Here is a 101,489-nt window from a genome sequence, read left to right as displayed (position 1 = left end):
ACCTAATCCAAATTTTTCTATTGTTTCCTTTACTGCTTGCTCAATATACAGACTGAATAACATCGGGGACGGGCTACAACCCTGCCTCACTCCCTTCCCAACCACTGCTTCCCTTTCATGCCCCTCGACTCTTATAACTGCCATCTGGTTTCTGCACAAATTGTAAATAGCCTTTCGCTCCCTGTATTTTACCCCTGCCACCTTTACAATTTGAAAGAGAGTATTCCAGTCAACATTGTCCAAAGCTTTCTCTAAGTCTACAAATGCTAGAAACGTAGGAGTGGCTTTCTTAATCTTCCTTCTAAGATAAGTCGTAAGGTCAGTATTGCCTCACGTGTTCCAACATTTCTACGGAATTCAAACTGATCTTCCCCGAGGTCAGCTTCTACCAGTTTTTCCATTCGTCTGTAAATAATTTGCGTTAGTATTTTGCAGCTGTGACTTATTAAACTGATTGTTCGGTAATTTTCACATCTGTCGACACCTGCTTTCTTTGGGATTGGAATTATTATATTCTTCTTGAAGTCTGAGGGTATTTCGCCTGTCTCATACATGTTGCTCACCAGATGCTAGAGTTTTGTCAGGACTGGCTCTCCCAAGACTGTCAGTAGTTCTAATGGAATGTTGTCTATTGCCGGGGCCTTGTTTCGACTCAGGTCTTTCAGTGCTCTGTCAAACTCTTCACGCAGTATCGTATCTCCCATTTCATCTTCATCTACATCCTCTTCCATTTCCATAATATTGTCCTCAAGTACATCGCCCTTGTATAGACCCTCTATATACTCCTTCCACCTTTCTGCTTTCCCCTCTTTGCTTAGAACCGGGTTTCCATCTGAGCTCTTGATATTCATACAAGTGGCTCTCTTTTCTCCAAAGGTCTCTTTAATTTTCCTGTAGGCTGTATCTATCTAACCCCTAGTGAGATAAGCCTCTACATCCCTACATTTGTCCTCTAGCCATGCCTGCTTAGCCATTTTGCACTTCCTGTTGATCTCATTTTTGAGACGTATGTATTCCTTTTTGCCTGCTTCATTTACTGCATTTTTATATTTTCTCCTTTCATCAATTAAATTCAATATTTCTTCTGTTACCCAAGCATTTCTACTAGCCTTCGTCTTTTTACCTACTTGATCCTCTGGTGCCTTCACTACTTCATCCCTCAGAGCTACCCATTCGTCTTCTACTGTATTTCTTTCCCCCATTCCTGTCAATTGTTCCCTTATGCTCTCCCTGAAACTCCGTACAACCTCTGGTTTAGTCAGTTTATCCAGGTCCCATCTCCTTAAATTCCCACCTTTTTGCAATTTCTTCAGTTTTAATCTACAGTTCATAACCAATAGATTGTGGTCAGAGTCCATATCTGCCCCTGCAAATGTCCTACAATTTAAAACCTGGTTCCTAAATCTCTGTCTTACCATTATATAATCTATATGATACCTTTTAGTATCTGCAGGCTTCTTCCATTTATACAACCTTCATTTATGATTCTTGAACCAAGTGTTAGCTATGATTAAGTTATGCTCTGTGCAAAATTCTTCCAGACGGCTTCCTCTTTTATTTCTTAGCCCCAATCCATATCCACCTACTATGTTTCCTTCTCTCCCTTTTCCTACTGTCGAATTCCAGTCACCCATGACTTAAATTTTCGTCTCCCTTCACTACCTGAATAATTTCTTTTATCTCATCATACATTTCTTCAATTTCTTCATCATCTGCAGAGCTAGTTGGCATATAAACTTGTACTACTGTAGTATGCATGGAAAAGTAAGTTGCACAAATAAACACTAGAACTAAGATTATGCTGGTTGTTGACACAACAAATATAATTGTGTTTTGCTTATGTTTCTCCCAGTATTGCTGCATGTGCTGCAGTAGTTGATTAACTGAGATCTGCTCTTTTTATGAGATAATCAGACCATCTAAAGGTTGTAGCAATGTGGGATCCAAGGACTCGTTAATAAACGTTAGGTTCTGGGGAGGCTATATGTGTGGTGGTTCCTCTGGATAATACAAGATAGGTCGTGTCACGTTAATCATTGTTGTACCTGTGAAAGTAGCTGGTAGGTGAAAATGCTTCCCCACTATTTCACATCCAGTGCCATTAATTAATAACCCACTGCCCTGCAATTCAAGCTTTGATATATCTATCAATCTACCATTTCTGTAACAAGCGGCAACTACAGTCTCTAGTTCGAACATACGGTAAATCCAATGTTCGTACGAGAGCTTCAATTCCTGATAGTCGTTCCGTAGGTCTTGAAGCAACCCCTCCTTCTCCTTGGCCGCCGGTAGCGCCATAACCTATCCTGTAGTGTCTGTACATCATTCCTCACTCCCCATATATTATACATGAACACATTTGTCCACCTGCGGCTTGACAATACCACATCTAATTGCCTTGCAAACAAAATTCCCTTATCTAGTGGTTGCACCTGTACCGCCTCTCCTCTCCAACAGTGTAGCAGTACCAGACTGACGAAAAGTTTCCCGAGTCACATCCTGGCACGGCACCTGAAGGAAAAGGAAGCCATGTCAATCGCTCCCTTCCTTACCACGTCTAAAACACACAAATGACAAGTAAAGACTACACATACCCTATTACCTAATAACAATAAATACGACATGTTTCTCCTCGACGACACTTAATCTACTTATCCCTAGACCTAAGTGCGTAAGGAACGTTCCTCTGCTGTTCTTTTAGCTTCGGTACCCTCACACCCTTTGTAACTGCTGGAGGAATCAGCGGTAACGCATCCACTGCGCCATTAAATGGCTTGACCCTACTCACATGAAGTACTGACGACTTGGTTGGTAACTGCAATTTTACGTTCACTGGAGACACTGTTTGATTTACCTGATACGGTCCAGAATATTTCGTCAAAAACTTCTTCGTTTTACCCTATGGAACATAAGGATTAGCCAACAATACCCATTGACCAATTCTGTATTGCGGCAGTTTACCTGTTCTTTGCCCAATACTCTCTTGTTTCTCCAAAGCTTTAGTATTAGCACGCCGTACTCTTTGCCAAATCTCTCTCAATTTCTTGGCGAAATTCTTCTCTGACTCATCCTGTGAACTTACCTGAGGTTTGAGCACATCAAATAGTGATGGCATTTTCCGACCATAAATTACCTCATACGGAGAGAGCTCCGTTCCTGTATGAACTTCCGCGTTATATGCGCTTGTCAACAGATTCCCAATCCGTGTGTTCTGAATTTACGTAATGACTAATCACCTTAACTAACATCCTATGAACCCGTTCTGTTCGTCCATTCGACTGAGGATGAAATGGGCTTGTCCGCAATTTCTTAACTTTCAATAAACGGCATAACTGCTTCATCAGCTCCGACAAAGTTAGTACCCTGATCTGTAATTATAGTATCAGGCGCACCACACTTCAGCAACCAGTTATTTACTAAGGCTTGCGCAGCAGTGCTTGCCTTCTAATCTGGAATAGCTACCATTTCCAGGTATCGGGAAAAATGATCCAATATTGTTAATAAGTATCAATTACCCGCTTGGGTCTGCTCCGATTACGCCTAATCCAATGAATGCGAACGGACGATCCGCTTCAGGTAGCCTCTGTAACTGAATTTTCTGATGACTTAAATCTGCTCTCTGCGCACACGGTATACAATTTTACACATACTGCTCTACATCATTGCGACGTGTCTTCCACCAAAACCTTTCAGCTACCCGTCTATCAGTCGTTCTCCTACCACCATGACCCGACAATACATGGTCGTGCGCTTGTTTCAAGACTTCTTCCCTCAACGACTTCGGTACTACAACGCGTAGTCCGAACTTCGTCTTCCTGCAAAGCCACCCATCCTGCATTTCAAACTGCGGTTGCGTTCGGAACAAATGACACTCTCTGTCGGTGGTTTACGTCTTTATCCACTCCTTCTCACTTATGCCCACAACTTGTACAGCTGCTATTTTTCTACTAAGCGCATCTGCATTCGTATGTTTCACCCCTAGTTTATGAATTACCTCGTAGTCAAATTCACTTAGTTTCAGTGCCCGTCTCGTTAAACGACTCGAAGGATCTTTCAGCCCCAACAACCACTTCAATGATGCGTGATCTGTAATTACCTTGAACTTACGCCCATATAAATAACAGCGAAAATACGAGATGCCGTAAATCACTGCTAACATTTCTTTCTCTGTAGTTGAATAATTCTTCTCTGCCTTATTCAGTTCCCTGGAAGCATAAGCCACTGGATGTTCCTGTCCATTAACCCTCTGAGAAAGAATACAACCTACAGCAATATTACTAGCATCACAAGATAGTATGAATTCTTGTTCGAAATCAGGAAGTATCAATACTGGGTCTGATGTTAGTATCTGTTTGAGCTTCTCGAATGCCTCCTGACACTGTGCTGTCCATTCAAACTTAACACCTTTCTTTAACAATCTCGTTAATGGATGTGCAATTTCCGCGAACCCCTTTACATATCGTTTGTAGTAATTACATAAACCGACATATTGCTGAACTTGTTTAGTGGTCTGTGGTACTGGAAAACCACGCACAGCCGATGTTAGACGAGGATCCGTTCTTAACCCATCCTGACTGATAATATGCCCAAGATAAGTCACTTGCGTCTGAGCAAACTGACATTTCTCGACATTAAGCGTAAGATTTGCCGCTCTTAGCCTACTAAATACTTCGTTCAGTCGTTCCACATGCTCTTCAGTATTACGCGAAAAAGTAACAATACCATCGAGGTATACCATAGCAATCTTCGGTTTCAGTACCCGAAGCACACCATCTAACAGACGCTGGAAAGTAGCAGGAGCGTTTTTCAACCCAAATGGCATTCTGCAATACTGAAAGTGACCAAGGCTTGTTGTAAAGGCCGTCTTCGGTCTATCTTTGGGACTTACTTCTATCTGATGGTACCCACCCTTTAGACATAGTGTCGAAAAATATTTACATCGACCTAGGTAGTCCAATGTTTCCGTGATGTTCGGTATTGGATACGCATCTCTTACAGTCCGTGCGTTCAAAAAACATAACCTATACTTTTTAGTACAGTCCAATGACTTCTTAGGAACTAACACTATGTTGGCAGACCACGGGCTTTCACTGTTCTCTACAATACCGTCCCTTAGCTGTTGATTAATAAATTCTTCCACTAGTGGTTGTAGGTGTTTCGCTATCCTGTATGGTTTTCTGTAGACCGGCGGACTATCGCCAGACGGTATACGGTGCTGTGTAATAGGAGTTGCTGGTAGTGGACCTTCTGAATTAAACAAATCTAAATACACTAATAACAAAGCTTCCATAGCTTTCCGATCACCATTTTCCAATTGACGAATCTTATCACGCAGTACAGATGCCTTGACGGTTTGATTGACGTTATAATCACCTTGGGATTCACCTACATCCTCATCGTCGAGTATTTCCAAACTTGCTACTACTAAACCCTTTGGCAGATCCACTTCATCTGCCCCAAAATTATCTACACTGACCGGAATCATCAGTTCCCCATTTATATCCGTTACGCGCGCAACGCTCCTCCTAATAAAACAATGCATTTCATCCAATGCTTCATTGCTCTGCAGTGGCTCCACCACATATAGTCCTCTGCTGTGGTACATCGGTACCTACTGACAACCAAACTAACTTCCCTGTTCATCTTAAATGACCTTGTACGCGGTTCAATTGGTAACATCTTAGCAACGGATGCACCTCGCGACGTAGAAACATTTACAGCTGTTGTATCCATTGGAAACAAGTTTCCACTAAGTTCAACTGTACGCTGTTCAAATGGTTCAAATGGCTCTGAGCTCTATGGGACTCAACTGCTGTGGTCATAAGTCCCCTAGAACTTAGAACTACTTAAACCTAATTAACCTGAGGACATCACACACATCCATGCCCGAGGCAGGATTCGAACCTGCGACCGTAGCGGTCGTGCGGTTCCAGACTGTAGCGCCTTTAACCGCTCGGCCCCCCGGCCGGCTGTACGCTGTGAAAGATTAATTTTGGCATTGTGTTTATCGAGGAAGTCCAGTCCGAGAATCACAGAATACCCTTGTCCCACAGTTGGCAACACTTCCATTTGCTCTTCGAACTCTACAGTTCCAATCTTAAAAACGAGCTGTGTTGTACCCAATGATTGCAACTCATTATTCCCTACTCCACGTAATCTATACCTAGGAGTACCTAGTCTTCTCCTACCTACGAGGTCTAGACTAGCAACAGATACATGTGCCCCTGTATCAATCAAAAATTTATATATGTTATTCCTTACAACACCCATCAAGCAACAATCCGTCTCTGTACTAGTTTTCACCGTACTTCTGCTTACCGGGAATGTCTTCCGACGGACGAAACACTCCCGTTCCCGTTTAACGCTTTTTCCTGTTTATTCCCGTTACCATTCTGCTTACTACAACACTCATTCGTCTTGTGAACGTAGCGTTTACAAGCAAATCACTGCGGCTGTCTGCATTGAGCCATCACGTGACCTTTCCTCCCACAACGGTAACAATTCCTCTCCGACGCAAAGATGCGTTTATCATTGCGAACCCTTGTTGCAAAGTCTGTCTCCTGCAGATGCGTTGCAATACGCAGTGCTGCAGCTAAATCCCCAGGATTCTCCATCCTAACTCTACGAGAAAATTCTGCAGGAATTCCCCTGAGGAATACATCGAGGTCTCTGTTTTCTGCCTCTCATAGTAATACACGATCCGCATCAGGATTACCCGATAATTCGTAGGTCTGCGAATTAATTTTCCTTATCCTATCTGAAAACTACTCCACTGTCTCATTGACCTTCTGTGCCAAATTAGCTAACTTCTCCCTAAAAAATCTTGCACTATTCTGCTTGCGATGTCTTTGTCGTAACCCATCTGCCATTTCTTCAAACGTGCTCGCCTTACTAAGCGTCTCATGGTACATCACGAACATCTTGGCTTCCCCTGCAAGTCACAAATTTGCCATACGTAACGTAGTTACGTCCGACCAATTGCTCATTGCAGCTGTTGCCAAAACATCGTTAATGAATTCTGTGACATCCTCTGTTGTTTTACCCGAGAAAGGCGTGATCAGGTTAGCTACTGAAGGATATATTGCAAGGTTGGACATTGCTACAGACTTGCACTCACTTGAATCCGTTTGCGACTCTTGCGCCGAACGCAAGGTCTCCATTTGCGTCATTAACTTAAGCTGCGCATTCTCTTCTAACAATTTTGAGACTTGCTCCGTCAGAACAGCTATACTCACTTCAGTACTAACGGATCTTGTTTCCGGCATGATTTGTGCAAATTACCAACAACTTACTCTATACTGAATTCATTCCTCAGAACAATAACTACACTAGCTACTCAACTCCTTTGTTACAGTTGAGCACTACACACAAGAAGACAAACGAGACTCACAATGGACAACTGAACAAAATTAATCCTTCCGCCTTGTTATTGCCCAGCGACACTCTCTACAATTGTGCGCTGCGTGACCAAACCGTCTACAAATTGAACATTCTACTGGTACAAACTTCGTGCATGGCTTCCCATGCCCCGTTAAATTACACACAGTACATCTGACTGGTACCAAGTACGTTTCCCTTAAACTCAGATAAATCTGCTGTTTCCGCAGGTCTCACAAAGTGTACTCCCAACAACGAACGTGCATCCATAGTTATTAACAAAAATCGCCACGTGCACTTACCACTACACCAAATCTGTAGGCGGTGGGCGCGAGGACTTCTGACACCAAATCTGTAGGCACCCCGGTGGTCCCGGTCGCCTAAGGTGGACTGGATGGCCGAGCGGTGACCTCTCCAGTTGTCAGGATGCTAGGAAATGGCTGTGGAAACGTCAGAAACGCCAAAGAAACATTATTAATTCATAACACCTTTATTCCTGCCAAGTACAATGTGGCTTGATGATATCAACGACCTTATCTGAGTCGTCGCTGACTCGTAGCGATGACACCAGCTCTGGGCTGCACAGTCTTGCTAGCGCAGCGCCGCGTGCTGTGACGTAGTGGAGGAATGTCCTTACTTCGTTCTTCGGCCGCGCGTGGCTGGTGGCGCCCGGCTGGCCGGCCGGCTCGGCTGCGGACAGCAAGCCGCAGCACATGGAGGCTCTGGGTTGGAGTCCCGGTGCGGTCGGCACGAGAGGCGTTCTCCTGGTGCGGAGTGTACTCTATCCCACACCGTCTTCTTCCCTGCTCCTCCTGGTGGCTCGTCAGCGGTGGACGGGCGGAATGGGCTGCAGTCCCCCAGCGTCGTTGGTGGACGGGCGGAATGGACTGCAGTCTGTCAGCGTCGTTGGCTCACCCGGTTGTGCCGGCGGATGCACAGGGCTCAGGCCCCGCATGATCTCGACGATGGCTCACTGATGTGGTCAGCATTGGCGGCGAGCGAGTCTGCTGCCGATGTCTGCTAATCCTGGGTTGATGATTGACAGCGGCAGCGGAGAGGACCAGAGCTGGTACTGTCCCCTCACGTCTGCTGATGGATGGGCCACCCTTACTGCAACATCTCCTTAATAAAGATTAACGTGTCGATCACCGAGCTGAGCGCTACGCAGCGACCCAGTACACATCTAACTGCAAGTCTGACTGGGAGTGCCTTGTTGCTATCAAAGCTGGTGTATTTAAAGGAAACACGAGCGACGTCCTGACGTCATGCTCATTTGTAATGAACGCATTCATTCCATTTATACTGCTGATTCATCTGTCATACTCGCCCCTTGGGTGTTCTTGTGACAGAGTTACGTGTTGTTACGGCAGACTTACGCGAAGTTGTGAAATGCAGTACAGCTGACGCTATACCTATGTCTTGTACTCTATGAAAGTCTGCATCTAATGCAAACCCGCATGCTAAGCAATTCTCTCCCGCCTGTTGTATGTAACCAGACCATTGCCCCCGTGTGACGACAGATTCCGGTATATGTGCAATCCTCTTACCTCTTGCCTAACTTACTGCCTCTGGCTCTCGGCATAGGCAACGAAACTTTGACAATATTCCATGTTTCTAACTCTTTACTATTCTGCGACACTACATAGTAGCAGCAGCACTGAAGGATGCTCTCCCCACCATTTTGTAGTAATCGAATAGTATTAAGCATTTGCTCACTGGTTTCAATTAAGATTTTAATATATGCCATCCAAGGAAGCTTGCTGCCTAGTGTCATTCCTAAAACCAAATAAGCATTTTGACATGTATTGCTTTATCGTCTATGTATACTAAACAATTTCTTTGTATGTAGCCATTCCTGGCGAATATGATTACTGAAGATTTCTCAGGCGCCGTTACCAGGTCATTTCCATAAAGCCACCAACTCACATTCTTTATTGATGATGTAAGATTGTTCATCGCCTCCTGCAGTAATACATGGGAAGTAAATACACATATGTCATCTACAGACTCTACAATTCTATCTGGTTGAGTTACTGCCCTTTCCATATCATAGCTATATATTGCATGTACTAGTGGACTGAGTACGATCTTTCGGGCATGCTGCTGTCCACCAAGTGCGGACCCTTGAATCCAGTATTGTTGCTAACATATACAGTTCATTCACAGATGAATGACGACATGACTTCTAAAAACTCAGGTGGAGCTCCTAAAAGTAGTGACTTATCTAATAGTACATTTGTCTGAATATTATCATGTGCTTATGCAGTATCCGACAGTAGTGCTGCTGTATATTTGCTCTCACCAGAACCAACTAACACGGAGGAAACTAATATTGAAATTTTGTCCATGTAGCTTCTACCTCTACAGAACACGAATTGCGATCCAGCTAGTAGGAACGAAGACTCTACCCACCATTCCAATCGCCTTTTGATTAGTTTTTTCAGTACTTTAGCAAACAGTGTGTAGGATGTGACTAATAATGGAGCTTTCCCTTTATTATATATGGGGGCTATGATCTGTGTCTCCCATTCTGGAACCAATTCTTGATGCATCCGAATTCCACTATTGATCTGAAGAAGTAATTCTACAGCACTGTCAGGCACGTTTTGTGTCATGGAATATGTGATCTGATCGAGTCCTGCTGCAGTGTTAGGGCTGTCTTTGGTGACCGACATCAATTCATCAGTACTTAAGTGCGTAGTAAGCACATGTTGAGTTGCAGGAGTTTCCCCTTTGTCTCCTGATTAGCTTATTGTGAACACTTGTTGGGACGAGAAGGTCACAGAATTCTTCTATCCACTCATATGATTGTATATTATTGACTCCATGGCCGATATTCCTAAATATGTTGACCTTCTGGCGTATCTCTGTTGATTTATTGTTATTGGTCAAACTATTACAATATTTTATCCAACTGCTCTGCTTTATGGATTTCAGTATTTCCTTGATTTTAGCCGCCATTTGTTTATAGAACCCTGTTCCCATTAGGCTGTTTAACATATTCACATAACGCTGCTTTCTGTCTAGTTTTGCTTTATTGCAGTCTTCATTCCACCATGAATTACCCAGTCATCTTGCTTTTATTGGTAAAGGTCGTTTTGGGATGAATTCATTTGCTGCATAATATGTGCTGTTCTGTAGTTGCGTATAGGCCCTGTGTGAAGGTTGGTTTTTTCCTATGGATTTTACTTCCAATTCAAGAATTTGGCGATATTTATACCAAACCACCTTGTTCATGTTCCGTGTCAATCTGTTGGCAACATGTGCTCAGTTACTTTTCTCATGCGGTATATTCATGATTATAGGGAAATGATCTGATCCCATAGCATCCTGCAGAACTGATCATGCTGTGATTTGGTTCGTACAGGGAGAAGCCACTGCAGTTGGTCTCATTCATGGTCTTTGGTTTGATGTTACAAATCCATCATTGTGCTATAATCATCAATGCAATACATTGTACACTCCCCTGCCTTATCATTCATGTGACACCCCCATGCTGTTTGATGGGCACTGAAGTCTCCACATGTTAGGATGGGTTTTGGTGTATGTTGCAACATGTGTGTTGTTCGAAATTTATACGCATTTGGGGGATGATATTCAGATGCACTGGAGAAACTAAATTTGTTAGTACATACTTCTACTGCCATTGGTTGAAAGTAAAGGTTAGGTAGTGGCATGGTAATTGGTTTATTGTTGAGTTTTGTTCCAATCGATATGGCTACCCCACATTTTCCATCCTCTTGATCCGATCTTATCACCTGATATCCTCGACATCTAATAGAAATGTTTGGTTTAATAGAGGATTCATTTATAATAGCGGTAGAGTAGTCTTCAGTAAAAAGTTCATACGTGAATGACTCTCTATTAGCATATAAGGATCTGGCATTCCAGTGGAGAACATTAATATCTGTTATTCTGTTTATTTGAGTAGGATGTAATTATAACCTCTTTCTGTCCTGATCCATATTTGTTTTATACTATCAGAGCAACCATATTGTACATATTCGCTTGATCCAAACTCTCTTTCTTTAATGAAGTAAACTGTGTTATTAGATTTGTTATTCCAGCTACCAACTATTCGATTACCGCCATGTTCTTATCCTCCACTCCTGATATAACTGTCCATTGTGGTTCTGGAGTATGTGGTCATGGTTTGTATGTATTTTCTTTAACAGGAGATATTGGTAAACTTGTATTTGCAAAAACAGAACTTGGAGTTGGCTTAATCTTGTTTTGGCCTATTGTGATGAACAGTTGTCATGAATCCATGCTGAATAGCTTTTACAGGTGGGAGGGGAGGGTGGGGGACTCTTTCTTCCAATCTAATTTACTCCTGTCAAAGTTCCCCGCCACAGCAGCATAAGGTCTTTGGTTTCCATATTCTTCAGCTCTCTTAAAGGATATATTGTATGTAGCTGATGCTTTCTTAATCTTTTGTTGTTTGAGATGTACTGGGCAAGACTTATCTCTCGATGTGTGGTTCCATTTACAGTGGACACAGCACGTTATTTCACTTGTGCATGGTTCATTCCACATTGACTGCATCGAGACCGTGACTGACATTGATTACTAAGATGGTCATATCAAAGGCATTTAAAACACTGTGTCACTAGGGGTATGTAGCGTCTAACATTACACTTCATACCATATATAGTCACATATTCTGGTAGGAACTGCGTTTGCCAGGGTATGTAGTTCGTTGTTTCTAAATTACTTTTTCTTTTGATCATTCTGCGTACATGGGTGGCTGTGAACGTAGACTGAATAGCGTGTTTCAACTTTAACTCTGTTAATTCGGGATCTACATTTCTAATAACTCCTTGCTGATGTGTTTTGACATGTTTGCTACCATCTGTTTCTGATGAAGCGTGTTGTCCTCCACAAGCTTGTTTGTAGCCTCTCTTGCTGATAGATCAATCCGAATTCGCCACAAACTTGAGATTTATGATTTTCTGCTTGTACTCAGAATCTGAGGTATCTAGTATCGTCCCCGAGGCCATGGGATCGTATTCACCTACATTACGATTAAGTCCATCAACAAATGCATAAAATGGATCCATTGCATGACTGTGATATCTATTACATTTGTTTTTATTATATATTAGCTAGACAGTTGTTTGTGAAAGATTTTACATTGGTTTATTACTCTTTCATTGCCTGAGTTGAGCGTTGTTTGAATTATCACCCACTGCCGACCTCATAGTCCCCCTTCGGGGAAGGGAACTTGATCCATTATTTTAATTAAAATTGTCACATACCTGTGTTGAGCGATGTCGGATGTTTTATCTCCTTCGTTATTTGTTGCTGGAGTTGTTGAATGATGACTGCTCGTCTTCTCTCTGTTAAATAATTCTTCCTTCCGTTCCAGTGTGCGATTTGTTGCAGCGCTCGTCGTTTGCTCGATGATCATACTCATGTTCAGGAGACCTGCCGCTCCCTGTAATTCTCGATTGTGTTGCTCCACGTCGGGGGCACTGTCTGTATTTATTGTTTTGGTCCTGGTGTTTTTATTTAACACCCTCGACCTGTATGTCTTTCAATAACTTTTTCCTGCTTTTTTCACAAAGAAATGGGAGAGTTAACTATTGCTCTTTACTTGTTTGCAACCAAAGATCTTTCACGAAGTGTATACAAATAAAGACACGAGGATGGCAATGTAGCAGGTGATCTCTTGTTCAAAGAGTATATGACGTTTGCTTTGGATTGTTTAGTGTTTACTTTCATACGCACGTGTTACGATGTTGTGTTGATAATGTGGTTTACATGCAGCGGGAATACAAGATAGTTCGTGGAGTAGCAACTTTAGCTGTTATCATCTGGCTGTCAAGTGCGAATGTGGGTCTAGAGTGGAAGGAAGCCCTTGGTCGAAAGAACTTTTAACCTTTTTACGTTAGTATTTTCGTCTAATTTAAAGCGTCGTCATGGGAAAGAAACATAAGAAGGTGAGTAAAAGCTATTGGTCTAAGGAAATGCATTTGCCCTTTTAAAGTGTTTTGTAAATATGTGTCATGTATGTACTCCTAAGTAGGTTCGGAAAGTACACAGCTACTTCCCGCGGTGTTTCAAACCATTTCTGTGAACACCTAGAGTGACTCAGGAAACAGAATTAGGCATTTGCCTATTGTGATATCACATCGAAGAAACAGAAATCTTTTTAAAACGTGGGGTAAGAATGATATGTATACACCAGATTACTGTAATAGTGTCGTACATCGAATTAGTTCTGCACAAACAGCGGGTGACTGTTTTTACCTTTTGGGTCGACAGAAGCGTCCGATCCCACGCGTCGGCTTTGACCCGTGACGTAAGGGTGTTGTCGTGTGTAACGTCATGACGGCGCGGAGTTTGGTTTGACTGTGGCTGTCTCCAGTTATGTTTTATCTTATTTTATTTACTTTTCTGATCTGTTTGTTCTATCTCGTGAGATTTTTTTTTAAATTTAAAAACACATATTACTTATTTTAATTATCTGTTTCCTCGAATTTCTGTTTTAGTTTATTATATTTATCTTTCTGATCTGTTCATTCTATCCCGTGAGATTTTTTTTTAAAAAGACAAAAAACACTGACCAGCTACTGAAGCATCTTTATCTTCTATGGGTTGCAGGGGTTACGACCCCTGGGGAGGTGGGTGGGTATTCATACATGGCTGTCTTCACTTACACGTTGTAGCTACGCAAGGCGCCTAAATTTGTTTATATTTAGTTTGCCCCCCACCCAAAACACCCCATTTCCCGGGCTTGTCCCGTTAGTGTCATTAGGCTTCTTGTGGAAAGTGTGTGTATGTTTGTTTTTGTTTCCGCCATATTTGTGACGTCATGGGTCAAAGCAGACGGGTGGGATCGGACGCTTCCGTATTTCCTATCTTTTAGTAAAAATGTTATCACACGTTACACACTGACCCCCCCCCCCCCCCCCCCCCCCCACACACACACACACACACCCGCGCGCGTATCACATATAGACAAATATTGAATTTGCCTATTATCACCTGTTTTCTTTGGCTTACTTGCTATGGAGCTGTGTATTGACATATGGTAGGAATGTGGGCATATATTTCGTAGTTTATATGGATATTTGTCTTTAGATCTAGCTATGCTCATGTGAATTGTCCATCACTTTTTACACACATAGCTTTAAATGATATAAAAAAGTTATAAAACTGAATACAATAGGCTAAATGTAGAAAAAGATGATGAGCTATAAAAGAACCAACATTAGGAAATTGGCACACTTCGCTCTGTCCATACACCCTTATGGTTGTACAGATATTTCACAATAAAGTGGGGAGATGTATCTTGACAATTTTACAAAGTGTTTATTGTGGTATGCACCAAGAAGGTAAATGGTGAAGTAATAAGTCCAGTGGCAAGGCACAGTATATCACATGACACTGCAGGTAATGGTGTGTTTCTGCCGTACCTGCCTGTAGTGTGCACTTAGGGGTGCACATAGAACATTTAACACAGATTTTGGTGTTAGTTTAGGTATGTAAAGGGTACTTGAGCCATTGCAGTGTTCACTATATGTGGTATAATGCAGATGCGACAAGTATGATGTTGAGGAGTGACACGGAGAGTTTTCCAAGTGTAGTTTTCGAAGCAGAATCAGAAGCAGAAATGGGATCAATTTTGCAGTTTCCCCAACGTTACCAGGTTATACGAGAGCTGAAGAGTGTGGTGCAGGACAGAGGCTGGCAGCACACTGGCACTGCTGCAAAGTATTTTCCATCCTTCTTTGCACAAGATACATCGGGTATCACATTCCTACCTGCACAATACTATAATAGTTGACCATAAAAGTAACAATGTTGTCGTTTTGTGTGTGTGCATTATTGCTGTGGTAATAACTATTGTATGATTACCAATTGATTGTCACATTAACAGGCTCCTGTAATGTGCAGTATCAGGTCCTCTTTTTCAGGATCATAATATTTTTGTTTTTCTGTGCACTTTGCTGCTGCCTTCAGACACACTATTTGTGGTGTCACCGCCAGACACCACACTTGCTAGGTGGTAGCTTAAATCGGCCGCGGTCCATTTAGTACATGTCGGACCCGTGTGTCGCCACTGTGTGATCGGAGACCGAGCGCCACCACAAGGCAGGTCTCGAGTTACGGAATAGCACTCGCCCCAGTTGTACGATGACTTTGCTAGCGACTACACTTACGAAGCCTTTCTCTCATTTGCCGAGAGACTGTTAGAATAGCCTTCAGCTAAGTCCATGGCTACGACCTAGCAAGGCGCCATTAGCCTTACATAGTTTGATAACTATCGTATGAAATGTCTCATCAAGAATGCTGTATTCACATCAAAGAATAAAAGATAAGTATTCGAGGAGCTGCATACTTTTCTTATTAGAATTCACTACTTATCCTGTTCCAGAATTCACGCCCGTCTGCGTTAGATAGCGTGCCTTTCGGCCTCCTTTATCTACAAGGTGTTGGCACATTTACCAACACATCACTATTACATAAGCTGACAATATAGCATAACGAAACAAAGCATGGTAAATAATTAACAAGAATAACATTATTGGTTGCAGTTGTCGTCTGCAACTGATCGTGGTCACCTGGGCTTTTGGTGGCACAATAACATGTGGGGAATAGATCAAATATTGTGGCATAATTGGTCCTCTAATTTCCCATTGCTATGATACCTGATCTGTAGGGGAGAATGGGGATAGTTGACTCACATTTTCATTTTTAATTTTTTTTGTGTGTTTAAAACAAAACTGAAACTGTGATAACAAGCCTTTCACTTTCCCGTTAAATCCTATATATTTAAAAAAATGAATTGGAAAATACGTAACTATGAAAAAAATGTTTAAAGAAGTGCTTTACACCATGGCTCAAGGATCCCCATGTGGGGAAACTTGAGCTCGAAAATAACACGCTTAAACCATCATTTTATTCTCAAAGCATTTATGTGTGGAATTTAAAATCTCACGTTAATAACATTATAACGTTAAAAACTTAGTCTAAGAAATAGGAAGTCCTTCAAAACTAGTTAAGAAAATGAAAATAGTCACATTGATGATGGAATGTTGAAGAATCAGTTCTATTTCATCTTATCAACAACAGTGTTGCCTTCATATGGAGACCATTTAAAGTTAGTCTGCAGTTCATCTTGCAAACTTAACTTTCGCTCCTACCTCTTCTTTATTAATAGCTTTTCCAACCAATTGCTTAACACTTTTTCCCCCTCAAATTTTACCAACAACTATTGCTGTCCACAACTAAATCGTCACTGCCATTCAGATTACACTGCGCCACGGATGAGCTCGTGCTTTTTATTGAATAATTTTCAGGTTGTTTGTCGGATGATTCTGCGGAAGTTTTCATTTTGGATTTTTGTGGGAGACGCAGCGCTTTGAACTGTTTCTGTTTTCATGTAGGGCATTGTTTTCATGGACTACCCATTTTTTATGATTTTACTCTTTTCCTACTGCCTTCATTAAGCAAGGCAAGGTTTTAAGGTAAGGTCTCACAATTCATGGTGAAACAATGGCTGCACTTGGTGAGGGCTCTGGACAAATCATCAGTGTTGGACAAGGTTACAGTAGACCTAAGCCCATCCACACTGGTTTCAGTTTTCTCAGTATCTTTTCGGTTAGTTGAAGAAGCCAGAGTAGTTTCCACAGGGACATATGAATGCCAGTGCCCTATCAGTTACATGTGAACTCAGAAATTCATCATCAGTGAAAGTAGTAGTATTCAGGATGAAAACACCAATAACTTGAAAGTGTCTGCAAATATTCATACTCGTAAAAGCTAGTGGATAAGCCTTACCTACAAACCAATTAATCTGTTAGGCTTAAAGATTTTGTAAATATCTAAAGACTTTTACAAACATGTTTTTGTAATAACAATTTTATAAGACTGTTTATGTGAGAAAAGTTCTTGTCTACAATATGTGGCAATGAATTTAATTTTAGCTTAGGGGTAGTTGAGCCATGGCTCAACTCATGTATGTAACATATGTATGCAAATATTCAGACTGTTAGAGAATGAAAATAAGGTTCAAACTGTCACTTGATAAGTTTCTTTTAGTTAAACACAAAAACTGGAAACCATTTATCTACAACAACATTGCATGAAGAGACAGATTGCTACTTACAATGAAGAAGACATGCTAAACTGCAGGCAGGCACAATTAAGGCACTTACATAAAGCTTTTGGCCATAGCCTTCATCAGCAAAAGAGAAACACACAAGCAAGGACACCTGATGCGCACATGGTCACCAATTCCAGCACCTCGGGGTAGAGTTGGTGGTTATGTGCACATGGGGTGTGTTTGCTGTGTGTATGAATGGTGTGTGTGTTCCTCTTTTTGCTGATGAAGGCTGTTCCTGTGTGCGGCTTAGCGTATCTTCTTTATGGTGAGTACCAATCTGTCTTTTCCTACATTGTTGATCTGTTCCTACATTGTTGATCTTTTCCTACATTGTTGATCTTTTCCTACATTGTTGATCTTTTCCTACATTGTTGATCTTTTCCTACATTGTTGATCTTTTCCTACATTGTTGATCTTTCCCTACATTGTTGATGTTCCTATCTGGAGTTTCCATTGTTTGAAACCATTTACCTAATTATTTACTGTTTAGATAGCAAAAACAGTAAGCAGACAGCGCTACTTCTATATTGCTTCAAGACAGCTGATAATTTGTCCCTTGTGAAATACTAATGAAAACTAAACAGTGATACTACCTATGGAAAAATAAATTGATCTACTGATGAGAAAACATGACTGGCTCATGTATCCCACATGCTCAAGTGTCACGACTGTCCCATGAACAACTGGCCATCAGTCAATTTGTTATTCTGGTGTAAATATAAACAATAAATTTAAAAATAGGCTGTTGTCTTGTAATTTCCTGAGAACTGTTAACTTATTTTGCTGTTCAGTCAGTAAAGAATTTGACCTCTCAGGTTTTCTTAGCGTGTTTGATTAATAGTGAGCTTTCGGGTGTTCAGCAGTGTAGTTGTTTGTGCATTGTAGCAGCTACTCTGATTGTCTTGAATTCCAGTTATAGTAAGGAAGGACAACTATAATTATTCATGCACCCTGAACAACGTATATACAGACCCTGTGGTACAAGTTGTTGATAGCTACATATACTAGGTGTCACAGAAGGAGTGGTCAATATCCAGTGATATGGCAGGAACTGATTTTAAGCAAAAAATTTCATATGGGCATATGCTCTATTTTGAATGGATTCTGGTGCAGAACACATTTAATGTACATCGTTATTTATTTTCTGTATCAGTCAAAACATTGTCAGATTTACATGTGTAGAAAAGTTAGTAAACGTTACAACATAAGTTTTACAAAGTATCAATTTAAAAATACGTATTTTTAACACATTAATATCTAAGCATTAGTGTACATCAAATTTCCGTTTAACCAAATACACATACTATCTTTCTTCCCTGGACATGTGTGTACAATATTAGGCCAAAAGAAGAACTCAGCAACTTGGGAATAATCTTTATTGTGATTAGAGGACATTTTCTTGTGCATATCATTTGTAGGGGCCAGACCAACTTCCTTTGTCAGTCCTTAAACTACAGCTACCTTTCTCCAAGGGGATGTGGGTAGTGCCCTGACAGATTTTGATAGAGCCTTGCCGAATGTAGGACACTGGTATGGTAGTATAGTTGGCATTGGGATGGACAGAAGAATAGCATTCTTCTTTTTTGTCCTCTGAAGAAGCTAGCCATCATGCTCCTTCTTTCAAAATTTCTGGATTTCCAGTTCAGTCATACATTCTTTTTTATTTTTATTATTTCGTTTATCGTTTTATTTTTTTTCTTTCTGAAATCATAGATTTTCTTCTTTGCCGTGACTTCTCATTTTCCTCACCTTGCTGCGCTTGTGGATGTCTGTTTTGGTTGATCTGCTATCTCTGTCAAAACGTCAACCAAATTAAACTTCTGAACATCTTAAAATTAAATTATTTGGCTGTAGCTGAAGTTAAATGTGGATAGAAAGGAGTAAATTCATACTCTTGCAGCATTGTTCAAGTAAAATTAGCATCCTTTATATATTTTCATGTGCATATAGTGTCACAGGTGGGACAAAAGTGAAATTAAGATATAGCTATACATATATTAATAAAGTATCCATGTTGAGTATATTAATACTTACTATTTTCAGAAACTAGAACCACTTTCAGTGTATCACACCTTGAGTATGCAGTTGTACCACTTGAAGATATACTAATTCAGCATATACAAATCAGCTGTTGGGTAACCTAATGCTACAAACTGATAATATGTGAATTTCCTTAAGTTATATGTTGATATATTTAATTACCCTTTAATGCAGTTACAGCACACAAAAATGTTTCTTTTAAAATACGAATCTGGTTGCTGCTTTTCATGGAATCACCCCTTTATAGGTGCAAGTGTAGTGCATTAACTATCATAGTAATGATGTGAATTGTGGTGACTGTGGAGAAAAGTAATGAATGGTTGCTTACTCTATCCTCAGAATGCATTTCTTTCAGATTTGTTTATTGCTTGCGTGTGATAATATGTATACACACATCAAAAAAAGTTTTGCATCACCTCAGTTCCGGAACCTGTACAAAAAATTGGTAGAGAGATCAAGATAAACATCATTTCCGCCCTTTTTATTGCTCATGAAAACCACACATTGCATGTTGTACCACCATACAGTGAGATCTTGAGAGTTGGTGGTCCAGATTGCTGTACACACCGGTACCTCTAGCACGTTCTCATGCATTGATGCATGCCTTTATTAGTCATTACTATCCACAAGTTTATCAAGGCGCTGTTGGTCCAGATTGTCCCACACCTCAACAGCGATTCAGCATAGATCCCTCAGAGTGGTTGGTGGGTCACACCATCCATAAACAGCCCTTTTCAATCCATCCCATGCATGTTCTATAGGCTTCATGTCTGGAGAGCATGCTAGCCTTTCTAGTTAAGTGATATCATTATCCTGAAGGAAGTCATTTACAAGATGTTCACAATGGGGGCGCAAATTGTTGTCCATGAAGACGAATACCTCGCCAATATGCTGCCGGTATGGTTGCACTATTGGTCGGAGGATGGCATTCACGTATCGTACAGCCATTACGGTGCCTTCCATGACCGCCAGCGGCATACGTCATCCCCACATAATGCTCCTCCCTCCCTCCAAAACAGCAGGGAACCTCTACCTTCCTGCACTCGCTGGACATGTGTCTAAGGCTTCAGCATGACCAGGTTTCCTCCAAACACATCTCCGACAATAATGTGGTTGAAGGCATATGCAACACTCATCAGTGAAGAGAATGTGATGCCAATCCTGAGCGGCCCATACAGCATGTTTTTGGGGCCATCTGTATTGCACTGCATGGTGTCATGGTTGAAAAGATGGACCTCGCCATGGACATCGGGGGTGAAGTTGTGCATCGTGCAGCCTGTTGTGCACAGTTTGAGTCGTAACACGATGTCCTGTGGCTGCACGAAAAGCGTTATTCAACATGGTGATGTTGCTGTCAGGATTCCTCCGAGCCATAATCTGTAGGTAGCGGTCATCCACTGCAGTAATAGCCCTTGAGCATCCTGAGCGAGGCATGTTGTCGACATTTCTTGCCTCTCTGTATCGCTTTGGTTCACTCCAAGATGACCGAGCGAGGTGGCGCAGTGGTTAGCACACTGGACTCGCATTCGGGAGGACGACGGTTCAATCCCGTCTCCGGCCATCCTGATTTAGGTTTTCCGTGATTTCCCTAAATCGTTTCAGGCAAATGCCGGGATGGTTCCTTTGAAAGGGCACGGCCGATTTCCTTCCCAATCCTTCCCTAACCCGAGCTTGCGCTCCGTCTCTAATGACCTCGTTGTCGACGGGACGTTAAACACTAACCACCAACCAACCAACCACTCCAAGATGCCTGGACACTTCCCTTGTTGAGAGCCCTTCCTGGCACAAAGTAACAATGTGGATACAATTGAACTGCGGTATTGATCATCTAGGCATGGTTGAACTACAGACAACACGAGCCAACTGATCGGCTGTCGGACCCCCTCCGTCTAATAGGCGCTGCTCATATGTGGTTGTTTACATCTTTGGGTGGGTTTAGTGACATCTCTGAACAGTCAAAGGGACTGTGTCTGTGATGCAATATCCACAATCAGTGTCTGTCTTCAGGAGTTCTGGGAACCGGGATGATGCAAAACTTTTTTTGATGTGTATATTTCCACGTAACTAATAAATAGTACTAAACTGAACAAATCGTTTCAGGGGAAATCAGTGAAAAACAATAAGGTCAACAAAGATGAACCAGAGGAATTCACAAGAGCACCTCATTCATTTATAATTCACCGTGGAATTGTTGGCAACTCCATTCTGGAGCTAGTGAAAGACTTTCGAAGAGTGATGGAGCCATTTACAGCTACTTCATTAAAGGTAAGTAGGTAGGGTCTTTGCCATTGTGGTAATCTATAGTAAGAAATTAATACTAGCATTGCATTTACTTTGTGTACAGTAAAAACTAGAAAGTGGATCAAAGAAGTTTCCTTTTTATGGAATCTGGGCAGAATGAAATTATGTTTCAGTGTAATAATTTCATGTTTCACCAAATACTCACTGTAAATTCAGTTGAAACAAACACAAGTGAAAGTGTGACTTTGTTCAGCCTATGTTGCATGTATTGATGTTTTTCAGATGTTTGTTGTTTCTTTATCAATCTTGACTACCTCACCTCGAATGTTGATGTATAAAACTTCTCTTAACATTTCATCTCTGACTGTGGGAGACATCTTCCGAGGTAAAATGGCAAACTGCAACCAGAACTCTAAGGAGCACTAAGTGTATAGGTTTGTAGAGGGCACCACAGTCTATGAAGTTATGTCAGCTGCGAGTTTATTGCTGGTATTGCCAACATTTTCAGTTGAAAGTAATACATCGTCGTTCTTACATTGCATTGTTGACATCCAAATTTTGTCTAATTCAACATGCTCCTCTTTTCTGTTAAAATGGATATGGTGTTTATAGATCTCAATAGCCTTTCTATACATAAGCGCGTGGTAATGCGATGTTTTCGATTTGAAAGTTCTCTCTGTGAATTTTATTTCATGGTCACCCTCTCGTTAAAGATGTTCCGCTATGGCCGATTTATCCATATGTTGCAGGCAGCAATTCCACTTGTGGTCAACTAGATGGGTGTTAACACTTATTTTTGTGGTACCAATATAAACCAGTCTGCAACTTCAAGGAATTTTATATACACCCAGTGTCGCCAAAGGTGTCATATGTCTTGTGCCGATCTTAAACATTCTTTCATCTTTCTGGTGGGTCTGAAAGTAGTTTCCACACTACACTTTCTCAACTCTTTCCCAATGTGTACTCAACACTGTCCCAATGTAATCTGTAATTGTACTGAGGAAAACTTTTCCTCATCAGTCCTGGGTTCTCTCCATAGGGTGAAGCACTCTATCTATCTTATTGTTAGAATAACAATTCTTCTTGAATATCGACCGTATATGTTCAAGCTCATCTTTTAAGTAAGTCGATTCACAAATCTTGTGTGCTATCTACCAAGGTTTTAATCAACCTTTATCGTTTGGGGTGGTGGTTAGAATCTTTATGTAGGTAACGGCGAGTATGCGTGGTGTTGTCTACTCCGTGGCCCAGTGTCCCATCCCCTCGCTTGATGACAGACACCTCCAACAAATTCAGCTGGCCGTTATTCTCTGTCTCCATAGTAAATCATATTTTTGGATTGATACTGTTGAGATGTACCAGAAAGGCATCTAATTCCTCTGCACCATATGTCCATATTATGAAAGTATCATCGACATTGCATTACCACCTGGCTGGGCTTTTTCTGGTAGTCTGCAACACCTATTTTTCGGTTTTCCATTAACAAATTGGCAACAACTGGACCAAGAGGACTACCATAACCATCCCATCAATCTGTTGATAAAAATCATTAATTGAAATTAGGCCATGGTGAAGCAGTGTCTAAATATCTACTGGAAAAATATCAGCTGTGCATGAAATAGATTTGTTCACTGTAATCATGATAAATAATGACACAACATCAAAATTAACAAGGATATACCTTGGCCCAGTGCATTTCTCTTAATTTTCCAATGAAATAACATGTATTTTTAATATGTCTGTCAGTTCCACTCACATAAGGTTGCAGCAATGAGGCAAGGTGCGTAGCTAATTTGTGTGTGGGGGAACCTATAGCACTTACACAGTAGACATCAAAGGACTCTATGGTATGTGCACCTTGGGTAATCCATAGAGCCTAGGCGGGCACACTTCTGTTTTGCAGAGTAACTTCTTGTCGTCAGAGGAGCTTAAAGATGCTTTCACCAGACGATCAGTGATGTTTAAAATCTTCATTGTTGGGTCCTTCTGATTTTTTTTTTTTTTTATAATTGGTGGGATCTAAAATATTATTGATCTTTTCATGATAGTATTCACTTCTCATCAGGACCATGGCGTTATCATTGTTTACAGTAAGAAGGATCATGCTTTTATCTGCATTGATACCCCTCAGCACCTTCCTTTTGCCTGTGACAAATTACAGTTAGGTGGCTTACAGGTACATAAAATTCTAGCTGTTTCCATTATAATTATGTCAGCTGACTGATCCCTGCCTTGATATTTGCTATAATATCTGTGATTGTTTTAGATCAGTCTACATCATCATCTACTTGTTAAAGTGTTTGCCCTGGTCCTCATAGCCTGTCACCAACACTCACTCACCCCCAAGTGTGCCCAGCACACTACAGTCCTCTTTTCACATTACTGCTTACGTTTGTGGCATATAAACTGACTGCATAACCATTAATTAGGAATTCTTCTTCGGCTTACCTCTCAGCTTTATTTCGAATGCTGTCCAGGGAGTGAGCAGAGACACTTTTCAGTGCAAGCAACAGTATTCCTCAGTCACTGCTGGAAATGCTGGTTATTTTTTGGGTTTGGGTGTTGTCTTATAAAATCCCCAAATGGAATATTGTACCACATTTATTTGAGGCTGCTGTGTCTTTTGGGCTCATAAAATTACACTTTCAACATTATTCCATGTGTAAGAGGCCACTGGGAAGCCAATAAAACACCTGATAATGAACAGTCTTTGTTATACACTATTTTTTTTATTTGTTATAAAAAGTAGACTACGTGTTAATCTAGGTTTCTTGACCTTAGTTGTGGGATGCTCTTTAACAAAGATTGTTCCTAGAAGAGGCAGGTAACATTTTACTTAATTCCAACATACAACTTGTGAAATAATTGTGATGTTATACACCATTACCAAATGGAACGGGAAAAGTGGAAATGATAGTTATATACAAAATGCCCTCTACTATACACCATAAGATGACCTGTGGCGTATAAATGTTCATGTCTGTTTGAAGTCTGTCAAAGAAATATTTGCAATATCATTCCTGATCCTTCTGTATCTAAAAAAACTGCATTTAAACAGTTTTATGAATGGACAGATATGTAAATGGTAATGTGTGTTGAAATACTGGCATGCCGTAGAAATATAGAAATGGTTGTGAACATCTAAACATGAAAGATAAGACTTCTTAACTCCACCGAGCGTGTATTTGTTGTCCTGTGTTAGTGCATGACTGTTTTTTGTTTTTTTTTTGCCTTGATGCCGTCACAAGTTTCATCCAAATTGATCTTGTTGGCTGATCAAGTAGTGTGCTAAGTAAATGTTATAATATTTCACTGTAAGTGCAAACAGTGCAGCTCCTTTTCAGGCATAAAGAAAATGATATACAGAAATAGTTGGAACTCTGGAAGGAAGTTATGCTGTTGTGTACAGACTCCAACAGGTCCTGTGTTGAAGGTGACCACTTCCAATTGAACATATTTGCTAAGTACAGAAATTTACAGTAGTCTCCTTTCATTTGTGTCACTGGTGGTCGTAAATGACATTTTCTGATGGCAGAATGCAAGTGTGTATAGTAAACTGCTTTTCCACTGCTACCGAGGTGATCTTATCAAAGTATGAGGGCACAGTTGAAGGTCAGTAAATAGTCAGGCACTAATAAAGCACTAGAAATAGTTACTTAGAATGTGAGGAGTCTCATTTCGTCTTTGTAAGACATTGTACATATTTCCACGAATCACTGTAACGTTGCGACCACTTTCTAACACCAGTGTTTTGACCCGGGAAACTATAGTCGCATTGTGAGCAGGAGGCCAAGTGCAGGGTGTGGGTGAGGCATCAGTGATACAGTAATATGTGAAATAACATTTGTTAATTTATTGAGTTTACAGAGTTAAGTGTCTTCAGGGTGGTGGGCTGTGGCCAGATGCAAGTGCACATACTGCAAGGAAGTGCTGATGTCATCCGAACGGGTCGGTGAGCATGGTCATTTGCTGCGTTGGTGGCAGCAGGACACCAAGAGGCGTCGCCCACCCAGACCTTCTGTGACACAGTGGGGCTCCAACCTGAGCACTTTCGAAAACAGAATATTTGTTGTTGTGAAGATGAGGCTGTCACCATGTACTATAGATTGACTAAGATTGCAGCAGTTGTTCTCGGTTTGACCCGGAAGCTGTGTGAACAGGCTATGTCTTGTCAGTGTGGAGATGATAGCTTGCAGACCATCCACGATGACCCATAGCAGAGGAGGGCTGGCTGTACAACAGTCTTCTCATTCACGATGACACATTAGACAGAGCAGGAGTTGTAGTATGCATCAGGTTGACTGCACCTTGTTATTGAAGTCAGCAAGCAGGAAGCAAGTAGGCCATAATCTATCAGCTTGCAGTTTCACTGAAGCTCAGTGGACTGTCGTTTTCTCTAGTTCTAGCAACACGGACGGAATGGCAGCATGACTGAATGTGTGTGTGTGTGTGTTCCAAAGCCTCATTATTTAAAGTGCTGAGCCTGCACCTGTGATGCAGTGGCTCTGGGTATATGTGCAATTTTGCCCTCATTTTTTGGTCCCATCAGTGCTCCTTCCTTTGCTATGGTAATTCAGTAATTACGATGGTCGCTGAGCTCGAGTCTTTGTGCCTACATTTGACTTTTGCAGTGGCCCTCTGGTCTTGAAGTCGCATTGTGTTATTTCACAGTACCTTGTTTGTAGCACTGCAGTGTTTACGTTACTGCTTTCTCACACTGAGGTTGTGTGGAATGCTCATCACATCTTGCCCTGACATCTGTTACATGAACAGTGTGCCTTGTTGACATTTGACAGGCAAGCCAGCCCAGAGCTTGCCAGATAGAACTTTCAAAAAATTAAAAATGTACAATAAAATTTTTCTGCTGATAACATCCCTCCCATTGCCTATCCTCTGCACACAATTGTACATTGTGCATGTAGTACCAACTTTTTTGCTCATGAGAGCTGCCTTACGTGGACTGTCTTGTTATAACTAATTCTGTGTCATTATTCTTAAGTTTCAGTTTACTGAACCCTTTTTACTGTTATTCTACATTATCTTTATTTACGTTTTAACAAGTTACAGCAAGTTTATGGTTTTCTTTTCTTCTATCATGTGTTTTTTTTAACCTGCTGTTTTGACTTATCATCTGCAACTTTGTCTTTGAAACAAAAGATTCCCATACATTTTCCCAAAATAAACAGCTGATTATACACAGTTTAGTTCCTTGGGACTATGCCTTGCTTGCAGCTTCTCCTTTGGCTGAATCAATGTCTCATCAATTTTGACAGTTATTTTAAGAACAATTACACGACATTTCCTCACAATCACATTCCCTATATCATTACAAGTTTTGGGAAATTGACCCAGATTGTCAGCACATGTTCCTGAAAGGATTCAGTGTTGTCACATGATCTTTACCTACAGTCATTTTTTTTCTACTCCTTCACTTCCTCCCTCACCCCTATGGTGAAGGTGGTGCACCCCTTGTGGTAATAAATCTGCATCCTTCGAAAACAAATGTGTCTGTACTGCTTCATTATCTGCAACTAACATCACCGATAGTTTTCTGTGCATTCACCATAGTATCTATCTCTAAATCACCATCTGCTGTTCAAATCTGCACGACACAAAAATTAGTGGCATGTGTACTTCCCTGTAAATCTGGCACAGATTCCACAGCCTCGAAACAACCACCATTATCACCCAGTGGTACCACTGCACCTGTATCAGTTTCACCTGTGTTGCTACTCACACACACATTTGTTCCCATACAGCACAAACTTATTTCTTTTGGCATTTCAGATAGTTCTGTATTTTCTCAAGATATTGGAGCTGACACTATTACATTACTTTCTGTTACTTCCACAATGCTAATAGTTTCTGTATTAAGTAAACTTACAGGAGCTTCCACAACCTTTGATTCACCATACCTGTTCACATTGTCTACAATCATGCAAGCACCTTTCAACGTTGATTCCTCTTCCTTCCATCTTTCTGCTTTCTCTCTATCCCTTCTTTCCATCCCCCCATGGGGCTCGCCGCTCTTTGGCAGGTTTGCGCCTGGCTACAACATGGCCCCAGCCTTTGCAGCATCTTTTCCCTTCTGTGCTGCATGTCTCACCTCTTGCTATTCTTTTTCCCCTCTCTTGGGGAACATGTCTGGGGTGTTATTGGGAATGTTCCACATTGTCTGTCGCTGACATAAGTACAGTCTCACCACTGTTTTCCGTTCCCTTTTTCTTTCCTTGTCTCCCTTCTCCTCTTCTTCCTCCGCTTCGGCGTTTGAGGTTCCTCTTTTTCTTCTTCATTCCTGTGCACTCTTGTAGGCTAACCCATGCGTCAGACACGTAACAGGTTACTGGGTAATGTGTAATGCTCAGCCCCCGGTCGGCAGGTAGGGTTCGCACACACCCCCTGGTGTAGGCCAGGTCCAGGGGTGAGTGCCTGAGCTGCAACCTTCCCAAGTTTCCGATTGGTCCCTCTGTTAGGTGTTTGGGAGGTGTGGCCTGAGGTGTGAACAATCACCTAAGGTGGGTGCGCCCCCTTTTGAATGGGGAAACTTGTGGAAGGAGCGCACCATCGGAGATGGGGGATTTTCCCGCAATGAGTCGATAACCTTCACAATCAACGTCTACAAAACGTAAATGTTATGAGGCTAATGATTCAAAGACCCTTCCTGCTGCACCACGGTTCCTTGTGGTCTCGCGTACTGAAGACAGTCAGTCCTTCGCCACGGTAAATCCGTTTATTATTTAGAAAGGTTAAACAATTGTTTATACAATTGCTGGCCCTGTGGAATCCTGCTCTCATTTACAGAATGGCACTTTGCTTTTGGACACTACTTTTGATTCTCAAGCACAACTGCTTGCTGCCTCACTTCTCCACACCTAGCCTGTTCGTGCTAAGGCCCATAGAACTTTTAATTCTTCCTGTGGTGTTATTTACACTAGGCTGCTTGATGGTCTAACCGAGGCTGAAAGCCAATCTTACCTCTCTCATCAGGGTGTCATTGTCGTCCATCGTGTAATGAAGAAGGTAGATTCCTCCTTAGTGCCCATCCGCACTCTTTTTCTCACCTTTGGTAGAGTGGTGCTTCCATCCAAGATCAAAGCAGGCTATGAAGTTATCACAGCCTGGCCGTACATTATGAACGTGATGTGCTGCTACCAGTGTCATCGTTTCAACCACACTAGAACATCTTGTCGACACTCAGCCAAATGTGTAAACTATGGTAAGGATGAGCTCGAGGGCAGTTGTCCGCCGCCTCCTCACCACTGTATCAACTGCAATGGCAGCCATGCTGCCGCCTCTCAGGATTGTCCTGTGTATCTTGATGAGCAAGCTGTCCAAGAGATCCGGGTGAAGGAAAAAGTGCCTTACCCAGTTGCTCACAGGCTATTGACTAGTTGCAAACCCTGTGTTCTCCCATCTGGCACCTATAGTTCTGTTCTTGTTACCCCTTGCTCCATGAAGGACATGGCCACGCAGACATGTGACCTCCAATTCAGCTCTGAGGTTGTGAAATCGTCGCCCAGTATCAAGGTAGCATCACCATCTCCCCATCCAGCTGTGCAACAAGCCATCAGACTCTTGCGTCGAAGGGTGAAGCCACCAGCTACACAACCGGTAGGGCCGAAAGGACAGAGTGAGTACTCCCGTTAGAGGTGGCAAAAAATAATGTTACTGAGAAGTAAAGGTTACTGCGATAACCGTTCCTCTGATACAGGCAGTTATTTCAATAACTGTCTAGTGTCAGCAGTGCCTCGCGCCATCTGTTGACCGAAGATTGTACTACGCTTTCCCGTCAACTCATCGGAGATCTGGCTACAAACGAAGGAGAGGGATAGACCATTTGGAAGGCGTTCTGTAGGCCATGGGAATAACTGTGAGACTGCGCGCCATCTCTTGATAAGAACTGTGTACTATAACGCGTGCCTTCGTTACTTTTAGCACAAACAATTAAATAAAGTTAATGTCCAAGCGGTGGCTGATAGGAGCTGCAGTACATGCATTAACAAGTACGGTCGTTCCCTTGAGCCACCGCCTTATTTGTCAGTTTAGCTTGGACGGGTAGTATAAAGAGAGTTACCATAAGGAATTCGAGCGACTATGGAAATAACTGTCAGAGATCGGTATTTTCCTCTGGCAATTATCGTTATTGGCTCACAGTTCTCGTTCTCTGGCAGTTATCGGGCTACCATTACAGGTAACCTGGAAGTTGGTAACGGAATAACTGTGTGTCTGTGTTCCTGACACAGTGACTCCAGTCTTAGACCCTGGTGATATTTCCAGAGACGATAGTTACTGGAGCGAACAAATATTTACGTACTTCTTTGGAAATAGCCGCTGACAAATGACATGTCAGAATGTATAACATAATACAGTTGAATATAATAATAATTATCCTCATCATTTGTCAAGAGATTGTCAAAATATGTGAATATATTGCAGTAACTGCTAATATTTACAGAATTGATACGCTGTCAGAATAAAACACAGTTATGCACTTTTAATAAATTTATCATACATAGAATACCCGATCTTGACTGTTGCGACCAAGTGCTGTCAAAACTGAAATATAGCAGAATTTTTACCTAAGCTGGTCTATCAGTTTCTGTTACGATATTCATCTACAGAGTAGAAGGAGGGGTTAATGGAAGCGTCTGATTCCACCCGTCTGCTTTGATGTAAAGGTGTTGTGGGGTGTGAATGTCATTATGGCATGGTGTTTATGAGTTTGTTATTGTGTGTGTGTGTGGGGGGGGGGGGGGGGGCTGGGCGATCTAATTTGCTGGTGGTAATTAATTTTTTTTTCCTAGTTGTGATGTTCTGTGTATTTATGGAGTATTGAATGTGATTTAATTTATGTAGGTATGTTTGATTTGTGGATTTTTGGGATTGTGGTTTTATTTTTCGCAGTTGTAGGTATTGGTTTTTTGGCATCAGTAGTTGTGGTGGACCTATATAGGTCACCGGAAATGACTGATTCCCATTTTCATAGTTGTAGGTGTTCATGTTTTGGTATCGTCATCTGAGGTTGACCTATGTAGGTCAAGGGAAATGTCCGATTCCAATTTTCGTACTTTTAGTTGTGGGTATTGGCATTTTGGTGTGGTCACCTATGGTTGACGTATATTGTTCAAGGGAAGTGTCCGATTCCTGCAGATTTTGTTTGTGTAGCGGAATGCTGTATTTTTTTTTTCTTTTTATTTTTCACTTTGTGTTTTGGGATCATTGTGTGTTTTTTTTTACTAGCTTGTCCTCACCCTAAAACCTCCAACTTCCCGTAGTTGTCCCGTTGGTTTGATTGTATTTTTGGTAGGAGTTGTTATTGTATTATTTATATGTATCTTCGTGTTTGTTGCCATGTGTGTGTAGTGACGTTATAGACACACTTAAAATAGCCATTACCGGCATATTGATGACGTCCTGGGTCGAAGCAGACGGGTGGAATCAGACACATCTGTATCAAAAAGTCTCTCAAACACACTATAAACTGTCCTTTATCTGAAACCAAGTTTTTAATGGTTGCTGACTTGCTGGCAGTTTATTGAAAATGCATGTTCCTGAATATTGGACCCCCTTTTGGACCAAGGTAAGTGATTTTAGGTCTTTATGTAGATTGCTGTTCCTATTTCTAGTACTGATATTATGTATTGAGCTATTGATTGGAAATACTTGTAACAAATTTCATTAAGGAATAAATATACTAGGAAGCAGTGGTTAGAATACAAAGTTCCTTGAACAAGTTCCTACATGATGTTCTTGAATTTATACCACAAACGATTTTTATTACACGCTTTTGCATGCGAAAAACTTTTGCTATGTTTGATGAGTTACCACAGAATATGCCCCCTTATGAAATAATAGAGTGAAAATATGTAAGCTTTTCTATATTTATGTCTCCTACATCTAACATCATTCTCACTATAGATACAGACTTGTTTAGGCGCTTCATCCATTCTGCAGGTATGCCCTTCGCAACTGAATTTATTATCGAGTTGTAGTCCAGGAAATGTAACACTGTCAACCTTTTCGATCTGCTTGTCTTCAAATGTTATAAACATGCTGTAGCTGGAGAAATCGAGCAGTTTCCAAATCTCACATAAAACTCGGATTAGCATACTCACACTTTCCCCAACAGGACTATCTTTTGCAGGACAGGAGTAAACGAATCTGTCACATTATATATATTTTTTGTTGTATTAAAAGGCTGTACACTTATTCTATTAAGTGAGCAGCACAAGAAATTAAAAAATGGTTCAAATGGCTCTCAGCACTATGGGACTTAACGTCTGAGGTCATCAGTCCCCTAGAACTTAGAACTACTTAAACCTAACTAACCTAAGGACATCACACACATCCATGCCCGAGGCAGGATTCGAACCTGTGACTGTAGTGGTCTCGCGGTTCCAGACTGTAGCGCCTAGAACCGCTCGGCCACTCCGGCCGGCCAAGAAATTAAGCTTCTAAGTTAACCTACAGTATTCAGTTTACATATTACTTCATACTTAAAAATGCACATTGTTAACATTTTACTTAAACAGTGCTGTGGCGAAGTTCCGCATACTTTCTGTTACAGCTGCGAAGATAATATTTCTAATAGCGACCGATAACCTACAACATATAATATGAAACACTAATAATCGTTCTAACATCAGCTAAAATGTACCAGGAGTTGATTAGATAAGGTTATGACACAATTCATATGACATTCCTGCCATTTTACATTATTCGCAGTTTTACTGATAACTAAACTGATGGATTCCAACTATGTCGTTATTTAACTGTAGCCCCTTCGGAGTATTCGGTATTTGCTAGTGAAAAATAACGTGACAGTTATTAATAACCGTTAAAAATGATGGTTATCAAAGAATAACTAGAACTGTAATAACGGTTACTCCAGGATAACCATTTGGCCCACCTCTAACTCCTGTGAAGACTTCCTGCGTCCCTCCAGTGAACCAACACTCGAGTCTTCCTCTAACCAGAAAGGCCCAAAGAAGTCCACCAAAGGCAAACGGTCTTCTCCTTCACTGACTCGAAGATCCTCTTTGATAGTGTCACTGGCCAGCCTCCGTGTCATATGTGCACCACTAACAGTTTTTCAGCATTGGACTCCACAGACCGACCGCACAAGCAAGCCGATGCTTCTGTGGAGCCCATGGAGCAGGATCCTCCTGCTTCTGTGCCCTATACCAGCGACTCTTAGTCTATCCCTCGGCAGCCATCGAGGTGACTCCCCTACATCTTTTCCTTATCATTCACCCTCCTCCAATGGAATGTTTGTGGCCTTCCACAAAGAGGATTTATGGCTGCTTTTGTACTCTGCCTCCAGGAAACGAAATTGCACCCTCACGACCTCTTTGAGCTTTCATATTTCTTATCGGTTCATTTTGATCTCCCCCCTGAGGTTGGCATTCCATCTCATGGGGGCGTCATACTGCTCATATGCGGTGACATACCTTGTCAACCCATCTCCCTGACTACCCGTCTTCAAGCCATAGCAGTTTGCCTTTTCCTTCCCTCTTCTTATTGGGCAGCTACCTCCCCCATTTTTGCTACTTGGAGACTTTAATATACTTTATCCCCTTTTAACACTGGAGCACCCACTTTCCTATCTGACTCCTCACACACCTATTCCCATTTGGACCTATCCTTCTGCACTGCCCAGCTTGCCCATCGTCTTGAGTGGTCCATTCTTTCTGACACCTACTCGTGCGACCATTTCCCATGTGCTATCCGTTTGCTGACTCCTACCCCATCTTTGTACACATCCAAATGGCAGTATAGTAAGGCTGACTGACAGGTTTACTCCTCCCTGGCGACCTTCGACAAACAAGATTTCCTCAGTTGTGATGACCAGGTGGAATATTTCACAAATGTTGTTATTACTGCTGCAGAACGTTCCAGTCCTTGCATTTTCACTTTACCACGTCGTGTCCCAGTCCCTTGGTGGACTGAGGCATGCCGCGACACAATTCACGCACGGAAACGTGCTCCCTGGGTTTTTAACAATCATCCTTTGATGTCAAACTGCATTCATTATAAAATGATGTGTGCAGTGTGTCATTGCGTTCTTTGGTATAGCAAACGATCTAGCTGTATTTCATTCACTAGTTCCTTTAACAGTTTCAGCCCTTCCTCTGTTGTGTGGGCCAACCTCTGGTGGCTCTCTGGGACCAAGATCCTTTCCCCAATTTCTGGCCTGACAGTAGCAGATGATGTCATCGTGACCCTTATTGCTATATCAAAGACCTTGGGCCACCATTTTGTGGAGATTTCGAGCTCTTCACACTATCACCCTGCCTTCCTCCATCAGAAACGAGTGGAGGAGGCTCGGGTGATACCCTTCTCTTCTCTGAATCACGAGTTTTACAATGCTACCTTTACTGTGAGGGAGCTAGTACATGCTTTCAGTTCATCCCGATCCGAGGGTCAGATGCCATCCACATTCAGATGTTGCAGCACCTTTCTCTTGCAGGCAAGCACTTTCTGCTTAACATGTACAACTGCAGCTGGGCAGAGGGAACATTTCTTAGCTGTTGGTGTGAAGCCACCATCATACCCATACCTACACCTAAGCCTGGTAAGGACAAAAAACTACCTTCTAGCTACCGCCCCATCTCTCTCACCAGCTGCGCTTGCAAGGTGATGGAACATATGATTGATGCTCAGCTGGTATGGTGGCTTGAGTCTCGCAATTTACTGATGAATGCACAGTGTGGATTTTGATGACGAATGCACAGTGTGGATTTCGAGCGCAGCGTTCTGCAGTTGGCCAGCTCATTACTTTGTCCATCCATGTCATGAATGGTTTTCTGCGGAAATCCCAGACTGTGGCCGTGTTTTTCGATTTAGAGAAGGCCTGTGACACCCTCTGGAGAACTGGTATCCTCTATACTCTTTACACATGGGGCTTCCATGGCTGCCTGCCCTGTTTCCTTCAGGAATTTTTAAAAGGCCAAGTTTTCAAGGTGCATGTGGGTACTACCTTGTCAGACACCTTTATCCAGGAAAACGGTGTGCCTCAGGGTTCCATCCTGAGCGTCATCCTCTTTGCATTATTCCTATAATGGCTTGTCACCTCCTAGGAATCTCCGGCTCCCATTTTGTTGACGATTTTGTCATCTAGTGCAGTTCTCCATGGACCTGTCACACTGAGTGGTGTCTTTAGCAATGTCTTGATCGTCTTTACTCATGGAGTTCGACAATGGCTTTCGTTTTTCCACTGACAAAACCATCTGTATGAATTTCTGGTGACGTAATTGGTTTCTCACACCATCTTTACATCTTGGGCCTGTTGCCCTTCCATTTGTTGAAACTATGAAATTCGTGGGGTTCATTATCAAAAGAAAACTCTCTTGGTCCTCCCATGTGTTTTACCTGGCAGCCCACTGTACACAGTTCCTCAATGTCCTCCGTGTCCTCAATGGTAGTTACTGGGGTGCCGATCGAACCACCCTCCTCCATTTGTACTGGTCCCTTGTCCGTTCAAAACTGTTGTTTATGCGTCTGCATGTCCATACCTCATATGCAGTCTCAACACTATCCACCATCGTGGCATCCGTTTGGCCACTGGTGCCTTTTACACCAGCCCGGTTGAGTGTCTGTATGCTGAGGCTGCTGAACTACCACTGTCCTACCGCCATGACTTTCTCCTCAGCAGGTATGCAAACCATTTGTCTGCCATGCATGACCACCCATCCTATGCCTCCTTCTTCGATGACTCCTTTGATCATCAGTATGGGCGATTCTCTGTTACCTCCTGGACTCCGCTTTCGGTACTTGCTGTGGTGGCTTAACTTCACACTACCTGCAACTTTCCCAGTGGGTGTGAACCCTTCACCACCTTGGCTCTGTGAAGCAGCCCATGTTAACCTTGGCCTTCATTTGTTTCCTAAGAATACCACTCCAGGCTCACTCTATCGCCTTTAGTTTCGTGACCTTCACATGGAACTTGGCGGTAGTACCTTTGTATACACTGATGGCTATCGGACTGACTGTGGGGTTGGGTGAGCCTATGTCATTGGCACCCGTGTCTTTCAATATCAGCTTCCGGCACACTGCTTAGTATTTACAGCCAGCTCTTCCCCCTGTATCTGGCCTCAGAGTACATCCGGCGACACAGCCTTTTCAATTGTGTCCTCTAATCGGACTCACTCAGCACCCTTCAAAGTCTATGTGCGCTGTACACCGCCCATCCCTTAGTGCAGCAGGTCCAGGGGACTTGTCACTATTGGTGGAGCGAGTGTGATGTTTCTGTGGGTTCCTGGTCATGACGGTCTGCGAGGAAACGAGGCTGCTAACACTGCTGTCAAGGCTGCAGTCCTTGTACCTCAGCCCACTAGTTCCTATATTCCCTCCGATGATCTCTGTGTTGCCGTCTGTCAGGAGATGGTGTCCTTTGGCATTGCCAATCGTCCTCCCTTCACGGGATAAACTCCGGCTTATTAAGCCTCTCCCAGCATCTTGGTTGACCTCCTCTTGGCACTCCCGCCGGGAGGAGGTTATGTTAACTAGGCTGTGTATTGGGCACTGCCTTTTTGCCATCGACATTTGATAAGTGGTGCTACCCCACCACTTTGTACATATTGCACCCAAGTTTTAACAGTCTGCCAATTCCTGACGAAATGCCCATTTTTTAACCATTTATGTTCACGCTTTGGTTTGCCATCTGAGTTATCGGCCGTTTTAGCAAATAACATGCGAGCTGTTGACCACGTTTTACTTTTTATCTGCTAAAGCAATACGGTGAAGGCCATTTAATTTTTAGTTTTGGACCTCCGTTTCTGTTTGGTGTCTTTTCTAGCCCTTTCTCCGTGTCCCCGTTTTTAGCTGTCTTCTCTTATCTCAATTGGGACTGATGTATAGTCGTTTTTTAACTCCTCTTTGTCTTTGTGTTCTATAGTTTTGACTTGAATACAATAGAGGGAAACATTCCACTTGGGAAAAAAATATCTAAAAACAAAGATGATGAGACTTACCAAACAAAAGCGCTGGCAGGTCGATAGACACACAAAAAAACACAAACATACACACTAAATTCAAGCTTTCGCAACAAACGGTTGCTTCATCAGGAAAGAGGGAAGGAGAGGGAAAGACGAAAGGATGTGGGTTTTAAGGGAGAGGGTAAGGAGTCATCCCAACCCCAGGAGCGGAAAGACTTACCTTAGGGGGAAAGAAGGACAGGTATACACTCGCAAACACACACATATCCATCCGCACATGCACAGACACAAGCAGACATTTGTAAAGGTAAAGAGTTTGGGCAGAGATGTCAGTCGAGGCGGAAGTAAAGAGGCAAAGATGTTGTTGAAAGACAGGTGAGGTATGAGTGGCGGCAACTTGAAATTAGCGGAGGTTGAAGCCTGGCGGATAAAGAGAAGAGAGGATATACTGAAGGGCAAGTTCCCATCTCCGGAGTTCTGACAGGTTGGTGTTAGTGGGAAGTATCCAGATAACCCGAACGGTATAACACTGTGCCAAGATGTGCTGGCCGTGCACCAAGGCATGTTTAGCCACAGGGTGATCCTCATTACCAACAAACACTGTCTGCCTGTGTCCATTCATGCGAATGGACAGTTTGGAGCTGGTCATTCCCACATAGAAAGCTTCACAGTGTAAGCAGGTCAGTTGGTAAATCACGTGGGTGCTTTCATACGTGGCTCTGCCTTTGATCATGTACACCTTCCGGGTTACAGGACTGGAATAGGTGGTGGTGGGAGGGTGCATGGGACAGGTTTTACACCGGGGGCAGTTACAAGGGTAGGAGCCAGAGGGTAGGGAAGGTGGTTTGGGGATTTCATAGGGATGAACTAAGAGGTTACGAAGGTTAGGTGGACGGCGGAAAGACACTCTTGGTGGAGTGGGGAGGATTTCATGAAGGATGGATCTCAACCTTCGTAACCTGTTAGTTCATCCCTATGAAATCCCCAAACCACCTTCCCTATCCTCTGGCTCCTATTCTTGTAACCGCCGCCGGTGTAAAACCTGTCCCATGCACCCTCCCACCACCACCTACTCCAGTCCTGTAACCCGGAAGGTGTACACGATCAAAGGCAGAGCCACATGTGAAAGCACCCACGTGATTTACCAACTGACCTGCCTACACTGTGATGCATTCTATGTGGGAATGACCAGCAACAAACTGTCCATTCGCATGAATGGACACAGGCAGACAGTGTTTGTTGGTAATGAGGATCACCCTGTGGCTAAACATGCCTTGGTGCACGGCCAGCACATCTTGGCACAGTGTTATACCGTTCGGGTTATCTGGATACTTCCCACTAACACCAACCTGTCAGAACTCCGGAGATGGGAACTTGCCCTTCAGTATATCCTCTCTTCTCTTTATCCGCCAGGCTTCAACCTCCGCTAATTTCAAGTTGCCGCCACTCATACCTCACCTGTCTTTCAACAACATCTTTGCCTCTTTACTTCCGCCTCGACTGACATCTCTGCCCAAACTCTTTACCTTTACAAATGTCTGCTTGTGTCTGTGCATGTGCGGATGGATATGTGTGTGTTTGCGAGTGTATACCTGTCCTTCTTTCCCCCTAAGGTAAGTCTTTCCGCTCCTGGGGTTGGGATGACTCCTTACCCTCTCCCTTAAAACCCACATCCTTTCGTCTTTCCCTCTCCTTCCCTCTTTCCTGATGAAGCAACCATTTGTTGCGAAAGCTTGAATTTAGTGTGTATGTTTGTGTTTGTTTGTGTGTCTATCGATCTGCCAGCGCTTTTGTTTGGTAAGTCTCATCATCTTTGTTTTTAGGTATAGTTTTGACTTGGGCGCATATGCCCAGTTGTTTTTTGTGCCCTAAAGCAAAACAAAACCAAAACCTTCTTTCCATTCCCTCATTATCCTATGCCTCACATCTAGAGGCCCATTTTATATCAACCAGTCACGGCTTCTCTGCACCCCTTGTGCATACTCCAGAGTTTATGATAAACTATTTCCATCTGCCTGTCTTCTTTGATGCTTTTCTTCCTCCTCCAAATTCCAAAATCTGCATCTGCAGCTATTACTTCGTTCAGCGTATCTCTAGTGCTCATGAGTTGCTCTGCTCTGCTCTACTTTAAATGAGCTACTACAGCTGACAAAATCCTGAATATTTCCTCCAGGGTAGCACCCCATAGGATTGACAGTGACAGGGTGACCCACTAACAGTAAACCAACCCCCCCCCCCCCCCCCCCAAAAAAAAAAAAAGAGAAGTGAAAAACCTAAAACGATGATGCAGACATTCAAATACACTGCCCTCATACACTTATTGAAAGTCAACATTCTGACAGAATGGCTTCTCATGGATATTTCTATCGCGAACTCAAAGACAATGAGTGAGCTGGGCTCTCAGTGGAATACTGTACCCATTAAAAATTGTGCAAATAAATACACACAAACTTTGATCATCATCAGCTTTCACCTATTTGATCCAATACGTATCAATACAAACTTGGCAAAAAGACTCATGCGTTCTGTATGAACCTTGCAGTAAACACCCACAGGCATCAGTGACGCAGTAATATCTGCGAGAACATTTGTTTATCTTGTTGAGTTTACAGAGATATGGGTGTCTTCAGGGTGGAGGTTTGCAACTGGTTGTAAGATCTTCTGCAGTAAAGAAGTGCTGCTGTCTCTTCAACGAGACGTGACATCACCCTGCAGGCAGCTACTGCTTTCAGCTCTGATGGTGGCAGCATGGGGCGAGGACGTTGCCCACCGAATGTTGTGTGATACACTGCAGCTCTCACCTCAGTGTGATCAAAGACTTGTAAAGAGTATACCCTGGTCATCCACCATTAATTGACCAAGACTGCAGCAAATGTTCATGAGTTGGTCAGGAGACTGTGCGAACGTGGCACACCTGGGCGGTGTGGAGATGGCAGCTTGCAGATCATCTACGATGGTCCGCAATAGAGGAGGGCTGGCTGTGCACTAATCTTCTTGTCCACAGTAAACCAGTTGACAGCAACAGCAGACTATGGATGTGGTATGCATCAGGCTGGCTGCATCTCGGTGTTGGAAGTCAGCAAGCAGGTAGCAGGTAGGAGGAAAAGAAAACAAGACCCTGGTCCAGGGAATGGTTGAAATTGAGGGAGAAATATACCCATGAAAATATTCTAAAGCAAATGTTACACCCAGTACCTTATGATTACATCAGCTTTCTATAAATGGACACTCAAAATTTTAGTAACCGGTTTACTTCACCCTCACATTGAAAAAGAGGACACACATATGTGAATATTCTTGGTTCTCTAATGACATTCCGTTAAAATATCACAACATGGGAACGTGTATAATACATCATTTGTGTAAGAATTAGAGAACTTTAATTTTTTTTCACTTTTTTAAATTTTATTGTACCTCCAGTTTATGTTGTGCGTAGAATATTAATTTTTTTAACTAGTTCATGCATAATACATGGCAAGAAAAGACACAGTGCCTCTACCATTTTGGTAATTGCAGTGCTATTTTGTTTTTATCCTTGATCGTAGTTTCGATAGTTGTGAAAATTCATTAAATCATAAGATAAATTGTTCTAAAACTCTTTTTATCTTAATATGTGCAGCAAAGCATTGACACAAACAATGTCTATCATCATGTCAAATCTGCTGTCATCAAAATTTGTCTCAAACACACTTCATTATTGACAAACATGCCAAATAGCGCTACACGTGGTCAAATAAATGACAAATCTAGTAAAATTTGACAGATTATCAAACGTTTTGTAATCCTATTACACTAACATCATGTCAATTGTCAGACATATTAACAAACTTCTCAAAGAGAAGAGAGAACTGAAACTTCCTGGCACATTGAAACTATCTGCTGTATCAGGCCTTAAAACTGGTACCATTGTCTTTTGCAGGCAAGTGCTCCACCAACTGAGCTGTTCAAGCAAGACTAATGACCTGTCCTCAAAGCTCTCATCTCCTCCCTGCCTTTCTTCACAGAAGTTCTCTTGCATACCGTGTGGGACTCATACTCCCAGAAGAAAGGATAAGAGGACATGTGGCTTAACCATAGCCATGGGGAATAGTTTCAAGAATAAATTATCAGTCAGCAATGGAGTGAGGTACCAGCAGAAGTAAAGCTGTGAGGGTGGGTCGTGAGTCATGCTTTGATAGCTCATTTAGTAGAGCACTTGTTTGCAAAAGGCGAAGATTGTTTTGGAGTCCCAGTCCGGAACCGAGTCTTAATCTGCCAAAGTTTCAAATCAACACACACTGTTATGCTGAGTGAAAATTCACTCTGGGATCCCTCAGGTTGTAGCTAAGCAGTCTCCACAGTATTTTCTTCCAACAGTGCTAGTCCCACAAGGATGCAAGAGAGCTTTTGTGAAGTTCGGAAGGTACGAGATGAGGTAATGGCAGAAGTAAAGCTGTAAGGATAGGTCATAAGTCATACTTGGATAACTTAGTCAGTAGACCACTTGCCCACAAAAGGCAAAGGTCCTAAGTTCAAATTGTGGTTCAGCATACAGTTTTAATCTGCCAGAAAGTTTCAAATTGGTGCACACTGTGATACTGAGTGAAAATTCATTCAGAGGAGAGGGAACTGTTAGACTAAGTGTCAGAAACAATTTTCACAAGTTCCATGGAACTTAAAGCGAAATGCTGTATGTTAGTAATTTCCTGCCATGATATGAGTAGACGACTGTGCCAAAATATGTCCGGTAGTTATGACATCAAGTTGGTCACTCAAAATTTCGTGGAACAATCTATATGCTGGGTAAAGTTTTAGATCCAACATATTTGCAGTGTATATTTTCCCACACTATCTTTAGTGGCTTCTAGTACTTACTTGTGAAATAATTTCACAAAGTGAGGAAATTTGATAATTTATTTTTTATTCTTTTTATATTCTTGTGTCTTTCAGGTGCAACAGTAGAAACATAGGTATCTTATCATTGAGAGTACTTGCTGCCCACAGTTTGACCTTCTTTACAGGAGCTATTTCTGCCTTTTGGCTCCATATTATGTGACTAGTTACTATTAATAACAAGGTCTAGGGTTTGACAGTGGGCGTGTCAGCCTGAAACTGGTAACCACTTCATTAAAAATATATTCGTGCGACTGAGACAGACAAAATAAACAAAGAATACCAAATTTCTTCAGTACTAGACATTTGTGGACCCACCATCATAAGGCAGCATGCCTCAAATCAGCAAATTGACAAACTTATGTCACTTCATCAGACCGATGTCATAGCAGGTGGTTTGTATGGCTTCAACCAGAATACCATTACAGTAGACTCTAAACTATCCAGCTCGTGACTATCTAGCCTCTGTGCTATCTAACCCCTTAATCCCAGCCTACTTAATTAATATCATAGTAACACTTCTCCATGATAACTGAGGATAATTTGTTGTTTGTACTGTACTTTTATAGAACTCTAGCAAGCGGCTGCTAGCTACAATGTTGTGTGGTCTTTTGAAATGTTTTATACATCTTTTGTGCTTCTGTGTCATCTGGAGCCACAATCATAAGATACATATTCTGTCATTAATATTAAATAAATTACCAGAGCCACTCTTCAAAAAAATGATACTTAGAAACCCTCTTCCAGGCCTCCCAAACAACAATGAACACACATAAAGTGTAGGTGTGTTTGCTACCCTATGTTCTTTGTTTCTTCAGTTGTATATCATACATCAAGTGCATGTATTCTTAAATTATTGTTTGAGCATTCCATTGTGTTTTAATTAAAGAGTCTGAAATTTAGTGATATGGATCAGAAACTATGTGCTGTAATGTTACTGGATTCTGAGATAGCAGCCAAAACTATTGATTTGGATTTAGGAGTGGGGAGAAAAAATTGGCGAGTAGAAATTGAAAAGTGATATGCTCCCCAAGCTAGTGGAAGTTGAATAAAAGTAAGAAAGACAATGTTGAAAGGTAAGCATAAAGAAATTGAGGCAGCTTTATCTTTGTGGCATAAACATTTAAGAGGAAAATGTTTGCCTGTACTGGGCCCGTATTTCAGGAAAAAGCATTGCACTTTCAGTGGCAGGTAGAAGGAGTAGATTCAGAATTTACTGCCAGTGATGGGTGGTTGGATTGGTGGAAAAACTGATTTGGTATTCACTAGATTACCAATAGTGGAGAGATTTTATCTGTACAGTTACAATGAGAGTGGTTAAAATTACAAGTTGTTCCCTACGAAAATGATTGCTTCAAAAAAATGAAGTTGCAGCACCCATATACAAGAAAAGTGATGAAAGACTTACCGTATTGGCTTGCAATAATGGAATTGGCAACCAGAAGCTTAGGCTTATACTAATAGAGAAATCACGAAAACCTAGGCTTTCAAAAACCTGAAAAATCAGAAATCACTGCCCCCACATTGCACACAGCAAAAGAAAGCATGGATGCATTAAAAAATCTTAAAAACTTGATTCCAGAATGAAATTGTATCAGCTGTAGAGAAATATTTGAAAGACAACAATTTACCAAGAAAAGCTCTGCTGCTGCTTCATAATGCACCTTCACATCCCGCCATTCACAGATTGAGGTATCAAAGCATTATTTTTACCATTAAATGTGGCTGTTTTTTGTCAGCCGATGTACTGAGGCACCCTTGAAATGCTTAAGTAGTAATATCGCCACTGTCTTCCCAGTATGTTGATATCAGTGATTTAATAATGAAGACTGTGTAGCCAATCTGAAGAAGACAGACTTGCCGTGTGTCATAAGGTGGTTGGCCAAAGCATGGGAAGAGATTCTAAACATATCACTTGTAAGGTGTTGAAAAACTCTTTTTAGATCACGACTATTTTAAATTCGAATCTACATGTGAAACTGAAGTCAAAGTTGGAACTAACGATAGCATTTTGTTGCTCATAAATGTACTGGGCTGTGAAGATGTCAATGCAGATGTTGCAGAATGGATGGCAGATGTTGGGCAAGTTCATGAACCAACTGACAACAGTATTGTGGAAATGGTGATGATGCAGAGGGAAGTAACACAAGAGGAGGCAGTAAACTTAGATTACAGGAGAAATCTCATCTCACATTCAGAAGGGTTCAAGACAATTGAGACAGCAGTTTTTAGTGAGCAGGAGGAGCTCACTCTAGTCATCTGTCAAAGACCTTTTAAAAGCTCAGACTTGTATGTCTCACAATTTTTGTTAAATGTGGCTTTTCTTGTGTGTAATCATACAATTATACTTTATATTGCAGATCATTTTGTGATTCCTGTAGTAACTTTTCAGTGGTGGAGTATGTACATAACAACCACTTATAACTAGCGTGTATTATGTAATAAGTCAGAAAATGTTAATGAAATTGGGTGGTGTTATAAAAAAAGGTGTTCTGAATGGTACAGATGGTGTCAGAAAAGAGAATTTATAGAACTGTGGTGTATCCAGCTTGACTTTTTGCCACATTAGGCCAGATAGTCAAGAGTCTACTGTATTTACAAAGGTGGCGATATATATGTATCTCGTTTCCCTGTTCATAGTAATCATTGAAAACTGTTGTGAAATGAAATATAGAATTCAGCTCATTTTGCACTGTTGCTGTGGGATAGTAAAAGGCATCAGATCAGTGCATATATTTGAGAATTTGGGTAACAGTCTTTTTACAAGATCAGAGCGTACCTATTTTGTTTAAACATAATTAGATTATGCTAACAAAATTATGTATTTCATATGCATATGCATTTCTATTATCACCATTACATTTTCCTGTGCTTTGCTTGTCATGTAAGTTTTGCCTTTGTGAATGATGTAACAGTGTTACTGGACTTCATTTTAATTTTTGACACTGACCAATACATTTCAAACATTGTTTACAGGCTCGCAAGAAGAATGTAATTAAAGATTTTGTCTCTGTGGCTGGGCTTCTACATGTTTCACACATGGGAATATTTACAAGAACTGAATTAAGCCCATACATGAAGCTGGCCCGTCTGCCTCGTGGACCAACACTTACTTTTCGCATTGAAAACTACACACTGGCAAGAGATGTTGTTTCCAGTTTGCGCAGACAACTTATTTTCCATCGTCAGTTTGAACATGCCCCATTGGTGGTTCTTAACAATTTTGCTGGGGAAGGGAGGCACTTGAAACTTATAGCATCAATGTTCCAGAACATGTTTCCCACAATTAATCTTACAAAGGTATTTGTGTTTTCTTTTCTGTGGTAAATGTATGCTCAAGCAGTTTTTGAAGAACCACAGTTTTTGTGAAGTGCTTGTATTAACTGATTTGTTAATTAATTTTTTTAAATAAGTACTGTAGAAACGTGAACTTTCTTGTTTTCCTTTTTTTTTCTAGAAAATAATTGTAGAAATTAAGTGTTGACCTTATGTTTTAGTCCTCTTTATTTATTCATTTCATCTTCTCTTTGATTTTTGGAAATCTTTTCTCTTCACAAATTTCATTTTCATTTGTTTTCACTGAACATTCTGAGATTTGTCAGGTATGATCTTAGACTGGCCTAAATACATTCTTTCGAATCTAATAACCTAAAAATTTGCTCTGGTACTAATCACATTTTTGTAATTACCTATACCAAGAGCTTCACTCTGTGTATATTGTTCTTTAATTAAGGTGTTGAAATCTGTGGGTTTATTTACATAGCTACAAAATTGTATTTGTTTCACTCAAGAAAATATTCAGGCAGTCACCTATGTTTATCCAGTATACATGAAAGTTGACTACTTGTGATAAGGCTGAACTGTATAGAATTATTTTGAATGAATGACACACATTGTCTTCACCGTGCCTTGCTAGGCACATGATTTCAAAGCGTCTGCTTCTGAAGGATAATTCAGTTGAGGCCATTTAGACAAAACATCTAATTGTGTATAGGTATATGAAAGGTAATGATGACTGCCAGGCTTTATTATTATCTTTTAAATTTTTCATTTCTTTTTTTTTTTCAGAGCAGGAGTGACAAATTAGCCAGGGAGGGTGGGACAGAGAAAGGTTTTAGAACGTCCTCACAGTACGTGATTGGTGAAGTTTGGAGTCCCAATCCAGTATACAGATTCATAACAGTGTACAGGGTGTTACAAAAAGATACGGCCAAACTTTCAGGAAACATTCCTCACACACAAATAAAGAAAAGATGTTATGTGGACATGTGTCCGGAAACGCTTAATTTCCATGTTAGAGCTCATTTTATTTTCGTCCACCTACGCTCAATGGAGCACGTCATAATGATTTCATATGGGATACTCTACCTGTGAAGCTAGAACATGTGCCTTTAAAAGTACGACACAACATGTGGTTCATGCACGATGGAGCTCTTGCACATTTCAGTCGAAGTGTTCTACGCTTCTCAACAATAGATTCGGTGACCGATGGATTGGTAGAGGCGGACCAATTCCATGGCCTCCATACTCTCCTGATCTCAACCCTCTTGACTTTCATTTATGGGGGCATTTGAAAGCTGTTGTTTACGCAACCCCGGTACCAAATGTAGAGACTCTTCGTGCTCGTATTGTGGACGGCTGTGATACAATACGCCATTCTCCAGGGCTGCATCAGCGCATTAGGGGGGATTCCATGCGACGGAGGGTGGATGCATGTATCCTCGCTAACGGAGGACATTTTGAACATTTCGTGTTTGAAGTCACGCTGGTACGTTCTGTTGCTGTGTGTTTCCATTCCATGATTAATGTGTTTTGAAGATACGTAATAAAATGAGCTCTAACATGGAAAGTAAGCGTTTCCGGACACATGTCCACATAACATATTTTCTTTCTTTGTGTGTGAGGAATGTTTCCTGAAAGTTTGGCCGTACCTTTTTGTAACACCCTGTATATTCCAGTGCAGAATGAAAGATTCATCCTGGAAATAATCCATAGGCTGTTATATCCTTTCTTCAAGGAGTACTTGCCCAGCAAGGTGCACAGGAGAGCTCATTGAAATTTGGAAAGTAGTGGAGAGGTACTGAAAGAATTGAAGCTCTAGTTTGTGGATCATGCCTTGATAGCTCAGTTAGTAAGAGCTTAGCCCACAGAAGGTAAAGCTCCAGGTTAAAGTCATGGACATTATTAGTGAACTTCAAAACAGTGCACACAACCCCCCCCCCCCCCCCAACCAACATCTGAATTTTCCTCTTTTAATCTGAAACGCCCGAAGAAGTTGAACAAAGGCAAACGTTCTTCTCCTTCACTGACTTGAAGATCCTCTTCAACAGTGTCGCCACGTGATACCCTTGCCTGAATGACCTCTGTGTCGCCAGTGTGCACCACTAACCATTTTTCTGCCCTGGACTCCACAGGCCGACAACAGAAGAATGCCGACAGTTCTGTGAACCTCACAGAGCAGGATCCTCTTGCCTCTGTGCCCTATAGCAGCCAGCCTTCGAAGGCTGGAATTTGGAAACCGCCGACGTTAAACCCCCTTCATTTTTTCCTCCTCATCGTTCTCCTCCAATGGAACTTTCACAATCTTCGATCCAACAAAGCGGATTTACGGCTGCTCTTGGAATCGCAGCGTCCACTCTTTCTCTGCCTTCAGGAAACAAAATTGCGTCCTCATGACCACCTTGAATCTCGCATTTCTTCTCGGTCCATTTTGACCTTCCCCCTGTTGATGGTGTTCCATCTCATGGGGGAGTCATGATGCTGATATGGGATGACATTTATAGTCAACCCATCACTCTGACTACCTGCCTTCAAGCCGTTGCAGTTCGCCTTTTCCTTCCTCACTTAACCGTTTCCCTTTGTACCGTTTACATTCCTCCGTTATTTGATATCGCCAGGGCAGACATCCTCCAGCTTATTGGGCAGCTACCTCACCCGTTTCTGCTGCTTGGTGACTTTAATGTGCACCATCCCCTTTGGGGTTCTTCCAGAACCTGTCCGAGAGGTGCCCTCTTGGCTGACCTTGTTAATCAACTTAACCTCTTTTGCCTTAACAGAGGAGCACCCGCGTTCTTTACAGACTCCATGCACACCTATTCCCATTTGGATGTATCCTTCTGCACTGCCCAACTTGCCCGTCATCTCGAATCATCCGTTCTCTTTGACACATACTCGAGCAACCATTTCCCGTGTGCTGTCTGTTTGCTGACGCCTACCCCCCTACATACACACCCAAATGGCAGCTTACTAAGGCTGATTGGAGGCTTTATTCCTCCCTAGCGACCTTCGACAAACAACATTTCCCCAGTTGTGATGACCAGGTGGAATATCTTACAAATGTTATCCTTACCGCCGCAGAACGTTTCGTTCCTTGCACTTCCTCTTTACCATGCCATATCCCTGTGCCTTGGTGGACCAAGGCATGCCACGACACAATTTGCACGCAGAGACGTGCTCTCTGTGCTTTTAACCATCATCTTATGATGGAAAACTGCATTCATTATAAACAGTTACATGCACAGTGTCATTGCATTCTTTGGGATAGCAAAAAAGCTAGCTGTATTTCATTCACTAGTTCTTTTAACAGTTCCACTCCCTCTTCTGTCATGTGAGCCAACTTCCGATTGCTGTCCGGGGCCAAGATCCATTCCCCATCTGACAATAGCAGATGATGTCATTGTGGACCGTATTGCTTTCTCAAACACCTGGGAATGCCATTTTGCGGAGATTTCGAGCTCCTCCCACTATCAACCTGCCTTCCTCCATCAGAAATGAGTGGAGGAGGCTCAGTCGATACCCTTCTCTTCTCAGAATCAAGAGTGCTACAATGCTGCCTTTACTATGAGGAAGCTAGGTCAGGCTCTCACTTTACCCTCCACCTCAGGGCCAGACTTTGTTCACATGCAGATGTTGCAGCACCTTTCTCTTGCAGGCAAACACTTTCTGCTTAATACATACAACCACATCTGGGCAGAGGGCCTGTTTCCCAGACACTGGCTTGAAGCACCTTCATACCCATACCTAAGCCCGGTAAGGACATACATCTTCCTTCTAGCTACTGCCCCATTTCTCTCACCAGCTGTGTTTGCAAGATGATGAAATGTACAAGTCATGCCCGGCTGATATGGTGGCCCGAGTCTTGCAATTTACTAATCACTGCACAGTTACCCTGTAGATTAATGCTATAATGGCTTGTCTCCTGTCGGGCATCTCCAACTCCCTTTTCTTTGATGATTTTGCCATCTAGTGCAGTTCTCTATGGCCTTATGTAATTGAGTGGCACCTTCTGCGATGTCCTGATTGTCTTATTTCATGGAGCATCGACAATGGCTTTTGTTTTTCCACTGACAAAACCGTTTGTATGAATTTCTGGCAGTGAAATTGGTTTCTTCCATTGTCTTTACATCTTGGGCCTGTTGCTCTTCCGTCCCTTGAAACTACAAAATTCCTGGGGCACATGCACGGCAGAAAACTTTCTTGGTCCTCCCATGTGTCTTACCTGGCAGCCTGCTGTGTGTGGTCCCTTAATGTCCTCTGTGTCCTCAATGGTACTTAGTGGGGTGCAGATCGAATCACCCTCCTCCATTTGTACCAGTTCCTTATCTGTATGAAACTAGACTATGGGTGTTTCCTTATACTGTCTCAATACTATCCACCATTATGGCATCCGTTTGATCACTGGCACCTTTTACACTAGCTTGTTTGAGAGTCTGTATGCAGAAGCTGCCGAATTACTGATGTCCTATTGCCGTGACTTTCTCCTCAGGAGATATGCTTGCTGTTTGTCTGTCATCCGTGGCCACCCATCCCTCGATGACTCCTTTGGTTGCCAGTATGGGGAGCGTCCCTCTCCTCTGTTACCTCCTGGAGTTCGCTTTTGGCTCTTGCTCTGCCAGCTTAACTTCATGCTACCTGCAACTTTCCCATTGGGTGTGAACTCTTCACCATCTTGGCTTCATGTGGTGGCCAGTATACACCTGGGCTTCATTCGCTTCCTAAGAACACTACTCCAGCCTCGCTCTGTTGTCTTTAGTTTCATGACATTCCCAAGGAACTTTGCGTACACTGATGGTTCTCAGACTGTCCATGGTGTTGGGTGTGCCTTTGTCATTGGCACCGACGTTTTCTAGTATGAGCTTCTCGTACACTGCTCAGTATTTACATCAGAGCTCTTCGCCCTATATCAGGCCACATAGTACATCCTGTGACACAGGCATTTCAATTGCATCATCAGCTCCAACTCTCTCAGTGCCTTTCAAAGCCTCTGTGTGTTGTACACTGTCCATCCCTTAGTGCAATGGGTCCAGGAAAGCTGTCACTTGCCGACTCTTGATGGACCCACTGTGATGTTTATGTGGATTCATGGTCATGTCCATCTGACAGGAAACAAGGCCACTGATGCTGTTGCCAAGGTTGCAGTCCTTGTATCTCAGCCCGCTAGTTCTTACATTCCCTCTGATGATCTCTGTGTTGCTGTCTGTCAGCGGTTGGTGTCACTTTGGCATCACCACTTGTCCTCCCTTCATGAGAAGAAGCTCCAGGGAATTAAGGCTCTTCCAATGGCTTGGACAACCTCCTCTCGGCCCTCTCGCCACAAGGAGAACATTTTAACTAGGTTGCTTATTGGGCACTGTCTTTTTAGCCATCACCATTTCTTAAGTGGTGCTCCCCCACCTCTTAGTGCAAATTGTGCTCAACTTTTGACTGTCCATCATTTCCTGATGGAATGCCCTTTTTTTAACCACTTATGTCCCTGTTTGTGATCGCCGTCTGAGTTAATGACCGTTTTAGCAAACGACGCGCAGGTTGGCAACCACGTTTTACTTTTTATCCTTTGTGGCTAATGTCATTTAATGTTTAGTTCTGGACCTCTATTTTTCTATGGTGAATTTTATAGAATTTCTCCACATTCCTGTTTTTTAGCTCTCATCTCTTCCGTCGATTGGGACTGACATGTAGTCGTTTTAACTCCCCTCTTTGTCTTCGTGTTCTACAGTTTTATTATTGGCACATTTGACCCTAGTTATTTTGGTGTCCTAAAAACAAACAAAACTAAACAACAGTGCACAGCCTGCTGCAGAATGAGAGACTCATTCTAGAGTATACCAGAAGTTTAGGCATTCTTGTTGTTGCTGTCTCCAGTCCAAAGACTGGTTTGATGCAGCTCTCCAGATTACTTTATCCACTGCAAGCCTCTTCATGTCTGAATAATTACTGCAACCTACATCCTTCTGAATGTGCATAATGCAGTCATTTTTTGGTTTTCCTCTATGATTTTTACCCTCCACACATACCTACAGTACTAAATTGATGATCCCTTCATGCCTCAGAATGTGTCCTACCAACCAGTCCCTTCTTCTAGTCAGATTGTGCCACAAATTTCTCTTGTCCCAAATTCTGTTCAGCATCTCCTCATTAGTTATGTGATCTACTCATCTAATCTTCAGCATTTTTCTGTAACACCACATTTCAAATGCTTCTATTCTCTTCTTGTCTGAACTGTTTATCATCCATGTTTCACTTCCTTACATTGCTACATTCTGTACAAATACTCAATGTTAACAAATTTCTCTTCTTCAGAAACGTTTTTCTTGCCATTGCTAGTCTTCATTTATATCCTCTTACTTCGACCACCATCAGTTATTTTGCTTTCCAAGCAGCAAAACTCATCTACTACTTTAAGTGCCTCATATCCTAATCTAATTCCCTCAGCATCACCTGATTTAATTCACCTACATTCCATTATCCTCGTTTTGTGTTTGTTGATGTTCATCTTATATCTTTCTTTCAAGACACTGTCCATTCCAGTCAACTGCTCTTCCGAGTCCTTTGCTATCTCTGACAGAGTTACAGTGTCATTGGATAACCACAGAGTTTCTATTTCTTCTCCATGGTTTTTAATACCTACTCCAAATTTTTCTTTTGTTTCCTTTACTGCTTGCTCTGTATACAGGTTGCATAACATTGGGGATAGGCTACAATTATCTCACTCCCTTCTCAACCACTGCTTCCCTTTTGTGCCCCTTGACTCTTATAACTGCCATTTGATTTCTGTACAAATTGCAAATAGCCTTTCGCTCCCAGTATTTTACCCCTGCCACATTTAGAATTTGAAAGAGAGGGTTTCAGTCAACATTGTCAAAAGCTTTCTCTAAGTTTAAAAATGCTATAAATGTAGGTTTGCCTTTCCTTAAGCCATCTACTGTGAGAAGTCATAGGGTCAGTATTGCCTCGCGTGTTCCTGCATTTCTCCAGAATCCAAACTGATCTTCCCTGAGATTGGCTTCTACCAGTTTTTCCATTTTTCTATAAAGGATTCGTGTCAGTATTTTGTGACCATGACTTATTAAACTGATAGTTCCATAATTTTCACACCTGTCAGCACCTGCTTTCTTTGTGGAGTTGGAATTATTATGTTGTTCTTGAAGTCTGAGGGTATTTTGTCTGTCTCATATGTCTTGATCACTCTGTCATGGCTGGATCTCCCAAGGCTATCAAGAGCTCTAACGGAATGTTGTGTACTCCCAGGGCCTTGTTTTGACTTAAGTCTTTCAGCACTTTGTCAAATTCTTCACGCAGTATCATATCTTCCTTCTCATCTTCATCTATGTTCTCTTCCAATTCCATAATATTGCCCTAAAGTACACCTCCCTTGTATAGACCCTTTATATACTCCTTCCACCTTTCTGCTTTCCCTTCTTTGCTCAGGACTGGTTTTTCATCTGAGCTTTTGATATTCATACAGAAGGTTCCCTTTTCTCCAAAGGTCTCTTTAATTTCCCTGTAGGCAGCATCTGTCTTACCCCTAGTGATATATGCCTTTACAACCTTAGATTTGTCCTCTAGCCATCCCTGCTTAGCCATTTTGCACTTCCAGTGTCTCATTCCCTTTCGTCTGCTTCATTTATTGCAGTTTTATATTTTCTCCTTTCATCAATTAAACTTAATATCTCTCGTGTTACCCAAGTATTTCTACTACCCCCCCATCATTTTTCCTACTTGATCCTCTACTTCCTTCACCATTTCATCTTTCAAAGTTACCCATTCTTCTTCTACTCTATTCCTTTCCCTTGATCTTGTCATTTGCTCCTTAATGCTGCCTCTGAAACTATCTACAACATCTGCAGGGGTTGTGTGGCGTGGACTGGGTGGTTTTTTTAGGTTGGATGGCCTCGGGCAAGTACAGAAAGGGCAACAGCCTCAAAGGGTGCGGGGCAAAGTCAGGACATGCGGGGACAAAGCAGCAAATGGTATTGTAATTGTAAACTGTCGAAACTGGATTGGTAAAGTACTGGAACTTCAAGCGCTGATAGAAAGCACTGAAGCTGAAATCGTTATAGGTACGGAAAGCTATTCTGCCGAAATTTTTACAAAGGCACAGACGGTGTTTAGAATGGATAGATTCCATGCAACCGGTGGTGGCGTGTTTGTCGCTGTTAGTAGTAGTTTATCCTGTAGTGAAGTAGAAAAGGATAGTTCCTGTGAATTATTATGGGTGGAGGTTACACTCAACAACTGAGCTAGGTTAATAATTGGCTCCTTTTACCGACCTCCTGACTCAGCAGCATTAGTGGCAGAACAACTGAGAGAAAATCTGGAATACATTTAACATAAATTTTCTCAGCATGTTATAGTCTTAGGTGGAGATTTCAATTTACCGGATATAGACTGGGACACTCAGATGTTTAGGATGGGTGGTAGGGACAGAGCATTGAGTGACATTATACTGAGTGTACTATCCGAAAATAACCTCGAGCAATTAAACAGAGAACCGACTCATGGAGATAACATCTTGGACCTATTGATAACAAACAGACCCGGGCTTTTTGACTCTGTAAGCGCAGAATAGGGAATCAGTGATCATAAGGCCGTTGCAGCATCCCTGAATATGGAAATAAATAGGAATCTAAAAAAAGGGAGTGAGGTTTATCTGTTTAGCAAGAGTAATAGAAGGCAGATTTCAGACTACCTAACAGATTAAAACGAAAATTTCTGTCCTGACACTGACAATGTTGAGTGTTTATGGAAAAAGTTCAAGGCAATCGTAAAATGCGTTTTAGACAGGTACGTGCCGAGTAAAACTGTGCGGGACGGGAAAAACCCACCGTGGTTCAACAAGAAAGTTAGGAAACTACTGCGAAAGCAAAGTGAGCTTCACTGCAAGTTTAAACGCAGCCAAAACCTCTCAGACAAACCGAAAAACCGAAGCTAAACAATGTCAAAGTTAGCATAAGGAGACCTATGCGTGAAGCATTCAGTGAATTCGAAAGTAAAACTCTATGTACCGACTTGACAGAAAATCCTAGGAAGTTCTGGTCTTACGTTAAATCAGTAAGTGGATTGAAACAGCAAATCCAGACACTCCAGGATGATGATGGCATTGAAACAGAGGATGACACGCGTAAAGCTGAAATACTAAACACCTTTTTCCAAAGCTGTTTCACAGAGTCCTCGCACAAACAGAAAAATGGCTGACATTGAAATAAGTGTCCAAGGAATAGAAAAGCAACTGGAATCACTCAACAGAGGAAAGTCCACTGGACCTGATGGGATACCAATTCGATTCTACTCAGAGTACGCGAAAGAACTTGCCCCTTCTAACAGCCATGTACCGCAAGTCTCTAGAGGAACGGAAGGTTCCAAATGATTGGAAAAGAGCACAGGCAGTCCCAGTCTTCAAGAAGGGTCGTCGAGCAGATGCACAAAACTATAGACCTATATCTCTGACGTCGATCTGTTGTAGAATTTTAGAACATGTTTTTTGCTCGCGTATCATGTCGTTTCTGAAAAACCAGAATATACTCTGTAGGAATCAACATGGATACCGGAAACAGCGATTGTGTGAGACCCAACTTGCTTTATTTGTTTATGAGACCCAGGTAGATGCTATTTTCCTTGACTTCCGGAAGGCTTTCGATACAGTTCCGCACTGTCGCCTGATAAACAAAGTAAGAGCCTATGAAATATCAGACCAGCTGTGTGGCTGGATTGAAGAGCAGAACACAGCATGTTGTTCTCAATGGAGAGACGTCTACAGACGTTAAAGTAACCTCTGGCGTGCCACAGGGGAGTGTTATGGGACTATTGCTTTTCACAATATATATAAATGACCTAGTAGATAGTGTTGGAAGTTCCATGTGGCTTTTCGCGGATGATGCTGTAGTATACAGAGAAGTTGCAGCATTAGAAAATTGTAGCGAATTGCAGGAAGATCTGCAGCGGATAGGCACTTGGTGCAGGGAGTGGCAACTGACCCTTAACATAGACAAATGTAATGTATTGCAAATACATAGAAAGAAGGATCCTTTATTGTATGATTATATGATAGCGGAACAAACACTGGTAGCAGTTACTTCTGTAAAATATCTGGGAGTATGCGTGCGGAACGATTTGAAGTGGAATGATTATATAAAATTAATTGTTGGTAAGGCGGGTACCAGGTTGAGATTCATTGGGAGAGTGCTTAGAAAATGTAGTCCATCAACAAAGGAGGTGGCCTACAAAACACTCGTTCGACATATACTTGAGTATTGCTCATCAGTGTGGGATCCGTACCAGATCGGGTTGACGGAGGAGATAGAGAAGATCCAAAGAAGAGCGACGCATTTCGTCACAGGGTTATTTGGTAAGCGTGATAGCGTTACGGAGATGTTTGGCAAACTCAGGTGGCAGACTCTTTCAAGAGAGGCGCTCTGCATCGCGGTGTAGCTTGCTGTCCAGGTTTCAAGAGGGTGCGTTTCTGGATGAGGTATCGAATATATTGCTTCCCCTATTTACACCTCCTGAGGAGATCACGAATGTAAAATTAGAGAGATTCGAGCACGCACGGAGGCTTTCTGGCAGTTGTTCTTCCCTCGAACCATACGCGACTGGAACAGGAAAGGGAGGGAATGACAGTGGCATGTAAAGTGCCCTCCGCCACACACCGTTGGGTGGCTTGCAGAGTATAAATGTAGATGTAGATGTAGATCTGGTTTTTTCAGTTCATCTAGGTCCCATCTCCTTAAATTCATATATTTTTGCAGTTTCTTCAGTTTTAACCTGCAATTCATAACTATTAAATTGTGGTCAGAGTCCACATCTGCCCCTGGAAATGTCTTACAATTTAAAACCTGGTTCTAAAATCTCTGTCTTAACATTATATAATCAATCTGAAACCTTCTGGTGTCTCCAGGTCTTTTCCATGTATATAACCTTCTTTCATGATTCTTAAACAAAGTGTTAACTATGATTAAGTTATGCTCTTTGCAAAATTCTACCAGATGGCTTCCTCTTTCATTCCTTTCCCCCAGTCCATATTCACCTGCTACTTTTCTTTCTCTTCCTTTTCCTACTATTGAATTCCATTCTCCCATGACAATTAAATTTTCATCTCCCTTAACTATCTGGATAATTTCCTTTATCTCATCATACAGTTCCTCAATCTCCTCCTCATCTGCAGAGCTAGTTGGCATACAAACTTATGCTACTGTGGTAGATGTGAGCTTCATATCTACCTTGGCTACAATAATGTGTTTATTATGCTGTGCATAGTAGGTTATCCACATTCCTTTCTTTTTATTCATTATTAAACCTACTCCAGCATTATCCCTATTTGATTTTGTATTTATAACTCTGTACTCGCCTGACCAGAAGCCCTGTTCCTCCTGCCATGGAGCTTCACTAATTCCCACCATATCTAACTTTAACCTATTCATTTTCCATTTTAAATTTTCTAACGTACCTGCCCAATTAAGGGATCTGACATTCTACACTCTGATCCGTAGAAAGCCAGTTTTGTTTCTCCTTATAATGACGTCCTCCTGAGTGGTCCCCACCCGGAAATGCGAGTGGGGGAATATTTAACCTCCAGAATATTTTACCCAAAAGGATGCCATTATCATTTAACATACAGTAGAGCTGCATGCCCTCGGGAAAAATTATGACTGTAGTTCCCCCCTTGCTTTCCGCTGTCCTCAGTACCAGCACAGGAAGGCCATTTTGGTTGATGTTATGAGACCAGATCAGTCAATTAGCCAGACTGTTGCTCCTGCAACCACTGAAAAGGCTGCTGCCCATCTTCAGTAACAACACATTTGGCCTCTCAACAAATACCATTCCACTGTGGTTGCACCTACAGTATGCCTGTTTTCATTGCTAAGGCACGCAAGCCTCCCCATCGACGGTAAGGTCCATTGTTCATGGGGGGTGAAGGGGTTAGGCATTAGCAAGGCAAATTTTGAATGCGAAATTCATGTTAAATGTCCATGTTCTGTAATGTACATAGGGAAACAGTTCGCATGTTGGAGAGCAAATCTTGTGACAATGCTTGAAGTACATATTCAGATTTCTCTGACGGTCTTGTTCCTGTAATTCTGTTGCAGAACATGTTCCAGGGCATTTGCATTATTTTTAGGAGCTTGTGTTCCTCTCCACTGCATAAAGATATATCATGTTCGTGACCATGCCATTTTGTGTAATATTTCTCTGCTTCCACATTTCTTTGTCACATTTTCTCTTTTTGTGTGCAGAAAAACGACCCTTTTTTTTTTTTTTTGGAAAGGAAAAAAAGATTTTTTAAAATGTTGCACACAGTAAATAAATGTTGAAGCTGTTTGTTTATTTATCTTTACCTAATTTATTGTATACTTGCAGGTGAACCTTAACAACATAAGACGATGTGTAATGTTGAACTACAACTCTACATCAAAATTGATTGATTTCAGACATTATGCAATAAAAGTTGTGCCTGTTGGCCTGTCTCGAAGTGTCAAGAAGTTAGTGCAGAGTAAAGTTCCAAATCTAGCCAGATATAGTGATGTATCTGAATTTCTAACAAAGTGAGTAATGTCTTTATATGAACCATTCTGTTAAAAATTACCCTTTGCTGTTAAATAAACCACAGACAGGGAGAAATAAAACACGAATTCTTAACTAAAGCAATAGCAGTGATGATAAACTGACAATAATTTGGCCCATGATTGTCTTTGTTATTGTGGTAAATAATGTTCACCACACTCCGTGCGGTCTTTAGAATTGAGATTCGCGAAACTCATATTGATGGTTGGGGATCAAAAAATGTAGTATGTATTTTTTGACTTTTTTAGATTAAATCTACATGTTTAAAAGGGTTGGAATTACACACTGTTCATAATGTCTCTTACACCTTGTAATAGGCAACCTATTGCTTACCATCCACTTTGAAGAAAGAAACAAAAGTGAGGTTTCAACTCATAAAATCCTGAATACACCAAAACTTTGTTGAGACAAAGTTCTACAAGTAAAACACATAATGAGGAGGGAAATGTCATAAATAGCGCTTAGTATCATCATAGCACCTGCTTCTGCCATAACTAATGCAAATATGCAGCTACCTAAGGGATTCCAGATTTTGTGAAAGAAGGAAATACAGATTTTAACCAAATTAGAATAAAGTTATGCAATGAATTTAGAACCTCTTTTCAGGATTGTAGAAATGATAAGAAAGAAGAAGTGTGTTGCTTCGAACTACAGTGGCACCTATTTAGGCACAGTGTATTCTGTGTGTTTTATGTTATACCTTTCATCACCAGACAGTTTAATGTTTTCTACAAATGACAGTAATCATCTCCAGGACCTGATAGTTTGAAGGAACAGGCTCCATTCACATTCCAACACTGTTCCACCTTCAAAATGGTTATTTAGTATGTCCAGCATATGAGATGTTGATCATCCATTTAACATCCACTGCTGGATAAAGGCTTTACAGCCTTCTGCCATGTAGCTCCTCAGTGTTTCATAATGTCGCCTAGCCAGTTTTCTTATCCCTTAGAATCCTATGAAGGCCTTCCTTCATCTATCTTGTTTGCGTTGACCTGGTTGCTTGTCCCATCCACCTCCAATTATTTTTCATTGTTGTTAATTACAGCATCCTTTTCAGTCTGTTCTCTAATCTATTTGTTTGTTTTCTGTCTCTCCTTGTAATTTCCAACATGCATCTCTCCATTACTTGCTGAGCAACCTTCAGTTTTTGGATGGCTTTCGAAATTGTTAGTGATTGTAAACTTTCCTTTTTGGATACATTTTAAGCTTGGTCTAAAAAAGTTCTGTTTGTTTCTTTTCCTGCTCATCTGGTCATTGTCTTAAAGTGCCCTAAATATAAAATCCTACACCAAGTTAGATAGTGCAGCGGTTAGAACACAGGACTTGCATTCGCAGTTAGAGCACAGGACTTGCATTTGGGAGGGCAATAATTCAAATCCCCACCCAGCCAACCTGGTTCTCTGTGATTCTCTTGAGTCTCTTAAACTAAGTGGCGACATGATTCATTTAAAAGGGTATGGTGGATTTCATTCGCCATCCTTCCTCAATCTGAGCTTGTGCTCTGTCTCTAATGACCATTTTGTTGACAGGATATTATACACTAATATTTCTTCCCAAAATAAACTCACTCACTGGTTCTGTGACTTAATTGCTCATTTTTATTATTTTATTTTGGATATGTCTTTTAGTCTTGTTGTAATTGAGTTTCAACCCTACTTTTAGACATTTAATTCATTATTGAAGTTCATCTTCTCTAAAGGCAGATAATGTCACCAGCCAAATGAAAGTGGATTGGATATGATCCATTAACAAACATTTGTTCTTCCTTTTTCCCATTTAAGGATGTGACAACTTTCTGTAGGACTGCTGAAATAAATGTGGTAACATAAAATCTCCCTGCTCGACAGCTCTTTCTCTTCTGAATTTCTTGTAATTCGATGAAGTCACACAAAATCTTTAATGCTGACAAACTTTTGCAAAGCTTCCAGAGCTGCTCAAGAAGAGATACTAGCAAAGAGGCAACTCATCTTGTACGGGAATTCAGTACATTAAATGAGAAATTTTGTGGTGTACTACTAGGGCCAACAGATGCATATGTACAATGCCCCACCTACTTTGCTACCCGATTTGCTGCTTCCTGCGCATAGTGCATGCATTAGATATTTGAGGGAACCATTCAATCTTCCATCCGATAAAGCAAGTAAAGGAATCTCCATCTCATATTCTCACAGAAACTTCCTCATGACTTCAAATAGTGTACTGCAGGTGGCCTTGGATGTGGAGTAGCAAATTGTGAACTGTGCTTTTCATATCATGAGCAAGGGTAGCCGTTATTGCTTTATTAAATCAGTAAAAGGAAGCCAGGATAGCCTGTAAATCCAGGTGAGAAGTGGTTGATGAAAACTTGAGTCCAGACTTGAAGCTGGCTGTACCAACAACCTCCATCCCATACTAGATCCCTTGGGAAATGTATTTGAGGTAATTAAATACTTCCTGACCTCATCACCCATCTAATATTGGAATTCCAAAACAAAGCAATTACACTCTCTGTGGAAGGCTGTACCTTGCAATAAGATCAGTAGTTTGTGATTTGTGCTGGCACAAGTCCCTTACCAGTAACAGTCAACACATATCTGCTGTTAAGAGATACAATTACTGGTAAGTTATAACAATCAACAATCACAATCACCTGAGAGACATGTGACCTATCCATTGCCTGTGATTCCCCCTACATAAAGATCTGGCTGCAACAGTCAGAGATTGTGTAAAAATCACTATCAAATCATGCAAAAGTATTATACGAGGAACCAACAACTGTATGCTTGTAAGTATGAATCTTGTGGCTCCCAAATAATATGACTTACCTGATTTCTATAAATATGGCATTCCAATACGTCTGTTAGTCATCCTTCTCTGCTCTTTGTTGTTTACTAGTGAGAGAACTAGATTACATCATAAAAATGAGAACAAAATCCAAAACTTAAGCTTGGTATCAGAAAATTAATACTTATTGATAATGGGAAATCCTGGATGGAATATAACAATATTATGAGAAGGAAAGCCGCTACTCACCATGTAGCGGAGATGCTGAGTTGCAGATAGGCACAACAGAAAGACTCACAATTATAGCTTTCAGCCATTAAGGCCTTCGTACACAATAGACACACATATGCACACGCACTCATGCAACCACAACTCACACACACGACTGCAGTCTCAGGCAACTGAAATCATGCTGCGACTCAGAATCTCCGCTATATGGCGAGTAGCAACTTTCCTTCTCATAATATTGATACTTATTGATAAGATATACTGGTCCCACCCAGTTCCAAAAAAGTATCATATGCTGTTTGATTGCTTGTTTACAAACAATGCTGTTTAATTGCTTGTTTACAAACGTTCCCACTGATAAATGTATTAACATATTAACAGAACTTTTGCTCAAACATAAAGTAAATCCTATAGAAAAAGGGAAAGGCATGGCCACAGAAGTGAATGTTTGGCTATCTGTGTGGTTGTGTGTGTCAATGTGTGTACTTCTGCTAGAAAAAGAGCTTGTGCTTGAATGCTGTTGTTATATGTTTCTATGCTCCACATTGATCTGCTGTAAGTGAGTGGTTGCGTTTTCTTTATTTTACGTATTGCTCCATCCAGGAATTTCCATTATTGTTGTAAATCCTGTAGAAATACATGACATAGGCATTGCTATGCAAGCATATGTAATACGTAATTATCCAGTTTTAGAAGATTTATTATGCACAGTCTCATGGCCTAGACATGGGTTTTCCTCTTTAGTTCTATCCTATCTGAATTTTTCATGAACAATTTTGAAAAAAATATTCATACTGAAAGAGCCATGGAGTTGCAAAATTAAATACTGGATCAACTGTGCAGATTTGCTGTGTCCGTGGACTGGTACCACTAGCCTGTTATATACCTCCCTGCAACATGTGCGACATATGAACTCCCAAAACATTAAAATTCATTTTGCAGTGGAGCTGGGGAGGCATTTCTAAATTTCTTATACTTTAATGTAGACATTAGTACAAAGTAACACATTTAGAGAAAAACAATAGCTATCAGCACTGTAATCCTGCAAGCTTCCAGCACGCACAGATTCTATTATCAGAACCTGCTTTTCAGACAGAACTATAGAGTATCAGACTGATTGCTTTCAGTAATGTCTACAGTTCTGAGCACACTTGTATGCATGTAAAATTACAAAAGCTGAAAGCCAATTTTTCATCACATAAATAATATTTTACAGCCACCAGAAAAATGTGTCATCGAGCAAGGTGGCACAGTGGTTAGCTCTCTGGATTCGCATTTGGGAGGACGACAGATCAAACCTGCATCCGACCATCCAGATTAAGGTTTTCTGTGATTTCCCTAAATCAGTTCAGGCAAATGTCAGGGTGGTTCCTTTGAATGGGCATGGCTGACTTCCTTTCCCATTCTTCCCTAGACTGTCGGGACTGATGAAGTCACTGTTTGTCTTCTCCCCCAAAACAACCAACCAAAAATGTTTCTATTTTTATAATGACATTTTTTTGAAGATAAAAGACAAAGGATTCATAGGTAATATTCTGAAAGAAATGCTTAATTACTAAATAAATTCTTTGCAATTGATTCTGATAAAAGCCTTCAGCATGATCCATGAAATTCATGTTCATGTTTCGTATAAAAATGGTTTCAATTTACAGTGCGGTACAAATATGACTTTTTACTTGTTAGCCCAGACCAGTTGTCAGAGAGTGAGGCAGAAGACGATCCCTCAAGTCACGTGACACTACCACAAAAGATAGCCTCTAGAGGAAACATAACTTCTGGGCAGTCTGCAATAAGGCTTGTGGAAATGGGCCCAAGATTAACTTTGCAGGTTTGTATTTATGCCTTCAGTTTCATGCATTAAATATAGTCCGATTCACGAATGATAGCAGTTCTTGCTGTTAGAGCCACAGCTGGGGATTGTACTGTTGTCAGTTGCAAGTAACAGTTGTGGTATGCGCAAATGTGTGCTTTGTGCTTGAAAGGAGTGTATATCCTGTAAAGTATGCATCTTGCTTGCTTATGTAAAATTTATCGCTTACCACCACCATCAGCTGTGACAACTCACAACAAATCGAATAAAAACACTAAACAACTCACTATGATCTCGTTTAATGCTCGCTTTGGCAACAACGTTCACATCAGAGCACTCAGAACATGCTCACTGGTTGTTGGAGTATGCATGGCGTAGATGCACAGAACAAGGGGAAACTAAGCTGCCATGATTCGTGAATCTATTTATAGTGTATAGTTGTCAAATATTTTTTAAATTTAGGATTGATTATGTGTGTGTAAAATAAACTGAAGTCGAAGTTCTTGCACAAATAGTGTACTCTGAACTTTTTGGTTTGCATATTTTGAGCAGTTATATAAAACAACTCTTTGTGTATATATAAATAATCATGGGCACTAGCAAGTACTACGCAAAATAGTATTGTCACATTAGTGACAAAGTTTTAATCAAGCATGTATACATGCGTAGGTAGCCTGAGATGTTCCCAAATTCGTGTGGCAGAAACTGCATTCTTCCATCATTAGGCATGGCATCTGGGAGAAATAAGCAGTATTTCCATTTCCTAGTTGTTCATTTCACAAAGAGAGTTTAATCAAAAGACTGTGGTTTCAGTTGCCTGAGACTGCAGTCGTGTGTGTGTGTGTGTGTGTGTGTGTGTGTGTGTGTGTGTGTGTATATATATTATATATAAAAACAAAGATGAGGTGACTTACCGAACGAAAGCGCTGGCAGGTCGATAGACACACAAACAAACTCAAACATACACACAAAATTCAAGCTTTCGCAACAAACTGTTGCCTCATCAAGAAAGAGGGAAGGAGAGGGGAAGACGAAAGGAAGACGAAAACCCACTTCCTTTCGTCTTCCCCTCTCCTTCCCTCTTTCCTGATGAGGCAACAGTTTGTTGCGAAAGCTTGAATTTTGTGTGTATGTTTGAGTTTGTTTGTGTGTATATCGACTTGCCAGCACTTTCGTTTGGTAAGTCACCTCATCTTTGTTTTTATATATAATTTTTCCCACGTGGAATGTTTCCCTCTATATATATATATATATATATATATATATATATATATATATATATATATATATATATAAAAGCAAATTGCCGTTTAATATGTCTGCTTGTGTCTGTATATGTGTGGATGGCTATGTGTGTGTTTGTGCGAGTGTATACCCGACCTTTTTTTCCCACTAAGGTAAGTCTTTCCGCTCCCGGGATTGGAATGACTCCTTACCCTCTCCCTTAAAACCCACATCCTTTCGTCTTTCCCTCTCCTTCCCTCTTTCCTGACGAAGCAACCGTTGGTTGCGAAAGCTAGAATTTTGTGTGTCTGTTTGTGTGTCTATCGACCTGCCAGCGCTTTCGTTCGGTAAGTCACCTCATCTTTGTTTTTATATATAATTTTTCCCACGTGGAATGGTGTGACTTACCAAATGAAAGTGCTGGCAGGTCGACAGACACACAAACGAACACAAACATACACACAAAATTCAAGCTTTCGCAACAAACTGTTGCCTCATCAGGAAAGAGGGAAGGAGGGGAAAGACGAAAGGATGTGGGTTTTAAGGGAGAGGGTAAGGAGTCATTCCAATCTCGGGAGCGGAAAGACTTACCTTAGGGGGAAAAAAGGACGGGTATACACTCGCGCACACACACACACACACACACACACACACACATATCCATCCCAACATATACAGACACAAGCAGACATATTTAATTATATTAATATTATAATATATATATATATATGATGTGACTTACCATACGAAAGCGCTGGCAGGTCGATAGAAAAACAAACAGACACATACATACACACAAAATTCAAGCTTTCGCAACAAACTGTTGCCTCTTCAGGAAAGAGGGAAGGAGAGGGAAAGACGAAAGGAAGTGGGTTTTAAGGGAGACGGTAAGGAGTCATTCCAATCCCGGGAGCGGAAAGACTTACCTTAGGGGGGAAAAAAGGACGGGTATACACTCGCGCGCACACACACACACACACACACACACACACACACACACACACACACACACACCCATCCACACATATACAGACACAAGGAGACATATTTAAAGACAAAGAGTTGCGAAAGCTTGAATTTTGTGTGTATGTATGTGTCTGTTTGTGTTTCTATCGACCTGCCAGCGCTTTCGTATGGTAAGTCACATCATCTTTGTTTTTAAATATATTTTTCCCGCGTGGAATGTTTCCCTCTATTATATATATATATATATATATATATATATATGTGTGTGTGTGTGTGTGTGTGTGTGTGTGTGTGTGTGTGTGTGTGTGTGTCCACCTATTGTGAACGAGGGCCTTAATGGCCAAAAGCTTTATTTGTGACAGTTTTTTTGTTGTGCCTATCTCCGACTCAGCATCTCTGCTATATGGTGAATAGCAACATTCCTTTTCATAATATTGTTACATTCCATCCTGGATTTTCCATTTTTTGACTGTGAATAAAATCTTACATGTTGGAAATAAACATATTTTTATTCTATAAAATAATCCTATTTTGTGTACTGTCAGAGAGAAAGGGCAAATTCATGCATTCATTGAATATTCATCCTGAAAAGAAAAGTAATTTTCATAGTGAAAATATTGTGAAATTATTTATTTCTTTGTTCCCATCTGGTGAATACTTATTTTAGACACATACCTCAACAATGCTTTCCTTAATTTTTGCACCTCTGCTTCTTATTTTTCACTTTCACAGTGTTCAGAATCCTTTGGGTACAGTGAACTTTTTAGTGATGGTCAACAATTTGGAGCATATTAAACCTCACAAGACTGCATTCTTTAAACAGGCATGAATCTTGCACAGATCTGTGTAATCTCTCTTTCAGTTGTCTGGCTGTCAAGCTGCTTATCATTAATAATTGAAAGACCAACTCTCCACTGTAAGCACTATGTGGGAAGTATGTTTGCTCATGTTTAAGGCTGCAGTGACACAAGACATGATCATGCCTTGGAGTGCAATGTTTGCAGTCATCATGCACCACATATCACTGTCCGCCCATTTCACTGTATCCGAATGCATGCACTTGTTAATCAGCCTACTGAGCAGGCCTGATGTACATTGAGTAGGTATTAGGTACTAAGTAGTACAACATTTCAGCAACTCTGTGTGATATGTCATTAATTATATAACTACTAATTTATAATGTCACAGGTGAACACTTATTCCACAGCAGATACTTAGTTTCAGCCATCAACTGAGACTTGTTTTACAATGATATTTCCATTCGTGCCCACTCTTGGTTGATTCGTGTAGCACACTTGTTGCTTCATAACCTGCCTCTGTTCTGCATTTTGCCATTGATATCTTTCACTGTTCTCTGTACTGTCATAGTCAGCTTTCTTCCAGTGTATTTTCTTGTCTTCTTTCCTTCTACCTCACACTGTGCTGTATTTATTTTCTGTACCACACAAATACTACTACTGTTAAAACAAACCCATTCCTCTTTGCTGTTTCAGTCTTCGCTGTTGTCCTTCATTATACACTTCGGGCTTGTATCTCCTTAGAGTGTCGTCATCATTTACTGAAGAGTCTGTCTGAGTTTCCATCTCTGTATGAATTTTTGCTGTCAATCATGTCATTGCATTTTCATTTTATCTGTCAAAACATGAGTACTTCATCATAAGATGTCATTCTTTGTTTTCTGTGTTTACCTGATTTGACTTAAAAGGAAGTTGGTCAAACAAATCCTTTGCTCAACTTATAGTCATAGCAAACAGTTTGACAACCTGGCAGTGCCTTTGTGTGGAAGATTTACTATAGCCTTCCATGTAACATTTAAATTTGTGCTCCTGTAGGAAATCAAATTGTGGTCTATTAAAAAACTCCATACAAAAGATAAAATTAAAAGGTAACAGTATAAAGTGTTGACTGGATCATTTTGCCATATTGGTCGCCCTTTGCTTGATGGTAGTCTACTTACAGTATTTATAGTCAGAAATAGATTAGATTCTCTGTTATTTTGAATAGAATACATATGCACACATTATAATTTGGTTAATGAGAAACACCCTGTTTCCTTAAATTTCAGTTAATCAAGATTGAAGAGGGTTTGCTGACGGGGGAAGTACTCTTCCATGAACTTGTTGAAAAGACTGAAGAAGAAAAACAGTTGATTAAGAAGAAAAGGGAAGAGAAAAGGTGACACACTTTGCTTTATATTCTAAGCATTATTCCTCTATTCCTATGCTTATGATAAAAGAAACTGCTGTAAAGATCCATTAGCTAATGGCCATCTCTGTGTAATTATAAACAGTCATAGTAGAAAGATTAAGGAAAGGCAAACCTACATTTCTAGCATTTGTAGACTTGGAGAAAGCTTTTGACAATGTTGACTGGAATACCCTCTTTCAAATTCTGAAGGTGGCAGGGGTAAAATACAGGGAGCGAAAGGCTATTTACAATTTGTACAGAAAGCAGATGGCAGTTATAAGAGTCGAGGGACATGAAAGGGAAGCAGTGGTTGGGAAGGGAGTGAGACAGGGTCGTAGCCTCTCCCCAATGTTATTCAATCTGTATATTTAGCAAGCAGTAAAGGAAACAAAAGAAAAATTCGGAGTAGGTATTAAAATCCATGGAGAAGAAATAAAAACTTTGAGGTTTGCCGATGACATTGTAATTCTGTCAGAGACAGCAAATAACTTGGAAGAGCAGTTCAACGGAATGGACAATGTCTTGAAACGAGGATATAAGATGAACATCAACAAAAGCAAAATGAGGATAATGGAATGTAGTCGAATTAAGTCGGTTAATGCTGAGGGAGTTAGATTAGGAAATGAGACACTTAAAGTAGTAAAGGAGTTTTGCTATTTGGGGAGCAAAATAACTGATGATGGTCGAAGTAGAGAGGATGTAAAATGTAGACTGGCAATGGCAAGGAAAGTGTCTCTGAAGAAGAGAAATTTGTTAACATCGAGTATAGATATAAGTGTCAGGAAGTCATTTCTGAAAGTGTTTGTATGGAGTGTAGCCATGTATGGAAGTGAAACATGGACGATATATAGTTTGGACAAGAAGAGAATAGAAGCTTTCGAAATGTGGTGCTACAGAAGAATGCTGAAGATTAGATGGGTAGATCACATAACTAATGAGGAGGTATTGAATAGAATTGAGGAAAAGAGGAGTTTGTGGCACAACTTGACAAGAAGAAGGGGCCGGTTGGTAGGACATGTTCTGAGGCATCAAGGGATCACAAATTTAGCATTGGAGGGCAACGTGGAGGGTAAAAATCGTAGAGGGGGACCAAGAGATGAATACACTAAGCAGATTCAGAAGGATGTGGGTTACAGTAAGTACTGGGAGATGAAGAAGCTTGCACAGGATAGAGTAGCATGGAGAGCTGCATCACACTAGTCTCAGGACTGAAGACCACAACAACATAGGAGGTGTTGGTTGGCAGACAGCCACATTTTAAAAAAATTGCTAGATAGATATTATTAGATATTGGACTGAGTTCTTCACATTTGTAGACAAACCAAAACACACAAACACACACACACACACACCACACACACACACACACACACACACACACACACACACACACACACACACGGTCATTGTCATAGTCATCTCTGGGCACTAAGGTCTGACTCGATAACTATAATATCCAGCTGTCTTTTTTTCCGTGTATCTGTCTGCCACTCAATACTTCCTCTATATGGTGAGTAGCAATCCATCTTTGTTATTCTTTCATAGATTTTCTTTTGTTCAGTTATAAACAGTTGTAAGTTCAGTATCATAACGGCCATGAAGGTGGTTTTGATTTGATTTAACCAGGGAGACAAAATAATAATAGTCTTATCTTCCTGTTACTCACACAGAAACTGTGTTCATTGTACAGTATATCTCTCTGTCATTGTAATAAACATAACCAGTATCCTTAGAGAGTTGTAGGAGTCCCTTTACTTAGGTCTTCATTAGCACAGTTTCTTCAGGAATTAATGTTTCAAATATTTTGTCTCTTTCAGCCACCATTGCTTTGCATTGGAAGATTAAATGGAGTACAGTTTCATCCCCCATACCACATAGTCTGCACTTAGAGCCTCTATCTCTATTCACATTGTGTACTGGTGTTTCTTAAATTTCCCATGGCCAGCCGTTATACTTATCATTATTCGAGTGTAATCTGCCTCCCGTTAAAGCCTAGGATTACAGAACTTCATTTTAAACATAGTTTTGGTGTCATTAGCTTACACTGTTTTGCTTTTGGGTTTTAGTGCAATGTTCTACATGCAGCCTCCTTATTCAAACAAGTAGTTCAGATTTTATGATTGCCTTAGTGATAGTTGGGACTGGTTCTAGTCCAAGACATGGAGTCATCACCCTTCCCCAGACCCGCCTATCAGCTTCTTGATTACCGCTATTTTCTTAGTGATTAGGTACTCACATCATAGTGTCTGATAAGTTTATTGTGGAGATTGGGAGGGCGACAAAAAGCATTTGTAGCTGTGGTGGCCAAAATGTCAGGCAGAATGGACTCATTTCAGGGCATGATTTTAGGTAGCCTTGTCAAAGTAGGTGGTTAATACATTCAAGGCCAGGATAAAACTAACTCTCCAAGGCACCCTCCTCAGATTTAGTGTTAAGATGACCTAGTGAACAGCATGTCAAAAACTGAAACAGATCAAGCATGAAAACAGGAAGAAGGTGTGCTGAACTGTAAAAAAAAGAAGCAAAATAGAAACAGTGAACAGTCCAAGTTCAAGATATAAAATAATGAGTGCATTTGAATAGCAGTGCCTTCGTGGTTATGTGAAAAATAATTGAATTGTGAAGGATGTGGTCTGGTTCAATTCTCCCTTGTGCCCTATATTTTTTTTTTTTCACAAAATTATGAACTGTTCATCCCGTCATTGGCATGTCTGTTCGCTGCATTCAAATATACAGGGTGATCAAAAAATCAGTATAAATTTGAAAACTTAATAAACCACGGAGTAAAGTAGATAGAGAGGTAAAAATTGACATTCAGTTTTCAAATTTATACTGACTTTTTGATCACCCGGTATGTCTGTCTCATTGTGTAACATAAGTTTGCAACTGCGAGGTGTAAGTAAAGGACTCCGATGCTTGTGTATCTCCTATTTGTTCTACACAGGTATTGCATGTTATGACACTTGCATTTTATTTTGGAAGTTTTGATTTCTGAATCCCTTTGTTGTAACATAGTTCACACCCATTTATTTATTGTTTTCATTCTGTAAGAGGTCTATCGGCATCTTGCCTCCTCTCACTTTTCATCTCATTTACTTGTAACAGTAATATATTCTTACCACATGACTCATTCTACAAACAATTTATAGTATGATAATTGTCAAGACTACAAGAGGAGAGCAGACATGTCAGTGACCAGATGGACAGTTCATAAGTTTGTGAAAAAATAAATTAAAAATGGGCACGAGGTAGGTCTGAACACGGATCTCCCTACTTGTAATCAGACACCGCGACCACACAACCATGACGCAGTGGTTCTAGAAATTCGCTCGATGTTGCACATCCTGTGCTTGGAATGTTCTTCTTTTTCACAATTCAGTACGCGTTCTTCCTATTTTCATGCTTGATCTGTGTTCAGTTTTTGATGGGCTATCCACTGGTTCCATTTTACCACTAATACCACCAAATTGAAGGGGGTGCAATGGGGAGTTTCCCTAGTAAGTGCCAAGTGTTGTTTTGGAGAAATCAGCAGTACCAGGATTGGATGTGATCTGCTTCTGAACCAGGCTGGTGTGGAAATTAAGGGGGGGTAGGACGTCAGACGGGCCGACTTGGAGCAGGAGAGGCATCACACGACATTTTAATTTCCAGTGTCTATACTTTTACAAATGAATTCATAAAACTTTGTCAGGATCACCAGGAAGGGTTCAGGATCCACACTCATTGCAGTGGAAGTTTGAAAACATAACAAAATAATTTTCTTTTTACGTGCAAAATTTCATTATTATTTGTTGCTATAGGTACACTTTTCTTCATAAGTTAGAGAGAGTCTTTGATGAGTTTTGCACAGCATACATACCATACTTACAGGTATATGAAACTCTAGAATTTATTTAATTTATGAAAAAACGAATGAGCTGTTACATTTTAAACTTCATGTTTATGAAAAACACAAATTTTATAGTCAATTACCTCAATTTTTATCACAGTTTTTAATAGATTTGGAAAATTCTAGTTTCATACACCTTTAAGTATGGTTTGTATGCTGTGCAAAATTCATCGAAGAATCTGTCTTACTTATGAAGAAAAGTGTACCTATAGCAACAAATGCTGCCATTAGTAACTGAAAAAATGATGAAATTTCACATGTAAAAGAAATTACTTTGTTATGTTTTCGAACTTGCACTGCTGTGAGTGTGAATTCTGAATCCTTCCTGGTCATGCTGACAAAGTTTTATGAATTTATTTGTACAAGTATAGACAGTGCAAATTAAAATGTCCTGTGGTGCCTCTCCTGCTCCAAGTCGGCCCGTTTGACGTCCTACCCCCCTTAAGTCCAGTGAAGACTGAGGTGAGAATGGTGGTGTATTGCTGTAAAGAGTCTGCATCTGAACAAATATGTTTGCAATTATATAAAATGTAATAAGTCAGGTAACAGGTTGCACACAACTTTAAAAAAAAAAAAAAAAAAAAAAAAAAAAAAAAAAAAAAAAAAAAAAAAAAACCCCACACATACCAGGCTTCAATAGTTCTAAAACTATCTTATCAGAATGATAAATGTTACATGAAATCACATAACAACTTCTAAATTTCAGTAACAGTGCGGCCAATGACAGGTTTGTGTTCCATCATCTGCTAGTGGTGTTCTCTGTGGGTGACTGCAAGTGGCATATCTTCAATTTTTTGTGTCTCACGATAGTGGTGAGTGTTCAGATGACAGTGATATGTTGTTTCTAAATTTGGCAGATGGCTTCCTGTACTGACAGTCCTGCTTGCCATAATGCGACAACAAGCTCACCATGGCCAAAGCTTTAAATGGAATTACCCTTTGTCTTCAAAGACCGAACTCATTGCTGCATTTATGATCGAAGAGATAGTGCTCTCTATTGAACTGCATTGAGAATGCAGGTTTACTTTTACCGTCATTGCACAGGTGGTTGTGCATTGCAATTTCCTGTAGTCAAACAAGTATCGAAGAAGAGATTTCCGTTCAATAAACCACAAACTTCCTGCAAGACAACTTCCTGCAAGACATTTAGGTGCTGCAAAACTCTTCTTGAGCAGTTAACTGTTTTTTATTCTGTGCAAGAAGAAACATTTATGGAATTATCTTATAAATCTTGTTGGGATGTCACTGGACCATTTGTAGGGGTTAGAATTCCTGTTTTATGTTTTACTACTGTTGCTGCAAACTGCAGTGTAACAATTTATGTCCTATGGGTTGATAATTTAATATTTCTCCATGAAATTATACTAGTGATCAGGTCATTGTCCTCATCCACTACAACGTATATATGGATGCTGTCAGCATACTGTTTCTCTGTGATAGCATGATAACAATTAGAAATGTTGCTTTCTATACAATTCAGCTGTTTTTCTAAGCAAAGTACAAAGTGCATCTAAAATATTCACTGAACTGCAGATACTTTAAAAAAATCTGTGCATATGATAGTATGTTCTGCCTCTGAACTTTCCTATCACATACTATACAATGTAAACCATTTATATGTAGATAAAATGTCCACCACCAAGATATGAACTGATTGATTTGCCTGGATTAGTGGTCTCAGATATAAAAACATTTTTTCTTGTAGACATTTATCAGTAAAGTGTGGGTCACAGGCATGGCAAATATTGTAACAATTTTTATTAATGAACAACAAATATGTACAGATCAAGAAACATGAAGAAATGTTTGAAGAAACATGAAGCAATGTAAAATAAAACTTAGTTGAATACTTGTCAGTGAATTTTTGGGTAAACAGTTGTGAGGCGGCTGGTGGGAAAATAATTGTTGTATTATATTTTGTTTGTAGAATGTAAAATCAGTTCCCGGCCGATTCACCATATGTGGGGCGGCGGGTAGAATTAATTGTTTCAACTGTTGCATAAATGTTTGTTTGAATGGAGAAGCACTGCATTTCCCGTTATTTAGAATGTTATTTATGCTGTCTTTCGCCGCTCTCAACACTGGCTCTCTAACTACAATACTGGCAACCAGAAAGTGATTAGCAAAACGTGAAGCCTGTAATTAGAATTCCTAGTGCCCACTTCATTTGAGAATACACTTATAGTTACAGCTCATAGCTCTGAGGAATTAGGAGATTGTCCGGGATTTATAATCAAAAACGATTTTCTAAAGTAGTTGAGTATATTCTGAAAGTCACAGATGAATAACAAAAGAATCCACACAACCTAACTAACAGAGCAGTTCAGAGTCTAATGCGCTGATGCAACTATAAATGTCCAAATTAAATGTTTAAATGAGTGCTCGCCATAATTTGATGATAAGGTTCATCAAACGCCACACTAAATAATAGTAGAATGTTTGTCCCGCGGCGGCACGTGAAAATACGACAATACGCAAACTGAAGATCGATAATCAAAGTCATCCCAGAATCCGCGTTCTTATATATAAAGCCTCGGTGCGGACGGCTAAGGGAACGCCTGATCAAATCGGCTCTCCCAACTAGCCGCTGGGCTAGTAATGCACCACTTTAAGTTACCTAATAAATTATAGCTTCTCTTGCTGATGGCCGATGAAGCTCTTAATTTAAATGTGCATTCAGCATGCAGGTAAGTATTGATAATAAAATTTTGACGTGGCTAAGTTAAATATTTTGGGCGAGAGAATTAATTTAATTACACTGCACGCAGTAGACGAGCTATGAACTGGCCCTTTGGAGATACGCTATCGCTATAGCTTTATAGGTATTCAAATGAAACTTCTCACATCTTCATAGTTACAGCGGATCTCCAACCTACTTAAATATAAACATCCTAGCCTTATTTATTAGCCTACTTAATCTATCTTGCTTCCTTAAGTTTTAAGACGAAAACCAGAAAATATTGAATTTCAACTAAAATTTTAATTTGTGAAATCCAAAGTACTGTTTTTATTAAATAATTATGAAAAATGAATCTAATTATAAATTTATAACTTTCTAGCTCTTTTCTGTTGCGCCAATGATATTTACAGAAAAACGTCCAAATTTCGAAAATGGCTAAAGTTATCGAACTGATATTCAACACATATTAATTTAGTATTACTCCTGACATACTAGAAATGTTTTAGGTTATTTGCTTGATTTTTAAAGTATTGCGCAACATTTATGACGTCAGAGCTAGTTACAGCGGACTGGCTGGCACACAATGGAAAGACTGATGTGAATTTACTACGGCGTGAGTAGGCTGCTTCCCTACACAGTCTTCATTAATTGTTCTCTGTAGTTAAAAAAAGCCACTATAGCATACTCTCTCCTGTTATAAAACATAAATATCACATGGGTGCACCATGTTCCATATACCACTCTTGACTTCATCCATGTATCTGATGATTATCCATCCTTCATCTGGCGCCCATTTGGATATATATACCGTATTTACTCGAATCTAAGCCGCACTTTTTTTCCGCTTTTTGTAATCCAAAAAACCGCCTGCGGCTTAGAATCGAGTGCAAAGCAAGCGGAAGTTCTGAAAAATGTTGGTAGGTGCCGCTACAACTAACTTCTGCTGTCGAATATATGTAGCGCTACACAGGCATGCTTTATAGGCACAAAGATAAATACTGGCGCCAAAACATCTGCGTCAGTAAATAAATTAAAAAAAAAAGAAAGGTGGAAGAAGAGCTTTTTTTCTCCGCCCCGAGTTTCGACCACTGCATTTTCATACATTATCCAATGAAGTAAATACAAATTCCATATTGTTCATCTTCGAATGTAGCAGAATTTCAATGTACTACGAAAATCCGACTGGCAAGACTGTTTAGGATGTTTGTCAATATGGCCAACGCTACGTTCTGAATTTTTTCCTACCTGTGAGAAGAGATGGTTGCTAATAGGAACCTGATGAAATGTGAATCACATGCAGTATTCTCTTCACCATAAGAATAATACGAATATAATCATTTTGTCATGTATTCTTTCACGTTTGCTGCTATCTCATTTAAATCCTGTCTGCCTAATAAACTACGAAACTAGAGTGAGACAACAGCAAACGCGGAAGAATATACGTATCGTGTCATGTTTATATTCGTATTATTCTTATGCCTAATAGTGATACACTCAGAAATGAAGCACGGCAACTGACTAGATTTTTAAATCTAAGATGACTCTAATTTCTGTGCAGAATTTGATGTACTAAAGAAGCGGGCGCAAAGATTTTCAAAGGGAGAAAAATTTTCGCCTAACTCTCGTTCAGATGATGTTCTATCATATGCAGTCTATTATTTGGTTGTCATTGATCATTATCAAAGAAAGCAGCAGTGTAAGTAACAACAAATAGCAGTCTCTTGCCATTGTTTGGCTAATGAGACGATTCCTCTCTTTTTTTTTTAAGCGGCGGTAGCGCGCACAAAAGCAAGCCGTGCCGCGAGCGGCAACAGGCCGTAAACACGCACTATCAGAATGCGACAAACAATGCATGACACAGTACAGTAATGCATTTTCAGCTTAGAGTGACGTGAACACCTATAACAAAGGAAACGGCACTTATCAGATCAAAGCAAAATAAGCAATCGATTCAAACCAGACGGAGTACGTGAAAAAGGAAGGGTAATCATATAAATACGGACGGAGCGCCTGACTCACAGCAATGGCTATTTGGTAAAGCTTACGACTCGAACCAAACTACTGTCGCTGTTTCGTCATTCATTCGACGTAAATTGTGTCTCATATTCCAATGGACCAACTTTGTTTCGATTTGGAGGTGCGGCCTAAAACTTTTCTCTCCCCTTGAATTTCGAGTCGCAAATTTCAGGTGCGGCTTAGATTCGGGAAATTATTTTTTCCTTTATTTCGAGTCTCATTTTTCAGGTGCGGCTTAGATTCGAGTAAATACGGTAAATGAAAATTATTTAACTGGAAAAATAAATTGTGACGCTGAAGAAAGCCTTTGAAAAGTAAACACAGTTGTGTCTTTCATATATATTTTGCAACATTTACATCAAATAATAACAATAATATATCATTTATTACCTAGAGAATTATTATTTATTACCTAGAGAATTATTTTTCTCTTCTAGAAAACTTAAGGAAAAGAGAAAGAAGATTCAGATGGAAAATAAAGCAGCAAAGGAGAAAAAGAAGGAAATTTTAAAGCAGAAATCACTGAAGGGCATGCGGAAAGGACAACTGGAAAGTGATATTTTAATGCGGAAGGCAGTTGAAGAAGCAAATGAAGAACAGGAAATGAAAAATGAAGATGATGATGCCCAGTGGTATAGGCAAGAAGTGGGACAGGATCCAGATGAAGGTTTGTTTTATTTTTATATTCATCAGTGTTTTTAGGATTGTAACCAACAACATTAGCGAATCATTTTAAGTACACAGAAATAATAAGTGATATGTGGCAAAACAGGGAATGTGGCACGGAAGCTCTGTGAAAATTTCACATTAAGGAGATAATGCATTTTGACTAAAATCCACTTACATAAGGGTGAACATTATAATGCCACAGCGTATTGATGAACTACATAATATCAGATTATATTTTATATCCTTCAGGTAATTCAAAATTAATTTGCTGATTGACAACAGCTGTATTAGGTACAGATGTACTATCCAATAATGACATATGGAAATATGTGCCAGACTGGGTCTTGAATCTGGGTTTCCCATTTATATCAAGTGGTTGCCTTAACCATCTTGGCTATCCATACATACTCCGAGGACCAACCCAAACTTCCATGTGTCACACTGTCTACATCCTCATATCACAGTTCACTAAATTCATCACCTAATGCTTACAACATTACTTGGATTCCTGCAACAGGGAGAATGAAATAATGAGGATTTGAGACCAATGTAAGTCATTACAAAAATGTAAAAGGTACAGTTCGTCCCTAGTAAAAATATAACAGCTCCTAAACAGTATGGGTGTTAATAACAATGTCCATAACAATGTGAACCTATTTTGTTGGTACATGTGATCATTATCGACAGGCCCTTTTAAGGCTACTGTGGGAAATGATATGAACTCAGTACCCATCTGTGACTGCAAATGGTTCAAATGGCTCTAAGCACTATGGGACTTGACATCTGAGGTCATCAGTCCCCTAGAACTTAGAACTACTGGATTCGAACCTGCGACCATAGCAGCAGCGCGGTTCCGGACTTGTATGACTGCTCCGAGGTCTGTTTCACCTGTGCTCGGCTGTGTTATAAACACCACCATCTGTAATAGTGGGTAAGTAATATGTACACCTCTGGTTTCATCACATAAGGGCATCATTGCAAAAGTGAATGTGAATAATACATGCAGATTTACATTGGACAGTGAGAGACAAAATGCCTGAACATATTTGGTTTACTGAAGCATACATATTTCTTTGTGCACAAATATGAATGGATTGTGCTTTAGGTTATCTTATATGGGTTTCAATTTCACTACCAAGTAAGGTGGCACAGAGTAAGACACCAGACTTTTATTCAGGAGGACAGACCAGACTTTTATTCAGGAGGACAGTGGTTCAAATCCCCAAATAGTCATCTGATTTAGGTTTTCCATGAGTTCCCAAAATCACTCAAGGCAACTACAAGGATGGTTCTTGGAAAGCATATGGTCTATTTAATTCACTGTCCGCCTTCAGTTTGAGTTTGTGCTCTATGTCTGATGACCTCTTTGTCAATGGCACATAAAAATCCTACTGGTTTTCTTTCTTTCCTTCCACTCTTACTCTAAAGTAATTCTCACAATAGGAATTAGGATAGGTTGCTCCTCACCACATAGAGGATGCAATGAGTGGCAGACTGCCACATTTAAAAATAGACTAAGCTATCAAAGTTCTTCTCCAGATTTAAAACACACACATACACACATACACACACACACACACACACACACACACACACACACGTACACACGTCTACTGTTGTCTCCGGGCACTGAGGTGACAACGGCCATGTGTGCGTGAGTTGTGCCTTTAGGAATGTGTGTGTGTTTTTTCAAATCTAATTAAGGACTTTGTCCAATAGCTTAGTCTGATTTTAAACTCGCCTGTTCACTGCTCAGTGCTCTCTCTGTGGGGCGAGTAACAATCTACCCTAATTTATATTGTTATTCCATCCTGGATTTTCCATTGTTTGTCTAAGCTAATGCAACACAAAATGAAACTCCTATCACCTGCAGACTGTCAAAAAGGGAACAGTGAAGAAAATTGGGTGGGTGCCATTTTTATTGTTTCTACTGACCACATGTACATTGTAACACACTTATTGAATAACTCTGCAAAGGTGGCCCTTGCAGGATTCGTATCCTGTCATATCACTGGAAAATGGTTATCATCATCTGAGAAGTTTCAGAAAGGTTCTGAAAATCTGCCAATTCATTTTCCTTGGAATACTGATTACGAATTTGCCGTCTCAATCGAAAAGATAAAACATTTTCCTCTCATAACTTGAAAAGAATGCTCTTTTTGAATGTCATGCAGGTGCCCATGGTTGTGCCACAGATTTTTTATGTATTTTCTCCTAAAAATAAAATTGTTACATGTGAGGATGTAATTGGTTAGAGATGTAAGAAATAAGTTGACAGTTATCCTCCTATGGCATTCATTATAGACAATCCAAAAGAAACCTTTCTACTCTGCCCCTCCCCCCCCCCCCCACCCCCCACCCCCCAAAAAAAATGCTAAACCCCATTCCGGTTCAGATTCATTGAATATCTTCATGAGCTGGATTCAGGGCCAAGACACCCTATCCTCATTCCTCCACAGCTTCAACACCTTCTCTCCCATTCATTTCACCTTGTCCTCCTCAGTCCAACATGCCACCACCTCGACATTGACACCCATCTCTCTGATGATTCCATCCATAATTTTATCCCTATTCAAGTCCACTAAGCATCAACAGCACCCGTATTTTGACAGCTGTCATCCCGTCCACACCAAAAAATTACACCATACAGCCTGCTACCCAAGGACGGCATATCTGCAATGAGAAGAACTCCCTTGCCCAGTATGTTGAATGTCTTATGAGGGCCTTCACAGACAGGCACTACCCTCCAAACCTAGTCCGCAAACATATTTCATATGCCATATCATTACATGCTTCAATCTTCCGTAGTTACAAAAGAGCACCCTCTCGTCACCCAATACCATGATGTACTGGAACAGCCGAACCACATCCTTTGATGGGGCTTTGATTGTCTAACATCATGACCAGAAATGAGGGACACCCTACCTAAGATCCTTTGCACCCCTCCTAAAGTGGTTTTTCTATCGCCCACCCAACCTACACAACATCTTGGTCCATCCTTATGCCATTGCCACGCCCAGTGGGATCATTTATATCTGGAAGACCTAGGTACAAGACCCATCCAGTCAACCTGCCCAGCTCTTCCAACTCCAGTCCTACCATAAGAATTACCCTATCCCATCAGAGGCAGGATCACCTGTGAAAGCAGTCATGTCGTATACAAACTATGCAGCAATCATTGCACAGCTTTACAAGGCAGTATGACAACCAACCAGCTGTTCACCTGAATGAATGGCCACTGCCAAACTGTGGCACAACACACTGCTGAGCAATAACAAGCTCGATTTCACTGGCTGCTTCACAGCCTGGTCCATGTGGACCATTCCCTCCAGCAGTAACTTTTCTGAACAATGCAGATTGAAGATATTCTTGCAACACACCTGTTGTTCCGACAATCATCTGGGCCTCACTCTCTGCTGACCCATTGCACTGATACCCTCTACTCAACAGTCTTCCCTTCCTCTGATGAGCACTCCCTCCAAACACTTCTCCGCAGCATAGTTATTTTGTGCTGCATGAACTCCCTGGTTCTGGTTCCTGTGTCACATTCCTGTCTTAGTCACCTACTGCCTCTACCTTTACCGTTCCTGTCTTGAACATGCGTTGCCTCCCTCCGAGCTGTCAGTCACCCTTCTCCAACACTACCTTCCACTTTCTGCATCTTTTCTCCCATATCCACCCACCTAACACAACCTCTCACCTCATTCTACGTGCCAAACTGCAGTCCAGGTATTGTGTGTTCAGTTGGCACAGTGCAGCCACGTAAGTGTGTGTTTTTTTTAAACAGAATCACTAAATTTGAAATCTAAGGTGACCTCCATTGCAATCCAACCAGTATATCTTATCAGTCCCTTTAAATCTGAGAAGTATTAAAACATCCTTCACACTTCAGTCCAAAGCTGGAGCTGTGTCGGTTGCACAAGCATTTTTGACACCAGAAACTGTGTACTAGGAATTTGACTTGTTTACTCCATTCTGTACAGCCTTACTGAGACTTAAAATGTTGACAAATAAACAGAATTCTAAAGATATCCTTGATGAAACTAATTTTACTGCAAGTAATCCTATTGTCAGACAAGAAAAGAGTACTGAATTAAATGATAAACTGAGTGCATCACAAGTGCTAAAAAGCAACAGAGAGCTAGTGACTAAATTACACCATGAGGCATGGTTCACAGGACATCACTGCTAGTGGCTAATTTCTTTTCATTCGCAATAAGCATATACTATATTAATTACATTGTGGAAAATTCAACTACTTCGTTATCTATTATTAACATAGGGGATCAAGGAAAAAAATGTTTGTGGTTCCAGTGAGGAACCTTAATTAAGAAATTTCATGCTGTAAACTACTGTCTGTATAATTTTATTTAAATGACAAAAGTTTTTCACATGTAAAATGGATAAATAAAAGTGACGTGTGCCTGAAAGGTGCACCTCCTGTCCTTTCATTTCCTGATGCTGTAAAATTGTTATCTTTTATTCAGCAGCAGTTACAGACAGCTGCTCCAAAAACCATTAGGCAATTTTACACACACCTTGTTAGACTTGGAGTATCTCTTAATTCATTTCTGTTTGAGCCAAGTCTTCATTTAAGAAGTAAAGACAAAATGACGCAAGATCGAGGCTGTTGGCCCAAAACCTGTAAATCCTACTGCATCTAAACAGTCTGCAACATTTTGGGCCACTACCTAACATGCTATGATAAAAGAAGAATGTGTCGAAAGGTACACAAAAAAGAATGAAAACTGTGATAGTTTTCAGACAAATCCTTTCTCCTTTCATGAACTAGAGTACGCGCGCACGCCCACACACACACACACACACACACACACACACACACACACACACCTGCATTACTACATTGTAATGGCTGAAAACATATATATGTACGTACGTTCGTGTGTGTGTGTGTGTGTGTGTGTGTGTGTGTGTGTGTGTACTGTAGTTCGTTATAGGATTCATCTGAAAACTAGCAAAGTTTCGATTCTTTTAGGTACACCTGTTGGGGACTCAAATGCTTCTGCTATCCATTGTGTGGCCTTCTTTAGTCTTAAATTATATGCATTCTGCCAGAACTTTCCTTAGCATATTTAAAAGAAGCATTTGTGTGCTGTGGAGTTGGCTCAGTGACTTGAGGCATGTGATATTGTTTCATGTGTTACTTCTCAGTGACTGTGTTTTGGGTACTGACACAAGTGCATTTCAACACTCCCCTAGAGCAAAGAAAATAGATAGCATTTTCTTATCGGCAAATAATTATCCTATAGTTATTTTGAGACCGGTTGATATACCCTAATATTAAACTACACATTTCCTGAAACTTCCTGGCAGATTAAAACTGTGTGCCGGACCGAGACTCGAACTTGGGACCTTTGCCTTTCGCGGGCAAGCGCTCTACCGACTGAGCTAGCCAAGCACGACTCACGCCTTGTCCTCACAGCTTTAATTCCGCCAGTTCCTCGTCTCCTACATTCCAAACTTCACAGAAGCTCTCCTGCGAACCTTGCAGAACTAGCACTCCTGGAAGAAAGGATATTGCGGAGACATGGCTTAGCCACAGCCTGGGGGATTTTTCTAGAATGAAATTTTCACTCTACAGCGGAGTGTGCGCTGAGATGAAACTTCCTGGCAGATCGAGTCTCGGTCCGGCACACAGTTTTAATCTGCCAGGAAGTTTGATATCAGCGCACACTCTGCTGTAGAGCAAAAATTTCATTCTATACACATTTCCTGTTTTGCAGCAGAGATTGGGCACCATGCGTATAACTTGGGGTTTTGTCATCTATAAAAATTGGTTTTGCATGAGATTTGTAGTACTCACAACGAATAAAACTCCCTAACTCTTAATTTCATCCTGCAGTATGTTGTAAATGTAAGTTTCAAACAGGCAGCATTGTTCTGTATTACGGTATTTACTCTTTTAATTTCTGTGGCAAGACCATTCACTTTAGGGGGGAAACATTCTTTAGTCTGAAGTTACTGCTTTAAAGCTATTATCATCATATTGCATTATAAAACATACACGCATAGGTACATAATGTATTTACACATTAATATTTACATTTGAGAAACAAATGGCAGCAATTTGTCATGTAATGCAAGCCTTTCATTCCATCTTTAAAATCCTGCAGTGGGCAGTTTTCCACAATATGTCTAATTGTCCATTTCTTGGGACCACCATCCCACACAGCACTTTCACAGTAGCCACGTCTAGCTTGTCCTGTTTGGATTTGGATTCGGAAAGGCCTCCCCAAATGTTATGGAAACTACAATTGGGCATACACTGGGCAACTGTGAAATATCAGATAATTAATTCCATACAGGTGCTGCTACATAGCAACAAAAGATACACAATGAAACACACTTACAAGTAGTCTTTCCCAGGACCAGTGTGTGTGTATGTGAGTGGGGGGGGGGGGGGGGGGGAGCTGGTTTGTAAGATTAGCCAACGATCAGCTCCAGGTGAGTGGTAGCCTTCCTTCAATTTTGTTTGTTGGTTTCTTCGCGAGTTCTCATCGTCATAATAATTCTATTGTTTGTTGCTTCTGAAATATCATGACAGAACCATTGACAGTGAATGACATTTTGTTCTTGTGCAGTCTAATTTATAGTTATATCAAGAAACAGTATATATGGAACAATAAAACATATTGCATAATTAAAATGAATATGCAATGGAGTGGCTACATATTGTGTTGGGAGCCTCCATGGTTAATATCATAGCTAGAAAGCTTTGAACGTGCCCCTTAGGAATGGCAGTTCTTTTTTTTTTATTATTTAATTTTTTAAATCTAAATCTGATTTCGAAGGGTTATAAGGCAGACATTGCGCAACAGAAACTAAAGCATATTCGATGCAAGTCAAGGCAAGTGAACTGACAACACAAGGAAACAGTGTTATCTGTCATTCAGAGAAGATGATTTGAGAAGAGATCACAAGCAGAGATGTGGTCCTTTTGATATAATGAACCAGGAAGGTATTGAAGGAAAGAAATCAGTTTTGTCTCCACAACTTCTGTGATCTCACTGTAGAGAACACCTGCACTTTTTTAAAGTGCCACATATTTGTCCATAATGATGGTGTGTGGTGCACTGACAGATGCCATTTACCTCAGTAAGATTTCATGGTTACTCAGCTATCTCCACAGACATATTCAAGCAAGATTCATTTGGAAAACCCTGGGAAGTGCAATAAAGCTGGTGGATTAATTAGGGCTGGTGTGTCGGCCAGTCTGGATGTGGTTTTTAGACAGTTTCCCACATCCTACTGCATGTAGGTACCCATATGAAACTTTATCGCACTTGCACATAGAATTTACTTTAGGCACATGCAGTTGGGTACACTGATTCCACCCTGGAGAATGAAAAGGAAACTGATAACCTTACTTGCTTAGTCTCCTTAAACCCTTAAGGATACAGGGTACTTATAAATGGTGGAAAAATCGAATTTTTTTATGACTTTATTATAAATTCTACAGTCTTTCCTGATTACATTGATATGTACGTTATAGGGTTTCAAATGAAAAATGACCTAAATATACCAAATTTAAAAATTGGGCGATGGGAACTCTACAGCTTTCAATAAAATTAATGAGTTCAATGTTTATGGTGATACCTTGGTAACAAAACTGGAGTGCCGTGGACATTTACAAAAGAGGATGGGTGCTAGATTGAGGAAGCTACAAGGAGAAATGAAAGGAAAGTTGCTATCTGATGGAAAATCTCTGTCTGGCTGAGGCAGATTGACAGAAACTGAAATAGACCTCCTTCAGAATTATTATGGACTGGCCATTAGATTAACTGCACCTCTGAATGATATTATGGCAATGAGAAAAGCTGTATGGGCCACCTAATTTCATAAGTTGTCCACAGATGACCACCCTGTGCATGGACTTTCTCCTAAAGCAGCAGAGTCTTGGTGTGGTTACCAAAAAGCAAAAGAAACTGGTCAAATATACCATCATAAGCATTCTCTTCCTGAACCTGTTATGAATGAAATAAACCCAATTTTTAGAGACCTGAATGACCCTGTTTTGCTTAGTAAATGTCTTCATGGAGGCACTCGAACACAAATGAAAGTTCCAACCATTGCATATGGGAAAGATTAGCCATGAATGTTTTTGTAGGACTAAATACATTAAAAGTTGGTGTACTAGATGCAGTGATATGTTTCAATGATGGAGTGATAGGAAGTGTGGAAGTCCTGAGAAATTAAGGCATAAAATGTGTCTCTAATGTGGAAGATCAATTGCTTCCATGTGACAGACAACGGTTGCATGAAGATGAAATATTCGTTCTTCAAGTTACCAAAGAAGCAAGAAGTGCTAAAAGGAGTGCCAAGAGGAAGCTTGAAGATGAAGAAATGCTGCAGTAATGTTCCGAGGCACAGTTTAATTGGACTCATATCTTCATTTGCAATTTCCCGCAAGTTATATTTTTCAGAATTCAGGTACAAATATTTCCTAAAGTTTATAAAGCATTGCTTGAATTTTTTTCTGTAACTTGCAATAGTCCATACATGTAGTACACCTAAGCTTTATTGCAGAATCAACTAAATTATAGAAAAATAACATTTTTAGTTGGAAAAAATTTTAAAAATTAAAATGTACAATGTGATATTTATCTTTTTAATATACATAATACGTGGAATTAAATAGGTCTAATACCTCAGCCATCATGTCATGCATATCTGGTAAAATTTTGGCCTTCTTCAAATGTATAACATTGGATTAAATGGTACCTCAATTTGAGGAAGCATTTTGGGAAAAAATTGCATCAATTTCTGTGTAATTTTTTAAATAACCCTAAGTAGGTTCAAAAATATTCCAAATACTTCTAATTTATTTAGAAAGTGTGCTGCGTTACCTGATATCAACAAAAAATCTGTGAAACATATACATTATAAACAGTGCCTGAATGAAATAGGTGTTGATTTTTACATAATATTAAGCCAGTAAAGTACCCTGTATCCTTAATAAGCAGCACTAGTTCATTGGGAAAAGATACCATGTTTCTAGTTACCACACAGCTGCATTTATGGAGCAATTATAGCCAGACCCATTTGGTTTGGAGCATGATAATTGCTTAAAGCAATGTATGGGAATAACCATTGAGACAGGAAGATTTCAAAAAGTGATTTATTGTTGAAGGATTAGTTTTTGAATATTTTATTCCATGTAAATTTGAAGAAGAAGATGAGCCACTTGGGGAAAAATTTTAAATAAATAAATAAATACATTTCTTAACACTGCATCCAGCAAATGTTCTCCATTGTAAGTAAGGCAATGTTGGAGTCTTCCCTGGAAACTTAGCAGTACATCTTGCACCATAGTTTGCTAAAACTAACTTACACTAAGGACGACACACACACCCATGCCTGAGGGAGGACTCGAACCTCCGATGGGGGTGGGGAGTTATGAATCATTTCAATGTATTCCTCAGAATTTAGTTGCTGCATTACCAGCCACAGTCAGGAAAAGAAAAAGGACTAATCATGCCAGTCACTGAAATTGCACACCACACTGTCGCTTTCTTGAGCATGATGAGGCTTCTCATGAAGTGAACAAGAAATTTCTCCCACCTAGAACTGGAAGTTTTGTTTATTGATGAAACCAAAGGCATGGAAGTGGGCCAAATTTCTCAATAAGGCATCATGCCCATTTTCAAGCATATTTGTCTGTAACAGTTGCAAGTGAATCTGTGAAAAACTTTAACAGGTGTATGAACATAATGCTGTTTCGGTATTTGGGTTCCTCAAATTCAAAAGTAAGATGTTACATTAAAATACAAAGTGAGTTGTTACACCTAAATCCAGCATGAGTCACACGCTGTACTTAAAAACATTAAAGAACAGAAAATCCAGGATGGAATAACATCACCTGGAAAGGATAGCCATAGAGGAGGCATTGAGTCGCAGATCATCTATTTTTATTGTGCCTGTCTGCGACTCGACTCCTCCTCCTCTGTCTGGTCAATAGCGATCTGTATTTTCAGATTGTCATAAAAGAATGTTACTAAATATTAAAAAATAGTTACGTCTGTACTGTACGTCATGTGCAGTGACTGGAAAAATTCACATTTTGCGATAACTGCAAAGCAGATGCAAATTCTGCCTCAAAATGCGAAATTACTTAATTAACACTATTTTGTAATGAATTGTATCAGTATGAACTATTTTACCAGATATAGTTTGAAATAGCTTTATTTTCTGCATACAAATATCAAAAATTTAACCAGTTTTCAGTTACTTACATTCTATATCTCTGTTTGCAAAATAAAATGTGCATGAACACAGTGACATATCAATGCACTCAATGATCTGGTGCCATGCCAACTGTGGACAGTTGAATGGTCTATTTAAGATACACACTATGGTTCTTGGTCATGGGACCTAGCATTTTATGACAAAGAAACATGGGTGTGTGTATATTTAGCTAAACCTAATTATGTGGGTGCTTATAATGTGGCAATTTAGGTGACATGTTTTGAACTGCAGTTGCATCGAATACTATTATAGTGCTGGCCTGAATTAAGTCTCCTACAATGCTCTGCTAAACTCAACAAGCAATTGTGCGGTAACTGTTCCCAAGTGCTTTGTGTTGTGCATTGCTCGCTGTTTTCTTATTTTGAATAAATGAAGCGAATAATCCTGGTCCACAGATTTTGATTGCAACCCTTACAATCCCAGAAGTCTGCACTTTGCGCTATAGCAAGTGAAAAACAAAATTTGTAACATGTTTCAACTGTGCCAAAATTCTTCCCATAATGTTAAAATAGAGTCACCTTGTGTTTGGTTCTAGTTCTACACTAACTGCCATATCAGTTCTATCTGTAGCATTGTGAAGCATGGGTTGTACAGCTATGAATGCCCATGAAAGGTCAAAATTAATAGTCTGCAGATTTTATGATCGTTAAATTGGTAGGGAAAAGACAAATAACGTCCAGAAACATCATAACTCGGAGATGCACTCAGTTCACTGGTGCAAAATTGCTGCTGCTTTTGACAGAACAATCAGTTTTGAAAGCTCAAACACAGCCAAAAGAAGAAAACAAAGGCCATTTTGGAAGAAAAAGTGTTGCAGTTTTTGCAAAAATAAACATTCCAGTGACAAAGTTCCCATTTTGCACTTTTTTGCCATTTTCAAAGAACTAAGGCTTTGTTTGTCTTCACTTCAAAATTTGTGTGGCTAATAATAAAAAAGAAGCTACATTTTCCAGTCCCTAGTCATAAGACTCCTTTCGCGATAGACCATGCAGAAGCTAGCAATTTTCATGTTCACTATCCTTACCGTGTCTCACTGCCACCGAAAATCTTCTAAGGCAGATCCTGTATATGCTGACAGACAGAGCTACAGCTGATGCCTGAAAACTATGGGACCAATCATATGGCTGTAGCTCAAGTAAAACATAGTGATTACATGATCTATCATTATGTATTTAACATTTTGTTGCCCATTGTCAACTTGTTTGATTCTCTTTATTCAGTGAACCATATTTCCTCAATTATGGGATGAGGTTTCGTTACCAAATTCATCATTTTAAAAATACAGATTAAAATATTGCTGCTGAGGTGAACATTTTAGGTTCATCTTACATTTATAGATCAAGCTTTGGATATCTAGGTCACATACTGATTTATTTTGAAGAATTCGGAAGGGCAGGGTTGGGCAAACAGTATTCACAATCAGTTAGCCTCAAGATTTCCTGAAATGCTCGATACAGTATCAGCGTTGCTCAAACAATCATGTGACATCGACTCATATGGCACTAGTCCAAGGGACAGGTGAGAAACAATGACCTAGCCACTATAACAATTTATTGCACTACTTAAAATTTGACAATTTTGTGAAACACAGGAGGAAACACTAAGTTCTACCATCTTACAAACTCTTGTTTTATTTGAACAAAGTAAAAGTTCTCATCCATACATGGATACCATATACAAACATTAATGTTGCTTTTTAGGTAAAGATAACATTGAAAAGTGGAAATGTTGCCCTTCAAAAAACATTACTTGATTCTGAACCCAGATCAGTATTTTATTTAATTATGAGAGGCTGTAATGATTTACTGAGTGGGTTGCAAATGAGAAATATGGTTGGATTTTCATTTATTAGAGTACCGGGTAAAAACTTTACCTGCTTTTAATCAGCTTTAGAACTTGATGGTGACACTCAAATGGAACAGGGAGGGAAATTAATCCAGCTGATCTGTCTAACAAACAGAATAAGTGATAATAAACTGACTGTAACCGTTATCGTGAGAATAAATTTCAGTGGCAAGACTCATCGCATACCAATAGACATCAGTAGATAATGGGATGACAAGAAATTTAAGAATTGGACTGAATGTATTCTACATTTTTATTTATATCTATACTCTGCAAACCACCATGAGATACGTGGCAGAGGGTACATCACATTGTAACAGTTATTACGGTTTCTTTCTATTCCACCATTCTCATGTGGATTGTGGGAAGAATGATTGATTACATGCATCTGTCCATGCAGTAATTATTCTAATCTTACCCTCACAATTCCTATGTGAGTGATGTGTAGGGAGTTAATATTCCTAGAGGAATCATTTAAAGCTGGTTCTTGAAACTTTAACTGACTTTCCCAGGATAGTTTACATCTATCTTTAAGACTCTTACAGTTCAGTTCCTTCAGTATCTCTGTGACACTGTTCCATGGATCAAACAAACATGCTTCCCTTCTCTATATACATTAAGTATCCCCTGTTCGTCCAATCTGGTATGGGTCCCACACATTGAGCAATATTCTAGATCTGGTCACACAACTGATTTGTAAGCAATCTCCTTTGTAGATTGATTACTCTTCCCAAGTATTCTACCACTAAACGGAAGTCTACCAGCTGCTTTACTCATGATGGAACCTTTGTGATCATTCCATTTCGTATCCCTGCAAAGTGTTCCTCCCAGGTATTTGTATGAGTTGGCCGATTCCAGCAGTGACTCACTGATATTGTAGTCATAGGATAGTTTTCATTTTTTGAAGTGCAAAATTTTACATTTCTGAACATTTAAAGCAAGTTGCCAATATCTGCATCACTTTGAAATCTTATCAAGATCTGACTGAATATTTATGCAGCTTGTTTCAGGTAGTACTTCATTATAGATAACTGCATCACCTGCAAAAACTCTGAGATTACTATTAATATTGTCTCCAAGATCATTAATATACAACATGAACAGCAAGGGTTCCAACACTTTTGCGTGAGGCGCACCCAAATTTACTTTTACATGTGACGATTACTCTCCATCCAAAATAATTTGCTGCACCCTCTCTACCAAAAAGTCCTCAGTCTAGTCACAAATTTCACACAATACCACTTATTGTACTTTTGACAGTAAGCCTAGGTGTGGTATGGAGTCAAATAATTTGGAAAATCAGGAAATACAGCATCTACGTGATTGCCTTGATCCAATGATTTCAGTACATTTTGAGAAAAGTGTGTGTTGGATTTCACATGATCGATGTTTTTGGAATCTGTGCTGGTTGGCATTGAGGAGGTCATTCTGTTGAAGATATCTCATTATGTTTTAGCTCAGAATATGTTCTATGATTCTACAACAAATCAATGTCAAGGATATTGGACAGTAGTTTTGTAGATCACTTCTACTATCCTTCTTGTAGACGGGTGTGACCTGTGCCTTTTTCCAAGAACTGGGCACGGTTATTTTTTATTTTTTTTAAATCTATGATAGATTATAGTTAGAAGATAGCTTAGCTCAGCCACAAACTCAGTGTAGAATTTGATAGGGATTCCATCGGGCCCTGGAGCTTTGTTCAGTTTTAACGATTTCAGCTGCTTCTCAACACCTCTGACACTAATGCTTATTTCATTCATGTTTTCAGTGGTACAAGGATTCAGTTGGGGTAGTTCTCCTTGGTTTTCCTCTGTAAAGAAAAATTTGAAAACGGAGTTAAACATTTCAGCTTTTGCTTTGCTACTGTCAGTTTCAGTTCCTGTGTCATTGACTAGGGATTGGACACTAACTTTGGTACCACTAACTGTCTTTACATATGACCAGAATTTCTTTGGGTTCTGCAAAAGATCACTTTACAATATTCTGCTCATAGTTATTAAAGGCATTACGTATTGCTCTACTGGGTACATATCTATGAAGTGCATGGTCAACTATTCTTTTAAACTTGAGCCATAGTTCCTCTACATGCCACTGCCCTGTGTTGAAAGTTCCAAGTTCCTCATTGAGATATGACACTACTGAAATCATTGGATCAAGGCAATCATGTAGATGCTGTATTTCTTGATTTTCCAAATTATTTGACTCCGTACCACACCTAGGCTTACTGTCAAAAGTACAGTCATAAGGGGTATCGTGTGAAATTTGTGACTATATGGAGAACTTTTTGATAGGGAGGGTGCAGCACATTTTCTTGGATGGAGAGTAATTGTCACATATAGAAGAAACTTCGGGTGTGCCCCACGCAAGAGTATTGGAACCCTTGCTGTTCATGTTGTATATTAATGATCTTGGAGACAATATTAATAGTAATCTCAGAGTTTTTGCAGATGATGCAGGCATCTATAATGAAGTACTACCTGAAAGAAGCTGCATAAATATTCCATGAGATCTTGATAAGATGGGCATCTTTGTGCCTGTTTTAGTTGTCCTTTGTACATCATTGTTACCACAACTGTGTCATGGTCACTGATACCAGTTTTGATGTGGACATCCGCAAAGAGGTAAGGTCTGTTTGTTGCTATTACATCCAATATATTTCCACCATTAGTGGGGTTCATAACTATCTGTTCTAGGTAGTTTTCAGAGAAGGCATTTGGTAAAGTTTCACAGGATGTCTTATCACGCCTACCACTAACAAAACTGTAATTTTCCCAGTTAATTGTTGGATGATTGAAGTCTCCACCAATGAATACAGTATGTTTTGGGAACTTACATACAAGTGAACTAAGGTTTTCTCTAAAGTTTTCGGTTTCATTAGGAGATAAGCCTGTTGGGCAATAGAAGGATCCATTTATTATTTTATGCCCACCCCTGATACTGAATCTTGCCCAAACAATCTCACGTGCAGGTTCAATGTCTATCTTGGTGGATTTGTATTTCTTGTCTACTGTGACAAACACACCACCTCTGTTTCCCATTCGCCTATCCTTTTGATATACACTTAAATTTTCCCCAAAAATCTCACTCCTATCAATTTCAGGTGTCAACCAGCTTCCTGTACCTAGTATTATGTGAGCTTCACTGGTTTTCATGAGTGATTCAAACTCTGGCAGTTGTTGAGAATACTTTGGCAGTTTACCATTAGGATTTTAATACTCTCACTGGTGGGAGGCCTTTCTTTCGATCTTACACTGATACTTCTGGGTTTCATACAGTTACCATTGTCTGGATTGGATGGGGAGTAGCCTAATTGAAAAAACTCTTGTGTGCACCCCACACACAGTCAGCTCCCTGAGTTGTAGACTCCGATGTGTAGTACACAGCGACCCATTTAGGGGAGGCCTACAGTTCTCAACCCTATGGCACAATTTCAGAGAGCTGCAGCCTAGCTTGTCACAGAACTTTTGAAGTATCTGGTTCAGTCCTTCCACTTGACTCAGAACCAGAGGGCTATGATCAGTTCTGGGGACAATGCTGCAAATTGTGAACTTAGTTGAAACTCCTTGCACAAGGGTGGTTTTTTCAACCTTCTCTGCCATTCACTGGAATGACCTTGGAGCCCAGATGACAGGTATCATTTGTTCTAGTCTGCACCACAATCCACAGTTAGTAGCAACCTGCTCCCTCAACGGCTGCTGGTATAGCCTCTTCAACATGTTGAATGAGGCCCCCAGGCATACACACTGAGTGCACCTCGTGTCCTTTCCTGTCCTTTGCTGCCATTTCACTTAGGGGTACCATCATTCACCATACCTTTCAACTACCGACAATTAATAGACTCCTACCCTTTTTGTGTTTGCCTCCTCCTGACATCATACAAAGCAGGTTTCCCTAAAACATGTGAAATATTAGTTGCAGTTGTTATATATGACTTGCACTCTAGAAGATGTTGCAGTCAGTTTCTCACAGTTGTTCTAACGCAGCACTACAGATGGGTTGTAGACGGATCAGAGATGTTAGCTTCGCTGAGAAATAGGATTAGTACAGGGAGGGGGGTAGTGAATGAGCAGCAAATTATGCCACGTTGCCAACCATGGGAATCTATACTGGGTAATTTGGCATTTTAGAAACATCTACCACATTTAAAATGCAGTTTTAAATCCATTTGTAGATGGAACTGAATTGACTTTAAAATTGGACAGATATGCAACAGTAATACTCATTTCTGCAGAAGGTGTAAAAAGTCTATATAGGAGCCATTGGGATAGTTATGTATTTTGTGCTACGGTTTGTTGTTGCTCATCATGACGTATGATGGGATTGAAAGGGTTTGTGTGTGTCAACTGCTGGTTCTACGCCGCAGATCAGAAAGAGGTGGGCAGACAATAAGTTTCAAAGCAAGAGATATTGTAACATTCTCATGTCAATATAGAAGTGAAATCTGATATGTATTCAGATTAAAACAGCTCTAATCTTGTACTCCACAGTAACCATAACCTCAGGAATCACAACATATTCAGAAGAAATAGCCAAATATTTGTGATGGCTAAGAGAGAAATTTCACAGCCGTTCTAATAGGATGATGGTGGTGGTGGTGGTGGTGATTAAAAATAGTGACACCACAGATGACAGGGTTAGCAAGCAAAAAATGTAGGGGACAGAAAGGTCTACAAATTAATGTAATCTATTTCTTTTTGTTTAGTTTATGTCTCTTTGTAGTATCAAAACGTTGACAATAAATGGCATAAATTTGGAATAGGTATAATGTTAACTTTTTAAGCAGGTACTTAAAATTCCAATCTATCAGTTAAAAACAAAAGATAAAATCGTCTTTTTGTACTGACTGGAGAAGTGGTGTGAAAAATGTGTGTTTCATTACCAGATGTACAGTTTTTTTGCATGGTAATCGTCACACAAACATTTAAAACAGAACCTAAATTCCTGTTGCACTATGGACAAAATAAAGCCAAAGGTGTAAATGAAAGAAGGTTTTATAAGTAAAACAAAATTCAAGCAAATAAGAAATAGATATAATGATTGCAATAACCTGGAAGAAAAATCAGGATGATAAAACAAAGGAAATTAAATCAAAATAAATATATAAAATTAATTAAAAACAAATGAACCAAGATTTCAACTGGAAAAAGAATGATAGGAAGAAAAATGAAATCAAATGAAGAAGTTGATATTATGATTAAAATGGTGTGACAAAGAAATGGAAATAAATTACATTTAAAAAATAAAAATAAATTACTGCACCTGATGAGATTTGAACCCACAACCTTGTGCATTTGAAGCCATTATTCTACCCATCACACCACCCAAGCTCACTGTGTAATACAGCTGTTTAATGCTATTAAGTGTCAAAAAGCAGGCTGTGATACCTGGGATCTTAATCTACAACACCGAATGTTTGGTTTCAAAAAGTCTACCTCTGGGGACCGCTTCTGCCCAGGTAAATATGGTATGTAGCACATCTCACTGCAACAGTATTATGTGCTGTGCAGGCTACGATTTCACCCTTGTGAGTGCAAGCTCTGTTGCTGGCAGACAACCACAATATCAAGTGCTCTTCCATAAACCCTTTATATTTATGCATATCACAACCATCCAGATAATCTTGCTCAGCATATGCTCTCTTCAACATGCAGTTTTTAAAATCATCCCATATCATAACATTTCTAAAATTTTTTATGATCCACGTATAAAAGTACGCCATTCTGAAACTCCTGAGCAAATGAACACTTTGTTTCTGACGGACTCAAACGTCGAATATTCCGTGCTCACCTGTGGTATTCGTGCGTGACCACAACCCATCGTCACAGTTTCAATTTTGCGAATATCTCCTGCTTTCCAAACTTTGCAGAAGCACTACCGTACACTTTGTGGGACTTACAAGAAGTATATTGCAGAGAAATGGCTTAGCCACAGCCTAGGGACTCACAGAATTGAAGTCGTGAGGTTAGATAATGAGTTGCTCTTTGGTTGTTTAGGCGATAGAACATTGCCCACAAAGACAAATTTTTGGGTTCAGTTACTGGTCCAGAGTACAAATTTTAATCTGCCAGGAAGTTCCGAAACAGCACACTCCTCACTGCAGAATGGGAGATTCTTCTGCATAATTACTTCATACTGTCACATATATTACATTCGTGTAATAACAGGAGCAAACCTAGGAAATTATGCTGAATCAGAAAAGGAAGACTTTAATTGAAAGAGTAAATAAAGCGAATTGAAGCATAGTGCACATTGTTGAAGAATAATCACAAATCTTCAGTCTAATGTGATCATTTTATGTATTTGTTGCAATGTGCTTTTCATTTTTCACTTTATTTTTATAAAATAACGGGGATTCTTGACTGTATGTGAAATTAATTTAGGTTGTTAACTTCTTTTTTCAGGTTTGTTCACTGGCAATGACAAAGGAGTTAAAAGAAAAAGAGGAACTGATTTTCACAGGAACAAGAAAGCTCGTCTTGAGGAGACACCAAAATTTAAACACAGAAAGAAAAAAAGACTCTAAGTCCAGATGATAATAAGTGTAGAAATTGTGTAAATAAAAGAGACAATTCTTCAACTAAAGTGCACAAAAATTAATAGCAAATAACATTTTTTGTTTAAGAGTTATATTACAGCTTTTGAACCGCCTTATGTGCAGATTAGATCTGTGCCGCCTATCTGTTACTTTTCTCTTTCTTTTTTGCTCCTCCTCCTTGTCCTTTTGAAGTAACCTTTTGCATCTACATGGACTTTTATTCAAATGAATTGAATCCCTTTCAAGCCATACTGATTTAGAATTTTCGTAGTTTTCCTGAGTCACTTTAGGTGAATGGTAGGATGACTATTTCATCAAGGCAATATCAGGTTCGTACTCCCATTCTTTTCTGAGCTAATGTTTCTCTCTGATGTTGATAACACTAACAGGATTTTAAACTGGTACGTTCCTTATTAATGTATTCCTGTAGTAAATTGTAATTGCATAGTTACTTAATAATTTATTGGGAAGTACAACTGAAGAAAATGAACTAATTTTTTGTAATTTAGGTATTTGTAGAGGTTTTACTGATATTGATGAATACAAACTGGTTATTTCATCAAGTCTTAGTCTCTCAGATCCATAAAATGAACACTTAAGTCACATGACAGCTGTTTGGGAAAGGGATGTGAACTGATATACTAGAAGAGGGATATGAACTGCTAATATTTATTTGTTCCAGTCCTTTAGCATGACAAGTTAATTGTTCAGCACATCTTTTGTCTTCCCATTACCCTTTAATTCTTTGTGTTTCTGTGATCTTAATTTTGATCCTACACTCAGTCCACCTATGTGCTTCTGCCTACTTTGTATGGCTTCTTTTCCCTTTATTCCATTTCCTTTCCATTGCACCATGTGTCCTTTCAGCCGATTGTTCCTTGTTAAGCATGTTGTGTTCCATATCTTCTTGATCAACAGTTTGTCATCTGTACTCATGATGTGAGGCAACGGCCTTGCCGCAGTGGATACACCAGTTCCCGTGAGATCACCGAAGTTAAGTGCTGTCGGGCATGGTCGGCACTTGGATGGGTGACCATCCAGTCTGCTATGCGCTGTTGCCATTTTTCGGGGTGCACTCAGCCTCGTGATGCCAATTGAGGAGCTACTCGACCGAATAGTAGCGGCTTCGGTCAAGAATACCATCATAACAACCGCGAGAGCGGTGTGCTGACCCACGCTCCTCCTATCTGCATCCTCCTCTGAGGAAGACACAGCGGTCGCATGGTCCTGGTAGGCCACTCGTGGCCTGAAGATGGAGTGTACTCATGATGTGCCCTGCAAAAAAAAATTTCTGTTCTGTATCATATCTGAAATTGGTTCTAAAGTCTCTTGTAGCTCCTGTCATGAGTACGTCTCCAAACTTCATATATGTTTATTCTTTGTACGGTATCATTGCTGACACTAGTTTTCAAAATTCTTGAGGTGATATTCTAGAATTCTATAATAGTATCTCACCTGAACAAGAATAATATTCTCAGTAAACCACAGTTTGGATTTCAGAAGAATTGCTCCATTGAGAATGCCATTTACATGTTCACTCACCAAATTTTATAAACATTAAATAACAAGATAGCAGTAGTTGTTATTTTCTGTGACTGTCTACCAGGTGTACAAGTATGAAATGTGGATTTTTTGTCTGAAAAACATGTTAAATTCACAAGAATGATAAATAGTGCTTTGTTCAAAGTATGCTCCATTGTTTGTTATACATTTTTCCCACTTTTGTGCAATTTGTGAATACCACGGCAGTAAAAATTTTCCCCTTTTGCTGTGAACCATTCATTGAGCCATTTTTTTCACATCTTCATACAATCCAAACCACTGCTCAGCAAGTACGTGACCCATCAATGCAGGCAAATGGTAATTGGAAGGAGCCAAGACTGATGAGTAAACCGCATGGGGTAGAATTTCACAGTTGAGTGCTTCCAATGTGTCATGAACCAGTTTTGCCATATGTGTAGGAGCACTGTCATGAAGAAAAATGACTTTTTGTGGCCTCTTTTGGTATTGTGGCTTTTATTCAAACAGTGAACAGTTCAAATAAGTCTTTAGTTGTTGGTAATGTTTAATATTAACCATTTCCCCATGTTCTAAAAGTTCATAGTAGACGACGTCCCCCTGATCCCACCAAACACAGAGCATCCTCTTTCTGCCAAAGCGATTCGGTCTTGCAGTTGATGTGGATGGTGTGCCTGGGTCTAGCCATGAATTTTTTGCATGTGGAATTCCCAAAATAAATCCACTTTTCATCCCCCCAAACTATATGATGCAAAAATGACTTCCTTTTGTACTGAGTGAGCAAAATCATACGTGTTTTTGCATGTTTCCATTTTCCTGTCATTCAACTCAAGTGGTACCCATCTACTGATCTTCCAGAATCTTTCCCATCTCTCGTAGCCAATTGGAAACAGTCTGTTGACTGATGCCCAGGATTAAATCAGAGGGTGTAGGTCATAGCGCATTGAGAAAACTAAATGAAATTGGCATGAAGATGCAATGAGAATACCTCAAAGATGAGCACATCAGTACCTCTGTCCATATCAGACCTACAAACCACCAGCAATACCTCCATTCGACAGGCCACCCATTCCATGCCAAGAAGTCCCTTCCTTACAGCCTAGCCACTTGGGGCCATTGCATCTGTAGTGATGAGCAGTACCTCTCGAAAAATACGGAGTGTCTCACTGAGGCCTTCACAGTTCATGATTACTCTCCCAACATTGTACAAAAACAGATTTTCTGTGCCTTATCTTTCCAGTCACACGCCACCTCCCAAAATTCCCACCATCTTGCCACAAAGGAGCATTCCCCTCGTGACTCAGTACCATCCAGGACTGGAACAACTGAATTACGTTCTCAGCCAGGGTTTTGACAACCTCTCATCATGCCCTGAAATGAGGAATGCCCTACCCACTCTCCCCTCCAACAGTGGTATTTCGCCAACCATGAACCTAGACAATATCCTCGTCCATCCCTACACAACCCACACTCCCAACACCTTGCCTCATGGCTCATATCCCTGTATCAGGCCTAGATGCAAGACCTGTCCCATACATCCTCCCACCACCACCTACTCCAATCCAGTCACAAACATCACCCATCACGTCAAAGGCAGGGCTAACTGTGACACCAGTCATGTGATCTACAAGCTAAGCTGCAGCCACTGTGCTGAATTCTACATGGGCATGACAACCAACAAGCTGTCTGCCCGCATGAATGACCGCCAACAAACTGTGACCAAGAAACAGCTGGACCACCCCTTTGCTGAGCATGCCACTGAACAGATGTTCTTCATTTCAATGACTACTTCACAGCCTGTGCCATCTGGATCCTTCCCACTAACACCTGCTTTACTGAATTGTGCAGGTGGGAACAGCCCTGCAATATATCGTATGTTCTTGTAACCCTCCTGGCCGCAACCTTCGTTGGTCTCCTTATTAATCTAGGCCCTTCCCTGTTTGTATTCCAGCACTACATAGCCCTCCGTAGCACCAATGCAGCCACAGTCTTTTTAATTCCCTCCTTTTCTGCAATCCCCTTCGTGCCCTTCATCAAATCTCCCAACTGCACCTAGATGCCCTACCCTCTCTCCATTTCATCCCTGTACACTCCCATAGGCAGCACTTTTTCCCCTACCTCTACCTGGCTATCCCTCGCCCTCCTTGGCCCAGCCTCCTCCTGACCTCCACCACCTGGTTGCCTCTCCCATCATGTGCTGCTACTCACAATCTGGCTTCAGTTGCCAGAGACTGTAGTCATGTCTATGTGAGTTGTGTTTGCATGGGTGTGTGTGTGTGTGTGTGTGTGTTTTATTTAAAAAAAGGCCTCGTTGCTGAAAGCTCACTTTCCAACAGTCTTTTTATTGTGCCTATCTGCGACTCAGCATCTCTGCTATATGGTGAGTAGTGACTATCCTTTTCATAATATCGTTACATTCCATCCTGGAATTTCCATTGTTTGGTATCCCAGATTACTTATTTAATAATATTTCTTCGGAAATTGTCGCCCTCTCCTCTTGTAATGCGATGAACAGTTCAATAAGTAAATGCAGTTTCCCAGAAGAATAAAAGACCTCAAAGGTAATTTCAAAAAGATAGGCTATGATGATGTTTAGCTATCATCTTATTCACAATATCGTTACATTCCATCCTGGAATTTCCATTGTTTGGTATCCCAGATTACTTATTTAATAATATTTCTTCGGAAATTGTCGCCCTCTCCTCTTGTAATGTGATGAACAGTTCAATAAGTAAATGCAGTTTCCCAGAAGAATAAAAGACCTCAAAGGTAATTTCAAAAAGATAGGCTATGATGATGTTTAGCTATCATCTTATTTCCATACTGTTTGTCATATCTAAGATAACTGAGAGAGCCATCTACTATTAGTTAGTTTTTTCCGATAAAATGGAATAATTGACTGAATATCAGTTTAACATTGTGGAAAAAGGCTAATTAGCAGCTGATGTATTAGTTTCACTGACGATATCCATAGATTCTTCAACCAAAAGGAATTTTCTTGTGGGGTGGGGGAGATAATGCCCACCATGTGAATGATATTATCAAGCTAGTGCTATCAGCAAACAGAAATATTTCAGAATCACCTGTAATACTAGAGGGCATGGGGGGGGGGTCTTCAGTCCTGAGACTGGTTTGATGCAGCTCTCCATGCTACTCTATCCTGTGCAAGCTTTTTCATCTCCCAGTACCTACTACAACCTACATCCTTCTGAATCTGCTTAGTGTATTCATCTCTAGGTCTCCCTCTACGATTTTTACCCTCCACGCTGCCCTCCAATACTAAATTGGTGATCCCTTGATGCCTCAGAACATGTCCTACCAACCAATCCCTTCTTCTGGTCAAGTTGTGCCACAAACTTCTCTTCTCCCCAATCCTATTCAATACTTCCTCATTAGTTATGTGATCTACCCATCTAATCTTCAGCATTCTTCTGTAGCACCACATTTCGAAAGCTTCTATTCTCTTCTTATCCAAACTATTTATCGTCCATGTTTCACTTCCATACATGGCATACTAGAGGGCATATCATTTATATAAATAAGGAACAGGAGTGGCCCTAGCACTGATCCCTGTGCCCCCCACAGACCCCACATAATAGCCGTTCTCAACAATGTGGATAATTTATTTATTTATTCTCCATGGACAAATACAAGTATTTGTTTTGGATAGTTTACGTATTGATCATTTCCCCTCATAACATTGTGGGAAACAACAAAAATTATGTTGCTTTTTTGGTACCATGTAAATACTATTTATACAAATGAAAGTATTCTACTCCTCTGAGAGGAATTCCTTAATACTATAAAAACACTTATTGCTGTGAAACTCCTTCAAGGCAATTTCAAAGCAGCTTCCACTTAGCTTTTTAATTTTTTTGGAAGTTTGTTATAAAATTTGATCCCCATGAAATAGGGGCACTTGTCCGCACTTTTTGTATTATTTCTTTCCAGGTGACACTCATTGTCTCTCCTAGTATTGTACATGTGCACTTCTCTATTTAGATGATTGTACTGCTTGTATTTTAGCATCAGCTGAACAGTTTCATAAATATACAGGGTGTTACAAAAAGGTATGGGCAAACTTTCAGGAAACATTCCTCACACACAAAGAAAGAAAATATGTTGTGTGGACATGTGTCCGGAAACGCTTACTTTCCATGTCAGAGCTCATTTTATTATTTCTCTTCAAATCACATTAATCATGGAATGGAAACACACAGCAACAGAACGCACCAGCGTGACTTCAAACACTTTGTTACAGGAAATGTTCAAAATGTCCTCCGTTAGCGAGGATACATGCATCCACCCTCCGTCGCATGGAATCCCTGATGCGCTGATGCAGCCCTGGAGAATGGCGTATTGTATCACAGCCGTCCACAATACGAGCACGGAGAGTCTCTACAGTTGGTACCGGGGTTGCGTAGACAAGAGCTTTCAAATGCACCCATAAATGAAAGTCAAGAGGGTTGAGGTCAGGAGAGCGTGGAGGCCATGTAATTGGTCCGCCTGCACCAATCCGTCGGTCACCGAATCTGTTGTTGAGAAGCGTACGAACACTTCGACTGAAATGTGCAGGAGCTCCATCATGCATGAACCACATATTGTGTCGTACTTGTAAAGGCACATGTTCTAGCAGCACAGGTAGAGTATCCCATATGAAATCATGATAACATGCTCCATTGAGCGTAGGTGGACAAAACTAAAATGAGCTCTAACATGGAAATTAAGCGTTTCCGGACACATGTCCACATAACATCTTTTCTTTATTTGTGTGTGAGGAATGTTTCCTGAAAGTTTGGCTGTACCTTTTTGTAACACCCTGTATAGTGATGGGAGTGTTAGTAGTTACTTAATTTTGGAAATTGCTTTGCAGGACTCATTATATCTAAGCTTACACATGATCGTAACTGCCATTTTTTGAAGGATGAATACCCTATTTACATGCTTGGCAGCAGCACATCCCCATACTTCAATTCCATATGTGAGGTATGGATACACTAAAGCATAGTAGATTATACTCATTTGCTCATATTTAAGAAATTGTGACATTTTCCACATTGCATAAATTGATTTGCTTAGTTATTGGCATAAGAAATTGATGTCATGCTCCCAAGAGATACGCTGATCTGGCATTACACGAAGGAAGGAAGTTTTATCTTGCAATTTTATTTCTGAACCATCATCAGACACAATACTCCATTGCATTTCATCTTGTTTGTGGTGTATTTGAAATTCCATTAGATTTGTTGTATTGATGTTTAAGCTTAAGTGATTGTTTTGGAAGTAATTCTTCAATCCAAATAAGACACCTGAACAATGTTGGGCCAAATCATTCTCGTTGGTTCCCCAGTTAACAATGGTTTTGTCATCCACATAGTTAAGTATCTTGCTGTTGTGTTCTGTGAGCAGATCATTATCATATAGTATGAACAATAAAGAACCCAGAATTGACCCTTGGGGCACACCATACTTT

At 40.4% G+C, this 101,489-nt stretch overlaps 1 protein-coding gene across 1 annotated transcript; it reads left to right on the top strand.

The window, feature by feature from the left end:
- The first annotated feature begins 13,041 nt into the window (after positions 1–13,041).
- LOC126476705 (protein Peter pan) lies at positions 13,042–94,545 on the top strand. Its single transcript, XM_050103563.1, has 8 exons — positions 13,042–13,319; positions 21,632–21,796; positions 44,557–44,880; positions 57,214–57,398; positions 62,095–62,239; positions 66,477–66,586; positions 75,621–75,850; positions 94,365–94,545. The coding sequence occupies exons 1-8, from the start codon at positions 13,299–13,301 to the stop codon at positions 94,484–94,486; spliced, it is 1,302 nt and encodes a 433-aa protein (XP_049959520.1). The 5' UTR covers positions 13,042–13,298; the 3' UTR covers positions 94,487–94,545.
- The last annotated feature ends 6,944 nt before the right edge of the window (positions 94,546–101,489 follow it).

This window comes from Schistocerca serialis, chromosome 1, assembly GCF_023864345.2.
Source record: "Schistocerca serialis cubense isolate TAMUIC-IGC-003099 chromosome 1, iqSchSeri2.2, whole genome shotgun sequence".
Lineage (NCBI taxonomy): Eukaryota > Metazoa > Arthropoda > Insecta > Orthoptera > Acrididae > Schistocerca > Schistocerca serialis.
This window is presented reverse-complemented; position numbering and strand designations above follow the sequence as displayed.

Bases quoted from the DNA above. Each gene is read 5' to 3' on its own strand.
- LOC126476705 (XM_050103563.1), top strand. From the start codon at position 13,299: ATGGGAAAGAAACATAAGAAG. The intron at 21,797-44,556 runs GTAAGTAGGTAG...CATTGTTTACAG, and splicing joins TTACAGCTACTTCATTAAAG to GCTCGCAAGAAGAATGTAAT. The intron at 75,851-94,364 runs GTTTGTTTTATT...TTCTTTTTTCAG, and splicing joins GGGACAGGATCCAGATGAAG to GTTTGTTCACTGGCAATGAC.